At 53.8% G+C, this 136131-nt stretch overlaps 6 protein-coding genes and 1 pseudogene across 18 annotated transcripts; 3 read left to right on the top strand and 4 right to left on the bottom strand.

Moving 5' to 3' along the window:
• The first annotated feature begins 27100 nt into the window (after nucleotides 1-27100).
• On the top strand, nucleotides 27101-41806 carry L1CAM (L1 cell adhesion molecule). 6 transcript variants are annotated; one of them, XM_036227085.1, is made up of 28 exons: nucleotides 27101-27274; nucleotides 30067-30081; nucleotides 30738-30843; nucleotides 31092-31294; nucleotides 32112-32234; nucleotides 32337-32507; nucleotides 32746-32857; nucleotides 32973-33157; nucleotides 33331-33462; nucleotides 33599-33742; nucleotides 34322-34433; nucleotides 34549-34715; nucleotides 34815-34971; nucleotides 35189-35313; nucleotides 35451-35561; nucleotides 35796-35993; nucleotides 36242-36312; nucleotides 36476-36698; nucleotides 37206-37321; nucleotides 37532-37733; nucleotides 37829-37951; nucleotides 38063-38236; nucleotides 38336-38455; nucleotides 38562-38717; nucleotides 39114-39248; nucleotides 39556-39628; nucleotides 39733-39744; nucleotides 40333-41806. In XM_036227085.1, exons 1-28 carry the CDS (start codon nucleotides 27199-27201, stop codon nucleotides 40562-40564), a joined length of 3774 nt encoding a protein of 1257 aa, XP_036082978.1. In that variant the 5' UTR covers nucleotides 27101-27198; the 3' UTR covers nucleotides 40565-41806. The 6 variants fall into 6 exon arrangements, with proteins under 6 accessions (XP_036082978.1, XP_036082975.1, XP_036082977.1 ...); XM_036227082.1 differs by having other exon boundaries at nucleotides 27104-27274; nucleotides 39499-39628; XM_036227084.1 differs by lacking the exon at nucleotides 30067-30081 and having other exon boundaries at nucleotides 27104-27274; nucleotides 39499-39628.
• Nucleotides 41807-59607: 17801 nt separating this feature from the next.
• On the bottom strand, nucleotides 59608-60025 carry LOC107504707 (annotated as a pseudogene).
• A 14476-nt stretch (nucleotides 60026-74501) lies between these two features.
• Nucleotides 74502-95829, top strand: PDZD4 (PDZ domain containing 4). 4 transcript variants are annotated; one of them, XM_016134114.2, is made up of 8 exons: nucleotides 74502-74853; nucleotides 89649-89884; nucleotides 90986-91076; nucleotides 91562-91660; nucleotides 92626-92688; nucleotides 93125-93226; nucleotides 93483-93593; nucleotides 93768-95829. In XM_016134114.2, exons 1-8 carry the CDS (start codon nucleotides 74794-74796, stop codon nucleotides 95319-95321), a joined length of 2316 nt encoding a protein of 771 aa, XP_015989600.1. In that variant the 5' UTR covers nucleotides 74502-74793; the 3' UTR covers nucleotides 95322-95829. The 4 variants fall into 4 exon arrangements, with proteins under 4 accessions (XP_015989600.1, XP_036083083.1, XP_015989601.1 ...); XM_036227190.1 differs by having other exon boundaries at nucleotides 89649-89902; XM_016134116.2 differs by lacking the exons at nucleotides 74502-74853; nucleotides 89649-89884 and adding an exon at nucleotides 90094-90501.
• Nucleotides 95830-99512: 3683 nt separating this feature from the next.
• On the bottom strand, nucleotides 99513-103395 carry SSR4 (signal sequence receptor subunit 4). Of its 2 annotated transcripts, none has more exons than XM_016134121.2 (6): nucleotides 103242-103395; nucleotides 101281-101399; nucleotides 100472-100546; nucleotides 100196-100285; nucleotides 99865-99930; nucleotides 99513-99677 (listed from the first exon to the last, which is right to left on the bottom strand). In XM_016134121.2, the coding sequence occupies exons 1-6, from the start codon at nucleotides 103306-103308 to the stop codon at nucleotides 99573-99575; spliced, it is 522 nt and encodes a 173-aa protein (XP_015989607.1). In that variant the 5' UTR covers nucleotides 103309-103395; the 3' UTR covers nucleotides 99513-99572. The 2 variants fall into 2 exon arrangements, with proteins under 2 accessions (XP_015989607.1, XP_015989608.1); XM_016134122.2 differs by having other exon boundaries at nucleotides 101281-101396; nucleotides 103242-103385.
• Nucleotides 103396-103590: 195 nt separating this feature from the next.
• On the top strand, nucleotides 103591-112471 carry IDH3G (isocitrate dehydrogenase (NAD(+)) 3 non-catalytic subunit gamma). 2 transcript variants are annotated; one of them, XM_016134119.2, is made up of 13 exons: nucleotides 103592-103744; nucleotides 107435-107473; nucleotides 107828-107839; nucleotides 108071-108168; nucleotides 108615-108727; nucleotides 109813-109873; nucleotides 109977-110109; nucleotides 110265-110398; nucleotides 110723-110825; nucleotides 110918-111064; nucleotides 111782-111876; nucleotides 111960-112020; nucleotides 112295-112471. In XM_016134119.2, exons 1-13 carry the CDS (start codon nucleotides 103664-103666, stop codon nucleotides 112394-112396), a joined length of 1179 nt encoding a protein of 392 aa, XP_015989605.2. In that variant the 5' UTR covers nucleotides 103592-103663; the 3' UTR covers nucleotides 112397-112471. The 2 variants fall into 2 exon arrangements, with proteins under 2 accessions (XP_015989606.2, XP_015989605.2); XM_016134120.2 differs by lacking the exon at nucleotides 107828-107839 and having other exon boundaries at nucleotides 103591-103744.
• A 43-nt stretch (nucleotides 112472-112514) lies between these two features.
• SRPK3 (SRSF protein kinase 3) lies at nucleotides 112515-117034 on the bottom strand. The gene is made up of 15 exons (XM_016134118.2): nucleotides 116957-117034; nucleotides 116756-116886; nucleotides 116503-116611; nucleotides 116285-116372; nucleotides 115919-116006; nucleotides 115427-115533; nucleotides 115176-115341; nucleotides 115042-115067; nucleotides 114405-114534; nucleotides 114080-114319; nucleotides 113891-113991; nucleotides 113353-113460; nucleotides 113216-113285; nucleotides 113039-113131; nucleotides 112515-112936 (listed from the first exon to the last, which is right to left on the bottom strand). The coding sequence occupies exons 1-15, from the start codon at nucleotides 117007-117009 to the stop codon at nucleotides 112752-112754; spliced, it is 1695 nt and encodes a 564-aa protein (XP_015989604.2). The 5' UTR covers nucleotides 117010-117034; the 3' UTR covers nucleotides 112515-112751.
• A 1573-nt stretch (nucleotides 117035-118607) lies between these two features.
• On the bottom strand, nucleotides 118608-134640 carry PLXNB3 (plexin B3). Of its 3 annotated transcripts, none has more exons than XM_016134117.2 (36): nucleotides 134523-134640; nucleotides 133033-133128; nucleotides 130432-131475; nucleotides 129804-129983; nucleotides 129139-129267; nucleotides 128960-129060; nucleotides 128308-128440; nucleotides 127998-128154; nucleotides 127799-127907; nucleotides 127605-127719; nucleotides 127314-127439; nucleotides 127107-127223; nucleotides 126708-126801; nucleotides 126455-126624; nucleotides 126073-126224; nucleotides 125774-125879; nucleotides 124879-125009; nucleotides 124449-124625; nucleotides 124147-124336; nucleotides 123777-124007; nucleotides 123530-123691; nucleotides 123296-123447; nucleotides 123035-123135; nucleotides 122729-122952; nucleotides 122392-122570; nucleotides 122055-122121; nucleotides 121421-121748; nucleotides 121193-121296; nucleotides 121025-121106; nucleotides 120501-120679; nucleotides 120191-120351; nucleotides 119795-119942; nucleotides 119520-119584; nucleotides 119372-119447; nucleotides 119182-119256; nucleotides 118608-118959 (listed from the first exon to the last, which is right to left on the bottom strand). In XM_016134117.2, the coding sequence occupies exons 3-36, from the start codon at nucleotides 131464-131466 to the stop codon at nucleotides 118855-118857; spliced, it is 5661 nt and encodes a 1886-aa protein (XP_015989603.2). In that variant the 5' UTR covers nucleotides 131467-131475; nucleotides 133033-133128; nucleotides 134523-134640; the 3' UTR covers nucleotides 118608-118854. The 3 variants fall into 3 exon arrangements, with proteins under 3 accessions (XP_015989603.2, XP_036082883.1, XP_036082884.1); XM_036226990.1 differs by having other exon boundaries at nucleotides 118609-118959; nucleotides 131155-131475; XM_036226991.1 differs by lacking the exon at nucleotides 130432-131475 and having other exon boundaries at nucleotides 118609-118959.
• Nucleotides 134641-136131: the final 1491 nt, after the last annotated feature.

Genomic DNA, 136131 nt, shown 5'->3' with positions numbered 1-136131 from the left:
CTTTCTAAGTTATATGCCTTCTGTTCCTTTGTCCCGCCTTGCTGTGCTAGCTAGGACCTCCAGTGCGACAATGAGTAAGTGATAAGCATACCTTTGCCTTGTTCCTGATCATAAAGGAAAGGCGGTCAGTCTGTCATCATTAAATATGATGTTAACCGTGGGTTTTTCATAGACTCCCTTTACCAGGCTGAAGAAGTTTCCCTCTATTCCTAGATCACTGAAAGCTTTTATCATAAGTAGATGTTCAATTTTGTCCAATGTTTTTCCTGCATCTAGTGAAACGATCATATGGTTTTCTTTGTTGTTGTTGCTTTGTTACTATGGTTAATCATGATGACTCATTTTCAAATGTCATAGCAAACTGGCATTCCTGGGGCAGGGGGATGCTATTTGGCCATGATGTGTCGTCTTTGTATACATTGCTGGATTTGGTTTGCTGGCATTTTGGTTTAGTATTTTTACATCATGCATAGGCATGAGGGATACTGGTCTGTAGTATCCCTCACATGGTTCCTCTTCATGTGATGTCTTTGGTTTTGGTATGAGGATAATGCTGACCTTATAAAATGAATCTCTTCTATTTTCTGGAAGAGTTTGTGCAGAAGTGGTGTTATTTCTTTCATAACATTTGGTAGAATTCTCCAGTGAAGCCAAAAATGCCTGGAGTTTTCTTCGTGGTAAGGTTTTTAGCTATGAACTCAACTCTGTCAATAGATTGATTATTCAGGTTATCTATTTTTTCCTAATGAACTTTAATAGTTTGTATCTTTCATGGAATTTATCCATTTCATCCCATGTATTAGCATCAGTTTTTCATAATATTCCCTTATTATCATTTTAATGTCCTCTCTTTCATTTTCGTTATTGGTAATTTCTTTCTTCTGCTATTTGTTCTGATCAGGCTGGCTAGTGGTTTATCAATTTCCTCAATGTTTTCAAGTCAGCTTTTGGTTTCATTTTTTTTGTTTGTTTTCTATTCCATTGATTTCTGCTCTTTATTTTTAATATTTTCTTTTTTCTTTTTATTTTGCATTTACTTTGCTCTTCTTTTTCTAGTTTCTTAAAGTGGGGACTTAAATAATTGACTTGGTACCCTTCTCCTTTTCTAATATAAGTAGCTAACGTTATATATTTTCCTCGAATCACATAGTTGAGTTCCCAAATTTTTATATTTTATGTCTTTAGTTTTAGTCAGTTAAATATAGTTTCTAATTTAACATATGGTTTCTCCTTTGATCCATTGGTTATTTAGAAGCACATTTTTTTTCATTTCCAAATGTTTGAAAATTTCTTAGATATCATCCTGTTATTGATTTCTAATTCAACATCTCTCTGGTCAGAAATCCTACTTTGTGTGATTTGCATCCTTTGTAATTTATTGAGGCTTGTTCTACTGCCCAGAATTTTATCCATGTGGGTGAATGTTACATCTGCACTTGAGAAGAATTTGTATTCTCTTGTTGCTTGGTATAATATTCCGAAAATATCAATTAGGTTACTTTGGTTGATATTGTTCAAATCTTCTATATTCTTACTGATTTCTTCCCTATTTGTTTTATCAATTACTGAGAAAGGGGTGTTAAAGTCTCCAACTACATTTGGAGATTTGTCTATTTCTAGAAACCTTTGGTGCTGTCAATTTTTGTTCCATGTATTTGGGAGCTTTGTTATTGAGTACTTACCTTCTTAAAATGATTATTTCTTCTTGATTATTTGTCCTTTTTTCCATTGTGAAATGTCCCTCTTTATCTCTGGTAACGCTCTTTGTCTTGAATTCTACTCTATCTGTTATTAATATAGCCATACCAGCTCTCTTATGCTCAGTGTTTGCATGCTGTATCTTTTTTTCATCCCTTTACTTGCAACTTGTCTATGTCTTTATGCTTAAAGCGTGCTTCTTGTAAATAACATATAGCTATTTTACGTAGCCTGACAGTCTCTGCCTTTTAACTGGTGTGTGTGGCAGATTGTGTTTTTCAAAGGTAGCCCCAACAATATCTCCCATCCCACATGCTCTTCTGGAACCTTGCCATTTTCCCATCAAGAGGTAGAATTTAACTCTCTCCCCTATAAGCTGGGCTGGCTTGTGACTTGCTTTGATTCAACGTGATATGGTAAAGTAATGCCACTCAATTTCTGAGGCTGGGTGGATCAGAAAAGGCAATGCTTCTTCTGCCTTGTTAGCAGGGATACTCACGCTTCCTGCCTTTAGCCACCACCGAACCAGTCCAACTTCTCTGAGGCTGCCATGCCATGAAGAAGCCAAAACTAGCCCTCATGGAGAAACCACATGGAAGGCGCTGAGACGGCATAAAGAAGGAGAGATGCCCAGCCAGCTCTAAGATGCTCCAGCTCCACACTGTTCCAGTTTCAGCCACTGTCTGGCAGCAATCACATGAAAGACTGTCAGTAAGAACTGCCCAGTTGAGCCTTTCCCAGATTGTTATTTTTTAATCGAAGAATATATATTAACCGTCTTAATTGTACAATTCAGTGGCATCGATTACATTCCTAATGCTGTGTATCACTCTTATTTCCTTTTTCTAAAATATTTTTTAAATCATCATAAATAGAAGCTCTGTGCCCATTAAGCAATAACCCTCCATTCTCCCCTCTCCTCAGCCTCTAGTAACCTCTAATCTACTCTCCGTGTCTATGCATTTGCCTATTCTAGAGAGTTCATAGAAATGGAATCATGCAATATTTGTCCTTTCGTGTCTGCTTTCTTTCACTCTGCACATTGTTTTCAAGGCTCGTCCATGTCGTAGTATATATCCAGATTTCATTCCCTTTTATGGATGAATAATATTTTATTGTATGGCTAGACCACTTCTGTTCACGCATTCATCTACCGATGGACATTTGGGTCGTTTCCGCCTTTTGGATATTGTGAATAATGCTGTGATGAACACTGGTGTACAAGCATCTGCTTGAGTTCCTGTTTTCCATTTTTTTTGACGATATACCTAGGAGTGAAATTGCTGGGTTATATGGTAATCCTGCTTGCTTCCTGAGGAATGCCTTTCCCATAGACTTGACTCACAGACACATGAGCAATAAGAACATTATCGTAGTTATTTTAAAACGCTAAATTTTGGAGCAATTTGTTATGCAACAGAAATAACTGGAATCGAGTTTGAGTCCATGTATAGTTGATATAATTATCTTCGGGTTTGGGTCTAAGAACTCAGTGTGACTTCTATTTGTTCCATCCTTTTTTGTTCTTTCTCTCCTTTTCTGCCTTTTTTAGGGGGAGGACAAATTAGATTTTTTTTAGTATTTCGTCTTTATTGATTTTTTAGATATGTCTTTTTGTGTGTGTGTGTTTTTTAATTGTTGCTCTGGAGCAGCAGTCCCCAACCTTTGTGGCACCAGGGACTGGTGCTCCTATGAGAATCTAGTGTCCGATGATCCGAGGCGGAGCTGAGGCGGTGATGTGGGCACTGGGAGCGGCTGCAGATACCTAAGAAGCTTCACCTGCCTGCGGCTCACCTACTGCTGTGCGGCTTGGTTCCTAACAGTAGAGGTCATGGCTGGGGACCCCTACAATTTATTTCTTTAACTTAGCACATTCCACCATCAAAGAAATATTCTGGTACTTCGTGAACAGTATAAGAATGTTACAGCAGTATTCCAATTGCCACGGTCCCAACCTTTGTACTCTGGTTGTCACATAATATTTTTACATTATACGACTTATTTTTATATACAATATGCAAAAACATAACTCTACATTACATTATTATTGTTTTTACTATAAACAGTAAGTAGTCATATATATTTACTCTTTTTGGTGTTTTCCATTCCTTTCTTCCATTCCTTTCTTCAGTAGAGTATAATTTCTCTTCTATCACAATAATTTATTTTAGCATTTCTTTTATCGTAAATCTGTTAGAGATAAATTATTTATTCTCATCGAGGGAATACAACTTTATTTTGTCTTAATTTTTGTAGATATTTACACTGGATGTTGAATTCCAGATTGAAAATTTGTGTTTTCTTGCAGCATTTGAAGATGTCATTTCGTTATCTTTTGGCCTCTGCTGTTTTTAGATTCAGAGTCTGCTGTCCCTTATTGTTCCCCTGTATACAGCATGTCTCTTTTCCTCTGCTTTCAAGGTTTAAAAAAATTCTTTTAGCAGTTTGACTATTAAATACTTAGGGAATGTTGGAATTACGATAAATATGTTATTTTAAAGTCTCTATCTGATAATTCCAACATCTATGCCATCTCTTATCTGAGTCTGGTTTTATCAATTGCTTCTTCTGTTGATGATGGGTCATACTTCCTTGCTTTTTCACATGTATCTTAATATTTTTATCAGCTGCCAGACATTGTGTGTAATAGAACAATAAGGAGTATAATAACATTTATACCCCCCAAAGGACATGCCTCTTCTTCTGTTAGGCTGTGTGTGTGTGTGTGTGTTGGAAGATGGTTTTCAGTTAATCTGGTCTGTTCTGAAGCTGCATCTGAGATTTCTTGTTGATTTCGTTAGATTCAGTTCCCCACAGACTTCAAAGTATTTCAAGGTAGGATCAGAACCTTCTCTTTATCAGAACTTGTGATCTGAGTACCTGTGGGATTTGTCTCGATTCATCCTTACTCTTAGATACATGAACATGTGCCACAGGAGTATCTCTTTCAAGTCTTCTGCCTTGACTTCTGCCATAGCAGGCTCCTGCTTTGTGCTTAGTATAAGACTTAGGGAGCCTGGATGGTTTCTCTCAGTCTTCCTGTCCTACCTTAGGACGTCAGCAGACCCTGTGTCCCTTCAGCCTAAGTTGATCCCTCTCAGCTCTTCTGCTCTTCTCCCACCATCAACTGCCTCCGGAAAGTCTGGAGTTTGGTTTCTCTCACTTCTCCTGCCCTGTATTCACACTTCAGCACTCCTAATACATCTATACCTCAGAGAGAATCACTCAGTCCACCTTCCATGCCTCCAAACTTTCTTGGTGAAAGCTTACGGAAAAGAGCTGTGGGTGAATGTAATCTCTCTTTGTGTCTGAGGTTCCTAGGGATTCAAATTGTCATGCCGTCCCATACTTGACCTTTACAATTTTGTTAAAAGGCCCTCTGTTTTCTTCTTACACGAGTCTATGGCAGCCTCCTCCCCCCCTGCCGCTGCCAAGGATAAAAGCAGTAATAGGTCTTTTTCCTAGGAAGGGCTTGGCGTTTTTCAGATGTTGGCTCACTTTTTTTACCCTTCTTTTGGCAAGTTCAGCTTCCTGATAGGCTTTAAGGGGAAAAAAAAACTATGATTTTATAGATTACCCGGCTTCCTGTAGCTAGGATGGAAATGATGTTGTCTTGCAACTTTGTTTTTATTGTTTTTAATTTTTTTTAAAACTTTCAATTATATTTGGCACTCAGTATTTATATTAGTTTCAGGTGTGTAACAGAGATATTGCAACTTTTTATATCCCTTTTTAATTCATGCTGCCATGACTAGTTCTTGTTTGTTATCCAAATGTTCTTTTTTATAGCACCCTGTTCTTTTTTCATGGATATGCACATTCCCTGAGGAAGCTAAGGACTTTTTAAGAAAATATACTTCTTATCCCTCATAGTCCTGTTTCCCAGAGATTGTTTCCCTCTTTGTTTTGATCTCTATCTTTTATGCTTTCATGTTAGAAGCTTCCTCGGATGTCTAGTGATCCTTGGTTGTCGTCTCATATTTAAGGATGGGATACTAAAAAGCTTATTGGAAGGAGTGGGCTTGTCAACTATGGGCTTCACGGTAGGGTAATATACCTGGGGTGTTTTAGTAGAGAACCTTAAGGTTACTCTCCTTAGTTCTTTCCTCTTGGAATGTCAAATAGCTGGAGAAAGATCTTCAGTCTGATGGCTGGAGTTGGCTGTCAACACTCAAGGAACTGAGTAGGGCAAGAGGGCCCAGAGGGGTAAATATTCACTGAGTCCCCCTGTTTTCAGTGTGGTACTCCCTTAGCTGTTTCCAGTGTTCCCCATTCGAGACACTCTTTGTTCCATCAACTCCAAAGAATAAACTTCTTCTGCTGCTGAGATGGATGATGGTATCTGGAAGTCTAACAGATTTTCGACTGCAGCTTGACATTCACCGCCATTTCCACTGCTGATTTCTAAGCCATGTATGAGCTCTGCCATGTGAATTCAGCTGATGCTCAGTGGTCTCCACTGCCTCCACTTACTTGGATGTGCTACAGTGGCTGCTGCTCAGCTATCATAATCTCGTTGCTGTTATCTCATTTCCTGTTATTTTTGTCTTTGGAAATTTTTGCTTTTAAAAAGTCATGTAGTGTCATTTTAGTGGCATTTCAGGAGGGAGAGAAAGTAAATGCATGTGTTTAGTCTGTCTTCTTTGTTTCTAGGTCAACAGTAGGTGGAGCAAATCTGGAAGAACCATCGAGTGGAAAGAGAGGGAGGATGGCTAGGGTCACGTGACAGGGTCGTGGTACTACAAGCCAGCTTGTTTGGAGCCCATGAGTCCCTAGCGATACCTGTCTACACACTGACTTGGTTGTCTCCAGCAGCACTCTCTGCAGCTTATGAGGAAGAGCAGAGAAGACAAATGAGCGATTCCATTCAAAGCCTGGGGGTTGGTAGGAAAAGCAAGAGAATAGATGATTTAAGTGTGGTGGGACTGGACAGGCCAAGCAAGATGCTTTTACAGCTCCCCGTGGTGGAAACACCTCTAGCCAGTAATTTGCACATAGATGGTGTCTTAGTCAGCTTGGGCTGCCAAAACAAAATACCATAGACTGGGGGCTTAAATATCAGATATTTATTTCTCATTGGAGGCTGGAAGTCCCAGATCAAGCAGAGTTGGTTTCTGGTGAAGGTAGTCTTCTTGGCTTGTAGATGATTGTCTTCTTGCTGTGTCCTCACATGAGAGAGAGAGAGAGAGAGAGAGAGAGAGAGAGAGAGAGAGAGAGAGAGAGAGAGAGAGAGAGAGAAAGAGAGAAAGAGAGAAAGAGAGAAAGAGAGAAAGGAAACAGAGAGCCCGCACAGGCTCTTCGTATAAGAACACTAATTTTATTGGATCAGGGCCCCACCCTTACGACCTCATTTCACCTTAATTACTTTTTAAAGGCCCCATTCTCAAATACAGTCACATGGAGGATTAGGGCTTCAACACGTTATTTTAATGGGTACACAAAATTTAGTCCATAAGAGATGGCTATTCTATATATCACATGGCCTGCTCCAAACTTGGCCTCAGTTGCTTGGACTGTGGTGGCCGCCAGCCCCCGAAAGACACACGGACCACCAGAATTCAGTGAGTGAGTTATAGGAAAAACTCTTTATTCAGTCAGCTGGGTCTGCCAGGGGTACGCAGACCCCAAATTAAGCAGCCCAGAAATGTAGAGGTACAGGGTTTTTAAGCCCCAAATCCCATTCTTCATTCTGTCTAAACACAAAGGGCTGTCCTTCTTCTATTCACTACCTGTCAACTCACAGGTCAGGTGCGTAAGCGGGGTTACAGAAGCAGAAAGCTTGTTTAGAATGTTATGTTCCTGTAATCAAAGGCCTACGTGCCCATAGCAATAGTCAAACAGTAATTTCCAGTAAGAGTCAAGTTTTCAGCCGCCTCATTCCCCACTGGCCTTAGCAGACAATCAAATCTTTGATTTTTTCATACAGAATTTGCTTATAGCCTCTATTCTGTAATACTAAAAGACTTATAGAATTAATTTTTTTTATATACATAAAGAAGAAATTAAGGAGACATGGGCCAAAAGTTAACAAGAGGAGGAGGAGGATGATTACAGGTTCAGCTACAGCAGATAAAAGGGTTGTTAGCCATGGTGACCAATTGAACATCTTATGAAACTAGTTATTTGATTCCTGTCTCTGTCTTTCTCTGGCATCTAAATTTCTCTGTACTAGTCGTAAGCTTTCTCTAATTATTCTAGAGTTATTGTCATAGAAGCAACAGGTTTTACCTAGAGCCATACATAATCCACCTTGTTCTAAGAATAATGAATTTAAACCTCTTTTATTCTGAAGGACTACTTCTGCTAGTGAATCAACCTGAAATTCTAGCCTGCTGAGGTCAGTTAAGTGCAGGGGAGTTCCTACCCCAACATAGTAAGGGGTTTTGAGGTTAAGGTACAACCAGCAATCTTGTCCTATCTTTCTGGTTCTGGTTGTGGCTGGTCTAATGCCTGGGCTAAAGAGGAAGAAAGGAAGAAACAGAGGGTTATACTTATGTACGCTTGCGTCTCAGTCTCAAGGGCCCGTCTTCCTGAGCTGTCCACTCTCGTGCTGCCCACTCTCGTGCTGCCCTCACGCGGGAGTGATGAATCCACAATGGGATGCCGTCTACTTTAACTGCAGTGGGCGTCGTCAGGTAGACAGTGAAGGGTCCTTTCCATTTGGGTTCTAGTCCTTTGGAAGTGAACTTCTCCAGACAGAGGCCTCAGGCTGAAACTGATGGGGAAGTCCATCCCCTGGGGCTGAGTGGACAGCACGAACCCGGGACCAAATCTCCTTCTGCACACTTTGAAGGGCCTGTAGAGACTCAAGTAAGACAAGGTGATGCAGTTCTGCCTTTTTTTTTTTCTGATCTTCTATTCTAAATATTAAAGGTGGGGGTTTCCAAAGAAAAGTTCAAATGGGGTGAATCCATTAATATACAAAGTACACTTGGCTCGGAGAAGAACCAAGGTGAGAAGTTCTACCCAGGTCCCACCAGTTTCTAATTTTAACTTGACGAATGTCTCTTTTAGGGTCTGATTCATTTGCTCTACTTGGCCCGAACTTTGGGGCCAGTAGGTGCAGTGGAGTTTCCATCGCAAATTTAGGTAGCTAGCCAATTGCTGTGATACCTTTGCTACGAAGGCTGCCCTATTATCTGACCCTAAAGTTCCAGGGAGGCCAAATCAAGGGAGGATTTCTTGTAGTAGTTTCTTAGTGACTACTAAGGCAGTCTCTTTCCTGGTAGGGAAGACGTCTACCCATCCTGAAAAGGTGTCTATAAAAACAAGTAAATATTTGTAGCCCCCCACAGTCGGGGTTACCTCAGTGAAATCGACCTCCCAGTGGTCCCCCAGATAAGTTCCTGTTTCTCTATGCCTAGGTTCTTCTATCTTCCCCTTCTTTGGATTAACGTGGGCACAAGCCAGGCATCGTGAGGCAATCTCCTCTACGGTTCTTCTCCCTTCTGGAGCATCTTAGTTCGCCCTAGGTGTGTGGTCTGGTGTAGCTGGTAGAGGAGAGTCCTTCCCAGGGCCCGTGAGAGCCCGATTTTTCCATCTGGGGTCATTCACCAACCCTGTTGGTTTCTAGTGGCTCCCTTATCTTGAAACAGAGGCAGTTCTGGGTAAGGGACAACAGTCAGTAGATGTGGTGGGGGCCCCACTGGCCTTGCGGCCACTGTTCTTGCCTCTGTATCTGTTCCGTTGGTTTCTCTTAGCCTCAGGACTATTCCCTTTTTGATGCCCTTTAGAAAGAACACTAGCCAGAGCCTTAGGCACCCATATGGCTTCAAGTAAGGCTAAGATCTCTTCCTTGTTCTTGCTGTCCTTCCCAGCTGAAGTCGGAAGCCCTCTTTCCTTGTAGGTGGCTCCGTGTCCATGCGCAGTGGCAAAGGCGTTTCGGCTGTCAGTGTATATTGTGACTGCCTTATCCTTTCCCCATCTTAGTGCCTCAGTGAGGGCGATGAGTTCTGCCTTTTGAGCAGAAGTCCTATGGGGAAGAGCTTGTGACCAGATAGTGCCAGTTAGAGTTACGACTCCTGCCCCAGCATACCTCCTTCCTTCCTGCAAGAAGCCACTCCCATCTGTGAACAGAACTTCATCAGCCTCAGGCAGAGGGGAGTCTTTGAGGTCTGGCCGCGAGGAACACACAGCATCTGTGAAATCTGTGCAGTCATGAACGGGGGTCTTGGGGTCTGAGTCTGGCAACAGATTGGCTGTGTTGATGACAGTACCTTTGGATTTTAGCCCTACGTTTGGGGTCATCTGGTGCCTCCCTGTTGTTGAACACCTTCTGGGCTATCTCAACAAATTGGGACAGGTTCATCCTTGCAAAACCTTCTAATTTTTTGGATATTAGGGGTTGCTTGAGTAGCAAAGGCTATATTAATTTCCTGCTGGTTCTCAGGGGCCTCAGGATCAATGGGAGTGTATACCCAGTACGCCTAGTTCAAGAGACACTCCAGGGGATTTCCAAGGTCCCTCCCTGTATAACTTCAGTTACCTTAGAAAGGTTGGTTGGCTGGCGAGCAGCCATCCTAATTCCCCCAATTAGAATCTGGTGGTACCCATCTAATGCTATTCTCCCTGCCTGAGAATTGTGTCCCCGGTCTGGGCAGGTGGAGGGAAATTCCTCCTCAGTCTGTTCCCCTGAGTCCTCGACTCTCCTCCCTCCCACAGGTATCTTTTGTGTTTCATTTTGAATGCATCCACATTCTTCTGAGGGGTCAAGGGGGTAATTAAAAGCTGTTGACAATCATCCCAGGTGGGGCGGTGAGTCTGAAGGACACTCTCTAAGAGTCCTATTAATGCCTGGGGTTTCTCAGAGAAAGGCGGATTCTGTGCCTTCCAGTTGTACAGGTCACTAGTCGAGAAAGGCACATAAACCATAAAGGGCCTGTCAGTGTGCTGTCCCTGGGGTGGTGCTTCTCCCAAGGGGAGGGTGGCCGGGGTGGTGGTATCGGCTGATGCCCCGCCCAGAGCAGGAGCAGGAAGCCCATAGTGGTTACCTTACCTGCTGGCCATCCGAGGAGGTGAGGCGATGCTGTTTGGCCTCTGTTGTCCTGGATTATAGTATGGGGGAAGGTCCCTGTCTTCTGGTGGAGATTGGAGGACTGAGGGACTGGGCCGTCTAGGTGATTCAGTTGCTGTATGTTTTGGGGTGCCCATAACTAACACCTGCTCCCCCAGAGAAAGGGCACACCGGCGGAGCCAAGGAGGGGGGTTCTGAACAAGGTTTAACCATTGGTCAATGTAGGGAAACTGATCGGGATGTCCCAGGTCTCCCGTGACAACCTTCCAAACATTCCTCACCAAACCCTTGTCGAAAGAGCCCTTCGGAGGCCAGTTTACATCAAATGACAGCCACTCAACTTCACACAACGTCCTTAGTCTGCCTGGAGAAAACTAGTTCCCTCTACAAAACCCTTCTTTGAAATGTCGCAGGAGACACCCCCAGGGTGTCTTCTGTGGTTTCGGGCTTCCCCCATCGCTTGCGCAGAAAACATAAAACAGAAAACACAAAACACACTCAGATAAGAACAATCACTGAGGTGCAGGTGGACCCAGAGAAGTCCGCCACCTACAACCTAGGCAGGACCAGAGACAATAAACAAAAGCCAACAACAGGGCACAGGAGGCGGCATCCCGCGGCCTGGCCTCAGTCCGGGAGATATGTCTGCGTCCAGTCTCTCCACGGACCCCCAGTGACCGGTCAACAGAACCAGGAAGGTACCTTTTATCCAGACGCTGAGGCCTCGGAGATTCCAGATTCCCGTTGGGACCAGGAACAAAGAGTGTGTCCTGAAAGTTGCGTCCTTGACGATTGCATTAACCCCGTCACGGCATTCAAGGGCCCTGGAACGTCTCACGTTGGCCACCCCTTTGAATCCATAACAGAGACAGCAACCGCTTCGGAGGCCGGTCCGGTCTTAGATGTCAGGGCCAGTCCCTGAGATCTCGCTGGGGCCTCCAAATGTTGTAGCTGCCAGCCCCCGAAAGACACACGGACCACCAGAACTCAGTGAGTTATAGGAAACACTCTTTATTCAGCCAGCTGGGTCTGCCAGGGGTACGCAGACCCCAAATTAAGCAGCCCCGAAATGTAGAGGTACAGGGTTTTTAAGCCCCAAATCCCATTTTCATTCCGTGTAAACACAAAGGTCTATCCTTCTGCTCATTACCTGTCAACTCACAGGTCAGGTGCGTAAGTGGGGTTACAGAAGCAGAAAGCTTGTTTAGAACGTTACGTTCCTGTAATCAAAGGCCTACGTGCCCATAGCAATCGTCAAACAGTAATTTCCAGTAAGAGTCAAGTTTTCAGCCACCACAGGACCAGGTGCAAGCATCTGGTCAGTTCTCTACCCAGGTTATCTGATGAAGGCTCTTCCCAAATAAAAATAATGAGTATTGGGGCCAATAAGCTTCTTTCTCATGAGTACTTACAGTGCAGTGAGATCTGAAACCAAAAGACACACGGAGGAAAGGTAATGTGTAATTGCCACGGAACATTAGTAGCCAAGGGGAAGCAGAAACTAAGATCAGGCAGAAGCAAAGAGATAGAGAGAAGAGGGACACAGAGGAGAGGGTGATATAGTTGGTTGGTGGTGGCAGGAGCCGCAGGGACTGAGCCACCATAATAACAGCTCAGGGGTAGAAGGTTGGTTTGTGAATAAGAAAACCCGGTCCCTAGAGCTGCATAAAAACCTGGTTCAGACTCCCCAAAGCTCAAGCGTTTGATTCTGCCTGGGTTCCTGTCCACATGTCCGAGGTTACTGTTGTGATGATTATTTTTATGTGTCTATTTGACTGGGCCATAGGGTGCTCAAACATTTGGTCAAACATCATTCTGGGTGTGTCTGTGAGGATGTTCTAGATGAGATTAACATTTGAATCTGTAAACTGAGTAAAGTAGATGGCCCTCCCTCGTGCGGATGGGGCTCATCCAGTCCTTTGAAGATCTGAATAGAACAACTGAGAGGGAACCCTGCCGCCTGACTACTGGAGCTGAGGCGTTGGCCTTTTCCTGCCCTTGGGCTAGAACTCACACCATCGGTTCTCCCAGGTCTCCAGCTTGCTGACTGTAGATCTTGAGATTTCTCAGGCTTCAGTCACATGAGCCAATTTCTTATCATAAATGTCTTTACACATACACAGATACACACGCACATCCTATTGGTGCTGTTTCTCTGGGGAACTCTGACTAATGCGACTTTGTCTCCTTCATTCTTATATGAATCTTCCATTAATGGAGAAATCTGAGCCTGTTGAAGGGATATGCTATAGGGCCAGCTGGGATCTGAGAGATTGAGTGCAGGGATCAAGGGACTGGGCAGTTCTTTGAGGTCGCAGTGCAGGGTGGGAGAAGGAAAGATACTGGAGAATGGAAGGAACAGACTGGAGGTCATGCCCAGAGAGCTGGCATTTGCGATATAACACATCAGCAATTCTGTGGACTCTCTAAAGACCAACTGTGAGAAGGCGAGGCTGAGGCGAGGTCAAGGTCTTTGAAGATAAAGTTGAGAAACAGAAGTTGGGATGTATGTGGGTGAGAGGAAGGTTAGGAGTCATCGGCGAATGTGGCAGAGTGATAGCACAAGGAGGCACAGAAGAGAAGGTGGCCGTGGCCCATGAGAAAAGCCTCAAAGGAGCCTATGGTGACTGCTGAGGGCCCTCACAACATGGCGGTTGAGGAGAGAGAACGAGGAAAAAGCAGAGGTGCCTTTTATGATCTGCTCCCGAAAGTCTCTGGCTCTCACTTCTGCTTCGCTCTGTTCACTATAAATGAGTCACCAAGTCCAGCCCCCACTCAGAAGGAGGGGAAGTGGACTGTATCTCTTGAAGGGAGGAGCATCAAAGAATTTTCGGTAGCTTAAAACAACCAGAACGGAGATATTGATTAACTTTAGACTTTGTTAAGTATGCACATTCAAGTAGCTAGAGTAATTATTTAAAAATTTATACGGTGCCTCTAAACAAATAGAGGGGAAAGGAAACAAGGAAACAAATTCAATCCATCTAAAAGATGGCCAAGAACAAAGAAGCTTGGGCTCAGCATTTGCTCACACCTCTTTTTAATGTGCCTTTGTACTTACTGCTGAGGCAGGCTGCAGCCCTGCTCTGGGATGCAAATTAGGTTTTGCCAATTAGGTGCTCTCACAAGATTCAGAAGGCTGAAGGAAGAGGAGGCCATCTTCCTGCTGCGTGGAGCTGTTTTTCTGCTGGGTATCAAGGTCAAGGAGGTGTCGGGCTTTAGCAACAATGCTCCTGTGTCCAGTGTCCAGCCTCTGCTTCTTGTGGCAGCTTGCTGATCCCTGGCTCATGACTATGGTGGTGTCTTCTTGAACTCAACAGTTACACTGGTGGCTAGCCGCCTATTCTCCCACCTTGTTGATGGTGACACAGGTGGCAGCTCCTTTGGAGAGCCAGTTCTGTGCTGGCGTCCTGGGGACCCCACCTAGAATATATCCCTCTGGCCCCTCTGATGGTCGTGAATGTTTCCAATTGCCTGTACACAATCCCTTTGTGTATAAGATGGCTGGAGCGATTTCTGCTTCCTGCCCAGAACCTTCACTGGTAAAAAGTGAGGGCAGAGGGAGAAAAATTTGGAAAACAGGGCAAATAGAAAGCACTTAATAAATAGGCAAAAGTAAGTCTAAACATACAGCAACTACCACCAATGTGATCAGCTAAACTTTATGAGTAAAAGACAGATCGGGAGACCAAGTCACCATGTGACCCAGCAGTCCAACTCTTCGGCAGCTACCTTACAGAAATGAAAGATGCTCACACAAAAACCTCTATGCAAATATTTCAAGCAGCATATTTATCATCTCCCAAAGCTGGAAACAATCCGGATGTCCTTCAACGGGTGTGCAGATAAACAAACAATGGCATAGTACTCAGGGATAAAAAGGAAAATCTGCTGACAGACAGACGACACGGATGAAACTCCAAAACTACACTGTACGATTACGATTCCGTTTGTAATAAATTCTTGTAAAGACAGAAGGTAGACGGGGGGAGCGGGGTGGGGGCAGGGACAAGGGGCCGGCGCTGGAGGGAGTGGTGGACTGCAGAGAATCACGAGGGAATTTGAGGAGGTGATGGAAATGTTTTCTATCTTGATTTTGGTGGTAGCTACACGACATTTATCAAAACTCATTGAACTGTACACTTGAAAAGGGCGAATTTTACTGTATGTAAATTCTACTTCAACAAAGCTGATTTTTTTTAAGATAAAGAGTTTTAGACTGGATCAAATGAAACCAAAACCAAGCACCCACATACATCCCGGCACTGTTTCAAGAAATACACCTAAGACACAAAGACATGGAAAGGTGGAAAAGGGTCAGATAGAGAAAGATAGGTCAGCCCACCCTGCAAGCCTGCTGGCACTTCCTTTCTGCTCCACTGGCTTCTGTGACTCCTGCCCTCTCATCACATGGCTGTCTGGCAGTGGCGGGGTGGAGGGGAGTGGGTCTGGCTGGAATCTGGGGGTGCCGCCTTCAGTGAGTTGACTGCCCAAGAGGGGCGGGTCACAGGGAGCTGTGAGGAGTACTTGCCATTGAAATGGGTATGACTAGGCAAGATCCGGCTGTCTGTCCAGTGCCCCTCCATCCTCCACAGCAAGCACTTGACAGTTGGTTCAAAGCCAAGCCCTCTTGCTTCTCCTGGGGCTTGCTCTGCCCGAAGTTCTCGCTTCTTCCTGTTCTTGCTCTCATTGACCCCTCCATCTTGGCAAATGGCAGTAAGAGAATGAGCTTTGCATTCACACAGAAAACAAGTTCAAACCCTAGCTCTGCCATTTGCCTTCTGGGTAATTTTGAGTAAGTCACTTGGCCCATCTGAACCTGTTTCCTCATCTGTCAAATGGGCTAATGATCAACTTCCCTGGGTTGGTGTACAAAATAAATGTGCTAATACATGAAACATGCTTAGAACAATGACAGGCTCAATAAATGTCATTTTCTGTAATAACAGCGGTGGGTACTGGTATAACCAATATAGACTGAATCTATCATTGTGTACGTTAGCAGAGCATACTAAATGGGTTCTATTCTCTTCTTACTTGACTCCTGTCATTTCGCAGTGATCAACATCAACTTCTATATTCCACAAAGGATTGTAGAAGTCACGACTGGAAACTTTAGGGGGGCCGAATGGAGGCAGAGGTGGCTGGAAAGGAGAGAGGCCAGGCCTATCAGAGGTCAGATTAGAGCATGCAGGAAGCAGAGCACAGCTCGGTGCCCCATGGAAAACATCCCCTCCTGGGCTCCCAGGACCCCCTCACCGCCAGCTCTGCGCCCACTGGCCTCATTCTCCAGCTCAGCCTTCTCACTGCTCCTGAAGAGGATGGACGGGCAGCACAGGAGCCCTGCCAGCGCTTCCACTCTGGGGCACCTGGTAGAAATGTCTGACCACTGGCAGCCCCAGGGGTGGGTGGGAGCTGGCTGTGAAGGGCCCTCCACCTTGACCCAGGCATCTAGTTTTGTCCATGCTCCTTCTAAAGGACCCCCAGAAAAATAGCATCCAGACCCTCCCTGAGGGCAGATGGGGCCGCTCCAAGCCTCCCCTTACAGGATAAACAGGTGGAATGGAGATGGTCAGATGCGATGGGCCAGCAGGCCAGGATGCCAGGGCCCCCTACACGGCTTGAAGGGTCTTGGGAGGCTGAGCTGAGGGCCCTGGAAATGCTTCACTGGGCAACAGGCATGCCCATAAAAATACCGTGGCCACCAGGGGTGCAATCTGCCATCTGGGCCCTAGGCCTTCCTTGCCCTGCGGCCGGCTCGGCTCACTCCGGAATTCCTGCGCCCTCTGTGTGACCGCCGCAAGCCGAGGGGGGCGCTAGGGAGGAGCTCCTTCACCCGGCTTCCAGGGCAGGGCTGCGGGAGAGTGGGGCCACCGGGAAAGGTCGGGATGGGGCCAGTCCCCGTGACAAAGAAATAAGACGCCCAGCCTGGGAATGCTGGCAGGGAGTCAGGAATATCTGGGAAACGGGAGTGGCACTTCGAGGGGCACTGTCCCCGCAACCTCCTCGCCACCGGGCTCTGGACTGCGCAGGAGTCCGTGGCCCTCTGCGCGTCCCTGGCTGGCTGATATTGACCGCGCTCCTAAGACTGAGCGCGGAGGGGGGGGCGTCTCGGAGCGGAGTGGAGCCCAGGGACTCGGGAATCCTGCCTTTGGTGTGAGGCAGCATCCAAACGTCAAAACCGGGGGTCCGAGATCGCGCTGCGTGTGGGTGCGCGTAGCTCGCCAACACCCTAGAGGGACAGGGGGGAGCCAGGGGGGATGTTTCCCCATCCGACTCCAGTCTCCGTGGCCCAGCCCCACGAGCACCCCCGCCCCGCGATTCCTGCCCCGAGCCTTCACTGGGGCGTGGGCGCCCCGGTGTGAGCTACTCCCAGGCCAGGGACTCCGGGGCTGCGGGCGCGGGTCGCATTGAGCTCCCGAGGAGCCACCAGGGGTTCCCAGACCCAGCCGGGCTCCGCAGCCTGGCTCCGCCGGGACGAGGGGCGAGGGCGCAGCGGGGCGGAGCGGGCGGCCGGGGAGGTGATCTCACTCCCCCCTCCCCCGCCTCCCCTGCTCTCCCCTCCTCCTCCCCTGCGCTCACGCCCGCCCCGCCCCGCCGCCGCCGCCGCCGCCGCAGCAGCAGCAGCAGCATTGGCATCGCAGACGCACTCGGGCGGCGGGTCCGAGGCCGGCGTGCGCGGAGGCTGGGCGGGCAGCCCGAGCGGCGGCCGCAGCGCAGGTAAGGCTGGCAGGCCTGCCCTCGCGACTGGGCGGCGGCTGCGACGCCCCCTGCCCCCAGTCCCACCCCTGCCCTGGGGGGCGAGAACAGGGCGTGCTGCTCCGCCCGACCCATGGTCACAGGCGGGGCGTCCAGAGCCCCACCCAGGCAGGGAACCAGATTCTGGGCCCTGGGGAACGGGAGCAGGGAGGGGGGCGGAGGCCTGGGCTGGAGCCCGACAACTCAGGGGTACCTGGGCGGTGCCCGAAATGCCGACCCGGAGAGGGACACTCCGGGGGCATCAGGAAGGGTTTGTGGGGGCTGAAGTTGGCATGTCCCTAAGGGTACGTACATGTATGAGAAGGGGAGCCCGATGGGGCCTGGTGACACCCCCATCGGCTGCTGTGGGGTGTGGCCCTGGGCATGGCTGCCCCTCATTTCCAGTTGAAGTCCCTGTTCCACTGAAAATCCGGCGGCCAGCATGGTAGCGGGGGAGGCTGGGCTAGGCTGCCCTGCAGTAGCAGGAGGGGAGGGAACAGGGCTAGGCTCTGCCAGGCCCTCCGCCCCGAGGTAAGGGGGGCTTTGTTCTCCCTCTTCTTTCTAAACCCCAGCCTGGACTCCCCAAGGTTCCCTCCAAGACTTCAACCAGACCAGGGGTTCCTCCCCAGAAATGCAGGGTGCATCTGGAATCTCAGTTTCTGCAGGTTCTCGTGGCTAAGAAAGGGTGCAAGCCAGCGAGGTCAGCCTGGGCACCCACTGGAGTGGGCCTGTGCCCATCGCTGCAGAATGTGGGTTCATCAGGTAGAGGCGTGGGAGGGAGGGCCTCATTGGCTCAGGGCCAGGGATTCTGGAAAGCAAGATGCTCAGGCTCGGGCGTTTCCCCTGCCCACTACAGGTCTTTTGCCCATTGCCAAGTCCTCCCACCTCTGTTCCATTATGGGAGGGTCTCCAATTTCTATCCCCCCTTCCCAGGGCAGATTTTGGGCGTCTCTTGGTTGGCAGGCATTGCGAAGAGCACCTAGTACAACCTGCTGCCCCCTACAGGATATCTGGAGCCCGCCCATCACTGCCTCTCTTCAGGAGGCAGGCCCAGGGCCATCTGCCCAGCCCAAGAAGTGAGGGCCTGGCACCACCCCTCCCTCCAAGAGGTGCCCTGCTTCCGGTTAACTCCACCCAGAGGGCAGGGGCTTCTGGGCAGCCCGGTGCCATCTCTGCTGACTCACGTGGCCCTGACAGAGAATAATCCAGTCAGCTTTTCTTCCCATGAACTGCTGCCGAGCGCCGTATTTCTTGTCTCCTGTGGGCTAACTGGGGCAGGGTCCTGCCTGGGGCCTCTCGCCTCTGACCAGCTTCTCGCTGCGGGCAATAGACTCAGCTGGGCCCGGCCTCTCACCTGGCACAGCCCCTGTGCAACGCCAGTCCATGCACCCACGGGCCTCTTGGCTGTCTATGGCCACATGGCAGGCTTGGATCAGGGATGGGACTGGGACCCCCTATCCTTGGCTCCTGGCCATTGCTCTTTGCTGCGTCCTAGTCTCTTTCCATACTTATGTCTGTGTGCCATCCCGAAGGTAGTAGTACATCATGGTACACTCAAAATATACAGAGAAGAACAAAAGAAGTTAAGGATTGCTGGTGATCTGATCAACTAAGACGGAAGCCAGCTCAACCCACACCCCAGCCTCAGTATCCTTGGTTTGCTACAGGCTGCTCCCAAGAGGCTCCGCCCCTAGTGCCCGGCCCTCAGTGGGCACACAGCGCCCCTCGGCGGTGGGGTCTCCCCCTGTGCAGTGATGAACTCCTCCTTGCCCAGGTGCTCAGTGGCACATGCGCTCGCTGGGCAGTCATTCACTGCGCAGCTGCTCACTGCCAAGTGCCCGCTTGGGCCAGCTCATGGCTGCCCATGGAAAAGCCCATAATGAACCAGACCAACACTGTCTTCATCTTCAGGAGGCACGCATTGGTTTTCTTTTTTCCTTTGGGCTATATGAAGGGGAAAAGGAGGCCTTGTCTGAGGCCTACTCCCGTGGGCAGGGTCCCCAGGCTGCTCCCCGTCAACCTCTTTCCGCCTCCCATGACATGGGTAAGACCAGCTGGGTAGCGTGGAGGAGGCAGCCCCCTGTGCCATGCCTGCCACATCCTAGCCCAGTGACTCCAGATCCTCAGTCCCTTCCCTGGCTTTGAGTGTCAGCCCTCTTGGCTATCACATGAGGACACGGACTCATTAATCGCCAAGGTCCCTTTCAAGGCAAGCATTCCCTGGTGCCACTTTAAATGGCTGCAGCTAGAAAGAACATGTCTTGGGCACTCTTCTGGTTAGTGAAGGACATGTGGCCTTGCAGAGTGGCCCAGTCTCCAGGACAGCCATGGCGAAGTTGCGATGGAAGCTTTTCCCAGACCCCCTTCTTGGGCTAACGTCTCAAAAACAGCTTTTGGGGGGGAGGGGGTGGGTGTCCTGGGCCCAGGAGGGCCTTGCTCTGAGGGAGAACGGAGTAGAGGCGGGGGCCCTGTGCAGAGAGAGGCATCCCCGCCACCTGCTCTGCTCCGCCAGGCCCCATGTGCAAGGGAGTCCCAGGGGCCCCGCCCCACCCTGTGATTCAGACAATGGGGGAGGCAGGGGGTCTGGATCCCCCCTCTAGGGTACCAAGCTGGCTGTTGTCTTTGCCCTGTCCCCTCTTCCCCTGATTGGAAGATTGGGTTTAGGTCCCTGGGTGGGGTCCTGTGCCCATCCTGGACACCTTCCTTCTGCTTCCCCGTCCCCCTCTCCAGGAGCGCCCCCCATGCCATCGCTTGTCCCCTCCCTCTTCAGTTGGAGTTTCGCTGTGCGGGATGCACCACGCCCCTCCTCTTCTCTCCCTGCCTCCGTCTGCCCCACCCCTCCCTGTAGATGCCCTGTGCTCCTTTTCTCCACTTCCCCTTTTGTCTAGCTTAACTCTCAGCTCCTCTCCCTTCCTGCCTTACCGCTTCTCCCCTGCCCTGCTCCCAATGAAATTTGGCCCTTCTGAACTCAGCCTCAGCACAGAGGTGCCCTGAGGCAGCCACCCATCACACGTTCCCTGGGCTCCATGCCTTTGGGTTAGGCCCAGGCCTCCCTTGGGGGCCTTGTCTGACCTGGAGAGTGGACAGGGGGTGCCTTGTGGCCTCCAGCCAGAGGACTGTGGACTGGCCCTTAACGAGGCCACCTGCCTTCAGATATCAACAGGGTCTTTGTGGCTTCTGAAAGATTGGAGAGAGGGAGGAGCTGGGTGGATGGGGAGTTCCTCTGTGGCGGTGCGGGTGGGGGTGGGGGTGGGAGTCAGGGTCAGGTCCAGACTGCTGGTCCTTCCAGAAGCTTTTCTTTGTCCAGTGCCCCCCACTCAAGGCCTCGGGAACTCTCCTGGGTCCTCTCCCCAAGTCACGAAGCTGCGGAGGGAGCATACTGTCCTGACACTCTGCCAGTATTGGCCCTAAACCCAGTAAGGACAGCTGTGTCGGCCTTGGATTGGGTGGAGCAGGAGGGTGACAGCATCTTGGGCTCTGTGCACTTGGCCAAGGGAGTCTTCTGAGCTGTTTGTCTTGATGTCAGTCTGATGATGGAGCTTGAAGGGAGGGGATGGGTCCCCGGGAGCCCTCTCCTCTCAGCTCTCTGGTCTAAAACATTCCGAGCCAGGCAAATTGGAGAGGGCAGCTGAGCTGGAGGTTTGTATGGGGGCAGCTGTGTGCGTGCGTGTGTGTGTGTGTGTGTGTGTGTGTGTGTGTGTGTGTGGCTTGCAGTATTCCTATTTGCATGTGCGGGGATCAGATATCTGGTTGCATGTGTGCATTCTCATGTGTATGGGTGTGTGAGCGAGCATGCGCACACAGATCCTCTCATGCCCACATGGGTCCCCTTGGATGCCCCAACTGAGCCTGTGCTAGGAAGGGGCAGGGCTGAATGCGGTGGCCACAGAGGCTGCCACGCCTTGCTGCATGATGTGGGGCTTTCAGTTGGGGTGCCCTCTGGCCCCTCCCCTGGTCGCCTTCGTTCATGCCTTAGGAATGCCTGAGATGACAGAGGCTCCATTGTCCACCCCCAGGCTTCCTGTGCCCCCTCTGCCCTTTAACCCTTTGGGAGTGGGGAGCCCTGAGGGGACCGGAGGAGACTGGCAGGGTCTGAGCTGTTTCTAGGCGCCCACCCCCCTCTTGGACTAGGCATCCCAGGACTGGCGGGTCTGAACAGCAAGCTGGCTGGTGCCCCTTGCTAGCTGGCTGGGCCCCCTCTTGCCTCTCTTTGCTTAGCAGCTTTCTCTCCCCTGGGGTCCTAGAGGCAGGCCCTGCCAGCCCATGGGAACAGGAAGCACTTCGCCCCGCCAGCCTGGACCCGAAAGCCCCACATAGTGCCAGTTTTATTTGTCAGGTCGGGGGTTTCTGGTCTTGTCGTGAGCTTGCTCTCCAGAGTTAGAGGGAGGGTTTAGAGTGGGTGGAGGGGGGCGGAGCTTTTAGGCCTTGGCCGTTGGTTTCCCCAACTGTACGTGGGAAACTTGGCTGTACTGCTGGCATTCTAGGAGTCTGGGAAGCCGGAGTCTTGGCGCCTACTCTACTGGGCCTCAGTTTCCCTTTCTGCACAGCGAGTCGATGCTGTCTCTAAGTCCTGACTGGAGAGAGGGGCCTTCCAGGTAGCCGAAGCCTGTTTGTGAGGGGGCCCTGGAGCCTTTGGTTTCAAGAAAGGGGTCAGAAAGTGACCCAAGATTCTGGATAATGGGAGGGGAGAAAGAAGCCCAGGCTGTCCCAGAGCTAAACGGGGAAAGGAATTTGCCTTCCCTTGGACAGAGCCCTTGGGTTGGGCATCCTATGAAGCCCAAGGCCGAGGGGTAGGGTAGTTCCTGCTCTGTTGAGGCGTGATGTGGGCCACATCCTACTTCTGTGTATCCTCCTCTCGAGAATTCCCTCCCTGCCCCCCACATTTGCCTGCCATCTGCCTAGCAAATAGGCCCTTCCCCAGGGGGCAGGATGACTTAGAGGCCATCCTTGTCCAAGCCGCTGGCCACCTGGGAACAGCAGCAGGTGCACATGTTGGGAAGCTGCCCTGAGAGATGAGCTTACCCCAGAGGAAGCCTCTGCCCATCTAGAACCCTGTCTCTGGTGAGCATCAGTGTTAACTCCGTGACCTTGAACATGATGCTCTGGTTCTCTGAGCCTCAGTTTCGGCATCTGTAAAATAGGGATACTGGTAGCATATCCTTTTCGGGACAATTTTAAGGATTAAATGAGTGATGTGTGAAGAAGTGCCTAAAAGAGTCCCTGGCATGTGGTGCTATCCATGAATTTATTCAATAAAATGGGGCAGCTGACTATGACACCGGGGTTGGGGGCGGAGAAAAACTGTCCTAGCCACAGATGGCGAGATTCCCCCTTCCTTCCCCAGTACAGACTGTTCTCCTTACTCTTCCACAAAGGGTTAACCTCTGTCCCACCCCTTCTTCATCTTTTAAGAATGGTCCTTTACAGGTGAGCCGTCGTTGCCTTGGAGATCTCAGCCTTGTGGGGGCTGCGGGTATACTCTGGGTGGGGGGCTCGCAGGGAGAGGCGATGCAGGAGCACAGAGGATGAAACAGCAGTCTTTTGAGACTCCGGGCACCCAGGTACCTGTGGGGGCTCCCACCCAGAAGCCTCCTTTATGTATTATCTAAATAACCCATTAGGGCTGCAGCAAGCTTTCCTTTAGGCTTCCCCCATCTCTGCCAGTGGAGGGAGCTGGGCTCCATCTCCATGGAAACCCGCCAGCCACAGCCTGGGGTGGGGAGGGCGAGAAGGAGCCTTAAAGAAACACAGTGCATAGGATATAATTGACACCCACAGCCTCATATACACACTGACAGGCTCCAGGGCCCCCACCAGCCCAATGAAGAGACAACCCAGGTATGGGTGCTACCACGTACACCCCGAAACCTACAAGTATGTATCCACACTCTGACCATCTCACATACCTGGGGTGCTGAGCCCCCAGCCCTGCCCCCACTCAGGCCCGCCAGGTCACAGCACTGCTATTCTCAACAGACACTGGGCTAGAGAGTCTTCTTGCTACTTCTCTCTTAGGCAGGTGCATTCCCATCAGATGGGAGCTGGTGGACACGTGCGCATCAAGCACATGCAGGGTAACTTTAAAGGTTCCCGGGGTGTCTGCGTGTGTGTGTGTGTGTGTGAATGTGTGTGCGTGCGCGCATGCGCATTCAGGGAAGGGAGAAAAGGAAGCCACCCCAGATCTCAGCCTGGCTCCATGTCCTTCCATGTGCCTCCTACCACTGCAGTCAGTGGCCAGAGGCCAGAGTAGAGGAGTTTGAAGGGGACCCAGGGGCACAGTAGGGCCAGGGATCCAGTGGGTCCGACCTTGCCGACTTCATTCACCTCAGTGCCTGCCACGCCCTTTCTCTCTGCCAGCCTGTGAGTGGTGTGTGAGGACTCGGGGGAGGATGGGATCCCAGCTGGACCCACTTAGGAGCAGCCTGCCTTTGTTGTGGCCTCCCCCCAGCACAACAGCAGGTGTATGCAGTGGGTGCGCATGTGGGCGTGCACACGGACACTCATTGTTGTGCTCGTGGATGGGTGGGCATCTCCCCCCGGCCAGGTGGCTGCTCACTTCACCAAAGGGGCAATCTTGGAAGGATCCACTGTGGTCCTCTGGGTGCTTCGCCCTCCCCATCTGTGGGGACTCGCACCTGCTCCCTGAGGGCCAGCCAGTTCATTCATCTTGTCTTACAACCACATCTTTGCTCCAATGCCACAAGTGGCCAGGGACCTGCCACTCTCTGTCATTGTCATTGTCTTCCTAGTCGTGGGCTTTGTTTGTCTCTCTGGCGCTGGTTCACAGCTTCTCTGCTCTCTGTTTGTCTCTCCGCCCTGCCCATCAGTCCAGCCTGACCTCCAAGCCCAAGAAGGCCCCCTCCTCTGACTCAGGTCCATCACCCCTCCTCCTTCCCCGCCCCTCGCCTGGTGCATCCCCCAGGGACCAGTATATGGAGGAAGCACCACTAGGCCTGGACACACTCACACAGACACACACAGGCGCACCCCTGTTATCCCTCGGCTACTTCTCATTAGTGCCTTCTGCAGCTGTCTCCCACCCTTTGTACTCCTTTCACTTCTTTTCCTTTCCGTGCTTCCTGGGTCTCTCCATCTTGGTTACCGTGGTGGTTCAACATCCGTCTTTGTCTTCCATTCCCTCCCCCAGCCCCACTTCTCAGCCTCTCCTGCTCCCTCCTGCCTCTTTCTCGCCCTGTCTGTCACCCTTCAGTCTTCCCCAGCCTGCCCCCCCTTCACAGACATGGCCTTGGCTCCATCTGTACACCAGCTTGTAGAATACTCCCCCCTCCCTTGCCCCTGGAGGTGCCGATGGGGGGTGGGGACCTGCTGAGCTGACAACCTGAGCTGCTTGGTCTGTAATTGCCAGAGGAATGGTGAGAGATCAGAGACCCAGCAGCAGTGGGAGGAGAGGAGGCAGAGCCCCTCCCAGCTGTCAGGGGGCCAGCCCCTCAACCTTCTGGCTCCAGCCTGTCTCTGAGTCCCCGGGTGGCTCGGCGAGCTGGGCGAGCTGGGCGAGCTGGTTGGCAAATACCAGGAGACTAAAAGAGTTTGGATGTGAAACTGTGGGGCATTGGAATGGGGCAGGGAATGGGGACCAGGGGGTTGGGGGTATCATATTTCCTCTGAATATACACCCGGGGTATACATGCCACACCCCATTCTGGGAGCCTAGATTTGGAAGACAAATGGAGGAGCTCACATGACAGGGATCATCATTCCAGCAAATAGAGCATTCGGGCCTCCTCGGATGCAGAAAAGTCCTCCTTTGAGCTCTTTTCTCTCTTCCTCCCCTCCCCCTCCCAAGACCAGAGCGTTCAGAGCTCCCAAGGCTGCTGTTTGATCGCTTGCCCTCTGATCTGAGTCTCCTACTGCTTCCTACAGGCCTTGAAGTTGAGGCCAAGGCCGCCTGGGGCCCACACTGCTTGCACCGGCTTTGTGAGGGAAGGTGGGGGTAGAACAGGTTTGCCGTCACTCCTCCCTTCTGGGCCCCAGCTCAGTTCTTGCAAGTTGGGAATTGGCCATGTGTTTGCCACTTCCCATTCTCCAAGTCATTTGCTTGGCCTTCAGCCCATCCACGTTGACCCACCTGGTGCTTCTCTACCTCCTCCTGCAGCGTTGGATGGGGGGAGTCCGAGAGCTCCAAGATGACTACTATTTGCCGCCATCCACTTTCCCTGCCCAATCCTCAGTCTGCTGCATTTACCACTCTTCTTGGGTTACTTTACTCAAAACCAATTTGTGGCTCTTGACAGAGTCTAGGTGCCTTAGCACAGCATTCCAGGCCTCCCCACACAGCCCTTCAGCATTCTGAATGAGGCTTGGTACCCCCTTGATAAGGCCCTGACTGGCAGAGGGAGGATGCTCAGTGTGGACTTGGTGAGGGCGTACAGACCCGGGCTCCAGCCTCCAAGCTCTTAGCCACCCAGTATCCTGCTCTTCCTCCTGCGCTTTCACAGCTTGCCTTGTTTCACGTTTTCCTCTTTGGAATCAAAGTGGTCTGTCTTCTTGGGCATCTGTTTCCTCTTCTAGTCATTGGCAGAGAAGCCCCCTTCCCCTGGGCCCCTAGTCTTCCAGGCTCCTTCCATGCAGGTAGAATGTGAGTGTGGCTAGTGTCACATGCTTGGGTGGACACACCTAGCAGTTAAGCCTTCAGGACTCAGAAAAAGATTCAGAAGCTGGGCCTGCCAGACACTGAATAAGTGTCAAAAAGTGTCCCAGAGCTTTCCCTGACCCCTGCCCTGACCCTGGCCTGGAGCATCTGGAAGTGGGGAGGCCACAGTTGCCTCTATTGCTCCCCAGGGACCTGAGGGACAGCAGAGAGGTGCTTTTCTCCTTCTCTCGCTCCCTCCGCCACTTCCTGAGGGCAGGCTTCCTTCCCCCTTCTTTCTTCCTTTTCCTCAACCTATTCTGTGAAATGCAGCCTTCTTGAGTCCCTTTCCTTCCATTGCTGTCTCCACTTCCAGAACTCCCCACCCCCTGCTGGCTTTTTAGGCCTTAACAGCATCCAGGGATCAGTTGGTTCTGAAACCCACGGCAATGAGACTGACGCGAGTTTTTCTCTACATATGTGTGCCTCCATGCTTGTATATGAACACAGCAATAGCAGACATGAGGATTCGTCCCCCACAGATATAGACAGACTCACAAGATGATGCACGTACGCTTCTGAGGGCAGTCCCTTCCCAGAGAAGACATACAAATGTGCTCCTGCATGTACGCACACAGCCGCATAAATACTGATGTGGACATTTGGCTACGTGCAGATTCATATCTACACTCATGCCCACAGGCACCTGCTTGCTGGCACATCGAGTCACACATGGGGACTACACGCACAGAGCGGCCTGTGGCATGCCCAGGGGAGGTGATTTGGGGCAACAAGTTGGTGCTGGAGAGGCAGCTGGTGGGGAAGGCACAGACAGAGAATAGGAAGAGAATGAAAAGCAACCTTGAGCCCCAGCCAGTGCTTAGTTTCTTCCAGGTTTCTCCCTCCAAGGTGGGGGGGGGGGGAGAGAGGGGGGAGTTGGCCAGCCGCGGGCGGGGCTGGGGGCGGGGCTAGTAGCCGGGCTCGCCCAGATGTTAGTCACTAACAACCGTCCGTTCTCTCCTTTCTCCTCCCCCACCCTTCCCTCCTCCCCTGTCCCAGCGCCCCCACCCCGAGCCGCCCACCAGCCCCCTTCCCTCCGGGCCGGAGCCTGAGCCGAATACGGCCGGCTGTGCCGAGCCGAGCCGCCGGCGCCGCCGGGAAGATGGCCGTGGCGCTGCGGTACTTGTGGCCTCTCCTCCTGTGCAGCCCCTGCCTGCTCATCCAGATCCCCGAGGAATGTGAGTAGCTGGAGGGAGCCTCGGCGCCTTCCTTCACCGCCGTTCTGGGCTCCTCTTTATCTTCTGCCTCCTCACCTTCTGGTTCCGGGCCCTCACCCCCTCACCCTTCCTTTCTTGGGCACGGAATATTGCAGGAGGTACCCAAGACGTTGGGTGCTTCTGGAGAGAACAGGCCAGAAGGCGCGGGGTGTATCAGCACCACGGACAGGGAACAGGGCGGGCCGGGGAGATTTCAGCACCATGGACAGCGGGCCTGGTGCTGGACCCGCCTCCTCAGGCCTCCTCTCTGCTTTCCCCTGGTACGCCCCACCCCTCCCCACCCACCTCCCCAGGGGTGTGGCAAGAGAGAGAATGGGGTTGTTCTCGGTGCTCCACTAGCTTGTACAAAGGCCTGGATACAGGTGTCGCTCCCGCTTCTGACTTGGATAATCCTATCTTGGGCCTTTGTAACCCTGCGATTAGACAGGAAAAGACACCTTGCAAAGGCCCTGCCGCCTCCTGGATCCTTGTGATTCGATGTGCAGTTATGTGGTGGGTCTGAGGGGTGGGGCTTCTGGAGCATCATGTTTGTGGGGGGGGCACGGGTAGGTGTGGCGGTGTTGGGGATTGTGGCTAGTGGGTTGTGACTGAACATGATTATTTGTGTATGCTTATGAGTGGAACAGACTGTATGCTCGTATGTGTGGTTATGATTGACTAAGTATGGATATTCCTGAGGATGATCTTGATTTCCTATATGGGTAAGTTTGCGAGTCACAAGAACTATTACTTAATTGGTCAGGTTTGTGAAAGTCTGTTGGTATTTGACTGTTAACATTTGATTGTAGTGGGTCATGCGTGCATATGAGTGGGGCTGCATGTGAGCACCTGTTTGTGTTTGTGTGCTGGGGTGTTATTGTGACACTGTTTTTTCCTGAGTGTGAGCAGGAGATATAAACACACTGCTGTAAGTGGCTGTCAAGCTTCTGTGAGGGCCATTTCACAGGATAGCATTTGTGTATCTTGAGCCTGTTTCTGCCATCGTTCTAATCCCTATCCCCCTTTGTCTCTGAGCCTGGACCTGGAGGAGGCCAGTGTCCCTGAGAGACAAGCTGGGGGCTGGGAGTGGGGAAGACTGTCCATGCCAGGAATGGGACAGGGGATGAAGGAGGTGGACTTAGAAGGCACCTGGCATTGGGGGCAGAGAGTTTGAAGAGGCGGAGAGGGGCTGACAGGGCAGAGGTAGAGGATGCCTCCGTAAATATGAACACGAATGTTCATGCGGTCACACCTCTGCACACTCCGCCAGCTACAGATGCACACGGACGCACACGTGGGTAGACATAGATGAGCCGCCTGTATCAATCGGGCAGAGAAATATGGAAGGGGCAGTGACCCTGAGAGGACACATAGGAGGCACACAGTCACACACGCAGTCTCGCACACACAAAAGTGAAGGATTTAGATACAAAGAAACATTCATCCTCGCAGACACAGAGGCAGGTGTACAGTACAAAATTATACACTGAAGGCACGCACACACGCAGCCTTCGGATGTACTCCAGCGAGACACACCCCTACACAGATACGCTGGCGGACACGCAAATGTGTTGCAATATACCCGGGGACATCCACACACAAATGCCCGGACTCACACTTATGCACTTTCACACTGGCTAGGCCATCTGGCCGGGTCTGTCTGTGTGTGGAGACGCAGGGAGAATTCGGAGAAAGGCAAGAGCGAGGAAAGAGAAGTAGGCCAAAGACTGCGGCAGTTCCAAGTCTGCCCTGGCCCCTGGCTGGCAGTTGGTATTAACCCCAGTACAACATGGCTACCAGCTTCAGCTTGCTTGATCTCCAGTCATTCCAGGCCCCTTTGTCTCTTTTCCTGCTTTCTCCACCAAGTCTATTTACCCCATCCTGTGGTCTCTGTCATTGTCTCTTGCCTGTCCTAGCCCCTCCCCAGCTCAGGGCTCTCTCTGCAGTGTCCCCAGGGAGCCTCCTTCTCTCTCTTGGGGGCCCTTACAGTGAGGTCTTCTGCAGAGACAAAGCTTTCAGAAGCAGCCAAATACTCCCCTCCCCAGCCTGCCTCTCCTCCCTCTCCCCCTCCTCATAGCCACCCTGGCCAGTGCTGGGCCGAGTCCTGCAGCCGGGCAGTGGCCCTGGCCTCAGCCCCAGGGAGCATGGTGGCAGGCTGGGAGGAAGGAAGGGGAGAAAAGGAGGGCTGCTGTGTCCATAGCCCTGCAGGCGATGGAAACTCAGATGCAGCAGGGCCTTTGGGAGGGTTTTGCAGGGAGGGGGCAGCTGGGCTCTGAAGGCTGGGCCTGGGTAATTGAAAACACTGAGCTGTGCTAATTGGATTAGGAGGGAAGTGGGCTGGAGCAGGGGAGGGTGCTGGCTGCGGGCTGTCTGCCTCCCTGCCTTCCTTCAAGGCATCCTGGATGGGATGGGGGTCAGTCCTACAGACTCTGCCAGGTCCTGCCAGGGGGATGCAAGGGTCTGTGCGAAGGGCACTCCTTGTTAAAGGCACACATTTCTCTCCCCCTGCCTTCTGGCACCAAGGCCTGGCTCCCCGTGGGCATTGCCCCACCCCTGAATCCAGGCTCTAGCCTGTCCTGGGTCTGGACCTGCCACAGCTTCAGCCCAGTATGTGCCCCCCAAATAACACCAGCACAGACAGCTTCCTCTCCCACCCTCCCCTTCCCCAGGGGGACTGCCAACTTGCTTATTTCTTTCCATGCCATCAGGCCCCCTGCTGGGGCTGCTTATCAGCTTTTCTCTCCATTCTCTCCCTTGCTGCCTGGATTTCTCAGATGAAGGATACCATGGTAAGTCAGGGGAGGGTGGGAGTATTTTCCAGAAGGCCAGGAAGAGGAGGAAAGAGGGCGTGCTAACACATACCCCTCTCCCTCCTCTTCCTATGTGCCGTGTGCCCTGTGCTGGTTGCTGTCTTTCTGGCTCTTGGGTCCTTGTCCCGCTGTCTCAGGCTGAAGGCTCACCTCAGCCTCTCTCTCCCTCTCTCCCACCTGTGCGGGTCGTCTTTGTTCTGCCTCTGCCCTGGCCTGGCTGTTCTCACTCACTCTTGTTTCTTTCTGGCGTTCTGTCCTCTCTGGTCCCCACTCTCTCTGTGAGGGGTTTGTCCTCGGTTTCTGTATTCTTGGCTTTTGTTGGCTCCTTTTTTTCTTCTATACTCTTTTCATCTCTCTTTGGCTTCATATATCTCTTTTAGGTGTCTTTCTTTATAACTCTGTTCTGTCTCTTTCTACATTCGTCCTGTGTCCCTTTCTCTCCCTCTTTTCATGTCTCACAAGCCTATGGCCAAGCCAGTTGGTCTCTCTAGCTTGTTCTTCCTTGTACCCTACCCACACGGCCTTGGGGCCTCTAGGGGCTCCAGACCCTGCTTCCCTCATGATGGGATAGGGGTTGAGGCCATGATGCCAGCCAGATGGCATCCTCACCACCGCTCTCCCCATCCTATCCCCAGTGATGGAGCCACCTGTCATCACGGAACAGTCTCCACGACGCCTGGTTGTCTTCCCCACAGATGACATAAGCCTCAAGTGTGAGGCCACCGGCAAACCCGAAGTGCAGTGAGTGACCTTTACTCTCTAAGCCTTGTTTTTGAGTGCTGACCTCAACCTCTAGCCCTCCTGCCCCCCCCCCCGAGGTCTCCCAGCTTCTGAGCCCAAATACCCCAGTCTCCCTCGTCTCCCTCGGTCCTACTTTGTCCCAGCCCATGTTGGGGGGCCCTGGCTTCTGGTACCCTTGCCTCTGTTCTATTCCAGCACCTGACCCAGGTTCCAGAGCCTTGGTCCTCTGAGCCCTTTTCTGTCCACAGGTTCCGCTGGACTCGAGATGGCATCCACTTCAAACCCAAGGAGGAGCTGGGCGTGACCGTGCACCAGGCGCCCCACTCCGGCTCCTTCACCATCACCGGCAACAACAGCAACTTTGCCCAGAGGTTCCAGGGCACCTATCGCTGCTTTGCCAGCAATAAGCTGGGCACTGCCATGTCCCATGAGATCCAGCTCATGGCCGAGGGTGCGAGGCACTGCAGGGACTGGGGAGGGCCTGGAACACATGAGAGGGTCCCCGACCAGGTCTCGGGGACCTTGTGCGGGAGCTCGTGGGCTGACTTGTTGGCTGTCGGAGTGGGTGGAGGATTGATTCTCCGCCTGCGTTGTTCCTCCCTCTGGCCTGCCCTGTCTCTGTCTGAGTCATTGCCTGGGCTCGGCTTCTGTCCCCTCTCTGTCTCCGAAGTCCCGTTTCTTTCTCCAGTCATCTCTCTCCACCACCCTGCCTCCTTCCTTCTGCTTCTCCTCCCCCTTCCCTCCTGCTCCTTCACCACCTCCGACCCCGGCCTCCCTGGCTCTGTCTTTGCCTTCATCTGTGTCGCCCTTTCCTTGGGGTTTCCCCTCTGCATTCCATCTTCCCTGAGCTTTCTGCCTCCCAAGCTCACTCCTTTCCTCTCTGCCCCTCTGGTTACCTTGGGAACCGTTGCCATGGTTTCTGTGTCAGGATGATGGAAGGGTCTGTGACTCCCGCATCCTTCCATAGCTCCCTTCCCCCACTGCTGCACCTCAGACTCCCCCCCACCCATCCTTGTCCTGTCCTGGGGGTGGGAGCTGAGAATTGTGGAGGGTTAACCCTTCACAGCCTGCCCATCTGGCCTGCCCATCGTCTCCTCTGCGCAGAGTGCCAATTTCAGCCCTGAGCCCAGAAAAGACCCAAAGTCTCTGTCTCCCTTTATGTGACCTTCCTCACAGCCTAGCCATCCCTCCTCCTTTCCCCTGCCCTGCTCTGCCTTGACCAGGAAGAGAATTGCGACCCACCTTGCTGGCCTCTCTGTCCCTTCTAGGTGCCCCCAAGTGGCCAAAGGAGACCGTAAAACCTGTCGAGGTAGAGGAAGGGGAGTCAGTGATTCTGCCTTGCCACCCTCCACCCAGTGCAGAGCCACTCCGGATCTACTGGATGAACAGCAGTGGGTGCCCACGAGGGGCTGCTGCCTCGGGAGGGGGTGCCAGTGGGAATATCTTCCTCGAAGGAGGGTCCTGACCTCTGCCTCCTTGCCTTACCCCCGCAGAGATCTTGCACATAAAACAGGATGAGCGGGTGACGATGGGCCAGAATGGTAACCTCTACTTTGCCAATGTGCTCACTTCGGACAATCACTCAGACTACATCTGCCATGCTCACTTCCCTGGCACTCGGACCATCATTCAAAAGGAACCCATTGACCTCCGGGTCAAGGCCAGTGAGTCCCAAAGGCTCTGACACACCCCCATTCCACTCTAGCCCTCAGGCCTGGCTCATCCCCTAGATCAGAAGACTTTGGTCTTCCTCGAGGACAGCTTGGCTCCCATCTTGACCCTGTCCAGTCCCCTCCCTAGGTGGCAAGAGCAGAGTGGGGTCCTCCCTTTAGCAGAGGAGGAAATCGAGACCCCACGGGCTCACCAGGGTGTCCAGAGTCACCCAGTCCCTGTTCCTCACAGCCAACAGCATGATCGACAGGAAGCCACGCCTGCTCTTTCCCACCAATGCCAGCAGCCACCTGGTGGCCCTGCAGGGGCAGCCATTGGTCCTGGAGTGCATCGCTGAGGGCTTGTGAGTCTAGATTCCCTGGGTAGGGGTGGGCAGGGCCTCAGTCAAGGGCGCAGAGCTCAGCAGCCCCGTCCTTCCTTCCCTCTGCTCTCCTACTTGTCCTCCCTGCACCGGGCAGCCCCACACCCACCATCAAGTGGCTTCGCCCAAGCGGCCACATGCCAGCCGACCGAGTCACCTACCAGAACCACAACAAGACCCTGCACCTGCTGGATATAGGCGAAGAAGACGACGGCGAGTACCGCTGCCTGGCTGAGAACTCACTAGGCAGTGACCGGCACACTTACTATGTCACCGTGGAGGGTATGTTGTCTCTGCCGGGCACGATCCCTGCCCTGTTGCAAGGCTCCCCAGAGCAACCTCCAGGCATGGCGATCTGCAATGCGCGCTGTCATTGGGGTGCGGGAGGCATTTGGGCCAGGGGCAAAAGCTGACTTCAGGCTACAGGCTCAGGGCAGCTGTCCCCTTCCTCGCAGCTGCCCCATACTGGCTGCACAAGCCCCAGAGCCATCTGTATGGGCCAGGGGAAACTGCCCGCCTGGACTGCCAAGTGCAGGGCAGGCCCAAACCAGAGGTCACCTGGAGAATCAACGGGATCCCTGTGGAGGGTAAGAGGGCCTTGGGCAGGGGCAGGGAGCATGAGAAGCCCTGGGGACAGTGGAGGAGGAAGAAGAGGGTGAGGAGGGGCCTCGGCATGGCTTCCTACATTGCCCTGGCCCTCGGGCCCACCTGCTACATGCACAGAGCTGGGCAAGGACCAGAAGTACCGGATCCAGCATGGAGCCCTGACCCTGAGCAATGTGCAGCCCAGCGACACGATGGTCACCCAGTGCGAGGCCCACAACCAGCATGGGGTCCTGCTGGCCAATGCCTACATCTATATTGTCCGTGAGTGCCAGGCAGCTGGGCCTGCCTGCCCTACCCTCTGTGCCTCATAATGCCCAACCTGTCCCTGATGTCCACCAAGCTGACTCAGCCAACAGCTCATTTGTCTACCTCAGCTGCCTTTCTGATCTCCGGGGCCCTTCACCCCATCTCTCGCCCATCTTCACAACAACAGGACAGGGGGTGTGGAGGAGGGGCAGGGTCTTGTCACCATTTACAGATGAAAGAGCCTCAGAGAGTGGTCTGACCCATCCCATGTCACTAAAGTGGAGGCTCACCTTGGCCAGGGTGTGCCGAAGGCCAGCTTGGTGGCTTCTCTCTTGGAGCCTCGGGGAAGATGGGGGGCTTGGCCAGGAAGGCTTTCAGGAAGGGGTAGAATGTCAGTGATGCCCCAAATAATTGGTAAAACTTGGGTGGCTGGGATGGGAGGCACATTCGAGGCAGAGGAGGTGGCATTTCGGAAGGCAGAGAGAGGCTCAGGCTGGCAAGGAGAGCTGGGCACAGGGAAGCAAGATGGACAGGATTCCCCTGCGGAGCCCTGGATCTTCTCCTTGGCGCTGTCTTCTGTGACTCCTCCTCCAGAGCTACCAGCCAAGATCCTGACCCCAGACAATGAGACCTACTTGGCGGTCGAGGGCAGCACTGCCTACCTCCTGTGCAAGGCCTTCGGAGCCCCTGTGCCTGGCGTCCAGTGGTGAGTGCCCCACTCCAGCAGGGGTGGTCTAAGCCATCTTCTGGCCCAGGGAGCCAGGGAGGGCAGGGGAGCATGCCGGCGGAGTGTGAGCCAAGTCCGCCCTGCCTTGTGCCAGGCTGGACAAGGAAGGAAAGACTGTGCTGCAGGACGAACGGTTCTTCCCCTACACCAATGGGACCCTGGGCATCCGGGACCTCCAGGCCAATGACACTGGACACTACTTCTGCCAGGCTGCCAATGACCAAAACAATGTAACCATTGTAGCGAACCTGCAAGTTAAAGGTCAGGTGGCCCCCCCATGTGATCAGCATCACCTCCGGGAGGGATGGTCACAGTCTCTGGAGGACACCAGAGTGACTCTCTTTTCATCATTGCCTTCAGATGCCACTCAGATCACACAGGGGCCCCAGAATGCAATCGAGAAGAAAGGCTCAAGAGTGACATTCACGTGCCAGGCCGCCTTTGACCCCTCCTTGAAGCACAGCATCACCTGGCGCAGGGATGGCCGAAACCTCCAGGAGCTTGGGGATAGTGACAAGTGCGAGCCCAGCCCCAACCTGGGCTCAGTGGAAGGGGGCAGAGTGGGCAAAGCAGAATATCCAGGCCTCCTGGCCTTATCCGTGGGGGGAGTGCCCCTGCTTTGAGGAAGAAGGTTCTGGAAGGAGAAGGAGGGGAAGGGAGCAGAGCACAGAGGGTGGGAAGTGGTGGATCTTCTGGGAGTCAAAGGATGAGTGTCCCCTTTCCCTTCCTGCCAGGTACTTCATAGAGAACGGGCGCCTGGTCATTCACAGCTTGGAGTACAGTGACCAAGGCAACTATAGCTGTGTGGCAAGCACCAAGCTGGATGTGGTGGAAAGCAAGGCAGAGCTCCTGGTGGTGGGTGAGTCCTAGGCTGATATCAGGCTCACGGCCTGGAGACACGTGGGGCACAGGCTCACATTAAGGGCCCTTCTGAGCTGGGGGGCGGAGCATCCAGCTGAAGAGCCAGCCCCAGAACCTACCCTCTGTGGCCCTCAGGGAGCCCTGGGCCAGTGCCTCAGCTGGAGCTGTCCGGTCGTCACCTGCTGAAGCAGAGCCAGGTGCACCTGTCTTGGAGTCCCGCTGATGACCACAACTCCCCCATTGAGAGTAAGAGGCCTGGGCATGACGCCACCCACCTCCCCAACTGCCACCCCTGCCAGCCCTCCCTCCTCCCAGGGCCCTGGCTCCATGACTGCCACCTTGCTGGGGTTCACGGTTCCTCATGCGAGTCCGAGAATGCCAATTGCCTTGGGCACCTCAGGGAGAGCCAGCCTCGTACCCTTGTCACCCCTCCCCCATGCCGTGCGCTGATTACTCCATTGTCGGTTCATTTCTTGGCAGAGTATGACATTGAATTTGAAGACAAGGAAATGGCACCTGAGAAATGGTACAGTCTGGGCAAGGTGCCTGGAAACCAGACCTCCACCACCCTCAAGCTGTCACCCTATGTCCACTATACCTTTAGAGTTACTGCCATCAACAAATACGGCCCCGGGGAGCCCAGCCCGGCTTCTGAGACTGTGGTCACACCTGAGGCAGGTGAGCCACCTAGGTGGAAGCCTTAGATGCCAGGGTCCCCAGGCTCTGCAAGGAGGGCCTGCAGAGGTGACTGCACCCAAGCTCCTCCGTTTTCAGGTTTCAGAGGGAGCTGAGGGGCAGGGTGCCCTCGGGGCTATCAGCTACTGGCTTCCAGGGCTAGAACGGGCCATTCCTTCCATCGTCTTCAGCCTTCACCGCCTTGGCAGGAACCCAAAGCATTGATGTGTTAACAATACATTACTTTCCAGCCCCGGAGAAGAACCCCGTGGACGTGAAGGGGGAAGGCAACGAGACTAACAACATGGTCATCACTTGGAAGGTAAGGGGACATCAGGCCAGGACCCAGGTGTCTGCTGTTCCCTCTGACTGCTAAGGGTCAGAGGATGACAGGACGTGAGGCTGGGTCACCAGGGGACGGGGGCGGCGGGTCCCAGCGGGGGTACCCTTGGTCAACCAGCTCCTCTTCTGCTTGCCCCCTCCAGCCGCTCAGGTGGATGGACTGGAATGCCCCCCATGTTCAGTACCGTGTACAGTGGCGCCCTCAGGGGCTGCGGGGAGCCTGGCAGGAACAGATCGTGAATGACCCCTTCCTAGTGGTGTCCAACACATCCACCTTTGTACCCTATGAGATCAAGGTCCAGGCCATCAACAGCCAGGGCAAGGGCCCCGAGCCCCAGGTCATCATTGGCTACTCTGGAGAAGACTGTAAGTAGCGGTTGCAGAGCCCACATGCGCCTGCGCAGCCCGCTCCCCTCCCAGCATGCACTTAGCTTCTATCTCTCCGTAGCGCATTTCTTAGGACTAAGGATATTGTCTTATATAACCAAAGTGCCGAAGTCCAGAAACTTATCATTGATACGATGCATTCCTCTAGTTGGCAGCTGGTGTTCTAATTGTGTCAATCAACGCTGTCTTCCCCGAGTCCAGGATCCCGCATCCTGTCTGGTCGTCCTGCCGTCTTCCGTCTTCCTTTCCTTGAATCTGGAACACTGCTGGGTGTTCATTTTGATCACTCTTTCAAGATCTTTTCTGGTCACTCCTCCCTGTAGTTCCTATTTTCTGCCTTGCAACTAATAAACAATCTGTAGGGAGAGACCCTGAGGCCATGCAAATGCCCTGCCTCTCAAAGGGAATCCATCTTCCCCTGAGGGAGGGTTCTGGGCTGGCCTTGAGATGCCACAGGCCTTCATTCCTGTCCCTGGCTGTTTCCAGACCCCCAGGCAAGCCCTCAACTGGAAGACATCAAGATCCTCAACTCAAGCACCGTGCTGGTCAAGTGGTGGCCCTTGGACCCAGCCCAGGTCAAGGGTCACCTCCGCGGATATAATGTAAGGGTCCAAGGTGTAGAAACTTGGGGGGGGGGCGGTGCCCAAGGTGAGGCGCGAGGATACCAGGAGTGAGAGGATTGGGCGCAGGCCTCTGTCACCTGCTCGCTGCTCTTCCGGGAGTCCTTGGGTTGAGAGGAAAGGGTTCTTATTGAGGGCAGTGGGTAGCATGTGCCCAGGGATTACCGCTGGATGACTTCTGTCCATCTGCAGGTGACATACTGGTGGGAGGGCAGTCAGAAGAAGCACAGCAAGAGGCATGTCCACAAAGGCCACGTGGTGGTGCCTGCCAACACCACCAGCACCATCCTGGGAGGCCTTCGGCCCTACAGCTCCTATCGTCTGGAGGTGCAGGCTTTTAATGGCCGGGGCCCGGGACCCGCCAGCAAGATGACCTTCAGCACCCCAGAGGGCGGTAAGCCTTGCGGCCCATGTTCCTGGCCTCGCCCCGCCTCCCTGCCCTGGCTCGAGCCTGGGCGAGGCCCTGCTGCTCGTCTCTGTGCCCTGCAGTGCCCGGCCACCCTGAGGCATTGCACCTGGAGTGCCAGTCGAACACCAGTCTGCTGCTGAAGTGGCAGCCTCCGCTCAGTCACAACGGCGTGCTCACCGGCTACGTGCTGTCCTACCACTCACGTACGTGTGTTGCGGGCCCACAGCCCTAGTCCAGCCTGGCCAGGGGATGGAGGTGGGGATGCGGTACAGCCGAGCTGGCTGCCAAAGCCAACTCCCCTCCTGTCCTCGCAGTGGATGATGGGGTCATGGAGCAGTTGTCATTCAACCTTTCGGACCCTGAGCTGCAGGCGCACACCCTGACAAACCTCAGCCCCCACCTGAGGTACCGCTTCCAGCTTCAGGCCACCACTAAGGAGGGCCCTGGTGAGGCCATTGTGCAAGAAGGAGGCACGATGGCCTTGTCTGGTAAGCCGGAAGGGCTGAGGAGGCCCCGCCGGGCAGCTAGGCCCAGCAGTGCGGGCCTTGAGCCACCACGAGGTCCCACAGCATCCTCTCACTCCCCAGGGACCCTGGATTTTGGCAATATCTCGGCCATGGCTGGAGAGAACTACAGCGTGGTGTCCTGGGTCCCCAAGGAGGGCCAGTGCAACTTTGGGTTCCTGATCTCGTTCAAAGCCCGGGGAGGTGAGCACAAGTGGGGCCTCTGGGTGGGGAAGGGTCTGGGCTTGGTGTGGAGCCAGGGTGCTGCCCGGCACTCCCCCTCAGCCTGGCTGCCCTCTCGCCCCTGCAGAAGAGAAGATGGGCGCTTATCTACCACCACAGTACGTCAGCTACAACCAGAGGTCCTACACGCAGTGGGACTTGCAGCCTGATACCGACTATGACATCTGTCTGCTCAGAAACACGGTGCTCCTACACCAGATGGCTGTGAAGACGAACGGCACTGGTGAGGCCCCGTGCCATGGCTCCTCTCCTCCTCCCAGAACCTGGGCACCCCTTGGCCCATGACAGAGAAGTCTAGGCTCCTGAAATGGTCTGTTTTACAACCCTCCTATTTTAACTGTTTCTGAGGCAATCATTTTCTCAGAAGGTCCTCCTCCCTGCCCTTTGCTCCCCAGAGAATCCCCCCACTGAGCATCACTTGCAGGCACACCTCAGCCCCTGGCCATTACCCATAGACCCTCTGGTGCTTGGCCTTCATCCTGCCCCTGCCCAGTCTCCGAACGCAGAGGCTCCCAGCGAGGCTCACACACAAGGCCGTGAACCTGGGACGTGGGTTAGGGCTAAGGGTCTGCTGCGCCCGGGGGTCCTGTCTCACCCTAGCCTGGGCTCTCCCCCTCAGGCCGAGTGAGACTCCCTCCTCCTGGCTTTGCTACCGAGGGCTGGTTTATTGGCTTCATCAGCGCCATCATTCTCTTGCTCCTCATCTTGCTCATCCTCTGCTTTATCAAGCGCAGCAAGGGTGGCAAGTACTCAGGTAACCCTGCCCTGGGCCACCGTTCATCCCTTCTACAAGTGCTTGTTGGTCCCTGAGCCCCCGGCAGGACAGCATGGGCATGTTGGGGGCGGACAGGGGCCCAGAGCAAATGGCGGCTAGGCCCATGTGGGGTGAATGGTATACCCTGGAAAGCTTATTGGCTTCTGAGAGCTGCCAAGACAGTGCTGGGGGCTCTTAGAGTGCAGAAGGTGAACCTCACTCGTGTCCCCTCCCTGGGGATGGGGCCCAGTGTTCAGGAACAGGCTGGGGTGGGAGAAGAAGACTGGCCCCCTCTGTGTGTCTCCAGTGAAGGATAAAGAGGACACCCAGGTGGACTCCGAGGCCCGGCCGATGAAGGACGAGACCTTTGGCGAGTACAGGTGAGCTGGGGGCGGGAGCCTTGCCGGCCGGCCTCCCAGTGCCATCCTTGCTTTCATATCTGACCCTGTCTCTCTCTCTTCTCTGTGCTGCTGGGTGACGTCAGGTCCTTGGAGAGGTAAGGCAGGAGTGCACGGGAAGACACTGTCAGATCCCAATGGCAGGGACCCTCCTGTGGACAGCATGTCCTTGGGTGTTACATTGGCCCCTGCTTGCCAGGCCCTGGGCTCCCCCGGCCCTCTGGTTTGGCAGCTCACTGTTTTAAGGACAAGCCAATACCCCCGACTCCTCCTCCATGCACTGACAACAGCTTCCAGGCCTGTCACCTTCCCAGCAACCCCTCTGTCAGCTCTGCAAGGGCTGGCAGCTGGACGGGCGCCCCTGCCTGGCTCACGTACAAACAAGGAGCCAGGCCCCCCGGACCCCCAGGCCGAGTGCCCACCTGTTCCGTCACATCCACCAGGATCCTGTGTATGCCCAAGCCTTGTCCCTCTGGTGGTGTTCGCGCCACTTTTCCTCCTGGCGTGTGTCAAACCTGAGAACCCCTTCCCCATTGCATTCAAAATAAATGGAAGGAAGGCAGGGCCCGGGCCACTGGGGCCACACCACGCTCCCCGGCCAGACCTCCTCCCTCCGGCCAGCACCCGCTAGCTCCTGCTGGGCTCCACTAGGCAGCCTCCCACTCTTCTGTCCTCTGCCCCTGCAGCGACAATGAGGAGAAGGCCTTTGGCAGCAGCCAGCCATCCCTCAATGGAGACATCAAGCCCCTGGGCAGCGACGACAGCCTGGCTGACTACGGGGGCAGCGTGGACGTGCAGTTCAATGAGGACGGCTCTTTCATTGGCCAGTACAGCGGCAAGAAGGAGAAGGAGGCGGCAGGAGGCAACGACAGCTCAGGGGCCGCCTCCCCCATCAACCCTGCAGGGACCCTGGAGTAGCGGGGTCCAGCCAGGCCAGGCAGGCAGGGCGCAGCCCAGGGCTGGGCCTCAGGGGAGTCAGAGACCAGGACCCCCATGCCCGATGCCCGCTCTGGGTCCCTGACCTTGGGACTGAGGCCCCTCCCTGCCTCCACCAGGCCGCACCCCATCCTCTGGCCCTGAGCCCATGGGAGGCTTGAGTCGGGATCAGAGGAGAGGAGCTCACTGCCTAATCCCCTTCTGACTACCCGGTTCCCATTTGATTGCCAAAACCCAGCTGTACCCCTTCTTGGGCACACACTGCTTTGCTCCAGTTTGGGGGCCAGCCAATCACTCACATCAGGAGCCTTCAGGTGCTGCCTCATCAGCCTTTGCACAGAGAGGCCGTGGTGGTCGGGAGGGGCTCGAGAGGGGGTGGGGCGGAAGTGGGGATGGCCCCAGAGGGGTCTCTCAGATGCTGCCTGACGGGTTCTCCTCAGGACCAGGGTTGGTACCTTCACCCCCAGCTACTCTTCGGCCGGCCCGGCTGGAACTGGGGATGGAACTCCGTGTCCCCACCATCTGCTCCCTTTTCTTTGCCATCTCTGCTCCAACCAGGATGGGAGCTGGGCAAGCTGGCCACAGGTGCAGAGGAAGCCATCTGGAGAGCCCAGAGTCCCCACACGCCGGTAGCACCCCTCCTCCCGATGCCTACCCCACCTTGCGGCTGGCTTTCAGGAGCTCCATACACACGCTGCCTTCGGTACCCACCAGACAACATCCAAGTGGCCTCCATCACTGCCGGGGTGCAGGGTGGGCACACCTCCTCCCCACTGCCCCTGGCCCCAGCCTCTCCCAGCCGCCACCACCACGCCCCAGGACCCCTCAGCCCTCCACCCCCAGTCTGAACAGTTTTCTTCCTCGGCCTTCCCTTCTGCCCACCTTGGGAATGTAAATACACCGTGACTTTGAAAGTTCCTACCCTTGCCCTTTCCCCATATGCCACTAGTGTGTAGGCAGATGTCTGAGTCTCTAGGTGGTTTCTAGGTTTTATAGCAATTAGCTTTGATGATCCCATCCCAGGAAAAATAAAAACAGACAAAAAAAAGGAAAAAGGAAAGATGGGTTCTCTCAGCTCTGCTGCGCTCCTGCCGGCAGCCCCTGTCTCCCTGTCTGCCTTTGCTTGGTCTGTGAATGAGCCCTCTACAAAAAAACAAAAGTATATATATATATGTACATAAATATCAGAATTATAACAGGCAAATAAAAACCTGGAAACGAAAATGAACTGTTGTCATTTTGCCGAGCAGTTCCCTGGCCGTGTCCCTTACTGGCTGCAGTCCACTTCCCCTTCCAGGCCTTGCTGCCCGCTCCTGTCCCTTCTGCTGGCCCCTGAAGAAGCTCTAGGCTCTCCCCACCATTGAGTCCCTCATTCCTGCGGGGGGGGGGGTTAGGCATGGGAGCAGTGTGGCCAGGGTCCAGAAGCCTCTCTTCTGTCTGATGTGACCTAACCACCCTGTGCCCGCCTGGCTCCCTGCTTCAGCGCCCTGGTGGAGGACACCTCCCCAGTGCCCAGCCCTCCGAACCAGTAAAACGCACTTTAAGTGAATGACCACACACGAACCTCAAGCGAACCCACAGGGACAGCCAGCCCACCTTGGGAACTTCCCAGTCATTTACTGGGCTCTCCCAAATGAGAGTCCCACGCCTTTCCCCTACCCCTGGCCTCTGCGCAGTCAGCAAGGGCCTTTGTTTCATCTTGAATTGAGTGAGTAGAAGATATAAGAAAATTTCCCCAGCCCCTCGAATCCTTCCCCCTCGGCCCCTGCCGGAGCCCTCTGTCCCCCCACCGGGGATGGGCAGGCTGCAGTTCATCGAGGTCATCCCCTCCACCCCGGCACCTGGCCCCACTCCATGACCCACTCAAGGACTGTTTTCCTGTGTCTTCCTCCTCTTTTCTGGACCTCTCATTTTTCTTTCTCTGTTGGTCAGTCTTGTGGGCAAAACGAACCAGCTGTAGGAGATTCCATCACTAAAAACACCCGCTCCCGACCACGCCCTTCCAGCGCTCCTCCCATTTCTCTGCTCTACTCTCTGCCCAATTTTTCTGCAAACCCCTTCGAGACTTGTCTACACTCATCATCCCTGCTTAATCCCCAGCTGTAGGAGCATCCGCTTGTTGTCCCCAGTATAGGTCTTCTCGTTCTTACATAACAATAGCTGAAGATATATATCCCATCCTCCTTTGCACCTAGGTGGGGCCAGTGGGATGTGAGTGGAGGGGCAACCTCTGGGCTGTGCCCTTAAAGAAACAGAGCGTGCCTTTCCCTGTCCCACTCCTTCTCCTCACCACTGGGAATTCGAATGTGATAGTGGGGCCAGGAGGAGCCATCTCGGACCACTGAATGGAAGTTAGCTATCGAGGATGGCAGAGCAGCAGCGTAAAAAGACTTTTGGGATCCCGATGATGTGGAGCTGCCCTATCTGCCCTGGGCTGCCTCCCTGGATGTTAAAAAATGAATAGACTGTTTTTTTTTTTAAGAGCAATTTCAGGTTACAGAAAAATTGGGCAGAGAATAGAAATTTCCCCTATAGAGTTCCTCGCTCCCCACCCTTAGCAGTTTCAACTATTATTAACATCTTGCATTGGTGTGGAACATTTGTTACAACCGATGAGCCAATAGTGATAGCTTATTACTAACTCCAGCTTACATTAGGGTTCACACTTGGGGTTGCGTGTTCCCTGGATTTGGACAACTGTATCATGACATGGTGCATGCATCATTCAGAGTAATTTCAGTGCCCTAAAAATCCCCTAAGAATGTCTTCAGTGAACGTTAGCATACACAAAATAAAGTGCACGCCTGAATTTTTTACCTGCAAATCCACCACCACTCAGAACAAAGTTGTAGGACATTTGCGTCACTGCAGAAAGCCTCCATCATGCCTCCACCCAGCCAGTACCTGGCTTGTGACACCATTCATGTGACTGTGTGTCAATTCTTCTCTCCTGTTCATTGCTAAGTAGCATCCGTAGTATGGATGCACCACAAGTTATTAACCCATTTTCCCACCGATGGACATTTGGGTCGTTTCGGCTCTGTCTACTATGGAAAAAGTGGGTATATGCAGTCCTTTCTTGGGGGTTGGGGTTATATGCCCTAGGAAGAGAGTTACTGGGCCAGAAAGTGGGTGTACCAGTTATTAAATTATACTGTCTCTTGAGTCCAACTCACTGCTTCCGATGCTGGAATGAGGACTCTGCAAACCACATTCATGCTTCGCCAGCTGGCTCCATCTGAGGTTCTGCTAGCAGAGGGTGTTGGAGGGAGATCGCAAGGCTGGAGGAGGAAGGAGGGATGTGCTCCTTCCTGTAAGCATCACCCTAGCAAAATATCTTCACCCTGGCAGCAAGCAGCTCATTTCCATGGCACCAGCTGAATCCAATTTTCAGATTTCCCAACACTTACAAAAACAGTGTTATTGCATCCCAGCTCTGAGACAGCAACAACAGCAAACTGGTGCCTCTCCTCCTCAGAGGTCTGGGTCCCAGGCCCACCACAGGGCTCTCTACTGAGCTCAGAGATCCCAGCAGTAACTAGGCTCTGCCCCCAATGGAGACTGAGTTTCCCCTGGAAGGGCCACTCTCTTAAGTTGCTAAGTTGGAGAAGTTACAACCCCCTCCCTTTGTTCCAGACTACAGGGTTCTGCTGTAACAAAAGACCATAAACCAAGTGGCTTAAATAACAGAAAAGTATTGTCTCCCAGTTCCAGAAGCCAGAAGTCCAGGATCAACATGAGCACAGGGTTGTGCTCCCTCTTAAGCCACTAGGGAAGGGTCTGTCATTGTTTCTGCTTCCTGATGGGATCCATTCTGGTAATAGGAGTAGGGTCAGGTATCATATCCCCAAAGAGGGGCCGTGGGGGTTGGTTTGTTCATTTGCATCTTCTGGCTTGAGAGCACCGTTAGGTTTCAGGACCCCACTTCTCCCCATCCACTGCCCTGCCTTTCACATGACAAATGTGGAAAGGCTGGGAATTCAACTGACACTGGGATTCTGCAACTCACAAGATTAAACATTGTGCCTTATTTTCTGCACTGTCAGCCCTATGGCTACAAAAAGTAAGATAATTTTTAGGGCTGTCATGGAAGCTCTTTGCTTCCTTGCAAGGAGACACCTATTCTCCTCAAGACTCACTTCAAACATACCCCATTGCCATTAGACCTATAACTAGGGTCCAATTTCAGCATGGTCCAGGGAGACAGCTGCATGCTAAGACCCAGAAAGAAATAGCTTATACACCAAAAGAATAGCACGATTTTTTTTGCTAGTAAATACTGGTAGAACCTGGAGGAATACGTGTAGGAATAAATTCTAAGGATGCTATACCAAAGAGGTTAGAAAGTAACATTGGGTTGGGCACAATTTATTGATCTGGGTGCATTCACTAAAGATTCTGTATTTAATGTTAGCCCATGCAGCTGGACGGTACTCTAACTTACTTGGTTGGTTGACTTAAACTTGAACTCAGCTATGGGCTAAATTGAATGATATCAAGATGCCAGAATGACCCTGGCTTTGGGAAAGAACCCAAAGGTTTAATTCCTAAGGGAGGAACTACAGAGATTAATGCCTTGAGCTTGAAAGTTGCAGTCACGGTGATATCTCTCATATCCTCATTTGCCTTTCTGTGCACAGGAGGTGGATGGATCTTGGAGAAAGACTGCGGATTAATGTAAGCTTAACCAGGCAGTGACTCCAAGTGCAGTTGCTGTCTCAAATGTAGTATCTTTACTAAAGCAGAACATCACAACCCTGGGCCCTGGTATGGAGCTATTGCCCTATCAAGTATTTTACTCTGTACCAATTCGCAAAGTCCACCAGAAGCCCTCTGTTTTACTGCAAAGGCTAACAGTACAGCTTCCCTGTCTTGCCAAAGGGACATGTCATCTCTTCTTCTCTTTGACATAATATAGTCCTTAGAGACTTTGTCTTAGCATTCCTCACAACACCCACTGGTCCACTACATTGATGACATCATCCTGATGGAATCTGATGAGCAAGAAGCAGAAAGTACTATAGATGCCTTTGTGAGACATATGCAAACCAGAGGTAGGAGATATACCCCATGAAAACTTAGGAAAGTCAAACCTCAATGAAGTCTCCAGGAGTTCAGTGTTCTGAAGCATGTAAAGATATCCTCTTCAAGGTGAAAGACAAGATGCTGCACCTCGCACAAGCCACCTCTAAAAATGATGTTTGGTGGCCTCTTTTGGATTATGGAATTTATATCATAAGTGTGTACTATTTCGACTCATTTACTGTGTAACTCATAAGGCTGCCAGTTTTGTATGGAGACAAGAGCAAGAGATAGTTGTGCAGTGAGTTCAGACTGTAGTGACAGCTACTCTTCCAATTGGGTCTTGTGATCCAGCAGATCCAATAATACTCAAGTGTCTGGAAAGTAATGATACTCTGTGGTGTCTCTGGCAAGGACAATCATTGTGCAGACAGACCTGTGGGGTTTTGTAGAAAACCCATGCCTGCTTCCTCCAATAACCATTCTCCGTTGACTTACTATCAGATGCTGGTAGAGACTGAATTCTTAAGTCTATGGGTGACCACGTGACCTGAGTTACCCATCAGGAGCCAGGTATTCGACCTGTCAAGCCATAGGTTGGGCATGTGCTGCAGTGCATCACAATGAGTGAACGGGATTTTAGAGATAGGAACTCAGAGGGTCTCAGAAAGCACAAAAAGTTGCATGAGCAAGTGCTCCGACTCCTTTGACACCAAGTCCTGCAGCATGGCCTCCTCTCCCTCAACCATGCCCGCGCTTTCTGAAATGTTTTGTAAGATCAGCTGACTAAGGAGGAAGTAACTCAAGCCTGGCTTGTAGATAATTCTGCACAATCTACCGGAAGTAGGTGGTCGCAGCATTACAGTGCCTCTGATGGGTGACCCTGAGGACCGAGGCAAAGGAAAATTCTCCAAGTAGGCGGAACCTTGAGCAGTGCAGCTGATGGTCCATTTTTTAAAAAAAATTTCCAGCTTTATTGAGATATAATTTACATATACCATAATCGTGTAAGTTTAAGGTGTACAACATGATATTTGGTACATGTATATGTCATGACGTGTTTATCACGGTAAGGTTAGCTACCACATCCCACACCTCGCAGAATTACCATTTTGTTGTTGGCGATGGTGAAAACATTTAAAATCTACTCTTGTAGCAACTCATAAATATACAATACAGTATTGTTAACTACAGTCGCCGTGCTCTGTGTCAGATCCCCAGAATCTATTCATCTTATCACTGAAAGTTTGTGCCCTTTGACCAATATCTCTCCATCTCCCCTGGCAACCACCATGCTCCTCTCTGCTTCTATGAGCACAATGTTTTTAGATTCCGCATGTAAGTGGGATCATGCAGCATTTGTCTTTCTGTGACTGATATATTTCATTTAACAGCATAGTGCCCTCAAGGTCCATCCATAGTGTCACAAATGGCAAGATTCCCTTCTTTTTATGATTGAATAATATTCTATTATGTACATGCACTACATTTTCTTTATCCATTCATCCATTAATGAACACTTACGTTGTTTCCATGTCTTGGTCGTTGTAAATAACACTGCGATGAACGTGAGGGAGCAGGTATCTTTTAAATATCCTGTTTTCATTTCCTTTGGATATATTCTCAGAAGCGAGATTGCTGAATCATATGGTGGTTTTCTTTCTAATTTTCTGAGGAACCTCCATACTGTTTTCCATAGCGGCTGCACCAATTTACATTCCTACCAACAGTAAAAAAAAAAATCTCTTTTGTCCTCATACTCACTGACAGGTACCTCTTGTTTGTTTTGTTTTGTTTTGTTTTGTTTTTGATAATAGCCATTCTAACAGGTGGGAGGTGACACCTCATTATGGGTTTGATTTGCATTTCCTTAATGATCAGTGATATTGAGCACCTTTTTACGTACCTGTTGACCAAGCATATATCTTTGGGGAAATGTCTATTCAGGCCTTTTGCCCATTTTTAATTGGACTATTTGATTTTCTGTTAATGAATTGTATGAGTTCCTTATATATTTTGGATATTAACCCCTTATCTGATATCTGATTTGCAAATATTTCCTCCCGTTCTGTGGGTTGTCTTTTCATGTGTTGATCATTTCCTTGGCTGTGCAGAAGCTGTTTAACGCGATGTAGTTCAGTGCCCATTCTGACTGGCCTGAGAGATGGCCAGAAGAATGGGTCTGCACCGAGTCGTGGGAAACTGCTGATCATTTGGCTGAAGAGTCATGACATGGAAAGAACAGAATTGGAAGTTTGGTGACAGGTTGGGGAAGAAGCATGTGGACAGACTTCTTAGAAGGGCATCCATTGCAGAGGACACTTTCGGTATCCAGGTGGATGAAATGACACGCTGTTTCCCAGTCATCCCAGTGCTTGCCCAATGGGCCCATGAACAAAGTGGCCACAATGGCAGGGGTGAATTAGGCAAAGGCTCAGTAACATAGACTTTCTCTGCCGAGGCCCACCTGGGCCTCGCTGCTGCTAAGGGACAAATGCTCCAACAGCACAGAATCATACTGCCCCAGACATGGCACCATCCCCCAGAGAGCAGCCTGTCTGTGGTGGAGACAGCACCTGGAAGGGTGTGCCTCTGAGAAACTCTAAGTGTGAGAAACTCCACCGGGCAAAGAACCCCAATCAGCCAAATTGGCAGTTGAGGATAAGAGAAATATGGAAAAAGTAGTAGAAGGAAGTCATACAAATCCATTTTGGACTGCTGACCAGTTATAAAAATAAATGTTACAGCCATGTATAATTTCTTAATTATATTTGTTAATTATATATATATATATATAAATAATATAATATATAAAATATTTTCTTTTCTGCTTCCTCTACTTACCCCCTATTACTTTATATAACAATTGTTTTGATGGGTAACATTACAATTTAGTCTCCGAGTCACAGAATATTCAAGTGGGACTATGACTTATTCGGAGGAGAAACTAATATCATTAATACTGTGGCTGTCATTCGGAGATGATTGCAAAGGCTGTTGGGACTTTGTGTCTCTCTCCTTTGGGGAGATGGTGAAAGCATATTTTTATGAAGGATGCTGGCATTTTGTCAGGCAGAAACATAAACTTGTCACCGTTGCTGATAGAAGTTTGAATACATATAGAAGGGTTCATAGTGATGCTGAGAAGCCAAAGGAGCGGAAGGGGAAATTGTGCTTTGCGATGCTGGCACGGGGACTCTGCAGTCACATCGTTTTCTTGTCTTCTGGCTCTCTGTTAGATTCCACCCGAAGTGCCACTAGATGAAGACTGCAAGGCTGGAGAAGGGGACAAGGGTCTTGCTCCTTCCTGTTCGCTTTCTATTCCTATTGCTGTCACCCAGACTTGACTCTCAGCCTGGAAGCATCAGGTGATTCCCGTCTCCAGCTCAGAACCAGTCAGGGAACACCCCCATCAGAGGTCAGAGTCCCAGATCTACGCGGCCCCTCTCCCAAGCCTTGGCAGTATTGGCAGCTGCCATTCAGCGACCCCTCCGCAGAGTCTGATTTCTAGCTCTGCAGGGCCCCTCCGCTGAGCTTCAAGGTTCATTATTCCACCTCTTCTTCTTGTTCTCCTGGCTCTGCAGTTTGTACCTCCATGCTATCTCGGTTCTCCCAACGCCTTCCTTCCACTGTCTGCTTAATCAAGTCTCTACATTCAATCCTCTCTGTTGAAATACTTTGAGTAGTTTGTTTTCCCATCTGGATCTTGACTTATAGTGGACTTTAATGGTTATTTGTTAATTATATCTCAATAAAGCTGGAAAAAATAAAAATAAGAAACATGGGCAAAGATGTGAATAGGGAGTATCCAGAGAAAAACCCCCAAATGCTAAGAGGCATGAAAATAAGATGCTCGAACTCATTGATTATCAGAGAAACACAAATTAAAATAACAATGAGATATCATTTTATATCCGTTAGATTGGCAAACACACACACGTGTGCGTGCATGCATATATGCACATGCACACAGACGCACCCCTAGAAACACAGGTAACATCAAATACTGGCACATTTGGTATTGTAGGAATATAGGGATATAACAGCCCTTTTGTACTACCACTGGGAATATAGGCACAGCCATTCTGGAGAACAATATGTTAGTATCTAGTTAAATTAAGTATACACCTAGCCCGAGTCCCTGTAATTCTTTTCTTAGGTATACATCACAAAGAAATTTATATACAAGGAATAAGGTGACATATATGACAGAGCTTATTAAAGCTTTATTTGCAGTGACTGGCGGATGCAGGTAATCTGGACATCCATCACAGAGGAAGCAGATAGGACATTAGTGAACACTGTGAACTCTTTGTCAGCAAGATTATCTGTAGACCCAGCAATATAAAGAGAGCTTCAAAGCATGGTGTGGGATGACTTCTGTGGCCAGTAATGACAGAGTAAGTAATCCGAAACATAGCGCTCACTGAGAACGACCTACAGAAGCTAGTTTTTTTGTTCACTCCTTGGCATTTTCCACATAGACAATCACGTCATCTACAAATAGGGACAGTTTTATTTCTTCCTCTTGCCTTTTATTTCATCTTCTTGCCTTACCGCACTAGCTATAACGTCTAGCACTATCTTAAGTTGGAGTAGAGAGAGCAGGAAAGTAGGATTTTTTGTAGATGATACAAAAAGATGCTTAATCAAAGAACCCTTCTATTCCTATTCTTTTCTGGGAGTTTTTGATCATGAATGGGTATTAAATTTTGTCAAATGCCCTTTCTGTATCAGTTAATACCATTACATAATTTTTCTTCTCTGGACTGTTAATATGGTGGATTGTGTTAATTTTCAAGTATTGAACCAGACTGCATTCCCTTAAACAGAACCTCCTTGGTCATGGTGTATAAGTCTTTCCACGTTTTGCTGAATTTCACTCACTAATACTCTCTTAAGGATTTTTGTGTCTACATGCATGAGGGACATTTGTTTGTAGTTTTCTTTTTTAACTGTCTTTTCCTGCTTTTGTTATCAGGATAATATCAGTTTCATAAAATGAATTGAAAATGTTTCCTCCTCTTCTATTTTCTGGAAGAGATTGTATAGAATGGATATTAATTCTTCTTTAACTGTTTGGTAGAATTATTCAATGAAGCCATCTGGGACAGGATGTGGTTTTTGGTGTGGATTTTAAGTCATCAATTCAATTTCCTTAATATTTATAGTTATTCAAGTTATTTATTTTATATTGAGTAAGTTGTAGTAGTTTGTGTTTTTGAAGAATTGGCCCATTTCCATTTCTATTTAAGTTGTCAAATCTATGTGTGTAAGTTATTGGTAAAATTCCTTATTATCCTTTTGATGCCTGAAAGGTCTGTGGTGATATTCTCTATTTCACTCCTGATATTGGTCATTTGTGTCTTCTCTTTTTTTTTTCTTTGTCAGTCTTCTAAAGGTTTGTCGATTTTATTGATTTTTTCAAATAGCCAGCTCTTTGTTTCATTGATTTTCTTTATTATTTTTCTGCTTCCAATAGCCTTGATTTCTGGTCTTATCTTTAGTTAACTTCCTTCTGCTTGTTTTAGGTACATTTTGCTCTTCTTTTTCTAGTTTCTTAAAGTGAGAGATCAGGTTACCGATAAGACTTATTTCCCTTTTAGCACTTCCTTAGCTGCGTCCCATACATTTTGCTATGCTGTATTTTCGTCTCCAATCAATTCTGTGTATTTTTAAAAAATTTCCCTCAAAACTTCTATGACCCCTCAGATTGTTTAGAAGTGTGTTGTTTAGTTTGCAAGCAGTGGGAAATATTTTTCCATTGTATTTCTGTTATTAACAAGGTGTTAAGCTGTCGGATGTCAATCCTGGAAGGAGACCAAAGGGCCATATAATTCTACCTTTTTCTTGTCTCAATGGGAAGAAAACCAACCCTTCCTATTTAGATGGCTGGCAAAGCTGATGCCATTGAGAAGCTACCCAGGACTCTGGTGTCACCTACATGCCTTCCTTGCCAGCCAATATTACGCATTTAAGGCCAGAAGTTGGCAGAAGCACTTGGCAGCATTTTCCATTTATAGCCCCAAGCACGGGGATATGCATTTGCCACTGCATGCGATTCTGTAACCAAAAGACTTTGCTAGAACAAGCATGTCAGAGTCTGGACACCACATCAAAAGGTAAGGTGGTCAGGCAAAGCCAACTAGTCACCAACCCTCGCGACTCTGGAAGAACTAAAGGTGTAAGAGACCCGCTGAGAGGGGGTGCTGATGGCCATACTTAAAGCCTTTCAGTAAAGGTGAGTCTCTCATCGATTTCATCCACGGTTTGTTGAAGATTTTTGTTTCTCAAAATGTATGTCCATGGATCCGAGGATAGATTGAAATCACCCTTTGACCCTGACCACCTTTGTCTTGATTCTCGAAATACAGATGGCCAGGACTGACTATTACCCAAGCACAGCAGCAGCTGCCCAGTTTGGGGGACTCTGGAGAAGGGCAAAGAAGAAAAGAAGAAACTAAAGAACCACTGTGTCCGTTGCCCGGTTAGAACTCTTTTCCTAAAAAGAGTGTTCTTGTTGTGGTGCAATCCAATCTAAGACCCACAAAGCCAATTGAGATGAATTGTGAGCCTTGATTAGCTAGCCGGCGACTGACTCTCTACCACGCAGGGTTAGAGGAGATCAGTCCCGAGCCTCCAGAGCAGGTAGCTGAAAAAGCCTAAAGCCACATCAAACAAGCAAGCAGATTTACAGAAGCAGAAGTTGGGTATTTGAAAATTTTCCACCCTTAACATTCCCCACTGGTTTTCAGGGGAACTCAAATCATTGATTCGTCAACCTGGGGCGGTGGGTGGTGAGTTCTGAGAACCATGAGTTTTACTGCCTGCACCCTTTTTTGACATACATGGTTAACCAATTAATTATACAAGGTCTAATTAATAACCCTAGAAATGCTAATATTAGGGGTCCTGCAATAGAGGAAAGCAGAGTAGTCAACTACGGGGACCAGTTAAATATGTTCTCATACCAAGATCCTGTCCTCTGGTGTGTCATTCTCTGTCGCTGAGCCTTTGTCTGACTAAAGCTAGGCTATCTCTAATAATGCCTGAATGGTTAGCATTAAAACAGTAGGTTTCACCTAAAGCTATACAATTAAAGTAAGATCTATGCTTTATGAATACATTAATCTTACATGTATGAATTAATACGCAAGATTCTTAGTTCATTTTACAGATTCTGAAACTAAGCTGTTCAAAAGGTAAATTCTGAAACTATGGTTGATGCAGTAAATGAATATATCAAAGCAAACAAAAACTTCATTTAAATATGTATATTTAAAGAAGACATTTAAAACCAAGAAGGGTCCTTAATGAGGCTCAGGTGAGGCAGGTTGTGGCTGGGCGAGACTGAGCTGGGACTCTGGTTGCGGAGACTAGATGGTGAGTTTTTCGCCGCACTAGGTGCAGAGCCTGTAAAGACTTAAGAAGGGAGAAGTTACAGATTTCTGTGAGCGTATTTTCCCTAGTTTGGGGAGAAGTGGAGGTCTTCCAAACATAATTTCATAAAGTGTGATCCCTTTACAGTAGGGGGTGCATTGTGCCCTTAACAGAGGAGAGGGAAGGAGGCTTACCCAGTTTTTGCCAGTTTCTAATTTGAACTTAGTCAAAGTTTCCTTTAAGGTCCTATTCATCCTTTCTACCTGTCCTGAGCTCTGAGGCCTATAAATGTAATGCAATTTCCAATTGATCCCTAACACCTTTGCTAGAGATTGGCTGGTCTGGGCGATGAACGCCGGGTCATTGTCAGACACCAGTGTTATGGGCAGGCCAAATTGAGGCACTATTTCTGAGACTAATTTCTTCGTTACTTACTACCTGAGCGGTCTCCTGCTTGGTGGGGAAGGCTTCAGTCCGTCCTGAACAATGAACACAAGCAAGTACTTGAATCCGAAGGCTCCCGGGCTGACCTCAGTGAAAATCCAACTCCCAGTGTTCCCCCAGTGCCCGTCCACACAGATGTGGCACCGGGCTGATACCTGTTTGGCCATTCGTCGCAGCCCCGGAATGTAATAGTCTCTTTTTAACAGTTTGATTAACTTGGTTCCTCCTAAGTGAGTTCTCTGGTGAACCTGGGTTATAAGTTCTCAGCTCAAGGCCTCAGGTACTACAATGCGCCGTCCGGGAGCCTAACCCACCCAGTAGATTCCTCTTTGTAGGTAGGGGTGTCCATTAGCACCCTGGGTGGTAGGGCTGGCAATATGTCAATTGGCCCCACTGGTTTTCTGGCAGCCTCCTTCGCTGTCTGTCATGGTCTAGTTTTCACCCCACCGCAGAGTTTGAGTCAGTGCTACTAGTTCAGCCCGCTGAGCTGGAGTTCTACGGCTTAGGGCTTGTGTCCTGATGGTAACCACTGCAACCCCGGCATACTTGACTCCTTCTGAGACGAGTTACCAGATTCAGCCAAGGGCTGTCTGTCAGGTCCGGTCTGGTGCAGGTGATGTTCTCTAGGACCTCAAGGAAGTCGTGCAGGGTTTGGCGAGGGTCATCGTCGGGCAGTAGGGTAGCTGGGTTGAGTGCGGCAGTTTTCAGGAACTGTATGTGAGGTGGGTTGAGAAGCAGAACCTGATACTGGGTGATTCAAGCATTGCAAATCCACTGCTCTGGTGGACTGCAAAGCTCCTATGTCCACCAAGAAGTTCACAGACTTGCCCCTCACCTGTAAAGTTACCCTGGCCTCCCGGGGGCTCATAATATAAGAGCCCTGACCTCCTTATTCTGCATCCTTGAAGAGGCTGAGGGAGACTTTCTCTTTGGGGGCTTGTCCTTTTTCAGGGCACTCATTCTTCCAATGTCCCTTTTTCTCGCAATATGCATATTGGTCCTTCCCTACCCTGACTTTCCTGGGTCCATTGTTCGCCCTGGGTGCTTGTTCTCGGCCTCTGCCTTTTCCTGGCAGTCCCTTGGGCTGGGCTTCTTGCATGGTTGCAAGCAAGACCTTGGCCATGTTCTTAGTCTGTGCTATATCTACCTCATCTCTCTTGTTGAATACTCGTTGGGCTATCTCAACCAGCTCAGACAGGTTCTTTCCTTCAAACCCTTCTATCCTCTGCAGTTTCTTTCTAATATCTGGGGCCGATGGACTGACAAAGGCTAAATTCACAGCCCTCCTATTATTAGGGTCCTCCGGGTCAATAGGGGTGTATAACCGGTATGACTCTAAGAGTCGTTCCAGGAACGCTGCTGGTGACTCATCTTTAGTTTGGATGAGCTCGCTTACCTTAGATAAATTAGTAGGTCATCTGCCAGCAGACTGGAGGCCCTGGAGCAGAAGTTGGCAATATCATTGGAGAGCCTCCTCACCTTGTCGGTGTTGGGGTTCCAAGGCAGATGGGTATTCGGGAGAACATGTGAACATGTTGGACGCGGGCTGGATTGGTGGAAGGCTGCCCATTGGGCTCTAATACCACTTTTGCAGCCTCCCTCAGGATCTGCTTCCGTTCCTCTGAGGTAAATAGGACCTGGAGGAATTGCTCACAGTTGTCCCAGGTCAGCTGGTGGGTAAAGAGAATAGTCTCTAGGAGAGAGGTTAATCCCTGGGGTTTCTCTGAGAATGAGGGGTTCTGGTGTTTACAATTGTACAGATCACTGGTGGAGAAAGGGACATAGACCATGAATGGCCTCTGGGTTTCTCCCCCAACTAGGGGAGCCAATTTCCGGAGTGGGGCCAGGACTGCTGCCTGATTCAACGAGTCAGGGACAGTATCAGAGTATTGTGGGGGTTGGTACACAACCCCAGTGTGGGTGTGGGGAGGACTCTGGAGGGGTTCTGCCTCCCTGTTAGATGGAGACGGGACCGGATCACAGGGGGCATAAGGGGGAGGATTAGTGATCTCGGGGTCCTCAGGTGGTGCCTGTAAGACAGGGTAAAAGGGTTAGGTGTCTCTCTGGACAATTTCTCTTTTTGTCTCTTTGGCGTGGAGAAAAGGACAGACTTGGGAGTCGTCTTTGATTTTTTTTTTCCAGAGTGGCAGTCCTTAGAGTACTTGGGGGTATCAGAAACAATATCGATCCACACATCGATATATGGAGCCTGATCAGGGTGGCCAGGATTTTCGTAGATAATATTCCACACCTGAAAGGCTGTTTGCAGGTCGAATGACCCCTCTGATGGCCGCCCCATTCCAAATGTGGGCCAATCCAACTGGCAGAACCTCTGAAGGTCAAAGGGAGTGACACTGGCTCCATAGGCGTGGACTCGTCTCCTGAAATCCTTAAAATGGTTAAGGAGGCACTGAAGGGGGGAGGACGATTCGAGGAAGAAGCCTGACCCGTGTTAGTAAAAACAGGCAAGAAAAGAGAAAATCCCCACGAAAGCCAAATAAGCCAGGGCTAGGATCAGCTTCTGACCCAGAGTCTAGTTGGACGGGGCCACGGAGGCCAGACCTAAGGAAAACAGTACATTAGGCCAGTCCAGACAGATAGGCACAATACAGGCAGACAAGGCAAACTACAGGTAACGCAAAACGCTAGCGCATCCAAAAACCGGAAGTCAAGTCTGATGTCTCAGACCTTGACCGAACTAGGGAAGTATTGCTGCGTCCAGCCTTCCACTAGTTCCCCTTGGGGCCCACCAACAGACAGGTACCCAGAAACCTGAATACCTGTATTGCAGTCTGACTCACCGCTGAAGCTGCTCCAGATGGCTCATGCCCAATTGTTACAGAATTGAACCTTTTGTCCGCCTGCCCTCCTGGGCGAGTCCGCCTGGTGTCCAGGGCTGAGGAACATCTCTCAGCAGTCATTCCCTGGACCAGGCAGGTCCTTGCCCAAGGTGGCCGGGGTCACGGGTCTTAGGAGATCTCCCCCTCTGGAGAGATCTCGTTGGGGCCTCCAAATGTTGTGGTGCAATCCAATCTAAGACCCACGGAGCCAATTGAGATGAATTGTGAGCCTTTATTAGCCGGCCCGCGATTGACTCTCTACCACACAGGGTTAGAGGAGATCAGTCCTGAGCCTCTAGCGTGCGTAGCTGAAAAAGCCTAAAACCACATCAAACAAGCAAGTAGGTTTACAGAAGCAGAAGTTGGGCATTTGAAAATTTTCCACCCTTAACAATCTTTACTCTGGTCAACTTATAAGGGAGAGAAAGGAAGAAAGATGCTGTATGTCCTTATTACAGGACCCCGGGCTGTTGAAGAGGGATTGTAGAAAGAGACTGGAGGAGGCAGAAAATTCAGGGACAGGAGAATCATGAGAGAGTTTACCCAAATATCCACAATTTAAAGGGGGGAAAAAAGACATCTTATACTAACCTAGTACAACTATTTATGTGTAGGTATCTCAATTTAAATGTTAATGGAACACACAACGTAATATACATATAACATTATTGAAATGTACTCTAGAACCCTACGTAATTTTATTAAGCAATGTCACCCAATAAATTTAATAAAAACGACAAAAAAGATGTAAGAAGATAGAATCAAACAATAAATAAAACTTTAAGAATTGTCTTTTTTTCCCAATAAAAATTACTTGGGGTTAAAAAATTAAAAAATAAATGTTAATGGGAAATTTATAAATTAGGGTAGATAACCTAAGGAATTCCAGTTCACGTGCTTGCTTTGGCAGCACTTTTACTAAAATAAGAATTCCAGTTCAACAATTGAAAAATCTAATATGTGTTATTTCTGTCCCAGGTGTCCTGGGAGGTACCTTTACTTGTGCACAAAATGGTAGCATTTGAAATATATTTTCGTGCTGGAAAAGTGTCCTGAGCTGAAACAAATTGTTGCATCCTTTTGGGCCCTAGAAAATAAAGATGTTGGTTAAATTCAAGATATAAAACAACAAAAAAAAATTTACTCAAGGGATAAGCTATATTCACGTGTAAAACAATATCCTTTGTCGAGAGCTCCAACAGCAGGAATAAAACCTGTTATAAAAGAGTTAGAAAAACAAGATATAATTTTAGTAAGACAATTGCCCCCTAATACTCCCATACTTCTAATAAAGAAGGAAGACACTTTAGTCTGCTCAGGCTGCTGTAATGAAATACCATGGATTGGGGGGCTTCAGTGACAAACCTTTATTTGTCTCAGTGCCAGAGGGTAGAAGTCCAAGTGCAGAGGGCTGGCCAATTAGGTTCATGCTGAGAGCATGCTTCCTATAGATGGCTGCCTTCTCGCTGTGGATCCCACAGCCTTTCTTCAGTGTTTGTTGGTGAAAGAATTAGATATCTAGCTTTCTCTTCTCATAAGGGCACTAAGCTCTTATAAGGACTCCACCCTCATAATCTCATCTAAACTTAATCACCTCCCAACACCCCCGCCTCCAAATACTAACCCATTGGGGAATAGAGCTTCAACATAGGAATTTGGGGAGACAGATATATCAGCCCATAGCAGAAGGTAAATTTGATAAAGATGATCAAGCACTGCATAGATTTGGACAAGAATTTAAGGAAGTAAATGAAGTTGATGCTTCGTTAACCCCTGCAACTAGTCTGACTCCAGCATCATCGTCTGCAAAGTTTTTCTATGTTCTGCCTTTTCTTTCTTCCCTTCTGTTTCTCTAGCAGATGAGTCTAAATTCTTGTTTGCTTTTGCTTATGGAAAAGGTCCAGTATTTACGGCAAGGCCTCCTCACGGGTTTCACACTCTCTTATTATTTTCTCTAGTCATTTTTAGGAAAACTTAAGAGATCTATGGTCATTCAGATGCAGATGACCTACCATTAGTCTCAGAAACTACAGAGCCAGGTGAAACTAATATTTTGGCTTTCTTACAATTTTTCCCTGGACAGAGGCACAAACCTCAGTAGAAATACTGAAGTATTGCCAAACCGAGGTAAGATACTTAGGGTAGCTGTTGTCAGCTGCAGGCCACAGAATGTAACAGATGAAACAGCCTACTTAGCCAATTTTGGGACTAGAACAGTATCATCAACAGTGGATTCACCCCAATTTTAGCAGAGCCGACCAAATCTATGATGGAGCAGTTGCATGAATACCCTTCAAGTCTCTGGTTTGTCCCTGGAATCCGAAGAGGCTTTTGAACAATTGAAATTGGCTTCTATGCTCCTCCCCCCGCACCTCAAGTTCTGGGGTTCCAAACTGAAAAACTCAACCTGATTCATCTGACATTTCTGTTCATATTGCGCATCTGGTGACGTTTACTCATGGGTCATGTAACTGGGATAAAAGTGGCCCACTTAAGGCTTCCTGTACTGTGGGGACTTGTGAGAAAACTGGAATTTCATGCTTTGTCTGGAGTTGTGCCTGCGCACGCAGAGGAGTCACTACCGTGACTAGAGCTGCAATTCTCGGCTCTGGATTTAAAATGAATATATGTGATATATATATACATATATATATGTATATATATCACATATATATCACATATATATACATATATATCACATAATATGTTATATATTTTATATATAATATATCAGTAATAAATACATGTTCTGTCTGTCATACTACAGGATGAACTTGAAAAAACAGAGGCTTTCTGAATTCCATGGCAACTAAAATACCTCATGAAAAAATTGATAGTTGATTCGTCAGAGGCTTTCTAACTGCCTGCTCAGGTATCAGTACAGTTGTCCCCCCTTTTCTGCCATTTCCCTTTCCGCAGTTCCAGTTACCCATGGGCAACTGCGATCCAAAAATATCGAATGGAAAATTCCCCAAATGAACAATTCATACGTTTTAAATCGCGCGCTGTTTTGAGTAGTGTCATGAAATCTCGCGCTGTTTTGAGTTGTACGATGACATCCGCACATGCCATCAATCACTGTCCCGCTGGGCACCTGACTCATCCCTTTGTCCACAGTCCATCCTGGCTACACTTCATGCCCATTAGTCACACTGACTGTTGAGATATTATGGGGCTTGTGTTCAAGTCACCCTTATTTTACATTAGAATGGCCCCAAAGTGATTCATGTAACTTTTTTTCTTAATCAAACAATTTTAATCAAGTTAATAGTAGGTAGTAAAAGTGCAACGACATGAAAAGCCCCACATGTTATACGTTTACAGTACTTTCCATTGTCTTCACTTGTAAGGTGTTGAAGGCGGAACCCATTTCTGAATCTTCCTAGTGGTGGAATGAGGTGCATATTGTTCTGAAGTGCCACTCACGTTGTCCGAATTAATTTACGAGTGGTAGGTGGTTTTGTTATCGAAGGGACATCAGTCATACAATGATGCCATTCAGTGGTCACCATGCTTCCATCCATATCCCAGAATGTGTTCTTGTCATTCCCTTCGGTAGTATATACAACCCATCGATGATGGCCCCAAAAGTGCTGTTGTCTTCATAGTATTTATTTCCATATTTGTCTTCCCCCGCTCATGTACCAACTCTCACATCATTTGTCCTGAAGAAGGTTCGTAGACAGCCTTGGAGGCCACCGTGGCCATTGACCTGTCGCAGCCCGCGCTCCAGGACCGGCAGGAGCTCCATCTTGTCCTGCAGGCTGGCCTCCCAGGTAAATAACTTTTTTTAAAAAATTACAGTATATTGTCATAATTGTTCTATTTTATTGTTAGTTATTGTCGTTAATCTCTTACTGTGCCTGATTGATAAATGAAACTTTATGATAGGTATGTATAGGAAAAAACAGTATATATAGGGTTTGGTACTATCTGCAGTTTCAGGCATCCTCTGGGGCCTTGAGACGCATCCCTGTGGATAAGTGGGGATGACTGTATAGCATTGTAGAGCTCACACAGGGCAGAGGATGAGGTTCCCAAGGATTTTCCTGCCAGAACTCCAAAAGCTGCTGTTAAAACGTGGGGGGCTCCAAACATAGAAGCTCCGCTCTGAATGCAATAAGCTTTTGTTTATTACAGAAAATGCACCACAGAAAGCAATGAGTGAACGAACTGGAAAGGGGGCTAAAAGATGTTTGGGCCATGGGAATTCCCTAACACGGCCCCTGTTTGCCTGGTTAGTGTTGTCGTGTAAAAGTCATCTGAGTAAGAGAGGAAATTTTTAAATTTATTTATTTAAATTAATTTCAAGTATACAGAACATTGGTTAGACATTTAGACATTTATATAGTTCATAAAACGATCCCCTCAATTGCTCCCTTCCTCCCCCGGCCTTCCACCTAAGTCATCATATTAATGCTGACTGCATTCCCCATGCCGTGCTCCCCATCCCCGTGACCAACTATCAGCTACTGATTTGTACTTCTTTAACCCTTAACCCCATTCTCCCAGACCCCCGACACCCCTCCCCTCTATCCATCACCAAATTGTCCACTGTATTTGTGAGTCTGTTTTTGATTAATTTGTTCTTTTTGTTCCTTAGATTCCACATATAAGTGAAATCACATGGTATTTATCTTTCTCTATCTGATTTATTTCACTCAGCATAATAACCTCTAGGTCCATCCATTCATTTGTTTTAATGGCTGAGTAATATTTCATTGTATATATGAACCATAATTTCTTTATCCAATTGTCTGTCGATGGGCATTTAGGCTGCTTCCATATCTTGGCTATTGTAAATTGTGCTGCCATGAGAGGAATTTTAAAGGCACTGGACTCTTACTACATCCATTAAAAATGAAATTATTCAAAACATATCAAAGAGATGTGCCATTTACCAGCAGAATTTTCTATAGGCCACTGCCAAGGTAAGCACAGGAAGTTCTCCCTGGTCCCTGGGATCCTGGTGGCAACTGAATTTCATAGAACTAACGTCTGTAAAACGTAAGAGATTTTGTCTGGCTAAGATGTGTGTGTGTGATCTCGTGACAGCCTCCAGTCTTGTCCTTTTCAAGAGCCACTGCTTAGGCAATGGTAGCTCTTAAAAAACATGACTTCTGTTTCTAGCATTTGAGTCAGACAGAAAAAGTAATTTTATTTCTATTTTCTTCCAGGATTTAACCAGTCAAACTCTAAAATACTATTTGGCCAAGGTTCTGCAACCTACTATGTTAAGATGGCCTGCAACTTTACCACTTGCCTTGTTAGAAATTAGAGCGACCTCTTTAAGCAAGTGTGGTCCTAGCTCTTTTTGACCTTATGTTCGGGAGGCCTATGAATTTGCATCTGAGGCCAAGTTCTGTGCCTGATTTAACTAAATCCTTTTATGGTTGTGCTTGATACTTAAAAAGGTTTCTCTCTTTCCTAGAAACCCTGAAACTTAAAGTCATAAGGACCTGGAAGGATCACTACAAAAAAATTGCTATCCCAAATGACCCAGAGATGTCAGCTACATAAAGGCCTTCCCAGAGGGAGAGTGGACAGTCACTGTCCTGGGAAGGAGCCTTCCAAGAGATGCTGATCATTCATTAGATCATGAGAGTGAAAGAAAGACGCAGCTGAACCATGCTGACCCCCTGAAGCTGATCTTTCAGGGGAGACCAGACTGCGGTTCCCACAAAGGACTTTTCTAGAGTATCTGATATTGGCACTGAAGTCCACAGAAAGAAGAGGTATTCCAGTGAACTTCTCATAGTGGCCCAGACCGCCCTATTCACAGTAGTGGGTATTTACATCACTTTAAACATTGCATTTACTAACAAACATATAGTTGGTTAAAAATTAAAATTGGACCGCTTGAAATAGGTTAATGCTTGGGGAAAAAAATCATCCCACCCAGTTCTCAGAGGCCCTCTGAGCCCAGTAGCTATAAGAGTCTAAGATGTCATTACGAGTTCAAAGTTGCTGTTCACATTTAAGGGTACAATTAGGTATTGGGGCCATGACTTCCGGAAGAGATTAAAGGATGGTGTAGAGAAGAAAAGCATCTAATTAACAGACAAACAGAAATCCAGCATTTACAGATAGATACTGCAGAAGACAGGTCTAATGTCCCTCGATGAACTTTAACACACAAGCTCCCCTGGTTGCAGTATAGATGGATAAACAAATGTTGGCTATTGTTCAGGGAGACGTAATTGACTTAACGTTGTAATAATATGACTATTGATTCAGATTGGTGTAAGGAAATAATGGCCCATAGGACGAGTTTGTCCCAAGACTAAAAACGGATATGATCATGTACTTCAAAAACTGAAAATTCAATCAGTACTCTTGAACAGGTGCCTCATAATAAGACTTTGATGCTAGATGATGGCCATTAGTGTTAAAAAAAAATTTAACGGAGTAAATGTGAAGATCTAATTGGCTTTCTTAAGCAATTCATGAACCAGACAGCATCTCTTCCGCCAACTAGAAGGGCGCTTGGGAGTGTACAAAATGGAAGCTTGTTGTAGAGAGAAGGATGGGACAAGGGAGCTCTTAACAAAAGAAAAGAAAGGATTATTTTTGGTCTGGGACACCCTTTCTTTGGGGAAAGAGAAGGGGAAGGGCTTTTACCATGCAGATTCTTTCTTTCTTTTATTTTTTATCAAGTTCTCCTTTTATTTCACTCTGGATTTATGACTGTAGCTGCTATACAGTTTGGTGTTTATACCTTTCTGACCATCCTTTTTCGTCAGTTGCATATTTTATCATTACAGAGTACCTCTCTTTCTATTCAGTGTTTTAATCCTGAATCTCATGTTACCTGATACTAATATCAGATATGAATATTACCTCTCCTGTGTTTTGATCTGTATGTGTTACATTTATCCACTCTTCTTATTATCCTTATTGCTTTCTTTCAAGGTGTGTGTTTTCTAAATAGCATGTATTTGAGTTTTTCCTTTTAACCTAATATGATAGATAGTAAATTTTAATAGGTGAGATCAAATTATTACATTTAAAATGGGAATGAATGCATCTTATTCATTGTTATATAGACGTACACATAATAAATGTGTTACTCTATATTTATTACTTTAGATTGTTTTATTGTTCTTCTACTTTTCTTATTTATCTATTTAAATTAAAATTTTTTCCGTTCTCCCCAGTCCCTTCTGCCTTTGGCAAACGTCAGCTTGTTCTCTGCTTCTGTGGCTCTGTTTCTGTTTAGTTTTGTTTATTCATTTATTTATTTATTTTTAGCTTACACGTATGAGTGAGATTATACGGTATTTTGTCTTCCTCTGTCTTATTTCACTTAGCATAATATCCTCTAGTTTCTTTCTTTGATGGGGTGGGGGAGGGGAAAAGGGCCCACGTGACCCACTACTCTACCGGTGCTTGACTAGAAAGTTCCAAACTGATTGATAATGTTTCGGAGAGAGATTGAAACTGCAGTTCTATCAGGTATGAAATCTAGGTTTGGTATCTTGGGCTTTTAGCGGGAAAGATGTCATTTGGGGCCTGCGGTTTTCTCTTTAACAATGTCTTTGTATTTAACATCTGAGACTCATTATTTGAGAAGTTCAAACAGTTACTGAAGAGCCTAAATTATCATGTAAATATGATGCTTCTTATATATTTGATGAAAACTCAGGAGAAATTTATTGGGCCTTACAAGAAAAATTCTTAGTTAAAAATTTAAATGATAAAACTCCAACATTAAGCTACTCTTTAGACTTGGATTGGTTAAGACTTTGTAAGAAACTTCAACATAATACTCCAATAGTTAACCATTTGAAAGTTCAGTTAATGAAGATGTCACAATAGAGTAAAATTCACATATGATGAAGGAAAATGTTTCCGCGTTGTTTACCAAGAATCTGATTTGACTCTCAATATCAGTATGATGCATTTAAAGGTTATTCTCCCAAGGCAAAGATGGTACTGAATTTAAAAATTCATCCCATTGTAATTCTGCTATTTGTTTTGCTTTGTATTTTATTTTATGGTTATTTAGGTGTTTGAAACTTGCCCAGAAAAAAAAAGGTGAAAACAACAATGGAGAAAATTAAATACTGTAAAGTTACTATTTCTTAGTAATACAGGGAGGCGACTGTAAGGGCAAATACAAATTAAAAATAAGAGTCTTAATTCTCCCTGTAGAAAATAAGTCCAGAGACTTCCCCTTCTCAACCTCGCCATCCCTTTCTCTTTTCAAATGTATGTAAATCTTGTTAATGGCTAAATCAGCTTCTGCCCATTCTTTCAGCTCTGGAATGCTTCCTCCTCTCCAGGACCTAGGAGCGTCTTTTTGAAATGTAATCAAAAGAAGGTATGAGGATCCCGGGTTTCCAAGAGGAAATGGCTCTGACTTCAGCTGGAATGGGAAGGAGCCTCCAGGCTCTGCGAAGGGTGAGACTTCCTCCTGTCCCCGCTTCCGTGCCGCAGGTGGCCTGTCCTGCTCACCGCACTCAGCTTTCCTGCTCATTCAATGATACGATTGTTTTCTTTCTTTTCCGCTTTTGTGGAGAGGCGTTCTGGGTTGGGAGGAGATTTTGTTTTTAATTATATTTGCCCCCCACGCTTCACGCGATGGGGAAAGGGCTGTTTTTCATTAATTGGAGCTGTGTCAACTGAATGACCGTATGGAGGGGGAAAAAAAACCTTTTAAAAGTGAACTTTTATACGAGTATAACATACAGAGAGAAAAGTGCGAAATCATAATTGCACAGCTTGAATGTTCACAAAGTGAATGCATCCATGTGACCAAGAACCCAAGTTCAATGGCCAGGAAACCCTGAAGCAAACCAGAGTATGTCACTCCCAAACTGGCCCCTTAGCCATATTGATTATTTTGAATCAAAGACTTGCAAAAAAAAATAGTTGCAAGAAGGACACTCTGAGCTTCCTTTTTCTCCCTGAAAGCAGGAGATAAAACTCCTTTGTGAAAGGTGCCCTCCCAAATCAAGAGGAAGGACATTCTTATCACTAGAGACAGGGGATTGGGAGCCTGGAAATCTGTAAAGCAAACCTCGTTAAACTCAGCCTTGTGTTCCTGGCCACCTCTCCACCATGGGCTACATCTAGCCCAGACCCCTTTGTTGTCAATGCTTCACAAACTCATCATTTCTTTGTCTAAAATGAATAAAAGCTTCCTGCTCTGGTCACTTCTTCGTGTCTTCATTCTCTTCTGAAGGTTCTCACTTACTGGTAAAAAGTTAATAAAACGTGTATGTTTTCCTCCTGTTAATATGTCTTAGGTCAGTTTAATTCTCAGGCCCAGGAAGAGACCCATAGAGGGTAGAGGAGGATGCCCCCTTTTCAACCCTTTAGGTCATCACCCCTTCCCAAAGACAGAGATGTATTTGCAAAAGCAGCCGTGGCTGGGGGAGGGGCAGAAACCAAAGTCAGAAAGTTGTTTGGGAGGCCACAGCCAAGCTCTGTGCGAGAGATGGTGGTGGGACTGAGCCCGGGAGAAAAGTAGGGGACTCACGGGATACATGTGCTCAGAGTTAGCAATTGTGATCCGGCCCTGAAGTTTTCCAGCGGCCCCTAGAACAATGCGCAAATGCCTCTGCCTCCAAGGGACTTGCATATCGATGCACTTTAGTTTGTCAAGGAGTGGAGGTGTAATATCCCCAGAAACTCAGTTTGCATTTACTCCTGGAGGCAGTAGCGATCTGATCTTAAGAATTTCCAAGGGCTTCCCTTAAAATTTAAAAGTGCCCAAGACCCTGTTAACAAAAACAAAAGGCCAAAGTGCGGGACAACAAAGCTTTTATTGAGATCAATGACAAATAGCTATTCGGGACTCACTGATTCAGGCCGACAGCCAAAAGGTGTTTTGATTAGGAGACAAAGGCAATAGGTATTTATGGAGAAGAGGGAAGAGGACAATTAGATCTGTAGAAAGAACGCGTTGCTTTTTATTTTTCATTTCTACAGCTTGCAGATATATTTGTTTGCATCCTAAATTGTCATCTTTCCCAAAGATTTCCTGTTCCCCTTATCGAGCATGACTTCTTTTGTAAATGGCCTGAGCCTCTTTTAAGGCACAGAAAGCCCTCAGCCGCTATCAGCATCATAGGGGCTGCAGACTGAGGAATGCATCACTCCTGGTGCAGATAGTGTAACAAAATGATGCTGATTGTTTGAAATTTTTAGTCAAGTAGTCATCAGTCCAGGAGTCATATTATCTGCTTTGTTGGTATCATTGCAAACAGTTCTTTGGGAGAGATATTGCCCTAGGCCCAATCCAAAGGTTATTTTTCCCTGTTTTAACATTCCAAAGATTTGAGTTGAGTCCTCTGGCATGGCAACTCAGCTTCATTTTAAAGTGTCTGTATTTATATTATTATTTTTTTATGGCCCGAGAAGTATAAGGAAATGCTCCGCCCCCAAAGGGACTTGCTTTTCAACGCAATGTACTTTTAAAGGAAGAGGGTACTTTGGTCTGTTTCCTGGCATTGTTTAAAAAAAAAAAACAGTCCCCCAAACCAACCTGATCATAAGACTAGAGAGCCTTCCTGAGCATCTTCAGCCTGGTAGTCCTTTTTTGTTTGTTTGTTTGTTTTTAAGAAAAAAATATCTTGACCACTGCCTGACACTATACACAAAAATCAATTCCAGCTGTATTGTAAACCTAAAAATAAAAGGCAGAACAACAAAGCTTGTAGAAGACTACAGGAGAACATTTTCATGATCTCAGGGCTGGGAAAGATTTCTTAAGCAAGACACAAAAAGCACTAACCATAGGGAAAATATGGAGACCCTAGTGTTCTGTGAGCTCTGCCAGAACTAAACCAATGGATTAGTCCTCACTTATCTTCCCTGCGCCACCCCTCACACACTCACATACTCCCCGCAGTGTGGCTTCTGTTCAGTCTCCACTCTCTCTACCCCAGGTCTCCAAGCTCCTGTTTTATGCAAGACATGTAGGCTTACTGCTTCAGGATGGTCCCCTACCTACAGAAGCGTACTTTGTTTCCAGTGTTTTCTGAGAAGTGCTGCCCCTTGGCTGCTTTGCTGTGCTTGCTGCTTTTTAATTGCACATATCTGCTACATGGCTTCTGTTCCATCCCCTCCCCATGTCCCCAGGTCCTATAGCTCTTGCCATGTGCTGGGATATGAGGGTCTCACTTTAGAGAAAACCCCGTACATAAAGTGCACCGCTCATATCTGGGATATGAGCGTGGGGCAGCTACTGACTGCACGCCTGTCCCCTGAGGCTTCTATGTGAATTCTAGGTCCCTTGAGAAGCCCCTACACCCTGTTTGGGGCTGAAGATTTGTGGGAAATGTTTTTTGTGAGACCATTAGAAGAGTCAAAGCGCTGTCTCTCATCTGAAGGTTCACATGTTCGTACTCTTTTAAAGGGATAGATGTTAAATTTTATCAAATGCCTTATGGTACCCACTGATGTGATCAAGCAGTTTCCTCTACTTTGCTGAGAAATGACTTCTGTGAAAAGATTTCGCGATGTTGAATTCCTCTTGTATTTCTGGACTAGAGCCTACTTGGTTATACGTTATGTTTTCTTCTTTTGTTATATTGCTGGAGTCTACTTGCTTATCTTTTCTTTAGAATTTTTGCACTTCTTTCAAAAGTGAGAGTTGTCCATAGGCTTCACTCTGTACTCTCTTTAGTAGGTTTAGGTATCAGATTTCTTGTTATGGAAGAGCAAAGGACAAGACTAGGTAACATGGCCTTGAAGGTGAATGAGCGGGGGCTTCCGTAGTAAATAACAATTCTTATCATAAAGCTATACTAGTGAACAAAGCCTGACATTAACACAAGGGTAGACAAACTTGACAGTGGGGTAAAACAGAGCCCTACAAAACTCCTCAGAGATGAACTTTTTTTTTAAGATGAATTTTTAATAGGTGACACAGGTGGCAGATCAGGAGGAAAGAGGGAATAATTTGACAAATGCTGAAGGAACTATCCAGTAATCATTCATTATACACAGGGGAAAACTTCCAAGTTGCTCAGTGGATGCCCGAATCCGCAGATGGTACGTTTTCACTTAACAGAAGCACTTTTTGGCTTCTCTTTGGCATATCCTAATTGCCAGCATCACTACTCTTGAGCTTCGGTGCCATTATTAAGTAAAATAAGGGTCACTTCAACACGGGCACTGTGATACTATGACAGCCCATCTGATAACTGAGATGGCCAGTAAGTGACTAACAGACAGGTGGCATGTAAAGCGTGGATATGCTGGACAAAGGGATGAGTCACATCCCTAGTGGATGGCGCCGGACTGCACAAGATTTTATTATGCTATTCAAAAAGGTAGAAGAACGATTTAAAATGTATGAAATGTTTATTTCTGGAATCTTCCATTTACTATTTTCAGATTGTAGTTGACTGTGGATAACTGAAACTGAGGAATGTGAAACTGTAGAAAAATGAGGACCACTGCGGGTGATTCATAAAGGGGAAAATTAAAATTCTATCCCTCTATTACATCCTACACAGAAGTCATTTTCAGATGCATTAAGGAATTAAATGTCAAAAAGGAAACCTTAAGATTTTTATAAGAAAATGTAGGTGAGTATCTTTCTGAATTTGGGGTAGGGAAGGAATTCTTACACCAGACATAAAAGCATTAATGGCAAAAAATAAAAATAAAAAAAATGTTAATCGATTTAACTACATTAGAATTGAGAACTCTGTTTACTGAAAACTCCTTAAAGAAAGTGAGGAGGAAAAAAGTGAAAAGGTTAGCCATAAACTAAAAAATATATATATATTTGCAATACATGTAACTAACAAAGGATTAGTATCCAGAATATATAAATAATTCCTAAAAATTATTAAACAAAAGGAAAAAGAAAAGCAATATCGAGATGGGCAAAAGACAAAACCAGGTAGAATATAGAAGAGAAAACACATATGGCCAAGAAACCACTGAAGGAAACAGAGAAGTGTAAGGCTGTAGTGAGAGACTACTTCAACCCACCCACCTGGAGGAAAAGAAATAGGAAAATACCGAAAGCTGAAGAAGACTAAGATCTCAAAGGGTCTTTTATACATTGCTAATGACAGGGTAGGTAGATAGGTAGATATGAGCCCAAGGGAGAGGGACAGTGAAGGGTTAACCAGGCCCCAGAGACCAGCTCAGCAGAAGAAAATGTACAGCAAGGGGTCTGGCAGGCTTAGGAGGCCTCCCTTAGTCCCCCAAGGTCAGGAGCCAGACAGGCAGACCAAAAAGCCTAGTAGCGCCCTGCACCTTCCTTCCCCTCCCCCTGAACCCCCATCAGTTAACTGCAAATGACCATTATATGACCTTACTCCAGCAGTACTCAAAATAGTTAACTGGGTATGCGTTATCCTCAAAATTCCCCTGGCACAGGTGTATGACTTCCCATCTACAGACACACACTGCACGTGCCCCAGCTTGGAGGAGGGCCTAAGGCAGGAGCAGAAAATTTGTGCCATTCGAGGTAAGAGGGACAGACAGAGGGAGAACAAAGAAACCCTGTGGCCCATATAAACCCCACCCCTCAACCTCTCATGCCCCCAATCCTCTATCGAGGAGCCTGCTTGGACTTTGCCTAAGTGTACTTTACTCTGCCTACTTTACTTAATAAAATCACTTCTGTTTGCTGCTTTTCACTCGCTCTTTCTTCTCTGAGCGTCGGACCTGCACGTAAATCTTTCGTTGGGGATCCAAGGACTGAGCTCCTGACTCTCACAATGCAGACGCCTGACTGTTAGTAACACTAGCGGGAGCATAAATTGATAGGACCACTTTGGGAAACCATTCGGTCTCGCCTGTCAAGTTGAACATGCGCATATCTTACACTCTTGGACACACTTGCAAGAGGAGCTTCCATATGTTGCACCAGGAGATGTGCACACAGCAGTTCATAGAAACAAGCGGGAAACAACCAAAGTGCCCGTCATGGAAATGACATCGTGGAAAACAAATCTTAGTTATAATAATGTTGACGAGAGAAAAGCAAGTCTCAGAAGACTACAGACAGTATACTTTTTGCATAAAGTTAAGAATCTGCTAAACTGAAATATAATTTTAGGCATATGTAAATATATAATAAAGCTATATAAAAAAAGGGCAGCAGCTCAAGTGCCATTGACAGATGACTGGATAAACAAATATGACCAATCCATACAATGGAATACTATTCAACCATAAAAAGAAATAAAGTTCTGACACTTGCTGCGACATCGATGAACCTTGAAAACATTATGCTAAGTGAAATAAACCAGTCGTCAAATGACAAATATTATTCCACTTATATAAAATAGAATGGGCAAATTCATAGAAAGTAGGTAGAGGTTGCTGGGAGTTGGGAGAATAAAACGGGAAGCTTTTGCTTAATGGGTACAGAGTTTTGGTTTGAGGTGATTAAAGGGTTTTGGAAATTGTGATTGAATATTGTGAATAATTAATGCCTCGAATTGAACTTAAAAAATGGTTAAAATGGCAGAATTTGTGTTATACATAGTCTATCACAATTTTAAAAAGCAAGAGAATGATCAATCCAAATGCAGACTATTGGTCTCCGTGGAGCATGGGGAGCGGCCAGTCAGGATGCTACATGGAAGTCACTGGTGATGGTCCCATGCCAGGATTGGGTGGTGTCTTCACAGTTCTTAATGAGCTTGTTTTTAAAATAAACAAAATGAAAGCAGACCTTGAGGTGACTAATTTGATGGATAGTGAGTAATCCGATTCTATGCATCCGAATTAAAAAAAAAGACTAGAAAAGAAGTATCCATATTCCCATGAGCCAGGACACGTTCTCATATAGAACATGAGAAGCTCCCTGGGACCCCCCTATTTGCTTCCTCCACACCATCAACAGGCTTTGTTTTCAGTTTTGCAAAACGGAATAGCAGAAATAAACCCCTACGAGTACTGTCAACTGATCCTTGACAAAGGAGCAAAGACAATTCAATAGAGAAAGGATAACCTTTTTTTAAAAAAATGGTCCATATGCAAAAAAATAAAAAGAAAAGGTATCTAGACAGATCTTACACCCTTCACAAAAATTAACTCAAAACAGGTCATAGACCTAAATGTAAAATACAAAACTATTAAGTCCTAAAAGATGATAACCTAGGGGAAAATCTAAGTGACCTTGGGTTTGGTGATGATTTCTTTGGCTACAATATCAAAGGTACGACCCATGGAAGATGCACACACACAGCTTATAGCCATGTTAAGAGACAGTGACCTTGCCACTCTAGAATGACAAAGGATGAAGAGTCAAGGTTCCCCAAAAAAGAGCTGGACAGAGTTTCCGGGTCTTGGTCTGGCCTCAGTGTCCCTGAAAGTTCTTTTGTTGCAGAGCCAGTGGGCATGGTCATGAGCAAGTACTGGGAAACAGGAATCCCCAGTCGGACATCTGGCAGGACTGGAATGGGGACCAGAGATCTCACATCCGGTGGAAAAATAGAAGAATGGGCTCCTGACCTTTTTGCAGCAATAGGAGTGGGTCAGAGTGGAACCCTTCTGTGGGGCGACCTGGTGCCCTCAGTCGGTCCAAGCTTCGGGGCATGGAGGGAGACCAGCACGGTCACAATAAGACAAGTTCAAAAAAGAACCTGGCCAGCCTTACCTTGGCATTTGGTCTTCAGTAACGAATGCTGCAATGGCTACAACGATCATCTTGGTGACAGCCCTCACCACGTCTGTGTCTTGAGCACCCTGTTCTGTTCCAGCCCGGCCATCCATCATACCTGTTACCCTTCTGCCATGCTGGGATGTCCCTCCACCCTCATCCTCATTGCTGAGTTCAGTTCAAAGTAGCTGCCCCTGCCTGGATCAACTGACTGTCTCTGTTTTCCTTCCTCCCTACACTCTCACATGGCTTTGTATTTGTTAGGGTTTTCTGATTGCAGGAAGAAACTGATTCTAAGGCAAAACAAAAAGGGATTTATCAGGCATGATGCTGGGTAGGTCACCAAATTGATGGGAAGGCCTGATCAAGCAGGTCTTGCTCTGAGTGGAGCCCAGAGCAAGAAAGAGCCCTGCAGAAGGTCTGGGCTGCAGTGCAAACTGCTTGGCCACTAGAGCCACGAGACACAACTAACCTAAAGGTGCATGAGAGAGATCTGTCCATGGTAGATAATGATGCTGTGCACGAGCTGTGGCATCCCAAGAGAAGGATCCCAGCATGGAGCCATAAAGGTTGGGAGTAAGGCCATCGGCAGAGCTATTCACCACTCAGAAGGCAGCCGCTAGCATGCCACCGGGCCGCGGTGCGGACAAGTGCCTATAGGACTGGAGCTGCCTCTAGGGCCGAGTGCTGGAGATCCCGCCAAGTCACGTGGTAAGGCAGGCAAAGCAGCAATCCGATGGAGATGGCACTTTTGGAACCAGGCCCAAATGAGGCAAGAGGGCCAAGTCAGGTACGTGAACAGGTCCAGACCCCAGGGCCCCTGCCTCCATCACACTGGTACTCACCCTCAGCTCACACCTATGGACTCATGGCTGGAGTTTCCCTATAACTGCCTAATAAGGGGAAAACATTCAGACTTGGATCACAGATGGTCATCTAAACATGCTGGTAAAAACGGACTGCTGCCTCACTACAGATCCACTTAGCGGCCATGCGAAGGAGGTGAAAATTGGAGTGATGCAGCTACAAGCTAGAGAACACCAGAGATTGCTGGGAGCCCCCAAGAACTTAGGACCAGACAAAAGAGGACTCTCCCTTAAGGCCCTCAAAGGGAGCGCGGCCCTGCTGACACCTTCATTTTGGACTTGGAGCCACCAGAAATGTGAGAGAATACATTTCTGTTGTTTTAAGCCACTGAGTTTGTGGTCCTTTGTGGTACCACGGTCACCTCTTCAGGTCTGGGGCAGCCAGTTCTGAGATGCATGCACTCTATCCAGCTCCTGGCAGGTCAAGCCCCAGCAGCTGAGTGTCCACCAACCTGAGTATGCCTCGTGGCTTTCTTTCCTCCCCAGCCCACTTTCCAACACCCGCAGTCCGCACACCAGCCCCTGTCTCAAGGTCTGCATTTTGGGACACTCACATCTCTTTTCTAAACCAAAAGTCAGGGAGGAAAGAAGGGCTTTGGAGAGGACTTCCCGCAAGGCTGCCGTCTGATTAAGCAGCCCGGTTTGGTTAAAGATTCCGTCACTTGCCAAGCTGTGCTAAGGTGTGCGGCCAGGGGGCCTGGGCTCGGCAGCTCTCCTCGGCACCCCATGGGAAGCCCGCCTTCAATCCGATGAGCCTTCCAGGCAAGGGCCTTCTCTTTCTCTAGGCTTGTCCAAGAAGAGAAGACAGGTTGTGGGAGAGAAGAAGAGATGGAGGGAACGTTTAAGCGCTGTGGCTGAGCGCGGGCTGGGGATGGGAGACCCAGGCCGGTGGGCAGCTGCGGGGCGGTCCTCTGTTCACGCGAAGACCCCAGAGCATCCCACGCCTCTTGGCCGGCTCTCCCCACGATTCGCTCCACCTCGTTTTTTTTTTTTATTTCTCCTTTAAAAAAATTAACAAAGGTGTCCATTTCAACGACAGCAAAGGAACAGCTGAGTCGAAGGAGAGAAGCCTTCATTAGAGGGAAGACAGAGGGAGGGATAGAGGCATTTGGGCTGCTGCTTGGAGGACCTGGCTAAGGGGCTGATATCCCACGCCCATCCGGAGGCCCTGAGCTCTCTGGGGGAGCCCAGAAGGCGCTCCTCCGAACTGGATCCCTATCTCTGGGTCAGGCACCGCGCAGGCGGCACGTCCTGTGCTGGGCAATCCGGGGCCCGACGCCAGGGACCCCCCCAAACCCCCTTCCAGGCCCCGCCTCCGGTTTCCCGCGCCGGCTCCCGCAGCCTCCCGCCGCTCGCGCTCCCACCCAGCCCCGATCGTCTCTCCCGCGCGCGTGCGCCCCGTCCCCGCGCCCCTCCCCCGCCGCCGCCGCTGCAGCCGCCGCCGCGGGCGCGAGCGCGTGCCCGTCGTCCCAGGCGGGAGCTGGAGACGGCGGGGCCGGCTACGGGCCAGAGAACGGGCGCCGGGAGCGCCGGGAGCGCGGCCGGGCGAGGCGGAAGCGCGGGCGCGGGCCTGGCCGCGGGCGGGGGCCGCCGCCGCGCCGCCGCCCCCCAGTCGGCGGGCCGGGCCGCGGCGCCGAGCGCGAGGGCCGGGCTCCCGGGGCCGGCGGCCATGGGCGGGAGCCGGAGGCGGCAGCGGCAGCGGCAGCGGCGGGCCCCGCGGGCGGGGAGGCGCGCGGCCCAAGGCCCCTAACGCCCCCGGCGGCCCGGCGCGCCCCCGTGCCTCCTGGGGGGCCGTAGCCAAGCAACGCCCGGCGCGCCCGCCCATCCCCCGCTGCCCTTTTTTTCCCTGGCCGGGTGCGAGGGAGCATGCCCGTGCCTGGCCTTAGCCAGAGGAGTTAACCGAAGGGGCGTGGAGCTGACCCCCTCTTGGGGGCGTGTCCCCCTCCCCCGCTGGGCGGCCCGCCCCCCCACGCTAAAATATGGCCCTCGGCCCCGGCCCGGGACCCGAGGTCCCCCGCACGGACCAGTGAAAGGCGTTTTCTCGTTCCCGCTCTCCTTTCCTCACCGGCTAGCACCATGGGATGTAATATGTGCGTGGTCCAGAAACCGGAGGAGCAGTACAAAGTGATGCTTCAGGTAGGGCGGCTAGGCCGCTGGGGCGGGGGGCGTGGGTGCCACCTGGGGAAGAAGCCAGCCTGGCGGTGGGCCTGATGGAGCCGGGGCAGCATACGTGGGAAGGCTGGAGGGCTCAAGAGGAAGAAGAGGTGGTAGGAAGCCATCCTCCTCCTCAATTTCTGTGGTTGCTGAGTATTGGCGCTCCGTGGGAACCAGTCACAGACAGGGGGAGCTGCGTGGGCACAGGGATGCAGGGCGCATCCTTTGGGCGCCCAGAGTAGATTGGGACGCAAGACCTGGGTCCAAATCGGACCCACTCGGGAAGTACAGCTCAGCCCGGGTCCGGCGCGCTTGCACCCCTGGCCGGCGAGCTGGGAGGCGCGGTGCTGCAGGCGCCCGCGCGGGGTAGAGGTTGCATAGCAACCGGCTCCGTTTTCTGCACACGCTTGCGGTGCTGGACCCAGGGCAGGGCAAGGAGCCGGGCTCCCGCGTCCGAAGGTGCAGTCAAATTCAGGTCTCTGAAGGACAGGAGCGCAAGAGCGCGCGGGCAACCCTGTGGCCCGCCTACGCCCGGTCCGGGCCGGGGTGCCTACCCGACACCCACTCTCCGACTCGGCTCTGCCCAAACGGTGGGCTCCCAGGCCTTGCGTGCCGCCGGGGTCAGCGGGGAGGGCCGCCCACGGGCGGCGGTGCCTGTCCCGCTCTGTCCCGCTGGGCCTCGGGGGTGTGTGGACCGGGCGGTGCGCGGCTGGGAGGAAGAGGAGACACCGGGCTGCGCACTCGGACCTGGGCCCCCAGCCCCGGGGCTGGAGGGGGTCTTCCTTGCCTGTGCGTGGCGTGACATCGTGAGTGCGTGCCTGTGCCCAGTCTGTGTGTACGCGGAGGCTCCTGCGGCCGCGCGTGTGTGTACTTTCTGTGTGCGCTCTGAGCTGTCTAGAGAAATGTCCTATATGGTGTGGCCTCAGGCACCCCCAGGGCTAAGTGGAGGAAGTTCAAGGTCAGAGGGAGTCAGGACCCAGGGATAGACCGGGCACGGACAGGTATGCGCTTCAACTCCGTGTTTGTCGGTCGGGACTGGGGAGCAAGTGCAGGCTGGAGCGGTGTTGGCTGGGGGAACGAGGTCTCCTTAGAAGAATAGAGGGGACCCCTACATTTGCTGGGGCGCGGGCAGAGGGAAGAACCAGTGCATGGGGGGGCGGGTTGGGGAAGCTGGGGAAGCCCAGCATTTGTGCTGGGAGCCTAGACCCTCTGGCCCACGGAGAGGGACAGGAGCGGGGACTCTTGTCCGAGCCTGGCGGCGCCCCGGGGGGGCGTGCCTCCGGGCCGCGCGGAGTACTCAGCTTTTCCCTCTCCCTGCCCTCCGCCTTCTTTCTACCGTTCTCTCCACTCTCCTTCATCTCTCGTTCTGGCCTTTGCCTCCTCGTAGGATCGGGTTCGGGAATGACCCAGGCTGGGACCGAGAGGCAGTCCCGTGGAATCCTGGGGGCTGCCGGAGGGAGGCGGGCTGGTTGGTCGATGAGGCCTTGGAATCCCGTCCTCACTGCTTTCTTTCTTGGCATTCTATTTAAAAGGCAAGCGGTTCCAAAGCGGTGGGCTCTGGACTCTGCGGGGAAGGCATTGATATAGTACTTCATTTCAGGCCGGTCTCATGGGGACGTGTGAAAGCGGAAGGCAATGTGCGCCGCGCTCCGTGCCCCGCGCTCCGTGCCCCGAAATGAGCCGTGGTTGGGAGCCGACAGTGGGTAACCCTTGGGGCTCCCCGTGGCAGTGGGAGAGAGGCGTCACAGGTCGGACTGGGAGTGCCTTTGGGGGACTCCACGTTGGAGGAGGGCTTGAAGAGAAATTCCTGGACCAGGCTTTCCTCCTTGAGAGAGAGAGCCCCAAGGCCTGGGCTAGAAGGCCTCCAGATTGGACGGCTTCTACAGGCCAGCTGCCTTCTGCTGTTTCCTGGTCTGGGCTGTAGCCATCCCTGACCAGTCCCTGGGGATGCTGCTCTTTTTTAAAGCTCCTGCAGAAGTTTGCACAGAAGGGGAGACTGCATGCAGTTTTGAAAGAGGAACCATTCTTGAAAATTAAGGGAAGCCAAAAGAATGTTGAATTTTTTAAATCTGGAAAGCAAAGGAAGCCATTAGCTATCTCAGGTGACCCCGTTTTGGAGGCTGGAGTCCTGGGCACAGCCTCTTCTCAGAGGAGAAGGAAGCTTTTGTCCCAAAAAGACCAAGCAGCTTCCAGGACCCCTTGCCTGGCCCCAGTGCTCCTTACACACTGTTGCTCCCTCGACTTTAGTGGCACTTCTTCTGACTCCGTGCCCACTCGTGGCCTCTGCACTTTACCCCAGAGTAAGGGGCCCCACCGGGAGACAGTGCAGCGCGGAGAAATGCGGGTTCACACCTACACCGCTTGCCACGTGGCTTCCCTGTGCCAGGACTCCCTGGAGCTTCTGCCTAGATCCCTAGAAATCTCTAACTCCCAGGTTAACAACCTCCAAGTCTCTATCCTAGCCTTGAATTCCAGGCCTTTTTCTCCTGATGACTCGCAAGCACTGTAATTAGATAGAATTTGCATACCCTTGTAAGGTGTGTAATTCAATGGTTTTTAGTATATTCAGAGTTAATGCACCGCTCCCTAATTCCAGAACTTTTTCGTCACCTTAAAAAGAAACCCCATACCCATCCCCCCCACACCTCTCCCAGCCCCTGGTACCCACTAAACTACTTTCTGTCTGTGGCTTTGCCTTTTCCAGATATTTAATCTAAATGGACCCATATGACATGTGACCTTTTATGTCTGGCTTCTTTCATTTATCATGTTGTCAAGGTTCCATCCATGTTTTAGCATGGATCAGTAGTAAATATCTTTTTATTGCTGAATAATATTTCCTCGTATGGCCACCTGATGTTTATCCATTCATCTGTTGATGGACATTCGGGTTGCTTCCACTATTTAGCCATTGTGAATAATGCTGCTGTGAGTGTACAAGTATCTGTTTGAATCCCTGCTTTCAATTTTATTAGGTATATACCCAGAAATAGAATTGCTGGATCGTATGGTAATTCTATTTGATTTTTGAGATGCTGCTGAAGTGTCTTCCACAGGAGCTGCACCATTTAACATTCCCACCAGCAATATAAGAGAGTTCCAATTTCTTCGCATCCTTCCCAAGACATGTTTTTCATAATAACCGTCCTACTATGTGTGAGGTAGTAACTCATTGTGGTTTTCATCTGAATTTCCGTTGAGCTTTTTTTCATTTGCATACCTTTTCCAGAGAAACTTCTGTCTTTACCAGTACCACGCTGCTTTTACTATGGGTTTGTAAGTAGATTTTGAAATCAGGAAGTGTGAGTCCTCCAACTTTGTTTTGGACATTTTGTGTTCCTTGAGTTTCTCCATTAATTTTAAGATTGGCTCGTCAATTTATGAAAAAGAAGCCAGCTGCAGTTTTGTAGGAATTGCCTTGTATTTGTAGATCAATTTGGGGGAGTATTACCTGTGAACATGGACTGTTTTTCCAGTGAAGTCTTAAGTTTCCTTCACTGATGTTTTACACTTTTGTTAAATTTATTCCTGAGTATTTTATTCTTTATGATGCTATTGTAAGTGGAATTGTTTTCTAAATTTCCTTTTTCACCTTTCTTCTTGCCAACGTATTAAAATACAATTGATTTTTGGATGTTGAGCCTGTACTTTGCAACCTTAGTAAACTTATTTATTAGCTTTAGTAGTTTTTAGTGAATTCTTCAGGGATCATGTCATGGCACATAGAGATAGCTTTACTTCCTTTCTAATTTGCATACTTCTTGTTTCTTTTTCTTGCCTGTTTACTCCGGCTGGAATCTCCAGTACAGTGTTGAATAGAAGTGAGAATCCTTGCTTTGTTTCTAATCTAAGGAGAGGCTTCCAGTCTTTGACCAATGAGTGTGAAGTTAGCCGTGGGCTTTCCCTAGATGCTCTTTATCAGGTTGCGGAAGATCCCTTCTAGTCTTAGTTTGAGCGTTTTTATCATGAAGGGTTGTTAGATTTTGTCCACTGCCTTTTCTGTGGCATTGAGATGATCACGTGGTTTTGGCCCTTTATTCTACTGATATGGGCTATCACAGACGTGTCAGCCCTCCAGCTCCATTTCTCTTATCCCAGTCCTGTCCTCCAAGGGTGGGTGCGGGGGGTGGGGACAAGCTTTAAAAATCTGGAAAGGACCTTGAGTATGTGTGTGTGCGTGGGGGGGGTTAATGCATGTTGAGTTAGGAATGGGTAGGAGCCAGGTCACAAAGGGTGGAAAGGGAGGAGGTGGCATCATCTAGCACCACCTAGTACCCAGGCACGAAATGCCTTCCATGTCCCCTGCTTGCCGCCCGGCCTGTGTCCTCTGTCATGCATCTAATCACTCCATTCTGATGAGCTCATTTCTTTGCGTTTTCGTATTTCCCCCACCACCTCAGTTTTCCTGACCTTGGTACCCCCATCTGACCCCATCACGTGCTGGCTGGCAGGCCGGCCTGGCACATAGGAGGCTTCTGTGACAAAGGACCAGCCTCTGGCCATTCTACCAATTCTCTGCTCGGAGTGTCGGACTTGCCTGCCTTCACTCCTCTGGCCACATCAGGAGAAGCCAGAGGACACCTCTCCAGTCCTTCTGGTAGTCTCCCAGATATTATTTGGTCCAGCAGCTACTTGCTGAGCCCCCCACTGTGCCAGCTACCACCCTGCTGTGCTGGGGATCCAGCTTGGAACACCACATCCCCCTCCCCCCAGGGCCTTTTTACAATGGGACTGACCACGAGCAAATAGACAACAGTGAGGGAGAGAAGGGCCGATTGCTGCTGAGAGCAGGGTGCATGGTAGTGGGCCCACACCTGTCACCTTTCCGAAACATATGCCTCTGCCGTCCATTGCGCCTCTCCCCACCTAACATGCTCCCTGCCCCTTGAGTGGGGGCTTCCTGTGAGCAGGGCCTTGGCCCTGTTGTGCATGAAGTAGGCCCCCTGGCTCGTGAATGGGACTCTGAATTCCAATAGCCACCATCTGCACAGGCTCACCATGCTTTACCATTGTCCCAAGATTTTAAAATGCCCTTTCTTTCTACCTTACCTCATTTCCGAGGACTGCCTGAGACATTGATAGAAAATTCTAGAAAATACAAACTAATCTATAGTGACAGAAAGCAGATCAGCATTTGCAGGGATGAGTGGCAGGGGAGGGATGACAAAGGGGCCTGAGGGCACTTGGTGATGATGGAAATAAAATGGCTACCATCTTGACTGTGGTGATGATTTCACAGGTGTGAGTGTGTATATATATATCAAATCATTTCAAACCGTATGCTCTTGATACGTGTAGTCAATCATATGGCAATTGTACCTCAGTAAAGATTTCAAAACAAGAAATACACGTACACAAACACCAAAGGACAAAAAGCAGGTTGAGGGTACTTAGCCCTGCACGCCCCTTGTAAGGCTGAGTGGGTCTTTCCTTCCTTCTGCCTCGGGGCCCTGCCAGGGCCGACACTGTGGTGTGCTGTTACCCAATCGCTCACTGGCCGAGTGCCTCAGTTTCCTCACCTGCTGAGTGGGAATACAGAGTGCCTGCCTCCTGGGGTCATTGCCATGGTGAAATCAGCATCAACACTGAGTCTCCTGGGATCTCATGGGTTGGGGGGGGGGTTGGAGTTCCTGCCATCAGGCTATTAAGTCCATTTGTGAAGATGTTGAAACTGGATGGAAAATAAAATAAATAAATAAACAAACAAACGAATGCTAAAAAAAAAAAAAAAAACCTGGATGGAGAAGGCCTTACTCGTGGACGTGTAAGTTAATTATTCTGAGGGTTTCTCTAATGTGAAAAAAAGGGAAGAAAAAACACAGGAAGAGGGAGCCCTGAGTGGTGACGAAGGGCGAAGAGGGTGGGTGGGTGGAGGGGAGGTTAGGAGAGGGACAGATTTGGTCCTTCTGTGCAGGAGTCAAGCCAGAGGAGGAAAGACTGAGAAGCTGGGGCTTTTGGGGTTGGCTTTGGGGGTGTGACAGGCATCTCCTCTCATTGGAGGGGAATCCACCTCTTGCTCATGCTTGCTTTGAGCTGCAGAAATGAAAAGCCGTCCATAAAGAATGTCATTTTGATTACTGCTAGCCACGAATCGTGCCCTTGGGCCCGCAGTTGAGCCCAGAGGTGGGTGGGTCGACTGTTTTTCTTTCTTTCAGTTTTGTCCATGGGGCCTGGGAAGCTGTGAGCACACACCTGAAGGCTGATCTTGATGATGACCTCAGGAATCGCTTTGCTTTTTCACTCAGGCTGTGTGGGGCTTCCTTTCTTCCCTGCTCCTTTCTCCAAGCTAGACTTTAGAGGTGCTTTAAGAGGACCGATCTCTCCTGGAAAGGCAGGGAAAAAGCAGATGGGTCCGATTTCTGCAGACTGGGTGGCCATCACCCTCCCATTCAGCAGCTTTAGGGGAGGGAGGGGGAAGGGAAGGAGAAAGGAGAGAGACCCATGTTGGTACCTGAACCCTGTTCAGGTGTGTGCAAGGCCTCCCTGGTTCCTCGAGGCGGCGCTCTGGGACAGCGCGACTTCACTCTGGGGCCCTTGTTAAAAAACAGAATCTGATTGTGTAAGTCCAAGGTGGGGCCTGGGATTCTGTGTTTCTCACAAGCTCCCAGGCAACGTCCATGCTACTGGTCCTCGTACCACACTCAGAACAGCACGGACCTCGAGTAGGAATTTGAGTTAAATCAATGAAGCCCCAAATCGTTTCAATATCACTTAGGAAGTAAGCTTGTTACAAATAATGTAGGACTCACCTCAGACCTATCAAATCAATTTCCAGGGGTCATTGCCCAAGTGAAGTCCCAAGAGACATAATCTGTTCTTTCATGCCGTGTGTAGTAAATGGACCCTCCTTTCCCATCAAGCACACCTTCACCAACACACAGGCAGCTCACAGGGACGCCCAGATATACATACCACCCCCAAACTACAAAAAACACCCTGGAGATGAAGGCCTCCCATGCTCCTCTCTTGCCTCTGGGCAGAAAGGGTGGGCGCAGAGTTATGGGGGTGGATGGCGCGGCTTATTCAAGCAGCCTTAACTGGGGGCACAACATTCAGTGGGCCAATCACCTGGCGATGGGGTGTAGTGCTGTGTCCCTGCTAGAATTCTTAAAATTGAAGGCATTTTGCAGCCGCCAATGCAACTCATTTAAGCAGGAATCCTTGGATGGTAAACCCATTAGATAAACCGTTAGATAACTATCCAGTTGTTGGAGAACAGGATATCCCGTCTCAAGGTATTACCCCCAAATTCTTCTGAATTAGGAAGGGAAAAAAATGCAACTTGGCAATTGAGAGACCTTGCAGCCTCCACCCTGACCACGTGATCAAAGCGAGCCCCCCCCCAATTGTGGGAGGCCTGACCCCAGTGCCTCCTGATGTTAGGGGATGGGGAGAAGGACACAGCAACTTGTCCAAGTGCTTATGAAGCTGAATCTAATGGGGGAAAATCAGACTCTGGGACATTCTATAAGGCAGGTCCCAAGGCAGCTGCCCTGGGCTCTTCTAAAAGGTCAGTGTCATGAAAATAAAAAAAAAAGTGGATAGATTGTTTTAGATTAGAGAAGACTAGAGATGTAACAACCAAATGTAGTGTGTGTGGTCCTTCATGGGATCCTGGATCAGCAAAAAAAAAAATTATATATATATATATATCGGGGCATTATTGGTACAGTTGGAAAGATGTGGAGAGGTGACTGCTAAATCCATGAGCACATGAAGGGTGTCATTTTCCTGGGGAATGGGAGCGATGGCGTCAGCATCTTGCTTTCGAAAGTGAATGAGTAGAAAGGAGAGATCGGGGCAGCAGAGTGCACTCTGGGAGATCTGAGTGAAGGGAATGCATGCGGACGCCCACTGTCAGATGCTCCAGCGCTCCTGTGCATGGACAATTTCCAAAATCCAGAGTTGGGAAGACATGAAAAGAGGAGTGGAGAGAGCCTGCCCTGGGCTCAGGCTGCCCTTCTCTGGGCTTCTTTCCCAATGCTCTGTGGGTTTGGAGGTCCCCGTAACACTTGTCTGGGCAGGGAAGTCAGAGACACAGCTGCATCCAAAGTATCCCCGACATCCTGACTGCAGAGCTGAGAGCCAGCTGGTGGATCACAGCTCAGCCAGGGCAGCGGGTAACTTCTGGTTTCCGTTCTCTCCTTGCCTCAGTTTCCTAGTCTGCAGAATGGGGTTAGGAGAGTCACAATGTAGCGGCAGCGGGCGCCCCTAGCATTTATGTAAACACCTCCTTGTGGCTTTACCTCGAGTGAAAGGGCCTTCTCCGGGCCTCCCAGGAGTCGCAGTTCCCCACGCCCCCTGGGACCCCCAGTCACCCAGGCCAGGGCTCTTTCCTCAGCCTCTCCCTCCCTCCTGGTCGCCTGCTCAGATCCCACATCTGGGAAGTATGGCTAGGGCCTCCCACCGGGAGCCCCCAGCAGAGCCACACTAGGCTTCCTAAAGCGGGGCCTGTACACCGGCCCCAGCCAGGGTTGGAGACGGGGAGACCGGGAGACGGGGCCCAACTCGCGCGCCGCCTGCCGCCACGCGCTCTTTGTCTGCGGCTCCCGGGCCCGGGAGGGGGCGGGGCGGGGGCGGGGACAGGGGGCGAGCGCGCCTTGGGCCCCGCCCTCTGCCTCCGGTGGCCCCGCCTTACCGCGGGGGTTGGGGGGACGCAGCTCTGCCTTCCTCAGTGCCCACCTGGCCCCTCCCCAATCGCGACTGCCCTTTGAGCTTCCCGCATTGCTCTCATCTGTCCCCGCGTCCCCTCTTTACCCGCTCCTCCCCCGCCCCGTCTCCTTCACCTGCCACTAGCGTGCATTCTGCCTCTGTATTCCCAGTGTCTATCTTCAATGTCCCCCAGGACTTCTCAAGGTCTTTCATTCCCTCTCCGGCGCTATAAATTTTTTCCTCTTCTGAACCTTTCTCATCAGCATTCAGACGGGCTCAGATGCATCTTGTCCCTAGAATCCCTTGTTCTCAGCCCCTTGGGGATGAGAGAGCCGTGTCCCCCAGGGCGCCCTCAAAGTGCAGAGCAGTAAGCCCAGGTGCCCAGGCTCCCTGATTCCGGTACATCCTCTGAGGCTCCACCTGCTAACCGCCCCCTCCCCCGCCGCCCTCCTCCCTCACCACCAGGACTCCCTCCAAACCCTCCTTACAAGCTTGCTTGTCTTGAGCTAGGTCCCTCCCCCCAAGCTCCTACGGCGGGGCTTGCATTGAGGAACTGCTGTAGGCATTGGGGTGTGGGGGCGGGCTCCGGTTCCCTCTGAAGGCAGACCTGGGGGCCCACTGGCTCTGCCTCTCCCCTTATTGCTTGACACCTAGGGGGTCAGTGTCTCCTCACCCCCAGGCTTCCTGTCCTCTTCTTTTTAAAAGAAATAACTAAAAAAAATTTCAGTTACAGTTGACATACAATATATTAGTTTTTAAGTGTACAGCATAGTGACTAGACATCTATATAATTTCTGAACTGATCACCCCAATAAGTCTGGTGCCCTCTTCTGCTCAGACCCTGGGCTGCGGAGAGAATGCCCACCTTGGCCACCCACGGAATCATTTCTGCAAATGCAGTCCTAGAGGAGGGAGCCCAGGGGTTTCGGGGGAATTTGGGGAGGAGGGCGTTGGGGAGGATGAAGGGGTGAAAGGGTGTCTGCCCAGTCCTGCCCTGGGCCTGAGGCCCCCTGAGGCTTACTGGCCAGCTCCTCCAGCCTTCCAGAACCAGTTTCCCAGTGTTCCCTGGGGTGGGCATGGGGTGGAGTCTTCTTGGCCACCTCCTCTAGGTAGTTGGGCACCTGCAATTCATCTTCCTCACCTTCTAGGCAAGTGGTCACTGAATGAAGGTCATTCTGCCACCTGGAACCCACAGCCCAAGGTCCCCCTTCCCGACGGTCCTATCCCCCTCTGCTTGCCACCCCCCGCCCCCCGCCCCCCCCCCCCGCACCCTGCCCGGGAACTCCAGGCTCCTGGGAGTTGCCCCCTTCCTTTGTTGGGATACCTGGGCAGGAAGTTGAAGGCAGTGGAGAGAGAAAGCAGAGCCTCCTGAACCTGCTCAGATGAGGTCTGGACGTGAAGTCTGATGTGACTTTGTTGCTGCTGCTCTTCTTTAATTGGCACCCAAGGGGCCCAAGCCCAGAGGCTGCAGTCCGAGCCTGGCTGCCCAGGAGCACAAACCAGCCAACTGCCACAATGTGCGAGGAAACAGGAAAACTCAGTGGGTCACAGGCTAGATTATTATGTGTGTTTTCTCTCTGATTATAATAATAATAATGTTTATTGGAGAAAATGTCATAAAGAACAAAAGAGTAAAGAAAAATCACATAAATACTGTCTCCCAGAGATAGCCACTGTGAATATTTTTTATTTTCATGAATTTCCTTCTAGTCTTTGAAGAAAGTATTGCATGATATTAGATACATACATACATGACAATGAACATACATCACATGCATCCGTGAAGAAGTGTTCAAAGCCCCGAGAGCCCCTCCTTCCCTGCCTCTACCTGGCCCAGGCTGCCTCTCGCTCCCTGAGATCCATGCTTCCAGAAATCTCAGATTTCTGTTTCCTTTGCATATGTTTTTTAAATATATACATTTATATTCTTTCCAAGCTTTTTCCCATTCATGTATTTTATATGGTAATCATCATAGTTCATGTGTCATTTTATACCTTCTTGAGAAACAGGTTTAAATTGAAGACTGTGGTAGACACTTAACAGTTAAGATCGTTGTAAAGTTTTTGACATTAAAAATAATGCTGGTGCCTCGGCGAATTAAATATAGAATGCACGACCGTTTATGCACCAAATTCTAGGTGTATAAACCCAAAGGATTTGAAAACAGGGACTCACGAGGTCAGGGATGTGTACGGGGATGCTCACAGCATCATGCTTCATGGAAGCCAAAAGGTAGAAACAACCCAAATGTCCACCCACGGTCGAATGGAGAAACAAAGTGTGGTCTATCCATACTACGGAATGTTATGGAACATGATGGACTATTACTCAGCCAAGAAAAGGAGTGAAGTACTAATGCTTTGCTACAATGTGGATGAACCTAGAAAACCTGCTAAGGAAAGATGTCACTCAGATGCATGTTGTAGGATTCTGTTTATCTGATGGGTGCTGGTGGCTGGGGTGAATGGGGAGGAATGGGTGTGGGGGTGTCGTTCTTTTGGGGAGGATGAAGATGTGGAATTAGAGGCGATGGTTGCACAACAGTGTGAGTGCACTAAATGCCACCGAATTGTACACTATAAAATGGTTACATTAAGGTGGTAAATATTGTGTTAGGTATGTTTTACCACAAGAAAAATAATGCTGTTAACATCCTTATGATTTACATATATTATTAGCTTAGGATCTATTACTTAGAGCAAATTTACTGGGTCAGAGGGTATGATGAATGTTTTAAAGCTCCTTTATAGTTATTTACAGATCGCTCCAGAAAGATGACCATTTTCCACTCTGAGGCAAGGTCCAGACTGAGTGTGTGATTGGGTGATGAGGTCAGCCAGGATGAGGGACACCGAGTGCCATGGGTCCTGCAGGTGGCCACTGTGCATATTGGGCAGTGAGTGCTCTCCCAATGGATAACGGGAACTGGGCTGTCTGGGCCACATTTGGGCAAAGGGGTACCTCTGAGGCTCGAGTTCCCTGTCCACGGTGGAAGTGAAGTGACTTCCGGCTCATCTGGGGGGATTGGGTTGGAGTTACGGTCTATGGGCCAGCCCACTCGGGCCCATCCCAGCAGCAGGAACAGGAAAGGCCCTGAGCAGAGAGCATGAAGTCCTAGGCGAGGCAAGCGCATAGTGGAACCAGCAGGACCGGCTGCCAAAAGGTGGTTTCTAGCTACGGCAAGGTAAAACGCCTGGCACTTGGCAAGGCTGGCACGGCCCGCCCACAGCGCTAGAGGAGGTGAGAGCCACTGGGAACTGGGTATGAAGGATGTTCAAGTGGGCTTTCAGGTATGTGAAGTGTTGGAAGAGAAAGTGGATTTCTTCTGGATTGTTCCAAAAGAGGCAGGTTGGCACTTGATGAAAGAAACAATTTTTAATAGTGAATTTTCTGATAACGGGCTCATTCAGTGATTCTTACTCTCCCTGAACTGGAAGGGCTCTGGGTGAAGCTGACCGCCCCAGGTTCACATGGCCCGTGAGCTTAAATAACTGTGGATTCCTTCCGGATATAAGCAGTAGCCAGGCCTTGCCCTCAGTGCCCCTGCCTGGTGTGTGTGTGTGTGGGGAGGCATGACAGACAGGGAAGCAGAGCTCAGGGCCACCAGGGTCCCACCTGTGCCATGCACTTAGCGCGCTCAGCACACTCCCCATGTGTTCACTGGGCCTTACATGGCTCCCAATGCACAGGTGCTTGAGGGCAGGGCCTCAGTGTGTCTGCTCGCTAGTGAGTGTGGCTCGTTAGCTGGGATAGACACACCTGGGCACCTGGCCTTGCGTGGGTATCAGTGACAGGAAGGGGAGGGAAGTGATGAGCAGGTGCCGAGTACACCTGTTCCTACTACTCTGCTCCACAGAAAGGGAGTATGAGGGGACAGGAAAGCGCAGCATCTGTGACAGTGAGGGTAAGCAGGCGATGTCATAAACCCACCCCCACTGCCACCAAGTGCTACTCCTCACCTACACAGTCTATTCACACCCAGACTCCCGCACCCCACTCACAGTCCTATCCAGACCACCATGCCCACCCAATCCACGCACTGTACCCACACACCTACCCCAAGAGCCCCTCATCTCAGCCAAAGCCGCGCCTACATCCCCACCCCACGTGGGTACACACCTCCCTCACCTTCCCAGCTCCCCGGCTGATCCCAGGCCCCATACCCTGCACCCCCTGTCCCATGCTGCCCCCCGCTGGACCCCGGATGCTGTTGGATCCTCAGGGCTCCTTCCAGCTGCTCTGCAGAAACTCCGAAGGCACCCGACAGTTTTCTGTATTTTTCAACTGTTCTACGATGAACCTGTGTTTCTTTCATAATTAGACAAAATTGATTAAAACTTATCTCTTCTTACCTGACCATGGGAAGTTTGGGGAGAGGGAAGACATAAAAACTGAAATTATCATCTACAAGGGCAGTCACGTAGCGGAAAGGAAATCCCTCAGGTCCCATGGCTCAGAGGAGCCCCGGCCACGCAGGTAGGGGTCCCTAGGACTCCCTGTACTTTCCTAAGACACCCTACTTTCCTGGAATGACACCCAGGGGCTGGTGTGTCACATTGCAGCTGGGAAGGAAGGATTCTGCAATTGGATTGGGCATCTCCATGAAGAGCTCCATCCCCCTGAGACTTCCAGGGTGGGAGGTGGCTCTGTAAGAATGGGAAGGAGAATGGGAAGACGGGACAGCTTAGCTGAGTGGACAAGGCCCAAGTGGGACCTTTCTCCCTCTCATCCTGCAGAAGCTCCATCCATGGGTGGACGTTGGGTCCCTGGGACCTGCCCTCTCCATGCCGACCGTGAGGGACTTGGCGGCTCGCATCTGCAAACCAGCCTCCCCGGCTCTTCCTGGCCCTCTCCCTTCCCCTGATGCAAGGCAGGTGCCACCTGCTCAGGGAGCATTCCCTCTTTCCCTATCCCCCTTCCTAGGAGGCACGTGGCCGGCTCTGTGCTTCCTTAGCAGCCCCCAAAGCACCTACCTGCTGAAGATAGCCATTTGGGGTGTTGCTGCTGGTGTGTGACCTCCCCAGGCCCAGAACAGCCCTTCACAAGCTGCTGAGTGAATTGAAGACCCTGCTGTGCCCCTCATCCAGGAACCGCTGCTTCCTGATTCTCCCTCACTTGGCCTCATGACACATGCCCTGACTTCTGGCTGTGTTTGTTTAGTCCTTAGTCCTTTAGGCCAGGGAGGGCCTAGAGGTCACAGTGTGGAGTTCACTATCCTGAAAGTGACTGTCCCAGGGACCAAGGCAGGCAGGCTGTAGAAATTAGGGGCCGGGCTGGGGCCAGACATCTGCCCCCAGGTGCCTTGAGGGCATGCCATGCTTCGCCCAGCTGAGGCCCTGCCCTGGCTCTCTGCTGGGAAGGCCCTTCGTCCTCCACCCAGGATCATCCTGTTCCAACCTCGGGACTGCTCCAGTCCTACCTCCTCCTTGGCCCCAGCCGGCTTCGTCCTCCTCCTTTCCCCTGCTCCCTGCCCCCTTCCGGTCTGACCACTGTGCAGCCTGGTCTGGCCTGGCTCATGACATCAACTCACACTCCTGTTTTCCTACTGAACCTCAGTTTCTTCATCTGTCAAATGGGTCGTCAGCATCAGGATTTGGGGGAGAAGCACATCAGGTGCCCGAGAAATGGCAGTGGTTGTGTGTAAGGGCCATTTCCTCACCCTTGGGCTGCCTTGCAATGCCAGGAGGCTCGGTGTGTGTTGGCTTTTTCTCTTTGGTGAGTCCTTCTCTACCTTGAGGACAGAGATCATTTCCTCTCTATCTTCTTACTCTTCCCGACTCTCTCTGCCTGAACTCATTTGTTGACGCCCATCAGGAGAGGGGTCAAGGCCTTTGTCCTGAACAACAGACGGTCATTGCCAAGGGGGATTCTGAAATCTTCTGGATGTTAGCTCTGGCCTCAGCACTCCCCAGACACAGTGCGCACTCACTGGGGCTCCCTGCCTTAGAGGCATGGCCCAGCGATCCTCAGACAGCAGTGTGTGGGGACAGGGCTGAGAAGTGGGGTTCTCCTGGGAACGAGAGCATGAAGGGTGAGCAGGGCCAAAGGTGGAGAGCGGATTTCTTGGTTGAGCAGATTGGAATGTGGGTCAGCAGATTCTCACAGGGGCGTGTCTCTGCCGCAGGTAAACGGGAAGGAGCTCTCCAAGCTGTCTCAGGAGCAAACCCTGGAGGCCCTGCGCTCCTCCAAGGAGCCCCTGGTGATCCAGGTGCTGAGACGAAGCCCCCGCCTCCGGGGGGATGGCTCCTGCCATGACCTGCAGCTGGTGGACAGTGGCACTCAGACTGACATCACGTTCGAGCATATCATGGCGCTGGGCAAGCTGCGCCCGCCCACCCCGCCCATGGTCGTCCTGGAGCCGTACGTCCTGTCTGAGCTGTGAGTCGCCCTCAGGAGGGCCCCGGGCCCTGCCTCCAGAGAGGGCATGCCACTGGGGGCAGCCACCCAGAAGCTACCTTGCTGTAGCTCTGGCTGTGGCAGGGAGACTCCACCCCGACTGGCTTGCCATCTCGGGCAGGAAGCAGGTTCCTTGGCCTCCGGAGCTGACTATGGCACCCAAGGGCTCAGAAACCTCCAGGCCTCTAGCCTCAGGCTGGACACCAGCCGGGGAAGGGGCCAGGGGAGGCTGACATGCAGGTTCCCCATTGTATCTACTCCCAGGGCCGAGGGAGGATCATCCAGGGACCTCGCTGCTGGAAGGTTGAGGTCCTCTCCTCCTCCATCCTCTCTCCTCTGCTGCCCCATCGTCTTCTGCCTCACAAGCATCATCTCTTGAATCTTCTTGCATCCTTGTCTGTCTCATCTCTCTCCCTGCTCTGAACTTCTTCCATCTCTTCGACTTCTTTCTTTGGCCTGCTCGGAAGAAGGGCCCCTCATCCAGGCCTGCTGGCTCATGACTGTGAGCGCGGACTCATTCTGCTAGTCTAAACCCCGGCTGCAGGGAGGTGGTTCCAGGACCCCCTTCTCGCAGCAGAGAGGTAGGCCCAGGGCCACCAGCAGCCAAGCTTAGCCTTGGGGCAAGGAAGGCCACTACTTGAGATAGAGTTGGCCCTTCCCTGCTCCCTATCAGTCCTCCGGGGCCTGGATAACTCCTGAGGGCGTTGCATGAGTGGGGCCGATGCTGGGTGGGAGGGGCACCCACAGTTTGGGAAAGTCGGTCCCTGCCGGCTGGCACGGTTAGAGGGGATGGTGTGGGACAGGGCGGGAGGGGTAGGCATGCCTGGGTCCCCAGTGTGGACCTCTAGACCCCCGCATACTCCCTTTTGAGAACAATTCCTGGTCTATGCATGGATGCATGTAGTTCAGGAGGGCGTTCTGGAAGAGGCAGCCAGGTTGTCTCCCCTGAGGGTGCACCCAGAGCAGGGCTCCATGCTGAGTGCACTGGGACTGGCCAGCTTGGGAGCCGGGGCTAGGGCATGAGAAGAGCAGATGGCCTGCCTGACCCCCCCTTCTCCTGGGCAGCCCCCCCATCAACCATGAGTATTATGATCCAGCGGAGTTCTTGGAGGGCGGCCCGCAGGAGGCAGACCGTATGGACGAGCTGGAGTATGAGGTGAGCCGGGCGACCAGGCCAGGCTAGGGCTCGCAGCCAGCCTTGGGTGCCAACCCCAGGATGGCTGTCTGCAGCCCCGCTCAGGCCTGGCTCCTGCTGCCCCCAGGTGGCTGGGCCTTGTGGCCCTTCCCAGCATGTGGCTGGTTACTCAGGCTCACCGGCCAAGTCTGGCTGAGTCAGGGAGGGCACGGGCGAGGTCCCATGTTCAGTTTATGTCGGAGAGTCTGTGTCCCGCATATGTCTGTGTCCTGTGCGTGCCATGTCTTGTATGTGTCTTGGGCATTTCCTGGTAGGGAAGACCACTGGATACATGCGCCATTTGGGGATGGTAAGAGAGACCCTCGAACCGGGGGCTAGAAACTCAGCTCAGGTGAAGCGCTGCCGTGGGTCAGGGCTGGGCCGCGGCTGCTGCCCGCACAACGTGAGTCCTTGCTCAGATTTTTCTGGACTTTCTTCCTCTGCTTCCCCCGCTCCCCTTGTGGCAGGAGGTGGAGCTGTACAAGGCGAGCCACCGGGACAAGCTGGGCCTGATGGTTTGCTACCGCACTGATGACGAAGAGGACCTGGGTATCTACGTTGGAGAGGTATGAGGTGTGGGGTACGGAGGTGGGGTCTTCTAGAAGGTAGCGGAGCCCCACACCGCCTTCCTGCGTGCTAGGACCTCAAAGCTGGATTTTGATGATGCCCATCCGTGTAGCGCCAGTGGGAGGAGTGGGCATCGTGGATGCTGAGGCAGGGTCTGGCTCACAGAGATTCCCTGTACCATCCTAGCCCCTCAGCCTCTCCACACTGCCCGGGGCTCTAAGGCTGCCCTTGGTGACCCAGCTGCCAGGAACAGGCCTTACTTGGCCTCACAGGGAGGCTGCCAGTGGGCGAGGCCAGGGCAGCCAATGGCTTTAGTGTATATCTAGTCTGGCGGCCCTCTCCAGTGTACTTGTGGCCAGGGTGGGACAGTGAGCAAGGTCGAGCAGGATAAGGTCCCGGCCAGCCTTGGTTCTCTCTCCCACGTCCTGCAGCCAGCCATCCTGGTACCTCCGGGGGTCATTGTCCCCCACCTGTCTGTGGCAGATATCTGTGCGTCTGCAGGAGGGAGGATTGCTCCCCTGGTCCCCCCCACACTGTAGCAGCACCCCAATCAATCAGCCTTCATATGAATATCCTACTGCTGATATTTTTGAGTATAGCAGAGTACGGGAAAGTAGCCAACTTCCTCATTTGCCTAGGCTCTGACACGAAAAAGAACAGGCTTCCATGCAAAAGAGTGTAGGAGTGACAGCTGGGCGTGGTCACGGGGGCAGAGGGAAGGGCCTGGGAGCTTTTGGTCGACAAGTCGGCATCTCGAGTTGGGAAGAGGTGACTAGTCCCAGTTTCGCTGTTCCGTCCCTGCCTCCTGGAGCTTGGAAGCTGCTGGTCTGAGCTGGAGCAAGGGAGTGAATAAGGAGGTTTTGATTTGCTCTGGGGGCCCCCTGCGGCGAGGCTGCCCTTTCCTACTGGAAGGGCACCTTAGCGGAGGTGCCGAGTCCCCAAGATGTATGTATGTGCCTTGCAGGTGAATCCCAACAGCATTGCAGCCAAAGACGGCCGGATCCGCGAGGGAGACCGAATCATCCAGGTGAGCAGCGTGGGCAGGTCTGACCTGAAGCCCCACCGCACCGGCCGATCCACTACCTGCCCTTAGCTGATCCCAGCTGTGTCCTGCCTGGTGCCAGGCACCCTGCCGTGCCTGAAACCGGGGTTGGGTCGCCCAGAGTCTCATCTCTCCTTCACGGCTGCCCTGGCTGGCTCCCTCGTGCCTATGGGCTCTGCTCTCCCACCGCGCTAGCCTCTCTCTCCATCCCCCGGATGTGAGCACATCTCCCACTCCAAGCTGTCCTTTGAACACCTGTACTTTTACACGCACGGGCCCAGGCTGTCCTCTCCCTAGGCACCTTCCACTTCTTTTCATCCTGCCAAAGCATGAAAGCCTGTCCTAGTCCAGGGTGCTCAACCAGGGCCCATCCCAGAACCAGCCCTGGCGTCCTTGTTGACTGTCCCTTGGCTTGCCACAGATAAATGGGATGGATGTCCAGAACCGGGAAGAAGCGGTGGCCATCCTGAGCCAGGAGGAGAACACAAACATCTCCCTGCTGGTGGCCCGGCCTGAGAGCCAGGTGTGTGTGCCCGGCAGGGTGTCTTGGGTCCTCTGACATCGGGCTTTCTGTCTTGGAAGCTGCTGATGTGACAAGGGCACAGATGGGCTAACAACTTAGCACTGATGACTGGGTGGCGGTGGGCTGGGACCACCCCCTCTCTTGGTTTGTTAACCTCATTGAGACCAAGAGGCTGAGTACGGGACCTTGGGGCAACTGAAGGGGTGTCTGGGGACGTCTTCAAGGCAGTGGGGACAGCATGGGTCTGTCTGTGCAGCTGGCAAAGCGCTGGAAGGATAGTGACCGGGATGACCTCCTGGATGACTTGAGCTTAGAGAATGAGGGAGACCTGCGTGTGCGGAAGCTGAAATCGCCCCCTGCCCAGCAGGTGAGGAAGGGGGAAGGGGCAGGTGGTGGGGAGGGTCAGCAGGAGGGGACAGAGAGGAGGGGCTGGAGGTACATGGGAAGTGGACCAGACCCGAAAGCCCTTCTGATCCCCACCCTCCCGCGGCACCTTCTGCCAGTGGGACCCAGACTGAGTGGGACTCATCTTTCTGCCCAGCTTGGAAACGGAGAGGAGCAAGGGGTTCCCGACGCGGGCCCAGGCCTGAGCAACAGCCAGGAGCTGGACAGCGGGGTGGGTCGGACTGATGAGAGCACCCGAAATGAGGAGAGCTCCGAGCATGACCTGCTCGGGGATGAGCCCGTGAGCACCACCAACACGCCCGGGACTCTGCGCAAGTTTGGCTTGCAAGGCGACGCCCTGCAGAGCCGAGACTTCCACTTCAGCATGGACTCCCTGCTGGCCGAGGGCGCCGGGCTGGGGGGTGGTGACGTCCCTGGCCTCCCCGGCCTCACCGATGAGGAGTATGAGCGCTACCGCGAGCTGCTGGAGATCAAGTGCCACCTGGAGAATGGCAACCAGCTGGGCCTCTTCTTCTCACGGGCCTCGGGCGGCAATAGCGCCCTGGATGTCAACCGCAACGAGAACCTGGGCCACGAGATGGCCATGCTGGAGGAGGAGCTGCGGCACCTGGAGTTCAAGTGTCGCAACATCCTGCGGGCGCAGAAGATGCAGCAGCTGCGTGAGCGCTGCATGAAGGCCTGGCTGCTGGAGGAGGAGAGCCTGTACGAGCTGGGGGCTGGCGAGCCCAAGAAGCACGAGCTGTCCGACATCTCCGAGCTGCCCGAGAAGTCTGACAAGGACAGCACCAGCGCCTACAACACCGGGGAGAGCTGCCGCAGCACCCCACTGATCACCGAGCCGCAGCTGGAGAGCCCCCTGAGGCGGGCCGCTGCTGGCAACTCCAACTTGAACCGGACCCCTGCTGGTCCCCCTGTCGCCACTCATCCCAAGGCAGCTCCTCCACAGGGGAGCCCTGGCAAGCTCCGATCCCTCTCTCGGGACCCCGAGGTGGGTCGGAGACAGCATTCAGAGGAGCGTGTCCGCCGTGGCCCCAAGATGGGGGTAACCCTGGAGCGCGCGGGCCCCGAGAGCACCCCTTACCTCTCTCGGCGCCACCGAGGCCAAGGCCAGGAGAATGAGCATTACCAGAGCTGCTTGCAGCTGGCCCCGCCACGCGGCCTGGAGGAGCTGGGCCATGGCCCCTTGGTTTTGGCTGGTGGCCCTCGGGTGGGTGGAGCGGCGGCGGCCACCGAAGCACCCCGCATGGAGTGGAAGGTCAAGGTTCGAAGTGATGGGACCCGCTATGTGGCCAAGCGGCCTGTGCGCGATCGCCTCCTAAAAGCCCGGGCCCTGAAGATCCGGGAGGAGCGCAGCGGCATGACCACCGACGACGACGCAGTGAGTGAGATGAAGATGGGCCGGTACTGGAGCAAGGAGGAGCGGAAGCAGCACCTGATCCGGGCCCGGGAGCAGCGGAAGCGGCGCGAGTTCATGATGCAGAGCCGGCTGGAGTGCCTGAGGGAGCAGCAGAACGGCGACAGCAAGACTGAGCTCAACATCATTGCCTTGAGCCACCGCAAAACCATGAAGAAGCGGAACAAGAAGATTCTAGACAACTGGATCACCATCCAGGAGATGCTGGCCCACGGCACTCGCTCAGCCGACGGCAAGCGGGTCTACAACCCTCTGCTCTCGGTCACCACCGTCTGAGCCACCGTGATGGGAGCTGGGCTGCCCCCCAGGGCGGGCCCTCTGCCCCAGTCCAGGTCCAGTAAGCCTCCAGGAACCCCCCATCCCCTACTTTCCCTTAGATTCTAGTGTGTGTGTCTGTGTGTACACACAGGCCTTTTTTTTAACAGAGAGAAGCCCCCAAGGATAAGGGGCACCCCTTGAGCTGTGTGCACGTGCGTGTGTGACACAAGCCCAGGCACACGCACGTGCACACACTCATGCACACCACTCCAGTGCTCTCTCAGCATGGGTACTTAGGGACAGGGAAGTTAGCTGAGCACAAGAGAATGTCCGGCTTCGAGCTGAACACAGCTTCTCCCCCTGCTGGGAGCCTCCACTATTTGTAGAAAAAGGCAACCCTGATTTTTGTGGTTTTTCTCTTCTTCTGTGCTTGCCACTTGTTTTTCTGTTTTGTGGACTTGCCCTGGGGGCTGGCAGCTCCTTCAGGCAGCCTGTCAAAGGTGGAACCCCCTAGTGAGGGCTGGGAAGGAGGTGGGTGGGGGGAAGGAAGAGAGGGAGGGGGGTGGGAGGGAAGCGGGTGGGAAGGAAGGGAAGAATGGTAAGCAGCTTTCATGCTGGCCTCCACTCTGAGGTGTGGGACAGGGAGCCTCTGACATGGCTTGTGAGGCTCACACTGGGGGCCACCTCCTCTGTGACCGAGGTAGAGCCAAGATTGGGGGGACTGAGGGAGCAGTGTCCATACAAGAAGAAATAACTGAGCCTGAGGCTGCGTCTGACTCCATATGGAGTGTGGCTTCTCTTACGGGGGCTTAGTGGACTTAGAGGGCTTAGATGTAAGAGGTCCAGAAGCTAAGCCCCGTGAGGAGCAGCAGAAGACCCTGGTGGACAAGACCCACATGGAGTTGAGGGAGCAGCTTAGATCCAGTGAGAGGTGTGACCGACCAGCTGGGCTGACCGGGGAGAAGATGCCCTGTACCCCACTTTGCAGATGTGTACCAGGCAGCCCTCAGGGACTGGCACATTTAGTGAGAGATGGCCTCAGGTCCCCTGGATCCCCTCTGGCTCAGAGACCCTCAGATTGGGGCCAGGCTGCCCATCTCTGCTCCCCACTGGCATCGTGAGAATAAAGCAAGCTACCTTTTTATGGTACCCCTTGGCCTCCTTGTATTCATTCTCGTGCTGGGAGAAGGGATGTAGGTTTGAGGTGGGGGAGGGGTGTGGGGCTGGGGGTGCGGCTAGGGGCAGGGCATGTGAAGGCTGGGGCCAGTTGAAAGCTGTGCCTCAGCTTCCCTGGTGTGTCACTGAGGAACAACAGCGAGGTCAGTGTCCTGTTCCCTTGGAGGACGCATGACAGGATCACTTGAATCGTTGCAGTGGTGTGACACGGTTATGGGGGTGGTGCCCAGATGAAGGAAGGATGGCAGAGGACTGATGGTGGGGTTTGCCATTGGCATGGCGGAGCTGGAGAGAAGTGGGTTCCGCCCACCCCTTCTGCCCTGCTCTGGAAGACCCCTAGCAGGACCAAGGAGCTGCTGGGAGCTTCTTGAAAACACAAGTTACCCTCCCTGCTTGGGGGGCCCTGCAGTGCCTGGCACGTACGAGATGCAGAGTAAATGTCTTGACCAGATGGATGAGTACCTGGACCAGATGGATGAGTACCTGGGCGGCTGCAGAGGGCCCTTCTGGCTCGGGAACTCCCAGAAGGGCAGCCAGATGCTGTGGTTCCATTCAGTGCAGCAAGTCACCAGGCGTCTGCTAAGTCTCAGGACCCATGTTCCAGGCTGGGTGGGTACCAGGGCCCAAAGACGGCAACGACAGGGGTTCCCTGGGTGTGGCCATGAAGGAGCTGTCTCCTGAAGACACTGAATGCTGTCAGCAGCTGAAGTGGGCAAGGAAGCATGAAAATTCTCTTGAAACAATGTAGACCTCTTGTTAATTCCGCTAATTGGCTGAGATGGGTGTGAGCAGGAAGTCTGAGTCCATGTTCCCAGAAGCTGAGTGCCCTGCTGGGAAGGCTGGTTCCCAAGTGGGCCGCATCTGTCCAGCTACTGTCTGAGCAGCTGGGAGGGAGAGCCATCGCACTGAGGGCTGGGTCACCAGTGGGTTGGGAGGGAGGAAAGGGCCCGTTGGTGAAAAGGGTGGATGGGAGCAGAGGGGCAGGGGCTGGTGACGCCCACTTCTCAGCCTTCTGAGGCCTCTGTCGCCTAGGGCTAGGTACATAGACCCTTGTGACCAGTCCTGTTCCTCAGGAGGGGTGACTCAGCCTCGGGAGGGGAGAGTGCGAGGTCCTTTGCGGGGGAGGATGCACAGCCCCTGCCGCAGAAAACTGGGCAGAGTTGGAGACTGAGGCTAACTGTTCCCTGGGTAACCCTCTCCAGCCATTGGGGAGCTCACTTTGATGGCTCTGGAAGCATCCCGCCCCGTTCTTGCTCCAGTGAGGGTGCCGGAGGCCCCGTGCTTCTGGGATGTCGGCTGGGACAGGCCTGGAACCTGGAGTCCCTTGGCTGAATGAAAAAGCCAACCCTGTGTCTCAGGCTCTCGCTGGTTCTGGGAGAGTGGGGGAGGTGGTGCCAGGACAGCTGGCAGCTCTTGGCTACTGACACCCTAGAACAGCGACTTCACATTAGGGTCCCATTGCCATCGGCGGGTAGAGCCAGGATCAAAAAGAGCCACTGGATCACTGTGCCTGCCTCACTTCCTGCCTGGCCAGGCCCCTGAGCACCTGCCCCGTGCAGACTGTTAGCAAGACACCAGGACTGGTCTCCCTTTGCTCCTGAGCAATGGCGGGGGGAGCACCAGGCACTACCAGTAGGTGCCCCTTGGGCTCCCTCCGCTGGTTTTTCTCCGGAATCCAGAAACCCCAGCAGCCAGTGGCCTTAGCCTGTCTTGGTCCTCAGGGGACTCTGAGCCTCAACTCCTGCTGTACCCTTGAAGTGAAGACCCAATTCTCCCCATTCTTGCCAGGTGCCCCCATCCTGATGAGCAGGGAGAGGCTGATGCCCCCTAGTCTGAAAGAGGTCCCTAGGCAGTCCTGGGTCATGTGCTACTCCCAGCCTCCATGCTCCCAGCCCTTCCTACTGCCATAAAGCACAGGGTCCGGGCAGCGAGGAGCCCCCTGCCCTCCCTGGTAGGTTTCGGGCCTACCCTCCTGAGTGCAGCCTCTCTGGAAGCCTCCGTTGTGGTAATTGCACAGCCGCTATCTCTTCAGTAACCGCTGATCGTGATTAAGCACCAGGATGTCTGGGGCTTTACCAGCGGGGCCCAATGACCCTTCACTGACACCCCGAAGGAGGCAGTCACCACTCCACTGCTGAGCAAAACCGACTCAGACCGTGTAGGTGGGAAGGACTCCCCTGGGATTTGTACCCAGTCCCTTTGGATCCCAGGGCTCTCACTACCTCTGTGGCCATGGATGGCACTGTGAAACCGGGCTGGGCAGGACTGCAGGCACGCCCCCGCCTGCTCCGGAGCATGGAGCAGGCAGGGGCGTGACTGCCAGGTGTCTCGAGGGCATCGGGTGCTCAGGGAGAAGGGTCACTAAGGGGAGGGGGCAAGGCCAAACTCTGAGAAGCTGGCAAAGGGCTCCTCAGAGGCACGAGGGTCTGGGTTGTCTCTCCTTCCTGTGCCTTCTACATGTCCCCTCCGACCCCATGAAGGAAAAGCGCACTGGGAGGCGACGTGGAGGGAACGGGGTGCAGTGCTTGGAATGACAAACACCCCCTGGACAGTTGCCAGGGGGCATCAGCTTCAACTGCATCAGTAAGATAGGGACACTCAATGCGACACAGTTGAAAAGCACGGGAAGTACTTCAGTGTGTGGCTTGTGCCTAGGGCTCCAAATACAGGGACCACTCTGCAGGCCGGACTGTGTCTGCGTGCTGCTGACTGCTGGATTTTGGTGAAGCCAGGCAGCTTCCCTCCCATGGGAGGCAGTCGGAGGGCCCTTCCCTAGGCAGGCCACGGGAAGACTCATATCCGGCATGCACGTGACATCAGAGACAGAGGTGGGCACTGGACATGGAAGGCTCAGCTGGGGGCTGGGGAAAGAGCCTGCGATGGCAAAGAGCAAAGCAAACACCTGAGTGGGGTTTGTGGCCCCGTTCCTGCTTAACACTGCACTGTCCGGGCGAACCAGGGGATGCTGGCCGCCCCGCTGGGCCTGCGTGGAAGGCCAGGTGTGGTAACGCAAGTGAGAAGCCATGTCCCGAATGCTTGTGACAGACAGTAACTGTTTTATTGAAAGAAGCAAGAGGGGCGCGGGTGCTGCCCTCAGGACTGGATGTGGCTCTTGGCGCTGAAGGCCAGGTAGTAGACCACTAGGCCGATGACTGCAGCCAACACCTCGGTGGAAACCCAGGGCCCGTTCCAGGTACCCTGCAAGAAAGGAGGCCAAAGCCAGCTCAGGGGAGGGGTGGGCAAGGGGGTCGGCCAGCTCCAGTCACCCTCCTGGATCACAAAGACACACTAGCTGACTACGGTCCAGCCCCCACCCTCCAAAAGGTAAGGCTTGCTGTGTGCTCGCTGCTTCCTGAGATGAGGCCAGCCTCTCCGGCCCACTCACCCGATGGTCCACGCTGACTGTGAACAAGGGTGGGATGATGGAAACGTCCTCGTTATTCCTCTGAGCCTGCAAGGGAGGTGCTGGGGTCAGGGATGCCATCGGGGTGGGGTAGGGGAGGCAGAACACTGGCTTGAGTCATGGAAGAGGAAAATGGGCAAGGGAGAAACAAGGTGGGGTGGGCGGACAGGAGGGCGCATGCCCGGTCACCCTATCAGCAAAGGCCCTAGAGGCCCCGTGCTCCAGGAAGACAGGACTGTGGGGTGGAGGTGGCTGTGGAAGCAGGTGTACCCTCCCTCCTGCAGGCCTGGATGGAGCTGCAGATGGCACTCACCTTCCTCAGGAGGCTGTATGACTCCTCATCGAAGAATCTGACCTCATAGGTGCCCGCATGGGCGCTCTTATGGTCTAGGCTCCAGGACACCTGGGTTGGGTGTTTGGCAGGGGGTGGGCACGGTGGGCGTGTCAAGGCCCCCCTGCCAGCACTAATGTAGCACCACTACCAGCGGCCTGAGACAGAGCCTTGACCCTGCCTGATCAGGCCACCTCTAGGGCTTCAAGTCACACCCGTGAGCGGGTGGCCTCCCGTCAAAACCACCACATCCCTTACCTGATACCGCCCTACGTCCTGGCCCCGGGTGACAGGAAATTGTTTTCCACTGACGTCGGCATAGAGAGCCATATTCTGGGGGGAAGGGACAAAGAGAAAGTAATGTTCTCTCCTATTTGGCCGTTGGCAGAGGCCCCAATGTGTTGCCCGGAGCTGCACTCGTGGCCTGTGGGCAGGGAAGTCGGGCATACTCAGGGACTGCAGTGTGTCTGAAGGGGCACCACGCGAGAACCACGGATGTAGGCCCGCCATAACCCAGAGCCTTGCCAGGAAGCCAATGCCCATGGACTCTGTCACTATCCTGTCTCCTCAGTGGGGGTGGGGGTGCATTCCCCTCATGGCCTGGCCTCCCTAACCCACAGCAAGCCTCTTAACTGTGAACAGGGCGGGATGGCTGAAGTGTCCTCGTGACTTCTCTGAGCCTGGAGGAGGGTGCTGGGGTCAGGGTGTGCCCAACGAGCCGTCCAAGAAGTGTTGTACCCCAAAAGGCCCAACTTCCTTCTTTGGACCTTTGAGATGCAGGTTAAGGTCAGGGGCTGAAGGCAAGGTCTGCTCAGTCTTAAAATTACAAAACATCCACATGGACACACACTTTGGCAAAGAGCAATCAGAAAAGGGATACAGGAGCCTGAGGGTGACCCCTGGCTCTCTCTCACTTCCACGTACATTCGAGACACAGCAGTGTCTGCTACATTACTGCCCCTGGGCAAAGTAGACCAGGCAGCTTAGAAGAGCTGATGCCCAGGGTCCCAGACTCGCTGCCCACCTCTCACCCCAGCACCCTCCTTGCTGAACCCCCGCAGCCTCACCTGGACCCTGTTCTTGCATGTCAGGGAGATCTCCACAATGAAGACAGTCTCAGTGGAAATGACGGCGTCCGAGGTTGTGTAGTAGGAAGGGGTGATCTGGGGCTCCATGCAGGCCTCTGCTGTGGGGAGGAGGCAGAGATGCCTGGGTAAGGCCTAGCTTGTGCGCACTGGGCTGTGGGGCAGAAGGTACCACCCCAATCCCGCCTCCCACACCTCATCGGCTGAGGACACATGGGGCCCTCTGGACCCTGCCAGGTGGGGTGTGGGAAACAGATCTAAATGATCGGTCAGAAGTGCAATGGCAAGGGGGGCAGGTGGGGAATGGGAAGGCTTTGTAGAGGCGGAACCTAAAAGTGAGGGTGAAAGGACAGGTGACTCTGTGAGAAGGGGCCGGGTGGAGTCACCGCATAACTCACATCTGTGCCTGGACCCACGGACAGGGAAGCCATGCAATGGTTTGGGGCTCCAGCCTGCCCTGCAGCACCATGGAAGCCCGGGGGGCCAGGCCGACCTCAATTCAGAGGCATGCACAGCCCTGGAGCGTTTACTGAAGGCGTCCTCTGCAGACACCGAACATGGTGCTGCTGGCAACGCACGTGGGCTTTTGAGATGAAGAGAAGGGTCTCTGCCTCCAGCCAGTTGACAGAAGGCCAACATTTGCCCCTGTGTTTCCCGAGGGAAGAAAATGGGAGAGATTCTGGATCCAGAAGCACTACTTGTCTCCTTGAACTGGGCTGCCCGGAGAGAAAGAATGCTGCCTTAGCCATCTCCACCCTGCTGGAGGCTACAGAGAAAGAAGGGTGCTACCTAAGTCACAGGGTGCTAAGCAAATGCTACCCTCGGTAAAGTTCTCAGCCAACTGCTCTCTAAATGTAGTGTCCTGGTAGGGCCATGCCTTAGGTTGAGGCAATCAGAGGCTTTGGATCTGGACAGCAAGAATAAGATGCTTGATGAGGACGCTGGTGGCGGTGCTCTCAGGAGCCGCATGCTACAGATCCTTCCGTGCCCTGCGAAGCTTGGCCTTTTCCCTATAGACACTGTGCGGCACTAAAGGGTTTTACCAGTAAGGTTTGTGCTTTCCAGACATCACTGGCTACGGCATGGGGAATTCCCAAGGGGTAGGTGGGAAGGATGCAGGCAGGGAGGCCAATTAGGCTGGTGAAACACTGCAGGCGCCAAGAGTAAGGTGAATGTGTAGGAACTGGCCCCTCCCCGGTCCAGGCCCCAGACCCAGCACTGGCTCCTGCAAAGACCTCCGCCTCGGCACACTTCTGAACTCCAGTTCGAGCTTAACCCTGCCACTAGGTGTTAAGAAAGAACATCTCAAGAGTATCAATTGACCTGACTGTGGCTCAGCTGTGCTGAAAAGCCCTTTAAGGATCGTCAGGGTCTCAGGGAAAAAGTCAACAGTCTGGCGTGACACTCAAGACCCCCACCCCTTACCTTAACCTCTTCCGCTCCTATCTAACTCTCCCACGCTCATGGCCACTCTGCCTGGGCCATCCCTGCTCCCCTTCTTCACCTAGAGCTCCCTTTCCGGGGAGGCCTGGCCCCACCGCACAGGGTCAGGTGGCTCCTCTCCACCAGCCCAATTTCTCACCCCTATCTCCTTGCACTGTAGAGCTTTGCTCCTGTCCGACCCTCCTCTGAGACCGGGAGCTCCAGGAGAGGGAGTAGAGACGTGTGTCACTTTCCCTGCCGGGTATACGGGAGAGGCTCTGGGGCTCTTTCTCGCAGGAGCAGACAAGGGAAAGATCTGGCTATTTCTTCCTGCAGCCTGGCTGCTGGGTAAACGTGTGTGGTGCAGGAGTGCGTGGTAGCTTTGGTCGTCGCGCACCGAGGCCACCTGCATCTCGGAAGAAGACCCAGACCCCCGCTTCGCCCGCACCCCTCCTCCCCGCCACGCTCCACCAGTCGTGGGAGAGAAGCTCGCCAGAAACGAGCTCTGGCCAGGCCGCTACCTGAGCAGCAGGAGAGGCCGGACAGCAGGAGTAGCGCCAGGGCGCCGAGAGATGCCAGAGCCGCCATCGCCTCTTCTCTGCCGAAGTCAAAAGGGAGCGACTCCACTGAACACGAGGGGCAGACGAGGAAGCGCGACGCGTAAGAGGTCGCGGCAGCCAATCAGGCGCCGGCGGGCTGGGCGAGCCAGTGACGTCGCTGGCAGCACTGACGTGTCTCCTCCCCGGACCCGGGGCCCAGCTGGACGCCCCCAAGATGGCGGCAGTGGCGGCGCTCCCGGCGCCAGGAGGGGGCGTAGGAACCGGCGCGCTGCGCGCGTGCGCACTGCCAGGCCAGCGCCCTCTCCTTGGAGTTTGCGTCCCTGCGAACTCTCGCGAGAGCGGTGTCTGCCTGTCTGGACCTGCTGCGGTTCTCACTTTCCGTCATGGCGCTGAAGGTGGCGAAGGCCGTCGGCGCCTCTGCGAGGGCAGTGCTCAGGCCAGCACTCCTCTGCCGTTCTTGGGAGGTGAGAGTGGGGAGCGGGCTGCAGGGACAGCCGCGGCGTTCACCCGGGGTTCTCGCCCCTCGGCGGGGCCGAATTGAGGGCCTCCGCTACCAGAGCGTCCTGGAGCCTGATTGGCTGCGGGCTCCGCGGGGGGCGGGGAGAGGGCTGCGTGCCGGTATTGATTGGCCGTCTACGTTGTCAGTGAGGGGATTGGCTAAAGTTGGCCCTGGTCCGCCTTTCCCAGGGGTCTGCGTCCTGTGGCGGGGGAGCTTCGGCCAGGTGGGAAGAGTGGGCCACTGTGGCCTGAGTGTCACTTCCCTAATGTCCCTGTGGTACCTCTCCTGAGGCAGTCACGTGTCTTAGCCCGCCTCGTTTTTACCGTTTTGGGAATACCTTTCCCGGCCGACCTTCCTTCTAGGGGTTCCCTCTTGTAGACTTCTTGGCCACATGTCCAGATTGAGATGGAAAATCGGACTTCGTCAGTAACCCCAAACCGCCCCCAGGCAGGCGCCTGGAATGGGAGGGAGCTAGGGTTTCTGAAGCTGTCGGGGTGGGAGGCCACCGGGATCTTCATTAGTCAGGTCCGATTCCTCTCTCTTTATACAAATGAGGATGATTTTGTCCCTGCGTGGGTTGGAAGCCATCTGAAGCATCAGTGAGCCAGGACTGGCCCCAGGAGGACAATAGATATGATTTCCAGGCTTAGCTATACCACTGACTCACTGTGTGACCTTAGGCCAGCCACCTTCTCTATCTGGGCTTCAGTTTCTCTTTCTCAAAGGATCCAGCCAACTCTGACCTTCCAGAACCCTGCAACTTTGCTGCCAGTCCTTGTGGACATATCTGCCATGTTTCCCTTTTCTGATCCCTGGGGAAGATGGCCCTGTAACAGCTTATACTTTATTAAGGTCTGTTTAAAATGCTGACTTCTCTTACTTGGTGATGAGAGGCTTTCCAGAGGCCCTGATGACTCTAGCAGCTAGGCTCCCACAGGGTCTGGGTGAAGACATTTGTGTCCTTGACCTCCCTTGAGTGTGTGTTTGTGTCCATGTTGGGTTGGGCAAGGGTGGCTGTGAACAGTTGGCAGCCAGGCAGTGCCTTGCCCTGAGACTGGTTGTCCTAGGTATGACAACCTTTAGAGATCTTTGGTCCCGCTAATTGGGACCCTGTGGGGAAACATGCAGCCACTATTGACACTTGATCCAACAGAAACATGCTGAGCAGAGTAGCCTCACTAAGCTGTGGAGTGCGGGAGCCCTTTGGCAAGAACACATAGTATCCTAGACTCCTTTATTTCCGAGGCACCATCAAAGAACGGAAGGCTGATAGCCCACTCCCCTGGTTGATGAATGAGTAGAGGCTTTTGCATTTTTCTCATCCTGCCTCATGCTGAGCTCCTTTTGACGGGTGGCTTCACAGGGTGGCCTGGACGGGAGGCAGAACCTTTGTAACCCCCTGAAGGAAGGTGTCTGCATTTCTCCAGAGCAAGGCCAGGGAAGGTCTTGATTCTGAGAACTCTCTGGGTCTTTGACCGAAGCCCAAAGGAACATCTAGCACAGGAGCCAGGTAGAGGTCCAGCCCTGGTGATGGTGACCTGATGTAAGGCAAGGAAGGGGGTCGTACAGATGCAGAGCCAGGTCTGGTGCAAGTACTGACTCACCACCATGCCAGAGTTACCTGTCCAGTGCCAGTGGACTTAAGAGGGCCAAGCCTAGGAGGAATTACTGCCAGGAGTTGTAGGGGTCAGGCCAGGATCCTTCCATTGGACACCACTCTTGAACACGGGCTGTTGGGGTACAGAGGCACATATACTTTTGCACATCCCTGTGTGCCCTGCTCGGTACTGAACAGCTCGTGTACCTCCTCTCGCTTAGTCCTTCCATCAGTCACGTAAAGTAGGCACCTGTGTTCCATAGATTTCAGGTGAGGATGGGACGCTGAGCAAGGTAAGCCATTTGCTGCCAAGAGTAGTGGATGTGGATTTGGACTGAGGTCTCTTTAGCCCCAAAGCTCTCCATTTCTTCCTTTGTTTTCAGATATGCTCATTCATTCAGAAAATGTTTCCTGTGTCCTAGTTCTGGGCTAGGACCATAGGGGACTAGACAGACATTGCCCACTTTCAGGGGCTTAGGGATTGGGAGGGAGCGAGGCAGCAGTAACACAGGGAGATTGTGGTTGGAGGGGGAAGAATTGAGGTGGGACTTTGGGAGCTTGAGAGTGGGGTGGGAGAGGGACCGATAGCTCAGTAGCCTTAGGGCTTCAGGGAAGGCAGCCTAGAGGAAGGGCAGGCTAAGCCACCTTCCACAAGTTTGTATCGAGAGTCTACAAATAAGATGAATCCAGTTACTGACAAGTGCTAGAAGGAAAACAAGTCCTGAGTGTGCCTGTGGCTGCAGATCCAGGGGCATCATGGGTCAGCAGATATCCCCGGAGCCTCTTGTTCTAGCCATCACCCCACTCCTAGCTCTTGGCTTGGGTGGGTGAGTACACAACTGTGCTGCCCAAGCTTGTGCAAGTGGGCGCCTTGTGAATGCTGGCCAGGAGACCCAGACAGGGATGGTCAGCCTCTGCCTGAGCTTTGTAGACTTCTAGCAGGAAGGCACAGGTTTTTGAGAAATGGCCATGGTGACTGTGCCATTGGCTGGAATGCTCTGCCGCTGCTCCAGTAAGAAATTGGCATGGCATCCCCAAGTGACAAGGAGGACCTTGGCTCTGCCCCTGCCTCTTTGGATTGAGGGACACCCAGGTATGTTCCCAGGTGGAACACAGCACGGAGGAAAGAGTGCAGCCTGTAGACCTCCTCCGGTGGGACCTGGGGTGTGGTCTCCTCCCTCAAGGACAATGTGGCAACCCCAGATGGATCGCTTCTCAGCACCTGTCCTATGGCTCAGTGGCTTTTGCTCTGAAGCTGTCGGGCATGGCACTGCTGTGGCCAAACGTGGCTGTTTCTGAGTCGGGCTTGGGAACATTCGTCATCCATGTAAGGCATGAAGCGGTTTTGTAATGCTTCATGAAAGCCTTCCAAAACGTTGGTGTTTGTTATTCCAAAAACGGTTGGCTTTTTCCCTGCACATGTGCTTTGGATTTCTGATTTTGGAGGGCCATCCCCTACAGTGCTGAGGGTGCCTATCTCTGTGTGGACCGGGCGGGGGTGGGGGCTCAGCGGCAGGGGAGCTGGGTGCTTCGTCTTCTGATTGCCATGTTCCGGATTTTCTCCATGTTCTGACCATATGCTGCTTTTGTAATAAAAATGATCAAGAAATGGTAAAAAGCTTGTCGTGGTGGCCCTGGGGTTTGTTATCATAATTTCCCTATTGTACTGTATTCACTGTGCCAACTTTTCTGTGTTATACACATCACCGAGCAGAAACAATTGGCCAAAAAATAATCAGAAACAACAAAAAGATGGAGAAAGACTTAAAACATTTTTTAAAAAACTGACTACTGAGCCGAAGGAGGCATAAAGAGTTGTGATGCCCCTTTACGGTGCTCCAGCAGGCCGGTCCCTGAGAAACGGGGGCTCTGGAGCCGTTTGGGCATGTGCCGTGTGCTGCTGCTTGTTGGACAGTGTGCGTGAGTGAGGTGGACAGAACGACGTGGAGCGGGCGATGTGCGGGGCCTGTCTGGGCACGGCGGGGACGGTGGCTTTTCCTTGCCAAATTGACTTCTGGGCTGGACGACAGCCATTAGCATCTGGGTTCTCTTCACCAGGTTCGAGGCACCCACAAGGCCTCCCAGAGGAGCTTCTCAGTAAGTACCTGCCCAGGCGTGTGTGTGTGACAACACATGTATGCTTGCACGTGTGTATATTTGTGTTTGTGCATGTGTGCACCTGTCCGTGTGCATGCATAGGGGTGTGTGTGTACTGTGCATGCACGCACACTGTATGTACACATGTGTGTGTGTGCTTGTGTGTGTGCCGTGCCTCTTTGCTCCTTGGCCCTCCGTGTCCTTCCCTTTATGGCACATTCTCCAGAGGTCACCCACCCGTCCTCCTTACCTCCTTACCTGAACTGTGCTAGACAGCATCTCACGGAAAAGGCACAGCCTTGTTCTTCCAACCTTGGCTGATCTGAGTCTTCTTCCTTCCTGTTGCCACTCTAGCAACAAACAATTGTGAGTATTCTCATCTGCCTGTTTAGATTTGGGGCTTTTCATTGCTTTGGGATTGACCCAAGTCTAGGCAGGGGCAGGGACCGCTTCTGCTGCTATCATCCTGGGCCCGCTGGGATGAAGTGGGGCACAAGGCTAAGGTACCCCAAGGTGGCACCTGATGATTGGCCAGCCCAGCAGGTCAGTGCTAGTGGGAGGAAGGGAACTAAAAGCCCGCCCTCTTCCTCCTTCCAGCCTCCATCTGCTAAGTATGGTGGGCGGCACACGGTGACCATGATCCCAGGGGACGGCATCGGGCCGGAGCTCATGCTGCACGTCAAGTCTGTCTTCAGGTGTGGAGCCCTGGGGCCCACCTCCCCTTGACCTGTCCCTCTAGGAAAGGCTGTGCCCCAAGCCCAGCCAGGGGGTGCCCTGAGAACTTTGTGCTAGAGGGATAGTAACCCCAGAAGCTTACTTGCTGGGACTCTGCCCACGTGCCCAGTGAGCCAGTGACAGGAAGGCTGTAAGTCCAGGCTTTTCGTCCAGGTGCTGGAGATCCCACCGGGCTGGCATGGGCGTGGGGTAGGTGGCACCAGTCCTGCCGTGTTGTGGAGTTCAAGTGAGCCCTCATGAGTTGTCACAGGTGGGCCCGGTCTCCTCTCAGTCAGAGCCAGGTCAAGGTGGGCAGCATGAGCAGCAGCATGAGAGAGGCCTCTGCAGCTAGTGGTCCAGATAAGGCTTCCTAGAGGAGGTGTGAGGGAGGCCCAGGGCCAGCTGCCCTGACCTGGCCTTGCCCCAGGCATGCGTGTGTGCCAGTGGACTTTGAAGAGGTGCACGTGACCTCCAATGCTGACGAAGAGGATATCCGCAACGCCATCATGGCCATCCGTCGGAACCGCGTGGCCCTGAAGGGTGAGCGTGGGGGTCTTTCTGGCTGGGGAGGACACTTGTGCTTGGGGAGTGGACGGAAGCCTCTGGGGACCCGTCCGTGCTGAGATGCTGAGAGCTCGGTGGCACTAGGCTGTGCGGGGGTCTGTCCCACTCCTCCTCCCCCTCTCTGCGGGGTTCAGCTTTGACCCTCAGAGTCTGTCTTCACAAACCAAGTGCCACAGAGACAGTTCTCAACCTCCGCCCACTGCCTTGGCTCCAGCTGCCTCAGCTGTAGACGTTACAGACAGGAATTCTAGCTCCTCTCAAGTTTGCCTTGGTTTGGTCCAGGTTCTTAAACTGTTTCCATCACTTATTCTGCAAACTTTAGCCTATCACCTGCTTGGCATGAGGAATGTGTGAGCCTGGGTAAAGACCCAGGACCTGGCAGTCAAGTGGAGGGGCTGACATGCCAACAACAGGGTGTCCGGGACACTCTGGATGAAGGCAGTCCAGGCAAGGCATGACCTGAGAAAGGCCGCTCGCATTCAGCACCCTCTGACCGCCTTTTCCCAGTGTCTGCCCTTGCTTCAGGCTGTGGCCTTTTCTAGGGAGCCCCTGCCCACCCCTGGGCTTGTGCATCTTAATCCAGGGCCTGATAGTAAACCTTATCAAGGTTAGCTTGCCAGCGCCAGCCCGGCCAAGCAGCCTGTTAATAAGCAGGAGTGTTCACTTTCTATCCAGCCAGACCCTGGTCTTGCTATTCCCCTTCCAGGGTCTGGCAAGACATCCTGGTCAGCTGTCAAGCCTCGTTCATTCGTTAATTCACTTATTTATTAAGTATTGAGAGTCTGCTATGTGCCAGGTGCTCTTCTAGTTCCTCAGAACCCATCAGCGAAGCAAACACACATATGTGTACACACACACACACACACACTCACCCCCCCAGCGGAGCTTATGTCGGAGGTTGCACTCTGATGTTCTGTGAAGTATTCCTACTGCCAAAAATAGTCTTCTTTGGTCGGAGCCGCCTTTGGTGCGTGTTCCCTGGTTCAGGAAGGGGAATAGGGTGGCACAGCCGAGCCTGAGGGTCCCCTTTACAGACCACCTGTCTTGTTTCTGTCCTGCAGGCAATATTGAAACAAACCATAACCTGCCGCCATCTCATAAATCCCGCAACAACATCCTTCGGTGAGAGCCAGGGGCACGGGGCAGGGGCTCGGCAGGGCTGGGGTGGGCTGTGCCAGCAGAGCGTCCCGGCACTGGCTGGCCGCCCCTCTCTCTGTGCCCCCAGCACTAGCCTGGACCTCTATGCCAACGTCATCCACTGTAAGAGCCTGCCGGGGGTAGTGACCCGGCACAGGGACATAGATATCCTCATTGTCCGGGAAAACACCGAGGGCGAGTACAGCAGCCTGGAGCATGAGGTGAGTGAGGCCAGGGCCGTCCACTTAACCTCTCAGGTCATGGGGGCCAGGGATGAGCCCAGCCAGGGTCAGCAGCAAGGAAAGCTGTGCCCAAAGAGTTTGTACCAGAGGGCGGGCCGGCACAGGACCTGGGTCTCTCCCTGTTCCATTCTCAGAGTGTGGCAGGAGTGGTGGAGAGCCTGAAGATCATCACCAAGGCCAAGTCCCTGCGCATCGCCGAATACGCCTTCAAGCTGGCCCAGGAGACCGGGCGCAAGAAAGTGACGGCCGTGCACAAGGCCAACATCATGTATGCGCTACGCCCCTGCCATGCTCCCGCCCATTCCGCCAGCAGGCTGGAAGCGGCCGAACTGAGCAGCCTGCTCAGACCCGCTCTCATGGACTTGGGACCCAGGGCCCTGGCCACCTACCAAAGGGCCACACCCAGGGTGCCCTATTGCTCCTCTCCCTGTCACGGCCTTGCCCCACTGCACACTTAGGGGAAATGGAGCAGGGTTCTGCCCGTTTTGCAGATGGGGGGCTGGCTAGAAGATAGAACCCAGCTTCCCGTGGCACACCCTGTCCTTCCAGTTGACATCGCAGTGGCCAAACTGGTGTCCTGTGTTCCCCCTAGGAAACTGGGCGATGGGCTTTTCCTCCAGTGCTGCAAGGAGGTGGCAGCCCGCTACCCCCAGATCACCTTTGAGAATATGATCGTGGACAACACCACCATGCAGGTAGTTAACCTGCCGGGCTCCGCGGCCACCTGCCCCGGGTGCCCTGAGCTTCTCACGCTCAAGCTCTTGTCTGCGCCCTCCTTGCCCTGCAGCTAGTGTCCCGGCCCCAGCAGTTTGATGTCATGGTGATGCCCAATCTCTATGGCAACATCGTCAACAACGTCTGCGCAGGGCTAGTTGGGGGCCCTGGGCTCGTGGCCGGGGCCAACTACGGCCACGTGTACGCCGTGTTTGAGACGGTGAGTGCTGCCCGCGGCGCCAGGGCTGCTGGCCCTTTTGAACTATAGCTCACGTACCGTCCACTCCACCCACTGAAACCGCCCAATTCAATGCTTTTTAGAATATTCAGAGTTGTGCAGCCATCACCGATAAGTCCAGAACCTTCTCATCACCTTAAAAAGAAGCCTTTTGCTTGTCAGACGTCACTTTCTTTCCCTCACCCCAGCCCCTGGCAACCACTAATCTGATTTCTGTCTTATGAAGTTGCCTGTTTTAGGCATTTTATATGAATGGAATCCTACAGCACATGGTCTTTTGTGACTGGTTTCTTTTTTTAAGGTTCATCCATGTTGTAGTGTGTCGATACTTTATTCCTTTTTATAGCTGGGTGGTAATAGTCCATGGTATAGATAGACTACATTTTATTGATCCATTTTTTTTAAATCGAGGTGAAATTTGCATACCAGCGTGAAACTATTTTAAAGTGAATGATTTAGGGGTGTTAAGTGTATCCACAGTGTCATGTAACCATTACTTCTGTCTAGTTCCAGAACATTTTCATCACCCCAAAAAAGAAACCCCATCCCCATTAGCAGGCACCCCCTATTCCCCTTCCCGTAGCCCTCACTAATGTGCTTTCTGTCTCTGGATTTGCCTGTCTGGACACTTCACACAAATAAGTTACACTCCCTGCGTTCTTACACTCGCCACCCCCTCTGCCGTCTTGCATCTTCCAGGCTACGAGGAACACGGGCAAGAGTATCGCCAATAAGAACATCGCCAACCCCACGGCTACCCTGCTGGCAAGTTGTATGATGCTCGACCACCTCAAGTGAGTGACTTCTCAGTGCCTGGCCGCCAGCCAGCAGCCAGCCCCCTAGACCCCGAGGACTGAACGCTGCTCTCTCTCCTTAGGCTGCACTCCTACGCCACGTCCATCCGCAGGGCCGTCTTGGCATCCATGGACAATGAAAACGTGAGGCTCCTCCCCTTCCCTGCCCCTAACCCTTCCCCCAGCCCTTGTCGAGCTGGTGTGATGCCTGAGAGGCTGGCAATGGTGACTTGCTGCCTCCAAGGGGGAGGTGGTGCCAGGTAGGGTAGGGCTTCTGGGCCTTAGCTGGTACCACTGCCCTCCTGGTGGCACTTCCAGGCCCTGCAAGCCACGGGTGACGGTGGGCAGCCACCTGCAGGGTAGGGGTCAGGTGTTGGTGGGGTCCTGCTCTGTGCCCAAACTCGCCCATCTGCCACAGATGCACACCCCAGACATCGGGGGCCAGGGCACCACATCGGAAGCCATCCAGGACATCATCCGCCACATTCGCATCAGCAACGGCCGGGCCGTGGAGGCGTAGACTGTCCCCTTCCCACCCTCAGCACCCCAGCTAGCTTGCTGGGTGGACCCAGAATAAACCAATTTCTGCCCTAGCCCTCAGCTGTGAGTTATGTCACTTCAGGACGCTGGTGTTTGAGTTCACACTTTATTAAGAAAAGAAACATGCACGCTTCTCACAGAGCGCTCCGTGAGGGTTGAGGACAGAGGAAACTCTGAAAGGGGGGCCTGGCCCCAGCATGTCTACCCTGCCCCGGAGGTGTGAGCTCACACCCTCAGGGCAGGAGAGGGCAGCCCCTGCAGGGTGACAGGAGTTGTCCATTTTCCTTGAAGGCACTGAGGCGGGGTGCGGGGCAGGAACAGGGAGGGTGGGGCACTTAGGGGTTGAGCCAAGGGTGCTGGAGGCAGTCGGCCGCGCTGGCCCGCTTTTCGGGGATGTACTCCATCATGGGCAGCAGGAAGGCACTGAACTGCGTGGCCTGCTCCAGGGGCCACTCGTACTTCTCCATGAGCACCTCGTACAAGCCCCAGCGCTTGAGGTTGTGGATGTGCCGCAGCTCCCCTGGGCCGGGCGGCAGGCCTCGGTTAGGCACCGCCAGCAAGGCCTCTGGCTCGGGGGCCATGCTGCCCTCGAAACCCAGGGTCCCTGCTCCTCCGGCCTCACCTCTCCGGTTGAAGAACTCCCGGGAGTAGCGGCCTGAGAGGGCGAAGGCCGGGGGGATGTCTCCCAGGAGCTCCACGATGTGTGCGATGTGGTCTGGGGACAGAGCAGAGGCTGGCAGGCGCCTGGGAGGCCAGGGCGGGGGGACCAGAGGCCGAACCCGGGCTGTGCCCGTCCTACCCTCATCACGGCTGTAGTCTTCTCCAGAGTGCGGCTCGAACAGGTAGTCGCCGGTGGCCAGCTCGAAGGCCTGGAGAGGGGAGTGGGTGAGGCTGCTGGCTGGCAGACTGGCCCTGGTGGGCGCAGCCCGGGCCTACCATGCACGCCGTGCTCCAGATGTCGGCTGGGGGCCCGTACTCGGCGCCGATCAGCACCTCCACGGCCCGGTACTGCCGCGTCTGGATGTCCTCAGTGAAGTGCTTGTGCTAGAGGCAAGCGGAGCCCTGGGGAGGAGCGGGGGCCCCAGCGGGCCTGCCCCCAGCGGCCCCCCAGTTGTCTCCTACTTCCTCTGGGTCATGCACCCAAGCAGCTAGTGGGGCTCGCTCTGAGCCTCAGGGTCCCCAGACGTCCCAAGAGGAACTGGCCAGGGAACCTGAGGCAGAGGCTGGCCCCTTCCCAGTGGCCCCCCGCCCCTCGCTGTGGGCCTGGTTCTGCTGACCGGGTGGGCGTGCTGCTTTAGGTTCGGCCCTGGGTCTGCGGCATGAGGCAGACCTTGGGGTCTGCTCAAGAGGACTGCAGGGCAAACCCTCACTGCAAAAATGACTGAGTGCCCACATGGCCCCGGGTGGGGCTTCCTGGGTGGGTTCGTGCCCCCACCCTGGGCAGGGCACCCAGTTCTCCAAGGTGCGCTCATACCACCCAGCAGGCATTGCCCAGGTCTGCAATCTTGATCTTGATCTTGTCTGCATTTTGGGGCTCTAGGGGGTTCACCAGGAGGTTCGAGGCACCAAAGGGTGCTGGGAAAGGATGAGAAGGGAGAGACTGAGCCAGCCTGGCCCCTGCCTATCCTGCCCGCCCGCCACCCGCTGGCCCTGTCCGGCTTACTGCTGGGCGACAGGAGGCCCCCAGTCTCCCGCTGGTTGGAAGAGCCTGAGAGGATGGAGCACGAGGTGGGAGAGAAAAGGGAGCCGGAGAAGCCTGAGGTCTGGGAGCCGGGGCTGAGGCTGCGGTCGCCCCCAGGGGCTGGGGAGGAGGAGGCTGGGGAGGGGCCAGCCATGGCCCCCCCAGGGTGGCAGCCAGAAGAAGAGGTAGAGCCGCTGCCCCCCTCTAGTCTTGAGCTAGAGTCTGGGGAAAGGGGCAGAGGTAGTGTGTGAGCCGCTGCCCCAGTGGCCCGCGTCCAGCAGTCCAGGGCGCCCCTCCAGCCCCTCACCCTCGGCCTGGGCAGCTGCCTCCAAGGCCTCCAGCCTCTGCAGGTCCCGCAGCCGCTCCTCCAGCAGCCGCTTCTGCTGTTTCCGTTTGCGCCTCATCTTCTTCCTCTTGTTTTTCGACAGCTTACCCGGCTGCCATTAGAGCCAGGGTCACCCCAGGGTTCCTGTGGCCCATCCCTTGACCAGCCGGAGCCTCTACCTGTGGCCCACACACCCCACAGGGGACAAGGCCTCTGGGCCCTGGGGTTCCCCTGGGCGTCGGAATGAGGCACAACCCCTGTCCAGCCCAGCCCTCGGCGTCAGCGCCTCGCCCACCTCCTGCCTTTCCTCCTGCCCCCAACTCTAAGCTCGAGGTTGGGGAGGAGCTGATGACCTCTAACTGGGTACCTGCCCGCCCTGGGGGCAGCCCTGGCCTGTCTCAGCCCAAGGTGCCGTGTCCTTTCCACTGAGGCAGTGGTGAGCCCAGCAGCCACCAAGGGCACTTTGGGGCATGTGGCCCGCCATGTACTACCCTCAGTGGGGCCTCCTGGCCTTTGGGAAGTGCCACTGCAGGAGTGCTGGGGAGCGCGAGGAGGCAGAGGAGGCGAGCTCAGAGGACATGGGGAGATGAGGCAGAGGAAAAGGGGTGCCGCAACTTACCCAGACCTCCTGGGGGGCAGTGCTGACTGGGGGGGCAGGAGGGGCACGGCAGGGGTGGGAAGAGAAAGGAACAGAGACTAAGGCCAGGGCTGAGGCCTACAGGCCCAGCCCCGGCCCCACGCGCGCCCTTGTACCTGTGGAGCGGGATGGGGGTGGCGCCCCTGACTGCTGCCACTCTGTGGCCTCGGCGGCCAGGCGCCTGATGTAGGTGTCACCCACACACAGCAGGATGTTCTCGGGCTTGATGTCTGTGTGGATGATCTTGCACTTGGTGTGGAGGTAGTCTAGACCATGTAGCACCTGGGAAGAGCCACTCCTGAGCCCCGCGAGCCCCGGCCGGGTTGCCTCCCGTTGCTGCTGACGTGCGGTGTGGGCCGCTGCTCACCTGCCTCACGATGCTCTTCACGCAGGGCACAGGTAGGCCTTGGTAGTTGGACTTGATGATCCACTTGAGGAGCTGGTGGCCCAGGACCTCCAGCACCATGCACACGTCTGGGGCTGGGAGTGAAGGGCGGCCGGCAGGCACACAGCTGGGACACAGGCCCCACCCACCCTCAACCGGAAGTGTTAGTCGGATAGTACATCCTGTGGTCATCCTATAGAGAGGGCACTGGAGGAGCAGACGCAGAGGCTTCAGGCCAGCCCCATCCGTACGCCCAGGTACGCCACAGGCAGCGGCCCCTGCCATTGGGGGTAACCCAGCAACCTGGTACCCACTCCCCCCCATAAGAAAGTAGTGAGGGTATTTCGAAGGCAAGTGTCACTGGAAGGCATAAACTCCCATCACATAGATCAGCAAACCGAGGCCCTAGGAGCTGGGAAGGCACAAGCTAGCCCCCGAGCTGGCGTGGTGCCTTGCTCAGCCCTAGAAGGATACGGACTCCATTAACCCCTGAGATCCTGAAGTCATCGATGAGCTGCACAATGGTCTCTCTTTTGGGGTCACTGGGGTCACTGTCTCGGACCTGGAGCAAAAGCCAAGGGGCCATGGATGGCGCCAACCTGCCCCTCACCAGCTGCTCCCAGCAGCGGTCCCTTCTCCCACTCTGGCGGGCCACCGGAAGAAAGGTCACCGGCCTCCCCTTTGCCGGCTCCACCAGACCCACCCACGTGGACAGATCCACTTGGAGCCTGCCCTTCTGGGGCCCCGCCCCACCCCAGGAACCCCTGCAGGCCTGCACCCACATGGCCAGGCCCCAGGCAGCTCCCGGGGAGCTGGGAGTCGGCAGGGGAGGCGCCTCACACATTTCAGGAGCTTGATCTCATCCACAGCTGTCTCTGTGTAATGCCCTGCGCTCTTCACCACTTTCAGGGCCACGAAGCGCTTGCGCCTGCAACACGGACACTTGCATCGGCTGCCAGCCCCAGCCAGACACACGGGGACAGGGTGGTGGCCGCAACCAAGCCCAGAGGCAGGATCCCAGCTGGCACCGGGCCCTGGGGGGCAAAGGGGACACTCACTGGATGTCCCAGCACAGCCAGACAGTGGAGAAGTGGCCCCAGCCCAGCTTGCGCACCACGTGGTACCGTCCATTGAACAGGTCGCCGATCTTCACGGGGTAGTAGCCGCCTGGGGAAAGGAGCCAACAGTCCATGGGGCGTCAACCTTCTGGCCCCTTGGCCCAAGTGGACTGGCACTGGCACCCTCCTCCTCCTGGAATGTCCTACCCCCTACAGCGGCACCTGGCCATCTCTGCCCCAGGCCAGGCCTCACCCTTGCAGTAGTCCCTGGGGTCCTCCTGCTCCTCGTCGTCAGAGCCCAGCAGCCCCTGCAGCATCCGAGGCGCCGCAGTGGCGGGAGCTAGTTCGGAGCCCGAGGACTCAGGCCCGCAGGAGGCCTGTGAGCTGCGGGTGGGTTGGGCCAGCAGTGAGCACTCGAGGTGCCAGGGGCCCTGGCGCCCCCTCCAAGCCCTACCTGCTGCTGCTGCCAACACTGTCCCTGCCACCACCGCCTGCGCTGGTGCTCATCCCGGCCTCAAGGCCCACAGCTCCGGCACCCCCAGGGCTGTTCCTGTGGGGCCCGGCCTTGGCCAGCGCCTTTATAGCCTCGGCCGCTGATCTCACCCACCTTTATAAATAGCCTCCCAGCTGCTCAGCTGCGGGCAAGGTATGCAGCAGGGCGGGGACAGCGTGGTGACAGAGCTCCTGAGTCTGGCCCCCATGACAAGCCCCCTGCTGCTGCCTCAGAGCTGGCAGAGGGGGCCACTGCACGGACAGGGTATGACTCAGCCTTCATGCTGAGCAGCACCGCCATCACACCTCAGGACCAAGGGGATCACCCACATGGGGACACCGCAGTCGGTCCCTGGGCTGAGTCCTCAAACTCCAGAGCCAGCTGAGGGGCACAGCCAGGCGAGGCCGCCGTGGAGATGGCAGCCCAGTCGCCCAGGCCAAGCCCCCCACCATGCGTGCCTAGAGCGTCACCACCATTTTCGGAACATTCTCTGGCTGCCCACTCAGCCCCTGTGGGAGCCTTCCCGGGTCACGCCTCCCGTTCCCATGGGCACCCCATTCTCTGCCCACTCTCAGCAGGTTCCCACTTTCTCTGTGCCTTATTGACCCCTAAGACAGGCAGGAACCCGGTGTCCCTTTTCCTGAATGCGGGTCACTGGAGGCCTTGGTGTAGCAAGAGTCGGGGGCACAAGCTGTAGGCAACATGCTCCTCCGGCCAGGGGTACCGACCGAACGGACGCCTGGGAACCTGCCCGACTAGGACTTCACCACTGAGACCCTGTGTCGTGTCCCTCCCGCCTGTGTTCCAGGACTGCCATCCCCGCTCTGTTCATTGTCTCCTCCAACATGTGTCATGTGCCCCCACGGGAGGGACAGGGAGCCACCCACCCAGGCCCTGCCCTCAGGGGTACTCCTCTATTGAGGAGCAAACAAGCCCACAGCTCTAGCTGGCTAGTGACAGAGGGACGTTCGGGTCAGGCAAAGACTGTGACCTTGGAGCTGCATCTGAGGGACTAGAAAGAATCAGGTCCTCAGAAAAGGAGTTGATGGGTAAGCCTCCAGGGCAGCAAAGGGCTGGGTTGGGACGAGGCCAGCAGCAGGATGGGCTGTTGACCTCCGTGTCTGGCCTGGCCACAGAGTGGCTGGGGTGGGGGACAGCAGAGGGGGGAGGCCCCAGGTGGCCAAGTATGGGGTTCGGGCTGAGGCTGATGGGCACTTCCGCTCTTTGGAAAGGTTACCCTGGCAGAGGGAATAGGGGGGCAAGAGTGGAGCCAGGAGTCCAGCTGGAGACTGTTGGGGAGTCAGAACGACGCAGGTGTGCTTAGCCCAAGATGGAAGACACTTGGTCCTATGTCCTGTGGCAGAAAAGGATTTGGGACAGTGGGGTGGGCACAGACGGGGGCAGGAGGACAAGGGTGTTTTTCTAGCAGGAGCCAGGGGGAGGGGAGGGAGGGAGGGAGCAGAGCAAGGCCTGGGGGTGCCCGATGGCTCCTCTTTTCCTCAGGCAGCAGAAGTCACAGCTATGGGACCAAGGAGAGGGCTGTGTACACTCCAGGGGAAGGCAGAGTTTGGGGATTGGGCTTTTTCTAAAAAGACAAAATTTCTATTTTATTTCGAGATGCAATTCTCCAGCAAGCAAATAAATACAATGGGGGAGCAGAGGGGAAGATTGCTATAAATTAGAAAGAAGCCCGGGAGAGAGAAGAGGCTGGGTGGGGGGGAGGTGACAAGAAACCCCCCACTCTCTGTTGGCCCTCTTCGGTTGCTGGCCCCATCCAGAGGTCTTAAGGCACTGTGGTGGCAGGTCCTGCTTGCTGCTCTCTAAGCTGGTGGGCCTCGGGTGCCCGCTGTGGCCAGAGCTCACAGGTCAGTCACCTTGTTCTCCACCAGGGCGGCGATTTGCTGCAGGCGGCACGCCAGCTGCATCTTCTGGCCCACAGGGTCCTCCTCCAGGGCGCTAATGATCTGTCAGGGCAGAAGAGGATGCCCTGCCTGAGCCCAGGGCTATCCGGTCCTGCTTCCATCTCAGCAGTGGCTGACAGCTGCCCTGGGCCTCCCTGGGGAATCTGGACAGATGCCAAATTCCTTCCCAACCTGGGCCCTTCCTCCTCTCTGCCTGCTGGGCTGGGCCTGAACAGTCCTCTGCCCACAGGGGTTGCCCCTTCCCCCGGAGAGCCCTGGCCTTACCTGGTCGTAATACCTGTGGATGTGGTTGTAGAGTTCGTGCAGGGCTTCCAGACAGTGAGGAGCAGAGGTATAGCTCTGTGGGAACCACATGGGCGAGTGAGGCCCCAGCCTGGGCCTCAAGCTCCAAACCTCCCTCCCCTCCGCTCTGCCCCCCAAATGTGGAGAGGTGCGCTCCTGGGCCATGCCTCACCCCTGAGAGCTCGGCCAGAGCTGAGTTCATCTCCTGGTAGCTGGCCGGAGAGCTTTGGCGAATGTCGGAGTAGTATCTGGAAGAGCGGGTACGGTGAGGGGCGCGCAGCCTCCTCCCCCCCAGCCGTGCCTGCTACCCTGACACCTACCTCTCTACCAGCTGCTTGTAGCGAGGGATCTCCCGGGCGTAGAGAAGTTTGTTCACTGGGGAGTCCTGCTCCGGGTGGGGGCGGGCGTGAGTAGGCAGGTGGAGAAGCTATGGTCCTGTCACCCTGCCTGCGCCACCAGTGCCCCCTCCCTCTGGGACTCATTATTCGCCATCCCCCCCAGCCCCACCCAGGGCTCTGTGCCCAGCCCCTGTGGCTTCCCCACAAGCCTTTTCTTTCAGCCACCTGGCTGCCACCACAGCCAGCTCCACTCTCACCCGGCCCACTTTATGCTCTGAGATGGTGCAGGAGTCGATGAAGGTCTGGGCGATGACGGCGAGGACGGCATCCACGTTGTCTGACACGCGCACGTCAAAGATGAGCTGTGGGTTCTTCAGGGCGTTCACCCAGAACCGCAACAGCAGGCTGGGGACACAGGCCGGCCACGGGTGTGAGGCATGGCTAGTCTAGCACACACTGTCAGCCTGGGCCCCAGCCCTGAGTTCCACGGGGAGCAGCCATGAGGGTCTATGCTGGGGGTGGCCGGAAATCCGGCCGATGCCTCCCAGCCTATGTTCCTGATCAGACGCTGCTGCTCCGATCCAGGCAGTGAACTTGTCCCTCTGGAACTCCATGTCCTGTCTGCAGATGGTGAGGGGCAGCAGGCAATGTACCTGTTAGTCTTCCAGATGTGCAAAGTCTCTGGGTCCTCGATGCCATGCTTCTCGGCCAGCTCGTCCAGGAAGTCAAACAGGTACTTGACAGCGATGGGCACAGGTCGGTTCACACTGAGGATGGCCTGGAAGGTGTCATCCACAAACTTCTGCAGTGTGCCCTGGAAAGTGGGGGGCGGGGCTCCATCAGTGGCCAGGGCTGCCCCTCAGCCTCTCAGGACCACGGCTTCTCCCTAGCTTAGTCAGGGACCCCTCAGGGAGCCTCCCCGTTGCTGGCTCCCCTGGGACCTGGCTCCCCAGCTGCACCGACCTTCATGGAGAGTAGGCGGGTGAGGTAGATTTCTGGAATGGCCTTGGCCCGTGCCCGCTCGCGTTCCCGCTCTCGAAGGCTGCTGCGCCGTGCCTTGGCCCCTTCTGGCTCCTCGGTGCCTTTCACCAAGTGCCAGAGGCGGACTCCGCCCTCCTCACCATCCTCCAGCATGGGGATGTCTGAGGACACATGGGCCGACCTCAGTCCTATGCCCCTGACACCCACCCCACCCTGCTTGTCAGGGCGGGACAAGGTGGGAGGAGCCAAGGAAAGCAGAGGGTAGCGATGTGGATACGGGGGTGGCAGCCCAGGGGCTTGCTCGGCCCAACACCCCGTGGCCCTGGAGCAACCTGACCAGGACGCGCCATTGCTCTCATGTGCCCTAGGCCCTCGGCTCAGCCTGGAGCTTTGGCTGGCCTGCTGGCAAGGTATGGGGAGACCCAAGTGATGGCAGGACCAGGACTCCTGCCTGCCTGCCTCAGGCTCCTGGGAGCAGGTGGGCACGTCTGGGTTGCTGGACTCACTCTCTCCGGAAGGGCAGCTCTGGGAAATAGTGTCTCCGTTGTGCAGCTGGGGGACGAGCGCCACTGTGGCCCCATCTGGGACCTGACAAGAGGGGAACAGAGGCTGGGCCCCTTCCTTTGCTGATCCCAAGGTGAGGGCCTGTCCCCCAGCCCATGCCCACCCCGCACCTTGTAATGCTGCAAAGTGTTGAGTCTCTTCCAGTGGTTCTGGGTCACTGATGTCAGGTCCTCATCCGACAGGGTTAGGTGGCCAGCCAGGCCTGCGCGCCACTCTGGAGGGACCCAGGAAAGCCAATCAGGCTGCAGCCCTTCCCCAAGTCTGCCATTCAGAGCAAGGCAGAGCTGAGCCTCTATATGGACTGGACCCACGCGATCAGGGCAGGCGGGATGTCTCACCGAGGTCTAAGGCATGCGCGGCGGGCCTCTGGGAGAAGGGGGTACCCTTGTAGACTTGGTCCAACACCTTCTCCTTGACCTGGGTGATGGTGTCTGTGTCGAGCACCCGGGCGGGCACGCGCTGTACTTCGCCATTCCATGTAGCCCCGCCAGCCCCGGGGCCCACCAGCACCATCAGTGTCAGGGGCCGGAACTCCACGTCCTCCCGCAGCAGGCGACTGTCGTTCAGGGTCCGTTTTGCCTTGCCTGTCACGGCGTCCACAGGGCCCTTATCCACCTGGTACTGGATGGCCCGGAGGAGCATGTACAGCGGCTCACCGGCCGCCTCCTGCAACCATTAGGATGAGCCAGCATTGGCCAGGGGACTAGTGGCCTGTGTAAGGCTCAGAGGGCATGACGGGGGCGGGGAGGGGCAGGCAGCTGCACAGAGCAAGGGTGGACAATGACGGCTGGTCTCTGCCTCACAACCAGCCCGAGAAAAAGAGGCAAAACCCTTCCCTTTGCACACACCCCCCCTTGCTATGCCCTCATGCCCTGAGGTCCCTGGGGGAATCTGGGCACACGTCAGTGAGGCCACAGGCAGCAGCCCCTCGATGGAGCAAGGAGAGAAAGTGCCATCCAGGGCACCCCTCACCCTCAGGAAGGCGTAAAGACAGATGGACAGCCAGTTGGTGAGCAGCTTCTCCACCATGGTCTCTGTCCTGTAGGGAGGAGGCCCCAGGTCAGAAATGGGAGCTGCAGGGCCACCGTGTCCCTGGCCTGAGGCGGGCAGCAGAGGCAGTGAAGAGCTTTTCTGCCTGTCAGCCCTTTGAGCTCAGGTCCCTGGTGAGGATGCCCATCTACTTCTCTGCCAGTGGCTGCTGTTGTAGCCCACCTCCTGGGGGTTCCCGATCCCGCCCACCCCAGAACAGGGCGGGGTAGGGGGGAGCTACCACCCCTGCTGGCACGACCGAGGTCAGGCCAAAGCCAACCTGCGCAGCATGAGCTTGGGGTTCTTGTGCACATAATAGGCAGCCAGGTCACCAAGCAGCGTCTTCATGATGTCGGTCAGGTACTCGAGCTTGCCATGCAATGCCAGGGACAACAGCGAAGCCACGTGGCAGCGGTCCCGCTGGGAGAAGGTGGGCTGCTCCTCCAGCGTGTGGATGAGCTGGGTGGGGGTGGGGGGGCCGATGCTCACTCTGGGAAGTTCCACGCCCCGTGCATCCTCCCACCTTTGTGCCTGTACCTACCACCCAGCCCAGCCCATGCCCAGCCCCACCTCCTTGCCCCCCTCCATAACCCCCCGCCCGCCTGTGTGGTCCTCACTGTGAGGAGAAAAAGCTTGCAGTTGAGCAGATTGGAGAGCTGCGTGAGGCCCTGGCGCACAGGGGCACGGTGGCCCTCTTCCCCGGGCCCTCCCAACACGGGCTGCAGCGGGCAGCAACCGTGCCCAGGGAAGAAGACTCGCTCGGCGTATGTGCGGTAGTCCAGGAAGGGGATCCCGCTGCCCTCCAGGTCACTGCTGAGGTCAGTCATCTCGGTCATCAGGTCTGCAGGCCAGGAGCCACCAAGGTGTGGGCCCAGGCCTAGGTGGGCCGTCTGCCCCCTCCCTACTACCCACCCCCTCTCTACCTGTGAACTCTTTGCGGCACTGGTCGCCCACGCCAATCTCCAGGTTCTCCAGCTGCACCAGAACCTTCTGGTAATCCCGCAGGGCCTGTTTGCTCTTGTGCCTGTAATCCAGGTGCCAAATATCACACATAGGCCCAGCCCTGCCCGGGCTGAGGACACCAAGCCAGGATGGCCACCTGCCTAGAGGCCTGCCGTGGGGAACCCTTTCTAAAAGTGTAGGAAGTTTTCCCAGGAGTATGCATGGCGGGGAGGGCTCCTCACCTGTACATGAGGGTGAGGAGGAGAATGGCGGCGGTCAGCACAGCAGCGCCCATGCCCAGGCCCACCTGGGCCTCCACGGGGAAGGCAGACGGCTCAGACTCAGCCTCGTACTGGACAGGGCCCAGGGCCAGCCGCAGGTTGCCCATCTGCACCTGGGGGGTGGGCGGGGCTCCTGAGCACCTGCCTTCATTGCTCTGCCCACCACCCGCCCCTGCACCAGGGCCCCAACCTCACCACAAACTGCGGCAGGGTGCTGGAGCCATTGGCAGGCTGTGGGGCCCGTGGGGGCGGCTCACAGTACAGGTGGGTGAGTGTGAGCGTCTTCACCAGGCACTCGCTGTCACCGATGTGCACGCGCACTTCCTCCTTGCTGATGCCCAGGTTGAGGCCCTCGCCCTGGGAGACAGAACAGGGGCCTGAGCCAGGCCGCCCAGGCTGCGCCTGCAGCCCCTCCACAGAGATGGCCAGCCGAAGCCCTCACCTCTACGTCCAGGACGTTGCCAGACTTCAGGAGGGCGGGCCCCTCTTGGCTGAGGGGGGCCAGCCGGGGGTTGGGGTGGTACAGGAAATCCTGGCCCCCGCTGGCGCTGGCAAAGTCCACGTGCACATTGTCTAGAGTGAAGAAGACCCGCCGGGGGTGTGCCCCGTCTGGCACGGCAGGGCTCAGGCACAGGAGGAGATTGGAAGAGTTGATGGAGCAGACGGTGGAGCACTGCAAGGCATCCAGGGCCCGGGTGAGGTGGGGTGAGCTGGGGTACCCGGGCTCATGCACAGGAGCATGGCGGCCCACCCTGCCCCCCTCACTGGGCATGGCCCCAGGGCAGCCTCGCTGCCTGCTGGTGGAGGCTCACCTGCAGCAAGCCCCCCTCAAGCTGGACACAAGCCTGAGGGGCTGAAGCAGGGGCCCCGCAGCTGCTCCTCAGGTCCTGGGGTTCGGTCCCTGCAGCCTGCTCCTCTGCGGTGGCTTCTAGCCACACGGACAGCAGAGGGCGCTGCACCACGTCCAGGTCCTTGCCCCTGACTCGGATCAGCCGCCCGCCCCTGTGCCAGGATAATAGTCAACAGGGATGGGGGCAGCGGGCAGCCCCGCTCAGCCCTACTTCCCTGCCTCCCCAGCAGGACGCACAATTGCCCCGGCAAACCAGGTCCTCACCCGCGGAAGCTGACGCTGGGTTCCGCTGCCAGGAGCTGGGGGTTGGCGGTGTAGCGGAAAGGGATGGCCCACAGTGTGCGCTGGGCATGGCCAAAGACCACGCGAACCATAGCTTCTCCTGGGCTGGCCTGGGGCATGGTGTGGCACACAATGGCCTCAGGACACACTGGCTCCTGGCTGCAGGGGAGAGGGGTCTGGCACCTTAGACTCTGGCCTCAGGCTGGCCAACCCACAAGATCCCTGCTTTGCCTCCCTCGAGGACAGAGCCCACCGAGAGTGGCCACAATGGCCATTTTTCTTGGTATTTCATGGGAGCCGTAGGGAGCTCCGAATCCGCCACCTCTGTTGTACATAAGCGGACAGTGAGCCCACAGGAAGTGTCCCCACCTGAGAGCAGCCAAGCCGGGGCCAGGAGGAAAGAGATACTCACATAAGACAGGGCTGGCTGCCCACGAACGCGCGTATGTTGCCTCCTGTCTGGAGGTGCTGCCCGTGGATGGTGAGCTGGGTGCCCCCCGCCCGGGGGCCCCAACGGGGACTCAGGCTCAGCAGAACAGGGTCCTGGGGGACAGGGCAGGCTGCAGCAGGCATGGCAGCTCAACCTGGCACTTCCTTGACTTGGCTCTAGTTCCTAAGGCCCCTCGGCTGCAAGGTGCTCACCAACTTCTCAACTTTGTTTCCCGGGCCATAGCTGACCACACCCACCTCCTGAAAGCCCTATCCCCAGCTTGCACAGCCTGATGGCGCTCCCCTCGGCTGCCTTGCCAGGGGAGCTCTTCTCTCCTCAGTGTCTCTGCCCCCCGGGAGGGCCTCATCCTCTGCCATGGCTTGCACCTCTCAGGTTTAGGCCCCTGAGTGCTAAACCCTGAGATCCAATTGCCTCCTTGGGGTGCCGCATGTGCCGAGCAGATGCTAACCCGATGCTAACCTGCCCCTGCCCCCCACTGCTCCTGCTCTGGGCTTCTCGGCCCCCAAATTGGTCCCAGCAGGCACTGCGAGCTCAGGCTAGTGCCTGAAGGGAACCCAGCTTTCCTGCATCCCCAGGCCTGCAGCAAGTCCCAGCAGCTCTCAGCCCCAGACGGGCCCGCTTGCCTTCTATACTTGGTACTTCTGCTGCCCACCTCCCTCCTGGGCAGTGTCCTCTCTGTGCCACCATTGCCCGCTGCCCACCCTCCACTCGGATCACGGGGCTTCTGTACTGGACATGAAGCAACGCTTCCTGCTACCCTTAGGCCAAGTTTGAAATCCTCATCTAGGTGTCTGAACCTTTCTGCCCCTCCCTCCAACTGTCCCCGGCATGGGGACCACCCAGGATGGGCACTGACCTGGTAGGTGAAGTGCTGGGTTGAAACGCCTGGTGGCCGACTCTTAATGGCCACTTGGATTGGCCCAGTGGTGCCATTGGGGGCAGGAGATGTCACACATACAATCCTGGGGAGCAGAGGCTGGGTAGCTGCTCGGAGGCCCTGTGGGCTGCCCACCAGCCACTGCCTGGGGTCTGTCCCCTCCACCCCTCTTACTGCCAGCACCCCCTTCCCTCCCTTGGCTCATATTTCTTTGGTGCATCTGACCCAGGCCCATATTTCTTGGCTGCAAGCCTCCCTTCTGTCTCCGGGGGGCTCACCGGGCAGAGGTGCGGTAGAGAGAGTGGTCAGGGCTGCAGGGCTGGCCAGCCACACTCACGGCGTCCTGCACATCGGCAAAGTCCCGGCCCAGGTTGGAGCCCAGGATGGTGAGGGCCAAGCCACCCTCAGGGGGGCCGGTTAGGGGCTCAATCTGCAGCAGGGAAGGATGGCATGGGATCCCCAAAGCCACACCTACTCTGCAGTGAGGACTGTCCAGCTAGCTGGCCAGCCTGAAGTAGGGCTGGTCTGACCCAGGTGAGGCTTGAACAGTGGGGGGCAGGGCAGGGCAAATGGGGGTGGAGGTGGGGGAGGAGATGGGAGACTGGGCTGTTGGGGAGGGGTGGGGGACAGAGGCAACCATGCGGGGCGGGGGGAGCTCACCGTGTCAATGCTGGGCATGGGACACAGCAGTTCCACGGCCCCAGGTGGACACAGTGGCCCATAACGACAGGCGGGCTGGCCGTCGCTACACCACAGGCAGCCCAGGCTCCCATTGGCCGCCTGGCAGTGGCTGCAGTCGGAGTGGCCCACGGCACAGTCGTACAGGGTCACTAGGGAAGGTTACGCAGTGCACTGAGGCACTGCCCTTCTGCTGCATGCCCTGCCCCGTCTGCCCTGCCGCCCCCAAACTCACCATGAAGAGTACGGGCATTGTCCAGTCTCTGTTCCTTGCCCCGGGTGACGTAGATGGGCACTGGGAGCTCTAGCTGGGCCATGGAAGGGTGGAACTGTAGGTGGAGGGTGGGGGTCAGGCCTGGCCCAACTCGAGAAAGCCCTGACCCCTTCCTCCTCCAGGACACTCCTCCAAGAATGGGTGCCATTGTTCAGTGCCCACATCTCCCACCAGACTGTGAGTCCGGGGCAGAGGCTGTGTGCAAAGTGTTCCTGCTGCATAGAGCGGGCCTCGTGACGATGAGATGAAGAGGGTGAGCCCCTGAGGGCCTGGGACAACATCGGAGGCAAGGAGGTCGGGGGTATCTGAGGGCTGCAGAAGGCATCCAGCGGTAGGCGAGGTCATGTGGTGGCCCCTCACCTGCTGGGCCTGGCAGTAGATGAGGCCCGTGTCCTCGGTCATCTCTTCCAGGGACGCTGGCAGCTCCTGTAGGTCTCCGGGCAGCTCCAGCCAACAGTGGTAGGAGGCAGGCAGGCCCTGGGGATGGGCACTGTCAGAACCTTGGACACTGTCGGCCAATCCCCGCCGACCCCCCATCCCCATCTCCCCTCCCACCAGGTCGCTCACTCGGAAATGTTGAAGGTTGCGCACGCGCAGGGCCAAACGGCTCTCCCAGCCCACGGGCACCAGGAGTGGTCCTGCCAGGCTTTCAACCTGAGGACACGCCCCTGGGCCACGCACTTGGAAGTCCGCCTGAGGAAAGGAGATCTGTTAGCCCTAGAAGTCAAGGGCCTTAGCGAGGTGTAGGGCGGGGTGGGTCTGCAGTGACAATGAAGATGCCAGGCTGGCCACTGGGTGAGGACCTGTGGCCATGGGGGCTGAGTAGTGAAGGGAGCCCAGCAGGCCAGGCTCACCCACCTCCTGGGTGCTGTAGATGGTCATCTCGCCCTCTGGGCAGTGCTCCCCGTACACACAGAGGCTGCTCTGGGGGCACCAGTGGCATCGCCAGAGGCTGCCCACACAAGCACGGCACCTGGAGGGGCAGTGGGATGCTCAGGCTGGGTACCACCTGGGGTTGCCACCCCTACCCCCCAGCCAGGCCCAGAACTCACGGAGAAGCCACCTCCAAAACCTGGATGGCACTGCAGTTGTAGAAGGAAAAGTTGGTGGCAGCTACAGCCACATCCTCGAACATCAGGACCAGGGACAAGGTGACGTGATCTGAGAGGGGAGATGGTGGTGGCGGGGCAGGTCATGTGGCTCCTGTCCCTCTAGCTCCTGGCCCAGCCACCCGCCCCAGAGGCCCCTCACCTGTGCCTGAAGGGTTAGGTGGCAGCTCTTCTTGAGGAGGGGTGACGCAGGTCACGTTGGGCCCTTCCACATAAGCCAAGCTGTTGTAGTCTCCAAAGGCACAATGGAAATATTCATCCGCAGCCAGGGTGGGCAGCCGGGGGACAGACAAGGTGACCTGGGCACATTCGAGGAAATCAGAGCAGGCAGGGGCTTCTTGGGGGGCTAACTTGCCAAGGGAGATGGAGCCAGAGCAGAGCGGGTGGCAGCAGAAACAGTGGGAGAAGAGGGCGGGGGGCGGCCTGGGGGTAGGCAGTGGCAGGAGCCTCACCTGGCCCTGCTTCTGGCGGGGGTAGTGGGCCGGAAGCAAGCTCTGAACATGCAGACAGTGGCCGTCCTCCTCGTAGCTCCACAGCCACTGGTTGGGCTGGGCCGCCCGCCCGCATTGGCCCTTGCGGGTACACCTGCGGGGAGGGGTCCATTCGGTCACCGTGTGGGTCTCAGGATCCCTGGGTGACTGGTGGCAAAGGGGTCGGGAGGATGGCCCAGCGGAGTGCAGTGAGCAGGGAGAATGACAGGGACTGTGCTCACAGAGGAAAGGCTTTGGCCTTGACAGTGAGCAAGAGGGTCCCGTGCTGTGGAGGGGAGGCACATGGATCTGACTTAGGGGTGCCACAGGGATTCCTGGGGCTATGTCGCGGAGCGCAGGCTGAAGAGGACATCTGGGAGAGGTGACAGAGGCCTGGCCTTGGGTGGGGCTGCGGAGAATGAGAAGTAAACAGGTTGGGCAGTGATGGGACTGGGGTGCCGACCAATTTCTCAGTTCGGCGGGATGGGCCAGATGGGGGAACTCGGCGGTGGCCCTGCGGCTCCGCCCCAGGGAGCCAAAGTGTCCCATTGGCATGCCTGGGGCTGCTTCCAGCTATGGCCTCCTGGCATGCACTACCTGCTGGCTCAAGCCTGGGTGTGGGCCCCGAACTCACCTGCCTTGGAGGACGCACCAGCCACACAGCGGGTCCTGGGCCTGGAGGCAGCTGGTGCAGTCAGGGAACTGAGGGCAGGCAGCCACGGGTACCCGGTCCACCTGGATGGGCAGTGGCAACAGAGGTGGTGAGTTCACGGACTTGGGCCTCATGTGCCCAGCCCCCGGAACAACTCTCACCTGCTGGGCAGTCAGGACGTAGAGGTGGCTACCGCTGCTGTCCGCAAGCAGGTCTGGGCTGATGGCTGAGCCCGGAGGCCCCACTTGCTGGGAATGGTACACCTGGCTTTGGGAGCCGTTGAGAAAGACCTGGGGGGACAGCAAGGACAGGGCTGGGCCAGCCCGCCGGCCTTGGCCGACTGTTCATGGAGCACACGCCGTCTTCCGGGCTGAGGGTCCCAGGCAGTAGAGGGTATGACAGGCCCGCAGGCGTCCAGCCTGTCCAGGTTGCCTCCTCCATTCAGCATCACCCAGCTGGGGTGGCAGGGCCACCCTGGGCAAGGCCCTCAGGTGCCAGGGGAGAGAAGGCAGCTGTGGGGTGACAAAGTCATGAGGAGACAAGAGTTTGCCTTGGCGAGACTTCTGGGGCTAGGCTGGCTCCGAGGACCAGGCACTGCCCACCCCGCCTCCATGGCTGTCAGATCCCGCTATTGACTGGAGAAAGCTCCTGAGCTGTCTGTCATCCTAAGTCACGCCTCTGGCACCCAGCCAGCCAGGACACAAGCAGAGAGGCGAAAGGTACCTGGGGTTTCCCCAAGCCGCTGCGGGGCCCAGCCCGGCAGTGTCAAGACCGCAGGGCCGGGAGGCTGGCACTAGGGCAGCCCCCTGCTCTGTTGGGCCCTCACCTTATGCAGCTGGCCTTGGGTGTCCCCCAGGAAGGCTACCATGTGCCCGTCCACCTGGAGGGCTGCGACGGCGCTGATGGGCTGCATGAGCTGCAGCAGAGGCCCGGCCTCCAGGGGCTGGCGGCCAGCAATGGGGCTGGGGGTGTGCTCATCGCCACAGGGGTACGAGTCAGGGGAGTCCTGGACAGGCAGAGAGGGAAGAATCAGTTCCCCGAAGAGATGGGAGGGAACTTCCCCGGTCCCAGAGCTAATCGGAGGAGGATGCCAGGCAGTCAGTGAGAAGAGAGAGAGGCAGGTTGGAGGGCAGGGCCAGGGAGCCCCTTGGCAGGACAAGCTCACACCGCAGAAACAGAGAAAGACAGAGCAGGTAGGAGAGCTGGAGAGCGAGCCAGCCCCTTCTTGACATCCTCTAATCAAGAGGTCATCGGCAGTTGTCACAAGAGAGCATCTAACTGCCCGAGGCCCAGGACTACATGTGGCAGTCCCCGCCCCAGGCTGAGAGATGCTGCAGGACCACGAGAGATAAGGGCGGATGACTCAGCGAGAGAAGGGAGGAGCTGCCACCAGAAGACAGTGTGTAAAGCCCGAAGTGAGAGGACAGGTGTGGGGCCTGGGCCCGACCACTCACAGGGGGCAAGGTGACACAGCGTGAAGTGACGCCATACTCCACAGTGGCTTCCTCCATGCCGGTGGGGCCCCGGCCGCCTGCCGTGTAGCAAAGGCGCCGGGCTTGCTCCATGCTCCCGTCCAGCTCGGCCAGGGGAAAGGCGCACAGGGCTGCCTGTGCCCCCCTCAGGCCCGTGGCAAATGCCCCCAGCAATGTGCCCGGGGCGAGGAAGGCAGCCTGGATGAGGCCCTGGCCCCGGCAGGAGAGGGGCACCTCCACGTAGGAGTAAAGGTTGGTGTCCCCTAGGCAGACTCGGGCGACGTAGGAGCGGTACTCAGCCTGTGCCCGCGCCCCACGGCGGCGGAAAACGAAGTAGGCAAAGCGGGCACCAGCGAAGGCTGCCACGTAGCTGTTGTTGTAGTCGGAGAAGTCTCCCACCACAAGGCGGCCTAGGCCCTCGCTGGAGAAGGGCTGAGGCCCAGCCAGCTGGCGCACGGTCAGGGGTGGCACCCCTCCTGAGAGCTTGCCCGCCAGGCCTCTGGCCACCAGCAGGAGGTCCCGGCCTGGCCCGGGCACCACCAGGCCCACTGTGGCCACTCCTGGGGCATTGGCGGCCACAAACTGCCCATCGCCCGGGTCCTCGGCCTGGTACAGCAGCTGGGCCACGTCCTCAAGCCGCCGTTTCTCACACACACCCTGCCGCACCTGCCCGCAGGCCACCAGCTCCTGGGCCCGGCTGCTCACCAGCAGCAGTTGGTTGGCATTGTCGGTGAGCTTGGCCTGCGGGCACTCAGCCGGGTCACGGAAAGGCACACAGTCTGGACTGTCGAAGACAGGGCCGGTGACGGCCATAGCCTCGAGCCGCAGGTCAGGGCTGAGCTGGAAGAGGCGGTTCACCGCACCTACATAGAGCGTGCCCCGGGTGGGCGCCATGGCCAAGTGGTTGAAGGTGGTGTTGAGAGCGGAGAAGCGATGGGCCTGAGTCAAGGGCAGCAGTGGCCACAGCAGCAACAGCACGAGCAGGAGGCGGGGGCCGAAAGGAGGCCCAGGAGCCATCGCGGGGGCCTGGGGAAGAGCAGAGCACCTGAAGCCCGGCGGGAAAGAGCGCCCCCTCCCCACCCCTGGCCAGCGCGAGTCAGGACAGCGAGGGGAATGGAGGAGGTGGAGAGAGAGCGAGTGCCAGAGGGACACGAGCCTGAGAGGGGACACAGATTAAAAAGGAAGAGAGAGAAGGATGGAGAGGCAGACACTGGGAGGCAGAAAGAAGGGACCGAGTGTGCGGTGACAGAGAGGAGAGACTGTGGGGAGCAGCGGAAGGCCCGGCACAGGTGATGGCGATGGGGAGAGAGAGAAGAGGGGACGTGGAGGAGTGGGGGGCGCCCAGGTAAGGCGGAAAGGGGGCGGGAGGCCAGGGACAGGCGAAGACCTGGGAGGAGGAAGGCTGGTGGAAGCCATGTTGTGGGGAGATCCCGTGCCCGCCACCCGGACAACAGAGGTGGCACGGGGGGCAAGGGCGGCGAGGGACAGCAGGGGCAGGGGGGCCCCATCAGGGAGAGAAAACTTGCTCCGGGCAGCCAGGGACAGTTGCAAAGAGGCACCCTCGCCAGCGGGGAGCGGGAGTGCTGGAGAGGGGGAGACTGAGGCAGCCGGAGGACTGCAGGCTGAGACGCCCCAAACGTGGCAAGGGGGGCGAGGCAGGGCTGAGACGGCCTCAGACTGGGCTGGGGGTGGTCAGAGCAGGGATTTGGGGAGAGCTGGGAGGCAGCCGGAGTGGTACCTGGGGCGGGGACGCACCAAGTCACAATACAGGGTTCAGGGGGCCTGTCCCCTGCCCCATGGGCCCCAGCAACCAGAGAGTGTAGATATAGAGAGGGTGCGAGAGAAAAGTGGGGAGCGAGGGAAAGACAGCCAGGAAGATAGCCTGCCTGAGGAGAGGGCAGGCAGGCTGGCCGGGCACGGCTGGGACGGAGTCCTACCCAGAGGAGGCATGGGTGCCACTCCCCACCCATTTGGAGCCATTTGGAGCTCAGACTAGGCGTAGCTCCCATGGGCCTGGTGGGGGCCTGAGGTTGAGCCCCACCTCCCAGCTGGGGGGCATTAGCAGCAGCCCCTGCCCAACGGCCTTGGGCCCCAGCTGCCTGCCTAGGTGACCAAAGGAGGGACATGCCACCAGAGCCCCCGGGCCTTGGTGGACTCTTGCTTCTCCCTACTCTTGACCCCAAGCTGAGAGCCACAGAGACAGGGACAGAAGCTGGGTCCCGAGTTGAGCTAGGATCCTGCACAGCTGGGCGTGCAGGCACTGTCCCGGGTCACGCAGCGCCCGCAGCGCCCCTAAGTCTTTCGGCAGAAAGGCACACCCTGGCCCCCAGGCATGATGGTGGGGGCAGAGCCCCTTATCTCGGTGACACAGACAGGAAGGTCAAGCCTGGCTCAGGAACAGGGCCATTTCCTCTAGACCCGGGATATCGGTGGCGGTGTCTGTGTCATGTGGGTGACGGGGTAGAGGGACTGTGGCCAGGAGGCGCAGCACATTGGAGCCCCACGCCCAGGCCCCGCTGTGCTATTTTACCTGCCCTGCCCCTCCCAGGGACATCTGCGGGCACTCGGGACCCAGGCACTTACTGTTGAGAAGAGGAGCAGCAGAGGGAGGCACGTCTCACTTCAGCTGCCCTAGGGCACTGGTGACGGGCACGAGATGGCTGGGGGGGGGACATCGCCCTGAGCGACAGGGAGACAGTTGAGGCTCGGCCCGTTCACACTGGCCCCAAGGGAGGAGGAAGGCCAGGGGGGCCAAGGGCCCGGCGGCCGGGCTCCGCCACAGCTGGCAGCTTTGTCCATAGTGGCCGGGCCAAGGCAGCCCTGCCTCCACCTCAACAATGTTCCCTCTGTCCAGAGGCCAGGGACCCACTATATGGTGCTCTCCCCCCACCCTGGCTTTTCTGGCCAGGGGGCTCCCTGCCACTCCCCACCCTCAGAGACACCCCCTGGGATCTAGGGACAAAGGGACAGGGTTTCCTCCAGCCAGATAAATGAGACCCACAAAGCCAGCTCCATCCTTCTGGTGCCAGCCAGTGAGTTCCTCCTTGTGTCCCCCCGGGTCCTTGTGAATGGCACAGGGGAGGCCAGGGAGCCCCCACAGGAGGGTCAGAGTGCCGAGTCCCTGCAATGCCAGCCTCAGCCTCAGTAGCCTTGGTGCCTGGCTGAAGTGCCAGTCCTGGCCCTCAATGCCTGCCTTTGTCCAGGCTGGGGGCAGGGGAGACGCTGACAAAGGCAACCCGTCCAGGAGACCTTCTCCCCACAACCCCCACCCCTCTGGCCCAGAATAAGACTGGCCGGAGAGCAAGCGATCAGGCTGTGCCCATCCAGCCCCACCTCCGGGGACTGGCAAAGTTGTGCCAGGTACGTCATGGTGGTAGCGGAGAGTGCCAGCAGAGGATGCACGGAGGGGGTTGTGACATGGCCCCCAGCCCGTCGCTTCAGGCACGGCAACTCGTCTCTGCCGGTTCCCCTCTCCCTCCCCCAGGGAATACCATCTCGGGATGGGCCTACACCGCCCCCCTTCCCGCACGCGGTGGGGAAGGGAGTGGCGGCCGGCAGCTGACTCCTTTGCTGCCCTTCCAGGGCGCACTCTGCACACCGAGCTAGCAGAGTTGGGGCTTTGGCTCATGGCTCTGGGGCAGGTATGCTCAAGCTGGGGTCCCTGCCTCCTCCGTGGTGTGCCACAGCAGCAGGCTTCAGGGCAAGGTGGCAGAAGCAGGGTTCGCTGCCACCTGGCTGGGCCGGTTGGGTGGCTGTGGGGGTGGGGAACTAGGGAGGCCACCTCCCTACCCTGCGCCCTGCCCTTGGTGGTGCCAGATTTCTTATTTGGGGGTTAGAAGTCCTGGGTCCTACCTCCCATTTCCAGGGCCACCTCTGGGGGGCACTTTGCCTTCACGCATCAGGAGGTAGCATCGAAGGGCTAGAGATGGCGCCTGAGGGCTTTTGCTCCATCAGGGCTGGTTGGCCCTGCAGACCCGTGGCTCCTTCCAGGTCCCAGCACACACGGAGATGGCGCCCCCCTCATCCCGGGGCCCCTGCACCCTCCGCCCTCGTCAGCCCTGGTTCCTGCCTACCTGGGTGGGCCAACGGCAGGGGTTGAGCAGCAGCTGGTGGTGCCAGGAGTGCGTCCCTGCGGAGTCCTGGCCTCCCTCCCCACAATGCAATCGTGCCCAACCCAACACATCCTGGCGGGCTGGCCGGGCAGCCCAGCCCCTTCCCGCCCACCCCTTTGCCCAATGGCGGAGGGCAGGGTGCTACTGCCCTCTGCTGGCCTCGGCAGGCATGGCGGAGCGCCGGCTCCAGGCACCTGGCTGGAGCAGGTAAGGGTGGGGCGGGGCATTCTCATCGGGTGGTGGGGAGGGAATTCCATAGCCTTCCACGAAGTGCCTATTGGGTAACAGGCTTGGAAATGGCGCTCTTCAGAGACAAAGCCCACCGCCACCTGGCTCAAGAGTCTTCTGGGTTTGGGGTAGAATTACTTGCCAACAGACAAGGTCCTTCTGCCAGGGGAGCCCGTTCGTGGAGGGCCCCTCGGGGCACCAAGGAGGGCAATCAAACCTGGGGATGCTCAGGGCATCAGGGGGAGGAAGGAAACTTTAAGCTGACTTTGAATCAGATATTGCAACTGTCATGGCCGTCCCCCTGAGGTACCGGGGCTGAGCTAAGAGTTCTGGGCATGTTAACTCATTCCATCCTTCTATCTGCCCTCAAAGAGGACACAGCTATTTCCCCCAGTTCGCAGGTGAGGAAACAGGCACCAAAGGTGAAGAAACTTGTACAAGGTCGCACAGCTAGTACGTGGCAAGGCTAAGAGTCAACCTCAGGGCTCCCGCACTTAAGCACTTAACCATCAGGCTACGTGACCCTGAACCGCGAACATTGGGCAGGGGAGGGAGCTGGGGACATCGGGACTGCAGGTGATATACCCATGGGGTGTTTCCCCTAACCTGGAGCACAAGGTTGGTTGAGGAAGGCTTCGAGGGTGTAGAGGTCAGCAAATCTGGGAGAACTTGGACTTCCCTGGCCATGACTTTGTAAATAGCTCTGTGTTTGGACAAGTGCAAGCTGGCGGCCCCGGGGTGGAGAAGGTGGGGGAACCTGGAGAAGGGGCGGCTGTGGGCAAGAAGAGAGGAGGATGAGTTCCAGATAAGCTCAGTGGCAATGGGGGTTACTCCTGGGGACTTGGTATTGGATGGGGTGCAAACGGTGAAGGCAGCAGAACCCAGGAGGCCCCCAGGTCCTTCCTGCTGGGGCAGTGCTCTCTACGGGGCGGGGGTACCAGTCGGGGGAAGGACAGGAGGGCTGAGGGGTCCACAGGCAGGAGGAGGTGGCCAGTGAAGCTGTTTAGGGTCTTCGTATGAGACACTCAGCTTGGGCTGACCGGAGCATTGGGGGTGAGTGTAGGTCCCTAGAGGGGACTTGGAAGGGAGACCAAGGGCATGGGGGGCAAGCCAGCTGGCCAAGAAGGAGGTAAGGAAGGATCTAGAAGCTCTAGGAGGTATATGGGGGAGTTTTGGGGGGAGGGTCTTTGAACAACAGAAAGAAAAGGACTGTCCCTCAGGAGCCCCCATAGTCATCTGGGCCTTTCTCTGCCACCCTGTGCTTCCTCACTCCCCCTCCCAACACACACATCGTGTCCTGGTGGCCTTAGGAAAGACAGACATCTTCAATGTCAGCATTGGG

The sequence above is a fragment of the Rousettus aegyptiacus genome, unplaced genomic scaffold (genome assembly GCF_014176215.1).
Source record: "Rousettus aegyptiacus isolate mRouAeg1 unplaced genomic scaffold, mRouAeg1.p scaffold_m13_p_9, whole genome shotgun sequence".
NCBI classification, from domain to species: Eukaryota; Metazoa; Chordata; class Mammalia; order Chiroptera; family Pteropodidae; genus Rousettus; species Rousettus aegyptiacus.
This window is presented reverse-complemented; position numbering and strand designations above follow the sequence as displayed.

Excerpts from the sequence above, each read along its gene's own strand:
- L1CAM (XM_036227082.1), top strand. The coding sequence starts at position 27,199 with ATGGCCGTGGCGCTGCGGTACTTGTGGCCTCTCCTCCTGTGCAGCCCC. Across the intron at positions 32,235-32,336 it reads GATCTACTGGATGAACAGCA|AGATCTTGCACATAAAACAG; the intron begins GTGGGTGCCCAC and ends TTACCCCCGCAG. Across the intron at positions 33,743-34,321 it reads TGCCTACATCTATATTGTCC|AGCTACCAGCCAAGATCCTG; the intron begins GTGAGTGCCAGG and ends CTCCTCCTCCAG.
- PDZD4 (XM_036227190.1), top strand. The coding sequence starts at position 74,794 with ATGGGATGTAATATGTGCGTGGTCCAGAAACCGGAGGAGCAGTACAAA. Across the intron at positions 91,661-92,625 it reads TGGGTATCTACGTTGGAGAG|GTGAATCCCAACAGCATTGC; the intron begins GTATGAGGTGTG and ends TGTGCCTTGCAG. Across the intron at positions 92,689-93,124 it reads AGGGAGACCGAATCATCCAG|ATAAATGGGATGGATGTCCA; the intron begins GTGAGCAGCGTG and ends GGCTTGCCACAG.
- SSR4 (XM_016134121.2), bottom strand. The coding sequence starts at position 103,308 with ATGGCGGCTCTGGCATCTCTCGGCGCCCTGGCGCTACTCCTGCTGTCC. Across the intron at positions 99,931-100,195 it reads CATACAGCCTCCTGAGGAAG|GCTCAGAGGAATAACGAGGA; the intron begins GTGAGTGCCATC and ends CCTCCCTTGCAG. Across the intron at positions 99,678-99,864 it reads CAGTCAGCGTGGACCATCGG|GGTACCTGGAACGGGCCCTG; the intron begins GTGAGTGGGCCG and ends CCTTTCTTGCAG.
- IDH3G (XM_016134119.2), top strand. The coding sequence starts at position 103,664 with ATGGCGCTGAAGGTGGCGAAGGCCGTCGGCGCCTCTGCGAGGGCAGTG. Across the intron at positions 110,110-110,264 it reads ACAGCAGCCTGGAGCATGAG|AGTGTGGCAGGAGTGGTGGA; the intron begins GTGAGTGAGGCC and ends TTCCATTCTCAG. Across the intron at positions 110,826-110,917 it reads TGGACAACACCACCATGCAG|CTAGTGTCCCGGCCCCAGCA; the intron begins GTAGTTAACCTG and ends CTTGCCCTGCAG.
- SRPK3 (XM_016134118.2), bottom strand. The coding sequence starts at position 117,009 with ATGAGCACCAGCGCAGGCGGTGGTGGCAGGGACAGTGTTGGCAGCAGC. Across the intron at positions 114,535-115,041 it reads CTGCCCCCCAGGAGGTCTGG|CCGGGTAAGCTGTCGAAAAA; the intron begins GTAAGTTGCGGC and ends CTCTAATGGCAG. Across the intron at positions 114,320-114,404 it reads GGCAGCTGCCCAGGCCGAGG|ACTCTAGCTCAAGACTAGAG; the intron begins GTGAGGGGCTGG and ends CCCTTTCCCCAG.
- PLXNB3 (XM_016134117.2), bottom strand. The coding sequence starts at position 131,466 with ATGGCTCCTGGGCCTCCTTTCGGCCCCCGCCTCCTGCTCGTGCTGTTG. Across the intron at positions 124,337-124,448 it reads CCCAGCGTCAGCTTCCGCGG|GGGCGGGCGGCTGATCCGAG; the intron begins GTGAGGACCTGG and ends ATCCTGGCACAG. Across the intron at positions 124,008-124,146 it reads TTGAGGGGGGCTTGCTGCAG|TGCTCCACCGTCTGCTCCAT; the intron begins GTGAGCCTCCAC and ends GATGCCTTGCAG.